General features: G+C 38.6%; 4 protein-coding genes across 9 annotated transcripts; 3 read left to right on the top strand and 1 right to left on the bottom strand.

Annotated features, from left to right (window-relative positions):
• Positions 1 to 3,403: 3,403 nt before the first annotated feature.
• On the top strand, positions 3,404 to 28,642 carry htr5ab (5-hydroxytryptamine (serotonin) receptor 5A, genome duplicate b). The gene is made up of 4 exons (XM_088322714.1): positions 3,404 to 3,643; positions 15,874 to 16,215; positions 18,200 to 18,580; positions 22,093 to 28,642. The coding sequence occupies exons 2-4, from the start codon at positions 15,874 to 15,876 to the stop codon at positions 22,423 to 22,425; spliced, it is 1,056 nt and encodes a 351-aa protein (XP_088178840.1). The 5' UTR covers positions 3,404 to 3,643; the 3' UTR covers positions 22,426 to 28,642.
• A 43,239-nt stretch (positions 28,643 to 71,881) lies between these two features.
• On the top strand, positions 71,882 to 81,046 carry insig1 (insulin induced gene 1). Its single transcript, XM_088321846.1, has 7 exons — positions 71,882 to 72,002; positions 74,526 to 74,611; positions 74,692 to 75,043; positions 77,051 to 77,175; positions 77,269 to 77,435; positions 78,606 to 78,705; positions 79,973 to 81,046. The coding sequence occupies exons 3-7, from the start codon at positions 74,698 to 74,700 to the stop codon at positions 80,000 to 80,002; spliced, it is 768 nt and encodes a 255-aa protein (XP_088177972.1). The 5' UTR covers positions 71,882 to 72,002; positions 74,526 to 74,611; positions 74,692 to 74,697; the 3' UTR covers positions 80,003 to 81,046.
• Positions 75,952 to 120,999, bottom strand: LOC148348385 (uncharacterized). Of its 6 annotated transcripts, none has more exons than XR_015847494.1 (7): positions 120,742 to 120,999; positions 120,352 to 120,406; positions 115,994 to 116,046; positions 100,400 to 100,532; positions 98,235 to 98,368; positions 89,273 to 89,501; positions 75,952 to 81,639 (listed from the first exon to the last, which is right to left on the bottom strand). XR_015847494.1 is itself a non-coding variant. In XM_088321847.1 (6 exons), exons 2-5 carry the CDS (start codon positions 120,377 to 120,379, stop codon positions 89,488 to 89,490), a joined length of 309 nt encoding a protein of 102 aa, XP_088177973.1. In that variant the 5' UTR covers positions 120,380 to 120,406; positions 120,742 to 120,999; the 3' UTR covers positions 75,952 to 81,639; positions 89,273 to 89,487. The 6 variants fall into 6 exon arrangements, 1 of the variants encoding a protein (XP_088177973.1); XR_015847496.1 differs by lacking the exon at positions 75,952 to 81,639 and adding an exon at positions 85,499 to 89,160; XR_015847495.1 differs by lacking the exon at positions 98,235 to 98,368.
• Positions 91,420 to 94,808, top strand: en2a (engrailed homeobox 2a). The gene is made up of 2 exons (XM_088322171.1): positions 91,420 to 92,241; positions 93,063 to 94,808. Exons 1-2 carry the CDS (start codon positions 91,728 to 91,730, stop codon positions 93,377 to 93,379), a joined length of 831 nt encoding a protein of 276 aa, XP_088178297.1. The 5' UTR covers positions 91,420 to 91,727; the 3' UTR covers positions 93,380 to 94,808.
• Positions 121,000 to 125,321: the final 4,322 nt, after the last annotated feature.

Genomic DNA, 125,321 nt, shown 5'->3' with positions numbered 1-125,321 from the left:
GGGGCTAACCGACGGAGGAGTCCTGCTCCGAAGTACCAGGTGGGCCAGAAGGTGTGGCTCGCATCAGCTGATCTTCCACTGAAGGTTGAGTCGAGGAAACTGGCTCCTCGGTATCTTGGCCCGTTTCCTATAGTAAAAATTATCAACTCCTCAGCAGTCCGTCTCCGTCTACCAAGATCTATGAGAGTGCACCCCACGTTTCATGTTTCCCGAATCAAGCCCGTCAGCCAGAGTCCGTTGGCACCCATTCCACCTCCTCCCCCAGCTCCACGCTCCTTGGACGGGGAGCCTATCTATACAGTGCGCCGCCTGCTCCGCTCCCGACGCAGGGGTCGGGGCTTCCAGTACTTGGTCGATTGGGAGGGATATGGTCCGGAGGAGAGATCATGGATTCCCAGCAGGCAGATCCTGGACCGATCTCTTGTGGCAGAATTCCATCAACTGCATCCTGACCAACCAGCACCACGCCGTGGTCGTCGTCGGAGGTCCGACGCTGCTGCTCTTCCACCGGCAGACCCACCCGCTACCACCCCTTCAGATGCGGACGAAGGGGCCTCTATCCACTCGGAAGAATTCTGAGGGTTCATCGGACGACCTCTGGGCCCTCGATTTTTGGATTATTGGTGATGTATTTTGGGTTTTGGGGAATTATTTGTAACTGGCCTGTGATTTTTTTTTTCCCTTGGATTACCGGTGTTGCCATGTGACGTGTTTGGATTTATTTTTATTTTTCCCTGGGGGACTTCTGGAGCCGTCCCTTGAGGGGGGGGTTCTGTCGTGATTACCTAACCGGAGTCACCTGAGGTAATCAGCTGGTGTGCTGGAACGCGATCTCTTGATTGGTGGAAGTCTACTACATAAGCTGTCAGCGTCCAGAGATGGACGTTCGAGTGTCTTCCTCATTTCCTGAGTTAACCTCCAACATTCAAGGTACCACAAGCCCATGTATATTCCAAGTCTGATTCTCGTTGCCTGACCCTTGTCTGTTAAAAGTTTTCGATCTACTCTTCCGTCCCGGCCACCGACTTACCTGCTACGTTTCGCCACGCGTTTTCACCACGGAGTTGCCATATCGTCCCAAGAGGCTTTCCACTGCCAAGGCTCGACGTCCCAAGCCTGCTCCACCGAATCTTGTCACAATAAATCCTTTAACTGACGCTATTGGATCCGAGTCCTTGTTCTGTTCCTTGACAATACTACAAAAATAATACGAGGGAAATATCATGAAAGCAAAAGAAAAGACACAAAAATATAGTAATACTACACAAATACGACAGATATACTCCCAAAAAAATCGACAATGCAAATAATACAGAAATATTACAAAATTACTACTCTAGAAATACTATAAAAATAAATGGCATGCACTTGCCTGTCAACGGTTGTGTGAGAATACTGATGATAACTATAAAATGAAATGGTCTGCATTTATATAGCGCTTTTCAAGTCACAGAAGTGCTTTACAGTGTGTTTCACACTAATCCCTTCACACACACTCATGTAGTAAATGTATTGCTCACAGGCCACGTTTTTTTATTGCTATGCCAATTAAGAATACTGGTAAATTTGTCAACAGCATACCACAAAAATAAAACTACACTAATACTACAAAATATTACAGAACTACTCAAAAAATACTCAAATAAATACAACTCCAGTGATATTATAAAACTCAATATGGACTAATACATCATTTTCGATAGATAGCTAGATTAAAGTTAGTAGTTTGTGGGGGAACCGGCTTCTTTGGCTCAGCTCACTAAAAGGAACCTAAACAGCTCTTTGCGTGGTTTTTGCTTCTTTAATCCCAACATGACCAAATATTATGTAAAATTATGCACAAAATGACTTAAAGGAGAACGAAAAAAAAAATACCAAAATGAAAAAGTAGTGAATAAAGAAAAAGAGAAAAAAAGAAGGAAAAATTTAGAAAAAAAGCCAGAAAAAAGAAAAGAAAGAATTGTCGGGAAAAAAAAGTAAATGGAGAACAAAAAGAAAAAAGTAACAGCTCGGAAAAAATAAACACAATGTCACGGAATGGAAGGGGTGACCGGACCAGAACGGAGGCAGGAGGCAGGAAGGGAGGACTCAATTGCGTGACGATCGAAACTTTTATTTACCAAAATAAAAGTTGTCCAAAACTCAGGGACAAGACAGAACAAACAGGCTATAACAAAAAACGTGCAAACACAGGTTTCTTCCGATTCAACTAAACAGGACAAGGCATAACAGAACGGACAATGTGTATCAGAAAATACAATGGCCCAGCAACCGCAAAACCCACAACCCACCCTTAAGTAGCACACACGCAATTAGCAGATCTGCTTCAGCTGGTGCCCAGGGGGCGGGGCAGACCGGTCGCCTCGGCGACCATGCTAGCCGTGACACACAATGAGATTTTTTTTTAAAGGAATTTAAAAAAGAAGTAGAAAAAAAACACGGAAAAAAGAATAAAAAGTTTGTGTTGCATTCAAATAATTTCCAATTATATCAAGTGAATCTTGTTGCCAACATTGTACTTCCACTAAAAAATGTGATTAAGTACAGTTCTGTATCTTACAACCGGCTAAATAAGCCCGCAAAAATGTTAATATTATGTGACAAAATATATCAGGAAATAAAAAGAAATGGATATCTTGTGAAAGAATTGAAAGAACAAACGACGGTTGTAGGCCGTACAACCTCTGCAATAGTACATGAGTCAATTCATTCAAATGAGAAAAATAATTTTGCTTTGCCGGAAACTCAGCAAAATGTAACTTGATGTCAAGTTTTGGACATGTTTGATCATTAATTATCTTGCCACACTTGGGATTATGGTTGCTCACTGTTGTTTCAAGTGCTGCTCACCGACTTTGTGTGAACGCTCACGTGGAAAATTACAGGGAACATTGCTCATTGATCTCTATTTTGCTACAACTGTGAGCGTTTCAAACCCAGTTTGATGAAACTCACCTATTTAGAAAACAAATATGAAGAAATACAACCTGTAGATGTCTGCATGTATATTTTTTCATTACTGAAAATATTGGACAGGTCTCAATGTGTCCCCCCCCTCCTCATATACATAAATCAAATGCAACCTACACCACGCAATTGAGAATACCAATTTCGTGCACCTCTCTTGTTTTGGATGACAACAAGTGGCCACGTGTGTTATTCAACAGGCTGCAGGATTGCATAGATGCTGGCCCCCCCTGCCCACCCCAGCCCCTCTTCTTTAAGATTATCCACCCCCTGCTTGCTTCCAAGCGGCGGAGGAAGCAACGTTGTCAAAGAAACAAGATGAAGACGTCATCTGCATCCACCGTTGCATCGTTTCCCCCCGTAAGTCGGTAAGTCGCAAGCCCCCCCCCGAGGACCCCCTCACCCTCCTCCTCCCACTCCATCCATCCCTCTTCACTCCACCGAGGAGAATGCGGCGTTCATCAGGCAAAATGGACTCGCCGACCCTCTCCCACCCCGTAGCCGTCCCTAGTCTTCGCCGTGCGCTTGCGATCCAACCACGCTAGGGGATTGCCTCCCTCACCCACCCCTTACCTGACTCCGAACTCCCCCTTTCCCTAATACCTGCTCCCCGGGCGAGGATGGGCACGGAGCACCTTCTGCGGCACTACTACTTGACGCCGGATCACTAACCGGGGTGAGTGCCGGATGGCTTGCTTTGCAATTTGTGAACCCCCCTCCCATCGCAATCCCCTTCAACACGTCGTATTCGCCTTGTGGTGTCGGAGTGTTCAGGAATCCTCGCGGGATGCTGAGGCGGGCTTATTTACAAAGTTGTTGCGTGGCAAGTTTTTTGCTTGGTTTTGTTTTGAGCTTTAGAAAAAAACAAGATCATATAATTCATCACATCAAGCAACCTGTCAACCTGTACAGTTTTGCTGTCCAAAGTACGGCTATTATGCATTTTAAAACGTGTACGACGTACGAAAAAATCTGTCAAATTTGTCAATAATGGGTACCACCCAGTATACATCGACTATCACGAAACGGCAAATCAATCAAGTCAAACGAGTTCGCCGCGGTAGCCTCTATCTCGGTATCGTTTTTTTCCGTTGCAAACGAAGCGAGCGGTTTGATGCTAATGTGCGCATGTGTCTGCCGCCGGGGGAATTCCCATCATGCATCATTCTGTTGTAGTTGTGTAGTGAAAGGAAGTCCGTCTCTTTTTAGAGAACCAGCTTTTTCGGCTCAACTCATTAAAGAGAGCCGACTCTCAGACGGCTCACTTGCTTTGATGCATTATATTACGATTTATTATGTTGTATAAAGAAGTTAAGAAAAAAGGAAGTATAAAATGAAAAAATGAAAAAAGACAGGTTTGTGGTTATCCCTTTTATCAGTATGTTACCAACAATAATTTAATGCAGAAACGGAATTCATAATTTGAATAAGAAAATGTATTATTCTACTTTATTATGTTTGCATGTATTTTTTCCTTCTACAGTGAACGTCCAAGCTACTTAATTTTTGAACTTTTTTTTATAATAAACCTTATTCATGTCGATCAACTCTGGATCTCACAACAAAATGTTAATTAACTATATATATATAACGAAACACATGTACAATATAACATGTTAAACTACATAAATAAACACATCTTAACACATTTTTATGTATTTTGTACGGGAAAATACGACAGTTCGTAAGGTCATGGAGCCCTGGAGGTTGACAGGTATGTAAATAGCACGGAAAGAAAATAAAAATCGGTCCCAGCTCATTGGTGCCCCGAGCGAGGGCCATTGTGGCACATTCTGGCCGATGACATTGTTTTTTTTAGCTCAAAGAGAAGTCGACATACAGGGCATACAATAATATAACAACAATCAGCGTACATTTTTTTGTCCTTTACAAAAACAGGCTAGTATACCAATGTCAAAGTCAAGGCCCGCGGGCTGGATGTGGCACAAGAGAAGGTTTTCTACATCCCCTGAGATGATCTTAATTATTGTATTGAAAAATGATAAATAATAAAAAAAAATGAAAGTAAAGTTGTATTCCTCTAAAAAATAAAGAAATAAAAGCTGAGGTTTCCCAGGTCAATAGGGCCCCAACCTGGGGCTTAGGCCACAAAACTGATTGTACGCACCCTTTGGGACAAATTCTGGCTGATGAAATTAGTTTTTAGCTCCAAAAGAGGACAAACACCTATATGCTGTAAAGACAATCAGCATATATTCTTTATCCTCTGCAAAAAACAACTACAAATTAATTTGACATAACATGAGCCTCACTTATAGGGCGCTGACACGATTGTCAGCCGTCTTGCTGCTAAGAGTATTGAAATTCAATAAAAAAAATATTTAGGTAGTATTAAATAGAGTGCAGAAATCTATTCACACAAACAACACTTGAAGAAATAACAGTAAAAACAGTAAAAAATAAAAAAATCACAACAAATCCTTCTGTATAGCCCCTTTCACAGCCTACATCATAGTTTCTATGATCGTTATTGCCTTTTGCCGATTATTTAAATTAATATATATTTTCTTTATTTTTTTTTACTGAGCAAAGTGTTTTACCACAAGGAGGCTCTAAATCTAAGTCTCCAACACGGTGCTCGCGGGCACCAGGAAGCCCATTAAGACTAACTAAGTAGCCTTCAAACTGGTGCTGAAAATGTATCATGGGTCATTGTGGTTTTCAAGGAATACTTTTATTTAGTAGTTGACTGAGCCCATTTTAATATCTAATACTTACAACCTGGTAATAACATAGTAACGATTCAGTAATAACAGGGTATTTGAGAAATGCATATAAAACTAATCAATAACAACAAAGAAGTCGATCCCAGCCTCAAAAAGGTTGAATCATCCATGCTCTAAATAATACACAATGTCCCTTGAAAGTTCAAATGATGCCCAAACATGCTCTTCACCAATCCCTTGTTTTTTCACGGGGATTGCGTTCAAAAAAGTCACGCAGGTCAAAACCTACAAAGTAGAAAGCTTTTTACCCACTAAATACGCTATTATACATTCAAACCACAGAACCAACCCAATTTACCGGCTCCAGTATTTGTTAAACAAATGAAAGTATGGTAGTCTTTTTTTTAATAAATAACTTCAGAACTGTCAAACTAATTTTAGAAATATTCTTGCTGCACGTATTGCTCTAAGAGGTAAAACTATTTCGGAACTTTAGATATTTTGTTGGCATCATGTGGACTTCATGGAAAACTGCTTTTAACTTTCTTTAGCGTGTCAAGAAGACCGACTTTGTTGGAGATAGAAAGCATCTTCCTCTGCCTAATGGTTCTTCTGCATACAACTAGGCCTCGCTGCCACTCATTTCTCTGCCATATCAATACATAAATCAAATTCACCAAAATTTTTCATGGCCATTCTCCTTGGTACCCGCTAAGCAACATATACTTTTAACTTTTCTTGAACTGATGGATATTTTGACTTTGCTTTAGGTCCTCATTGATATTGTTCCATAGTTTTACACCAGTTATAGATATACAGAAACATTTAAATGTTGTTTTTGCATTTAAGATTTTGAAGTTATTGTATATTCTCCCTAAACTGAGCTATTCGAACATTTGCGATGATCGACCCTGCCGTTTTTCTCGGAGGACCTGAGAAGTCACTATTAAAGTCGTAAATCTGAGCATAGCGCACGAAAATAACTCAACTTCAACTTTATTGTCAAATATGCTATACGCACAACAAACAGCATAGATTAAATTACTTCCTATTCTCCGCCTGCAAACATGCAATGGATAAGGAAGAATTCAAATAACCAATAGCTGCAAGAACAAATAGCAGTGGGTTTGAATTGAATCACGCTTCATCTTTCAGAAATTGAGTTTGTGTCGACTGTAAGGCCTTAAAAAAAACTAAAACCCTGTTTTATGTAACTGTTCTGACGTCAGCGGCCAGGGGTCCCCTCAGTTCTCCCTCTCGCCACTCCACTTTTCAATTTCACGGCTGTTAGGTGTGCTAATAGGAAGCGGAACAAAAGAAGGAGCTCGGCTTTTGATTGCAGTGCTACGCCATGAGACGGTTTCATACAGTGCTAAGCGAAGGTATCTAGCCACCCCAAACCTTACAGTCATATTGCCACAAATCAGGCTTCAAGATTAAAACTAAAAACTGGTCATATTTTCTGAGAATACAAAACATGTGATATACAATCATTAAGTTGAACCTAGTTATTTTAATATTTTCTATAATATTTACAATGAAAAGACTCAGTAATATTGCCCCCATGTTCTCTCAGCTCAGCCAATTGACTCCAGAAGTTGACCTAAATGACCAGCAATGCACCTATGTGTTCTAAGTCTCAGTTTGAATGTACCCGAACACAGAACATATTATGAAGCATTATGACAGCATTATGAAGACCAAAGAACGCACCAGGCAGGTCCGGGATAGAGTTGTGGAAAAGTTCAAAGCATAAATGGGATACAAAAAGATTTCACAACATTAGCACATCTCCTGGAGCACTGTGCTAGCAATGATTTGAGAATTGAGAGAGAAAATTACCACTGCAAACCTACCAAGGCTAGTGCATCCCTCTAAACCTTCCGGCCCAAGAGAAGACTAATCAGCGAAGCAACAAGAGGTCCATGATTACATTGGATGACCTGCAGGCATACCCAGCTGAAATCGGACAATTTGAGCATAAGACAACTATTAGTCGTACTCTGCATATATCTGCCCTTTTTGGAGGAGTAGCAAGAGTAAAGCCCTTTCTGAATAAATACCACAAGGTGCTCTGGTCAAATTAGAAGAAAATTGAACTTTTTGGGTTGAATGCAAAAGCGTTACGTTTGATGTAAGTGTAATAGTGACCATCACCCTAAAAATACTATCCCCACTGTCAAACATAGAGGTGGCAGCATCATGCTCTGCGGTTGCTTTTTTTTTTTTTTTTCAGAAGGGGCTAGGATAGGAAGATAGTTAATGTTGACGGAAAGATGGATGGAGCCAAATACAGGGAGATTCCGGCAGATAATCTTTTGGAGCTTGCAAGTGACCTGAAAACGGGGAGCAGTTTCACATTCCAACGGGAGAACATCTCTAAACACAAAGCAAAATCCATAATGCAATGATTTAAAACAAACAATATAAAGGTGTTAGAATGGCCAAGCCGAAGTCTGCCGTAATCCTATGGAGCATATGTGGAAAGATCTGAAAAATCCTGTGCATAATTAATCACCATTGGACCTAAAGGAACGTGAGCTGTTTTGTAAGAAAGAATGAGCAAATATTTCCGTTTCAAGATGTGCGAAACTTATAGCGGCATACCCAAAAAGACTGGCTGTGATCATAGCAAAAAGAGTGTATATAAAGTATAAACTCAAACAGAGCCAATGTTTTTGCAATCCCCACTTTTTTTAAATTAGTCATTTAATTAATGTATTGTTATATTTGTTAGCACAATATAAAATGTTAAATACATTTGGTTTCTTTTCACAATTAGTGCTCACATGTAGTCAATTCTTAGAAAATATGTTATATTGATATTTTATCTATAAGTATGAAGCCTGAAAGCAATATGTCAAAAAATTATTGTGGAGGGGCAATTCTTTTGCAAGGCCCTGTATTTCACAACAGGCCTTTATTGTTATCACCTGGTAGTTTTTATGGATGAGGCTCACCGAGCGATGGTTGACGGATCAATACAGTAACCGGCGTCTGCTGCAACTGAAAGATACATGAAGCTTCACCTGGGGAAAGTGATTGGATGGCAGATTTTTGATTTTGTTGTATATTTTTTCCACAAGCAGGCAAAAAATATCCCCACTGATTTGATATTCGGCAGCGGAGTCAACAATTAGGCCGTGACAAGCAAAGCAATGAGATCTTGGTGATTCACAAATCCCAATTCGATCAAATCGTGACGAGAATAAGACCCAAGAGAACCCGAGTGTCGACAGAAATGTTTGTCAGCGCGGGTTTCTTCAGTCCCCGTATTGAATTTTGCAGCAGGGATTAACAAGATGCTAAAATTTGAAGCCTCCGATCTGCCTATTGTCATGGTCGCCGTGGCGACCAGCTGGCCACGCCCGCTGGGCACCGGCTGAAGCAGATCAGCTAATTGCGTGTGTGCTACTTAAGGCTGGGTTGTGGGTTTTGCGGGTGTTGGCTCATTACTCATTTTCCGTTCTGTTATGCCCTGTCCTGTTTAGTTTGAGTCGGAGGAAACCTGTACTTGCCCATTCTGAGTGTAAGAATGTTTTTGTTCTGTTTTGTCCCGGAGTTTTGGACGACTTTTATTTTGTTAAATAAAAGTTATGATTGTCAACGCAATTGAGTTCTCCCTTCCTGCCTCCTGCCTCCGTTCTGGTTCGGTCTCCCCCGCGACACCTATACCAAAATGGCAAACTTATGGTAACCCACGACTGACTGTGAGACCTTGCCCACCTTTGGGTTCTTTTTTTTTTTGGTTAATCAAAAAAGTGGGTCATACACGAATAATATTCCATTTTATTTCCTCGAATGATCAAATTTCAATGCCAATCTTTGCCTTTACTAAGATGGCCAAGTTTCTTATTTGAGTTCGTTCACGTTAGGCATGCAAACATGATTTCATGTCTTCATTGTTTTAGCAATTTAGAAGTTTCTGATATCATCAAATGTTGTGCTTATGTTTTCCCCATACCAAGATGGCCAACTTCCTCACACATGTTGAACATGTACAAATTATTCTCTCTCGATTATTTTTGCAATTTATCAGTTTGCGATGTTATCGAATTTTGTCTCCATGGTTTGCAAGTACCAAGATGGTCAACTTACCCATACAAGTCCTTTCATGATAGGCATGTTCACAATTTTCTGGCCAATCAGTTCAGCAAATGAATGAGTTTTTTTACCCCCAAAACGATTCAATTGAGACGCCAAGATTTGCCTTTACCAAGATGGCCGATTCTCTAAAATGGGTCCATTCATGTTTGGAATGTACTAACGATTCCATGTCGACTAGTTCAGCAATTTATTTGTTTTTTTTATACCCCTTAATGATCGAATGTCTACTCTGTTTTGCCTTTTTCAAGACGGCTGACTTCCTCACATGGGTTTGTTCAAGTTGGGCATGTACACACTATTCCATGTCAATCTGAACAGCAAATTAATTCCTTTTTCCATATGATCAATTTCGATGTCAAGCTTGGCCCTCACCAAGATGGCGGACTTTCTCACTTGGGTCTATAATTGTTGGGCATGTAGAGTGCCCTTAAAAAAGTACAAGTCCTTTGGAGTATGTCTCTATAAGTTTCGCACATCTTGAAATAGAAATATTTGCCCGTTCTTCTGGACAAAACAGCTCAAATTCCTTATAGTTTGATGGTGATGGTTTGTCCAGAACATTTTTCACCTTATTCCACAAATGCTATGTAAAATTGAGGTCTGGACTTTTACCTGGCCTTTTTAACACCTTTATATTGCTAGTTAAAGCATTTCATTGAATATGTTTTTTTATTTAGGGTCATTGTACTGTTGAAATGTGAACCTTATTCTCAGGTCTCTTGCAGACTCCAGATGTTTCTGCCAGAATTGCCATGTATTTGGGTCCATCCATCTTCCCATTAACACTAACAATCTTCCCAGTGCCTGTTGAAGAAAAACAAATCCAGTGTATCATGCTGCCACCAATATGCTTGACCGTAGGGATAGTGTTTTCAGGATGATTGGCAATATTCTTCGTACACCAAACCTAACGCTTTGCAATCAGCCCAAAAAGTTGAATTTTGATCTCATCTGACCAGAACACCTTTGTTGTACATGTTATTTATGCCTCCTATGTGACGTCTTGCAAATGCCAACCGGGACTATAGTATTTTTGTTTGCTTCTCTGATTCATTTTGTACTTGTTTGGATTGAAAGGTTAGAGGGAGGAACAGGTCTTAGTAGGTTTGCAGTGATTTGATGCCCTCGCTTTTTTGATAGTATTGCTCGCACAGTGCTCAGGGAGATGTGCAAATATTCTATTCCGGCTTTGAACTTCTTCACAACTTTATCCCGGACCTTTTGGGTGTGTTCTTTGATCTTCATGATGCTGTATGTTCAAAAGCATTTAAACTGAGACTTAATGACACTTTGTCATCATTAGTCATTTAGGTCAACATTGGATGATCCAGAGGTCATCAGGGTACTTCTGGTGTGATGCAATTTTTTTGCAACACCCACTTTTATTGTTTTTTTTATTGCAATAGTATAAAACGTTGAAATAATTTGGTTCCACTTGGTCTCACATGAAGTTGATTCTTAGAAAACATTTTCAGTATTTTAGTTTTAAGTTTGATACCTGAAATGTGGGCAGCACGGCGGCGCAGTGGTTAGCGCTTGAGCGGCACAGTTCATGTCATGGGAACCTGTCGTGGGTTCAAATCCAGCTCCAGACTTCCTGTGCGGAGTTTGTATGTTCTCCCCATGCTTGCGTGGGTTTCCTCCGGGCACTCCGGTTTCCTCCCGCATTCCAAAAACATGCATTTTAGGTGAATTGGCCGGTCCAAATTGTCCCTAGGTGTGAATGAGCGAGTGAGTTGTCTGTCCCTGTGTGCCCTGCAATTGGCTGGCAACCACTTCAGGGTGTCCCCTGCCCACTGCCCGATGATTGCTGGGATGGGCTCCAGCACCCCCGCGACCCTACTAAGGATAAGCGGTGTAGCTAATGAGATGAGATGAGATGAAACCTGAAATGTGGCACAATGACAAGATGTTCTTGAGGGGCCAATTCTTTCGCCAGGCAGACAATATCATTTCTCTTTTATCTTAGTAATTTGTTCCTTGGTGATACCATCAAATGTCACACATTCCAAGAAAACTGGGTCCATTAATGTTGGGCATCTACAAATGATTCCGTGTCGATTTGTTTAGTAATTTCTATTAAGCTCAGACCATAGATAAAGGAAGCAGCATTAGACTAAAATACTAGCTTCAAGTCAAGAGTTTTTTCTTCTTGTTTAAATCATCAAAAACAATTGATTTTTTTTTTTAGAAAAGCAATAGTCTAACGTGTAAAAGGGTACTATTGGTAACTATGCTTACATCTCTCATCTTCTGCAAGTAATTGATAGGAGGAAAAGAAAGTTTAAAGGATGTTGATGGGTTGTGGCGGAATAGAAAATCCCATCTGCTAACACTCCCTTTGGCTATATGGCAAGCGCTGCCATGTAAAATGAATGACTGCATCAATATTACAAGCAACCGGCACCACTTAACGGGCCGGGTCAAGGTTGGGCAGAGATTTCTGAGATGGACGGTTTATCAACGGCCGTCTGTGGGTTCTTTTCTTTTTTGTTTTTTCCTCACCTGGCGAGAATTTATAAGCACGAAGATCTGAACTGCCAAAGGAAATGAGGCGTGTCTTAATGCTTAGCGGGATGTATGGAAATGGCTGCGCATTAGCTTCAGAACAGGGAGGCTTTATTTCCCTTCTTTAACGAGCTAATGCGTCAAAAAGGAAAAGAGAAATCATGCCACAAAAATGAAGACGAAAGAAATCCTTGACTGTACTGTCGGGTCATTAATTCCTTCTCCTGATGGTGAAAACTGCAAAAGTAGATTACAATGCATTGAGACCATGTGCCAATAAATTCAGGAAAATGAAAATGTAGTTGTTTATAAATCATATATACACTTTTAGAAAGTTACGGCATTGCCTTTTTAATCCCTCAATATGGATGGAGATAGATTGGACATGCACTTGCCTGTCAACGGTTGTGTGAGAATACTGATGACAACTATGAAATGAAATGAAATGATCTGCATTTATATAGCGCTTTTCAAGTAAATGACTTCCCAAAGCGCTTTACAATGTGCTTCACATTTCCCAATAGCGGCTGTGCAGCCATGTAAGGCGCTAACCTGCTTATTGGAGGTATTAGGGGTTCAGTGTCTTACCCACGGACACTTCAACATGTAACACGGAGGAGCCGGGATTCGAACTGCGATCTCTTGATCCCAAGACGAGCGCGCCTCCTGAGCTACTGCTGTCCCGATCGTAGGACCAGAAGAGATGGGTAAAACACGGAAGTGGTATTATTGCACTATATTTTTCAAACTACGGCTCAAAAAAATACTAAATATTTATGTAGAACACTTCTTATTGAACTTACATCCATTTTTTAGCCTTGTGATACATTTTAAACACAGTAAATTGTTTATTAAAAAAGAAACAGTTGCAGCAAGGACAACACATGTACTTAAACCAACATTACAGCAAATATTGGACGGCCGCCACCGTTTAATAGATTAAAATTGTGAAAATTACAGCATGTTTACCCACACATTATTTATTATTTTTCTCAGTATTGCAAGAAATAACAGTAAGCAAATTGTGGAGCATTAAAGGAGAAAAATTAGAATCTAATGAAGTACATTTTTGTTTTATTGTATCATATTGTTTTTATTATTTTGTATATGTTCTTTCTTTTTTCAATTCTTGCAGCAGCACGATGGAAAGAGTTAAAAATGTAGCCCAAAAAATACAAATTCTGTATTTTTCTTCATCTTCTACATAACTGCTATTCCTGCAGCTCTACAAACTAAAGTGTAATGTGTAATACATATTTAAAAAAAGAAATAACATAAAATAATTAAAATAATGTTACATTAACAAAAGAAAAACTAAAACAAGATTCATTTTCTGCCAATAGAACCTTTTATGCAAGGCAGTGTCTTTTAAAGAAAAGGTATATCATGTGGCCATGAAAGCTACCAATACTAGATGCTGATATTTTGGATTAAACACATCAAAAACAAGATTAAAAAACCATATATGTCAGAGACACAATTGCTCTCATGCAAAGCACATTTCCTGCTTTTACATCTCATTTTCACTTCATTTTTATTCCAAATGTTTTCCTTCCAAACCGTCTCACCCCAAACAATCGTCTCAAAGCGTGAAAGAAAACGATGCGTATGCAAATCGGATGCGGGCGGCAAAAACTGGCAGGGATAACCAACATGTTTCATTTAGTTCCTGTGGTAAAGGAAGTCTCAAAGTTGCGCCGCGAGGCCTTTTAGCAGCATGCCCAATTGCACTTGAAAGCTTGTCTGCAGCTCGCCTGACAAGCTCGCAAGAGGCGTTCGAGTGCTCTCCTGCCATCGCTGCAAAATCGCTAAACGGCCTCTCCAGAGTTTCACCGTTCAAAAAAAAAAAGTAGACATTCAATCGACAGGTTTGTGATACGGCAGAATATTAACTCGTTTGCATCCTGTATGAAGAAAAAAAGGACAAGTAAAGCCGTTAATGCAGTGTGTCTCAATTATTTTCTCTCACAAAGGAAGAAAGTCCTCTTGCGCCCAAACATGTGAATTGAATACTGTGTTTTAATTTATTTACGATACTGGGTGAATGTGGGGCATTGGGCCATTATTTTGCATGAACGCATCAAAGGTCTCTGTGAGAATTCCCACTTAGAGGGCTGGCCAGACCGAAGCCGGGAGCCAGGGCTCCTGATAACTCGAAATTCAGTTTGAAAGAAGCCAGCAAGCGGACAACAGGTCTGGCATACAAAAGGCCAGAAGAGTTCTCTGAAGCCAGCGAGGCAGGGTCCAGCCACACAAGAAGCAAAGGACTAAATCTAAGCATTACAAGCAATCAGAGAACAAGCACTATGGAGCTATGGGTCAAACCGGTGAGACACAGCCAGCGACCTCAAAGAAGCCTCAAGCCTCCAGCAGCTAACCCTGGCTTCAACATACTGCATCCCGTGGTCCTCTGCCCGACCGGGTCTCCAGCTTTTGGGATTCATCGCTGCTCTACCGCCGAGGACATCAAGATGGGGCCATCACCTTAATCGAACCAGAACCAAAGTCAATTTCAGTGTTATAGTGTGACGTCAAATTACAATAGTGTAATAAATAAGCCAACATGCTTTTTCTATCTTAATGGTGCCAGCTAAGATCTCAACTTCTTTCTTTTTTTGTTTTATTTTAATATTCTTGTTTTGTTTTGTGTTTTACTCAAGCTTCTTCTGTAGATAGTTAGTAAAAGAAAATTCCATAAATCCAAGTCTGTGCGTTTCTTGAGTAAAGTATATTGAGCTACCAAAAACGGTACAAAGAATTCACTGAAAGTTAGACACCCTTCAGAATAACTAAAAAGGTTTTTCATCCAATTTTCTTGATATAATGATCTAAAAATGAACCCGGGGCTCGAAAAAGACGAGACAAGTTTCAAAAGAATGAACTCTGCTCTTTAACTTAATTGGTCAATAAATTATTAGCTAAACTAATTTATTTAACACCTACATTTTGCTACAACTGTGAAGTTCAATTGCATGCTTTAGTAATTCGAAACAGAAAGAAAATTCTCTTTGCCAAGCTCTGCCCTCAGCAGTAGTCAAGCGGAGATAATGGTTCGCAGCACATCTGTGCATTCTATTCTAGGCTTGCTGGAACGACACACCTGATAAAAGTGCTTACTGCTCGCAGCAGTGTGTCTTTGGGGATAATCACAGCAGCACGAGTGCGTTTAATTTCGGGTGTAAAAAGAGAAAGGCATGGCACAAATTTGCTCAGTAGACAATCACTTTCAGCAATAGTTGAATAGGGATAATGGATCGCGGCCAAAGCATTAGATTTCATTTTAGGGGGGCTAGAACAGCACACCTCCCAACCAAAATGCCCTTTGATGGTGCCAGCTCGCAGCAATATGGGATTGGGGATAATGGATCGTGGCCCGTCAACTGCTATTCGTTTTAGGGGGAAGGAACAGAAAAAAATATGACACAAATTTGCTCTCTCCAACTGCAAAAAAGGGCCACAAGGCCAGACAAAAATACACTCTACTGGACTGGCCTCCCCTAGCAGGAATTAGCTATCAGGGATAATGGCTCGTGGAAAGTTTTTCAACTCGCATTTTACTAAACCTGGGAAATAAAGTATTACAGTAGTTTCCTATTCTTTCCAGATGCAGAATGACTCAAAGTCAATTTTGGAAGCGTCGGCCATGACGTACCTGAACAGCAGCGTGGGGAACGCTAGCGCGGAGGGCGGAGCCACCTACCGTCCTTTCTCTCTCTTTAGCGTGCTGACGCTCACACTGCTAGCCATGCTAGCGGTGGCCACCTTCGTGTGGAACCTGCTGGTGTTGCTCACCATCTTGCGCGTGCGCACCTTCCACCGCGTTCCTCACAACTTGGTAGCGTCCATGGCCATCTCCGACGTGATGGTAGCGGCACTCGTCATGCCGCTCAGTTTGGTGCACGAGCTCAACGGTCGCCTCTGGAAGCTGGGACGCGTGCTCTGTCAGGTAAGGCGGGATATTTTGGCATTGTTTATTCTAAATAAAAAAATATATATATGGCATTAATTCCGGACTAGAAGCTACTACCTTTTTACATTTTATACACCCTCTGTTTTGCCACGACCCGGGAATTCGACTGTTAGATTAAAATAAAGCATTGTAATTTCTGCCAAGTGCTCTAAATGTCAAAGTGAAGAAATTCAATAAAGCGCAGGCAAACAGAGCGAGTTACTATGACTGCTTTCGGAAGCCAAATGCTTCATGATTTATTTTAAATACTTGTATTCACAGTTTGTCTTTACCAGTGGCTCAGACAAGTGAGGGAGACAGAGGACTTATATTGATCAGGTTGTAAACATAGGTGTCTTCATTGGAAAAACAATGTGTACATATGCCATTTCCCACCATACAGATGCCATTTCCCACTTAAACAGCACATTTACCCACACATTCACACCATCCAGAAAACTAAAATAACTGATTAAGTAAATACAAAAGATAAGAAAAGGGGAGCTAGATGTATAGTAATAATTAAACAAATAAATCAAATAATTAATAATGGTAATAATTCATTGATTTAATAAGGATAATGGGAAGAAAAGAAACAAAAAAATAAAATAGGAAAAGAAAAAAAGTATTAATAAAATAAAATAGAAAGAGGTGGGGGGCTGCTCAGACCTAAACATCAAACTGCAGGGTGTCTATGTGTGATAAAAAGGGTTGCTAGGTTTTTCTGGTAGTCCTTTGATGGAGAATTAGAATAAAGGATAACAATTTCTGCCAAGTGCCCTGAATATCAAAGTGAGGATATTCAATAGGTAGACAAAGGGCACAAAAAACTATGACTCCCTTTGGTAGCCAAATGCCTTGCCATCTATTTAATGATGCGCATTAACAGGTGAATGAGATTCTCACTGTCCCTATGGAGTAAGATTGCAATGTAGTCAGAACTAGCAGGCACATGTTTTGGAATAGAAACACAATGTGCTGCGATTCAGACATTTCTTTGCAGACTCTGTTCATAGCTATTAATCTCAATTAGAGGTAAGATCGGACTAAAAAAAAAATCCAGCCCAACCCAAACCCATGTGTATTTATGCCCAACCCAGTCCGAGCCTGACCAATTAACTGGATTTGAGGGGCGGAGCCCAATAAAAAACGTATTTTTAAATTTTATTTGTGAGAACCGTGCCGGTCTTTTCTTTCGCCGACTTTTTGAAAAAAATTATCCATCCGTCATTGTTCATTGATTTTTGGGTGCTAAAGGATTTTACACATTTGACTGTAAAAGATTTTATACAATTGACTACAAGTTACACATATTCAGTTTAATGCAATAAAGATATTCACTGACTGGGCTTTAGTTCGAAACGGTACATTGTCATAGTTTAAATTCCGAACAATTTATGAATTCCCAAAAAAAGAAAAAAGGGCAGCGATAAAGAAGCCTGGCCTGGCCCGAACCCAAACATAATGATTGATACTTTAGGCACGACCGACACGAATTTCAGATCAGGCTTGGGTTGGGCTCAGAGTTAAGATCCTCCCTCTAATCTTAATCAACTAGCGCATGAATGCCTACGAATGGATAAAATAATAAAAATAAATACCATTACTTCTTAAGGGAAGAAAATATTACAGTTCTCAAGCAATTCAAACAGATCATGATTGAATACTGATGCATCATTTTACATGTGAGTTCGGCAGGTTTTGGAGTCAAAGAGCCATGTAGGAAAAATATTTTAAAATTCTTTTGGGTGAGGCACAACATATATTTTAACAAAATTCAACAAAACCATCGAACCCACTCCCTGGCCAGAACGTATAACGTTTTTTAGCTTTATGTTTGAAGGCTGAAATGTGGCAATATGACAGAGTTCTGGGGAAGGCAATACTTTCGCCCTGTACTCTTGAAAAGAGCCACACTGGCTCTCAAGCCATACCTTCCTGACAACTGCTGTATATCAAAATCTAAACCTGATTCCTCCAGGTGTGGATCTCCTTCGACGTCCTGTGCTGCACGGCCAGCATCTGGAACGTGACGGCCATCGCCCTAGACCGCTACTGGTCCATCACGCGTCACCTGGAATACACGCTAAAAACACGCAAGAAGATCTCCAACGTGATGATCGCACTGACATGGCTCCTGTCCTCCATCATCTCGCTCTCACCCCTTTTCGGATGGGGCGAGACGTACGCCGAGGGCATGAAGTGCCAGGTCAGCCAGGAGCCCTCTTATACCATCTTCTCCACCTTCGGTGCTTTTTACCTGCCGCTCTGCGTGGTGCTCTTCGTCTACTGGAAGATCTACAAAGCTGCCAAGTTCCGGATCGGATCGCGGAAGAGCAACACCATCACGCCCATGGCTGAGGTGATCTTACACATTGGAATGAATAGGACAAGCATTTCTATAGTTTAGTGCAGGGGTGTCCAGCCTTTTTCAAGCTGCATGCTAATTTTTGTAACAAATTAGCGCAAAGGGCACCTAATTTGATAGGAACTTCTGAAATAGCAACTTAGCTAGATGGCTTAATAAAAAGCTAAAACGATAGCTTGATAGTTTGTTTGAAAGATAAACAAGTAAAACACTAAGAAATAGCTAGCTAAGAGAGTAAAAACCCAACTAAATAGTAGACTGGCAGCTAGAAACAAGGCCAAAATTTAGCTTGATACCTCACAAAAAATGTCAAATTTAAGCTGAATAAAATGCAAAAAAATCTAAAAAGCTTGCTATATAGCTTGCTAGATAGCTAAAATCGTAGCTTGACAGTTAGCTAGAAAGGTAAACAAGTAGAAAACTGAAAAGAGCTAGCTAAAAGAGTAAAACCCCAACGAAATAGCTAGATAGAAAGATAAAATCTTAAAAAAGCTAGATCACTATCCAGAACCAAGGACAAGATTTAGCTTGAAAACTCACAAAAAGGGTAGTTTGATAGTCATCAGGTGAAAAACTAAAAGGTAGCTATATAGCTAGCTAAAGGAGCACAAAGACTACTCAATAGATGGAAAGCTAAAAAAAGGTAGCTGGTTAGCTAGAAAAGAGGAAAAATGTACCAGCCCAAAAAGTGTAAAGCTAACTAGAAAGCATGGGGAAAACATGCAAAAACCAAGTTAAATAGGTTGCTAACAATCGAGAAAGGTAGGACGATAGCTAGCCACGAACCCAAAGAGGTAGCCAGATAGCTAGCTTAAAAAACTGCACATTTTTCTCTCATTGGCTATTTAAAACTCATGAATTGAAATATAGTTTGATGTATTTCCTGTTAAATAAATCAATACAAAGATGGACAAATACAGTTGTTTAATACATGAAGGGTTTCATTATATTAGTTAAATTAATTGCTTATATATATATTATAAATACTTGAATAAACTTGTTTTGTCCTTGAAATCCATGTACTGGAATTTATTTAATATATTTTTAAGATAAGACTTATCATGTTATAACTATGTTGTTACTATGTAATTACCAATGGAAATTTTATGAATGGGGTTAAATAGACTCATGTCAACCAATGAAAAAATAATTTTATTAAAAAAATCCCAATGACCCAGCATTGGTTAGCTATTTAGGCTTTTCAGCTGTCGTTAGGGGACACCATGATGCCTGCGGGACCTACGTCGGAAAGCCGTGGTTTAGTGCTTTTCAATTATATTCTGTCATTCCCCCCACACACCAGGGCTTTAAGTTGTTCTTTTCTTTCACTGCAGAGCATGATTGTTTTATCCAAAACAGAAATGCTTATTAAATGTTACTTGAGTGAACTCAAATCTTTTTATCCAGACTATTGTATAAGTCCCGATTTGCATGCATGTGTGTTCGTATGTGGCTTATAGGCTCTGAAGCGGCTGAACCCATTTTTGTGAAAATTTACACAGTGGTACTTTAGGGCTCTGAGAGTGTCTTAACCAAGGTTTCGTATCAATAAATACCAACAGAATCAGTAAACATCTGCTTTTGTGTACAAGCAATAATATTGCTCTTTGGCACTCCCTAGTGGCTCCCTTGTGCTTTTTCAACAGACCATGGCCCCAATAACCCCGCTCAAGTTGAATGACCGGCTATCCCAAGCTGGGCAACACCTAGCCTGGGAACGCCGAGACATTAAGCTTGTACAAACTGAAGTGTCCTTAGATCATCTACGTTGGCTATATTTTTAATGACCCCAGACATCTTTTTTGTTTCTTTTTAATGGTGTTAAACTTCTTTTTTTAATTGCTTTTCGGTGTGCTATTCTTTATTTCGCGACTGATTCTGGCAGCAAGCAACTGAAGCGACCCCCCCACCCCCTCTTGATGTGCTATTCCTTACTCTGCACCTGATTCCGGTGCCACCACTCTGCGGCCGTCCCCGGTCAATCCAATCGATACAAAGTCTGGATGCCTTAAGCTGCTCTTTTTCTTGGTTTTTCATGCTGGACAACAATGTTTTTTTAAAATGTTAACATTTTAGAATTATAAACAAAAGCATTTTTATTTCAATTGCTAAATTTCCTACTATAAAGCGCACCTAAAACCCACAAATTGTCCAGAAATTCAAAAGTAGGCCTCATAACCCGATATGCCTTATATTTGTGAGAATACATTGGATAAGATTTGAAATACACACAGTATTTATTGGTGTGCATTATTACAGGTTTTACGGTATATTTCGGTGTTTTGGCAATGATTGATCAACCGCTAATACATACACCTGACTCCCACCCGTCCTGTTTTTTGCTCCCGTCTGTTCCCGGCTTCAACCCGTTTTTGATCCTGACCACGTCTGCTCTCCCATCCCGGTTTACGATCTCTTTTTGTCCCCGTTTACGTCTTCTTTCCTTTTCTGGCTTTCGACTCACTTCCGACCCCGACCACATTTTTGCTCTCCTGTCCCGGTTTTTCCGTCCCTGACACCGCCATCGCTCGCCACGGAAGATCCACTTCCGCGTTCGGAGCACAATTCGAGTACCAGAGCGGCTTGCTTCCCGGGTCCAGCGAACACCGGATCTCTTCCTTCCAATAAAAACTTGTGAGAAACGTAACGCAAGTGGGTCCTGTCTCAGTTCTGGTCCTGACAGGGAATCGAACCCGGGTGGTAGTGGTAAGGGCTTCGGCACTTTACCACTTAACCTGAAATAGTAAAAAAGTGTCATACGAAAAGGCATTAGATCTTATGTCATTATCACACTATTTTTACTCACAGAACCCAAACAATGATTTGCATAGTACATTCTAAAAGGTTAAGCGGTCTCTCCACTTCTTCGCCTGTGTGTCAATAGTGTTGCAAAAGACAGAAACAGAAAACAGAGAGTCGTTCAACAAAATACTATATAGGCTCTTTTACGTACCTATACTTATTAAAGCGAGAGGTTGTTGACGCAGAGATGAAGAATTGAAGAGACTGTTTAATGCACTGTGCAAATCAGTGTTTCTAGCGTCGTGAGTGAAAATAGTCTGATAATGAGATAAGTTGTAACGCCTTTTCGAACGTCATTTGTAACACGGGTGGTCTGGCGGTAAAGTGTTGGTGCCCTCACCGCCGCGATCCGAGTTTGATTCCCATTGCAAACAATGTTATGCTTTTTTAATCAGCGATACTTATCGACTGATTAATTATTGCACTATTACATGTTCTAGTGTATCTAAGTGTATCTACCTGAAAAGCTCCTACTGTAGTCTCAAATTCATGCACCTTATAGTCCTGTGCGCCTTGTGCAGGAAAACTAAATGACAAAAGACTATTTTTATAATTTTACATGTGTTGTTGCATTTAATGATGTTAAAGTTCATTTTTTTGATGGCTCTTTGATATGCTATTCCTCATTCTTTGACGGTTCCGGCGCCACCCCCTGCGGCATCCTGGGTCTATCCGATCGATACAATGTCTGAATGTCGCCGCAGGTGAAAGAGGAGTCACGCCAACCCCAGATGGTGTTCACGGCGCGTCACGCTACCGTCACCTTCCAGACGGACGGCGACACGTGGCGCGAGCAAAAGGAGAAGAAGGCGGCGCTCATGGTGGGCATCCTGATCGGCGTCTTCGTCCTCTGCTGGATCCCGTTCTTCATCACCGAGTTAATCGTGCCGCTGTGCTCCTGCGACATTCCGCCCATCTGGAAGAGCATCTTCCTCTGGCTCGGGTACTCCAACTCCTTCTTCAACCCGCTCATCTACACTGCCTTCAACAAGAACTACAACAACGCCCTGAGGAACCTTTTCTCCAGACAGCGTTGATTCGCAAACTTCCTGAACAAGTTTGACTGCCGCTTCCGATGCAATTATCGTGGCTGAGAAACGGAGGAAAACGGATGCACGGAACTTAATCAAATCACAGCTGGTGGTATTTGGTGTGGTAAACATATTATGTTTCGATTGATTGCAGAAATTATTTGTTTGGTTTCTCTGTCACACTCGTCAAACTAATGGCTCTCGGGCCAAATGTGGCTTGCCGCATCATTTTATGAGAAGCTCAGGGGTCGCATGGTAGAAAAAACGTTCTACTTAACTGATCCACCTCACCCTTAACTTCCCCACTTGTCACGGACCAGAAACAGACACAGGAACTAATAGCGCTCATTTTCTCAGTTTTTATTAATAAACGATCCGATGGTTGACAGACAAGGGTAGCAGGAGACGCGGAAGTGGCACTTCCGTGTCGAACGAGGATGGTCGAAGACAGGCAGGAAATACAAGTCGTTAGCCGGGACGGGAGATCAAGGACGGTGTCAAGTTCGTAAACGAGGTCGACAACGGGTGTCAGGCGGGTAGCGGGGCAAAACAGATTGGATAACGGGAAGGCAGAACGGCGCAGTCAGGTCCGGAAACGGGTTGCAACGAGGATCAGGCAGAGAAACAGGGCAGGAACTGAGTCTGAACGGGAGAGCTTGCCGAGCTGGGAGCAACGGTTCGCATAACGATCCGACAGGGATCTCTTGACAACCGGGGGTTTAAAAGGATTTCATCAGCCAATCAGCTCTCAGGGCTGATGGCGCCAATTGAGCAGTCACAGGTGCTCTGAATCGGCAATCATGATATCACTGATAGATTGCAGGCAGCAAGGGTGGGTTCAGATGGATCCCTGGTACTTCCTATAAACACCAGGGTTCTACGGGGTTGAGTGCTAATCCCATTCTTGAAAGCACTCCCCACCAGGGCTGCACGATTAACCGAAATTCAATCGAGATCGCCATGTGACGTAAGGAAATTGTGTAGTCGCAAGACACTGCTTTTTTTCAAAGATTCGTGTTTGTGCTTTTTCCCCCTTTGTTATTTGAGTGATGTAATTTTTGGCCAACCAGAATTGTTTTAATGGCGCCGGGCAAGGAAAGGCAAGTTTTAAAAGCCCAAACCAATAAAGGCGAGGTAAAATTTGCAAGCAGCACTCTGTGTCACACATCCACGTATGAGCCTCGTCTGAGCAGACACTTGTATTTGTAATTGATTCGGCATTATCCCAGGGTGGGTTGAACCAGCTCCAACACGTTCACCATGTCCTGAATGAGGGCGACCCAGCCTCTCCGATAGACAACTTTGCTCTTGGCAAGCTCCAGCCATTCGTGATTCCAGCGTCAGATGCTGTAGACTTGGGGTCTGGAAACTTGCTTCATATCCGCTTTCACCGTCGCTAGACAAGTTTTGAGTTGTCCGCATCTCCGTTTCTTCCAGCCAGGTTCCAGTTAAATGGGCAAGTGCTCCTACGGGCTGTCAAAATTTGTCCTATAGGCTGTGCAACTTGAGCACATCTGCCAAACTCCCATCTCCACGTTCGTGTAGGAGATGGGTGTGATAATTGAACGTTTGGTGCTTCCAAAGCCAACCAGCCATTGGGTTTATTACAGATGGCTTGCGAATGCCACTGAAAACTACTTTCGTCGACAGCTTCATAAATACACCACTTAGTGTGAGCAGACAGCAACCTTAACAAAGCTGTCAGAGATTGACATTATTAAGACTATTTAGTGGCTATATTTGCACAGATAAAATACATGTATATAGTTTAATTCTACATGATGATGGCAGAAAAGAACTTACGTCCCTCCTGGGTGAAGTCCAAACAGAGAGAGGGAGTGGTTTATTTTGCATCAGAGAAATCAGTACACACAAGAACATGACTTCAAAATAAAAGAATACAAGATTGATAAACGTACAAGAGATATAATTACACTCATTGTTGAAACGTTACTTTATGTGTGTGTGTGTATGAGAAACATTTTTTGTATATTTAGTAATATAAAAACAAGCTAATTACCTCGAGACAGAAATTCAAGAAATGTACATTGAAAACCTGACAAAAGCTTCCCCAAAAAGGACGCTGTTTTCCTAAGGTTAAAGCAGGTCTATATGAGTAAGTACTGACAAAAAACAGAACTAGTGCAGAAAATGCATTTTTTTAACAAAATCGACTATCGTATAGAAATTGCAATACTGGTCTGAAAAATCACAACTTGTTTTGCTTCCAGAATCAGGCAATCCTACTCTACACCAATGAATGCCGCAGCATTTCGCCCACCATAACATATCTAAAACGCAGCCATTTTCGCATTCCTCTTTGATGGTCAATCCATCCTGGCCTACTATAACACAATCAAACATTTCACAGGATCATGCACAGCCGCTCACCTCAAAAGCAATGTTCGTCTCATGATTGCCAAAGTGAATCCACCTGGGGGCAATCATTTGGCGCGCTCTCTGATTGGCTGACCTTCTCCTCTTAAGCGGTCAGCGTCCAGAGGAAGACGTCAGACCGTACTTCTGTATTCCTGTGTGTTTTGCCAGATTACTAAGTACCAAAGACTACTCTTGCTTGATTCCTGCCTGCCTTCTGATTTTGACCTGTTTCCGTTCACGTTTTCGACCTGCTCTCCCGCCCTGGCCATCGGCCTGCCCGCTAAGCTGTACCAATTCCACCTACCTGTCACGGAACTGCCATTCCGTCCGAAGCGGCTGATGACCGACAGACGCCGGCGTCCAAAGCCAGTTCTGACAACTCTTTCAAATACAGATTCCTTTGAAACAAACGCAATTGGGTCCGAGATTCCATCCTGGTTCATGACAGTTCGTAAAAAAGAAAGTTGGTTCAACCTCCCTCACCCCAATACCTTTCCATCATAAACATATAAACTGTATAAACAATAGGCACCTTTAAATACTTGGGAGTAACACTGGACAACAAAATTAACCTTTGATCGGCATACCACGGACATTTAATAAGAGGGGTCAGCAAAGACTGTCAGTCATCCGTAAACCTAAAGAACTGTGTGGCACCTCACCTTATGTTACTACTCTGCCAAAGCATTGTTCAACCCACCCTCCTGTACTGCTCTACGTGTTTATTCACTATTCTCTCCTTTACGAACCGGACCAAACTTATATATATATCATTTACACAGCAGCTGAAAATCATTGGCATAACCAAACCCAAAGTCTTAGAGTTAAATAGCAGTCTCAGCCCTCCAGCTAAGGCACACTTTTTATGCCATTAATTTACTACTCTGGCCTCCGTGAGAATGGTTTTGTACCTTGTGGCCCCCGAGCTTAAATGAGTTTGACACCCCTGGACACTCTCAAGACGTCTACTATTACTGTGAACCCTCGCTATAACGCGGGCAACTTTTTACGGTTTTGGTACTTCACTGATTTGCATTGTGTTCTGGATTTTGATTGGCCAAACTTTCTCTACCTATTCGTCAACAACGTTACCCTATAATATGTACACATACGCTAAAAAGCTGCCAAATTGTGATTTCAAGTTTCTCTAAAACTCATGATGTCAACAACACATTCTGCACCAACAAATGAACTTTCAAGGGGCAGGAGCTTTAGCAACCACCTAGATGGATGTCTATCTGGGTACACTTCAGGCAGTCAATGAGTTAAACCATTTTAAAGGGACAGTGTTTATTAGCTAGCACATTCTAATGGTAAATAACTCAATTCATTAAATAAATCCACTATTGATTTACTGCAAATGTTAAGCAAAAAACACATGAATCATCACATAAACATTAATTTCTTAAACAAATCATGGGTTGAGAAATTAGCATTTATATTACATAAAATGAACCTCACCTAAGGATAGCTGACATTTTTGTCCACCATCTTGCTGCTAAGGGTATGCAAAAGCCTAAAAGAGGCTGGGCAAACACAGGGTGTATTCTTGTTCACGTTAAGTGGGTCGCAGTAGTTTGTATTATTACTTATGCTTTTTTTCAGTCGTCTTTGGTTGAACTACAGTATACAACAACATCTAATGGTCAAATAATACACACTGTCCCTTTAAGTGAACATCTGCCACTTACTAAAATTATGATCAAACAAGACAGCTAATCACCAAGGTGTATATACTGCAGTCTTTGTTACTTTGTGGCTTCTGTACATCAGTAAATATTCCATGATCCATTATCCCTGATCGCATATTGTCAGGCTTTGTGACTGTTTTTTGCAGTACTTTTGCCTAAAATGAAATGCACTCATGCTGCCACTATCCAATATCCCCATTTCTCTATTCCTGCAAGCAGGGTGGGGATAAATGGACTTTTATCGGGAATTGTGCCATTCTTGCCTGCCTAAGATAAAATGCACATATGTGGGGTCCATTATCCCCATTTGTCTTCCTCCAAAAAGAGGGCGGTTCCTTTTTTCTGTTCTTTCGACCCAAAAATGAACACTTGTGCAGCTGAGATACGTTATCCCTAGTAGCGTATTGCTGATAGACAAGACTCATAGAGCAGAATTTTTTCTAACTGACTATTCCTTAAATTCGTCTTTCCCACCAAAAAGTGGATTGCAATCGTGCAGCCACAATTCGTTATCCCCGATAGCATATTGCTGTAAGCGGGGACACACAGAGCGAAATGTATCGGGCCCGGCAGCTGTTTTTTGCCATCATTCTACTACAACGAACTGCACTTATGCTGCCACAATTCATTATCATCAATCCCACATTCCTGCGAGCAGGGAGTGGATAGAGGCACTTTTGGGGGAAATGTGTGATTCTGGCCTGCCTGCCTAAAATGAAGTGCACTGTTGTTGCAATCCTTTATCCCCAGTTCGACTCCTGCCGAGAGCAGCGGCAAGAAGAGCATGTTATTCCCTGGTTCAGACTTCTCCCTTTTTCTTTTCTTTCTAACAAAAGGTGAACTACATGAATACAGCCGCGATTCATTATCCCCGATGGCATATTGATGCAGTGGTGACTGGCAAAATGCAATTTTGTCAGGCCTGGCGACTCTTTTTTGCAGTATTTTTGCCTAAAATGAACTACACTGATGCTGGCGCGATTTATTATCCCAAATCCCATAGTCCTGCGAGCAGGATGCGGAAAGGCACTTTTTTTTGGAAGTGAGGCCTTCTGAAATGCACGTTTGGGGCCGCGGTCCATTATCCCCAGTCGACTACTGCAGAGAGCAGCGGCCAGCAGAGCGCCCTTTTTCACCGAATTCCATCTGCTAAAGTGTGTCATTGTGGCCAACCTAAAAATAACCGACACTGTTTGGACACCGATCCATTATTAACAGTTGGCGAATTGCTTAAAAAATGAACTCAGAGAGCAAATTCATGTCATGCGTTTTGGCTGTTTTTTCCCATTCTTTCAACCTAAAATGAAAGGCACCCGTGTGGCCTCAACCAAATATCCCTGGTCAACTATGGCTACCAATGGGGGCCTACAGAGCTACTTTTTTACATTTCGCAGGCTTTTCTGGTATTAACCGTGATAAACGAAAGAATAAAGTAACGTCTTCTCAGTAGACTTTGTTTCCTCGTCGGTATTCCCGAGACTCGATTTTTTTTCGCATCACCCGTTTCCAACTTCAATCGTTGCAGGCGGCGTCAAGGGAATTATTTTTTTTTAAAAGAGTTCTTTGATGGAAGCGAATAAAAAAAAGTTTTGCATGGCGTTCCAAATGACTCTTCTTTGTTCTTATTATTCCACGCCACACTTGGATTGAACTTAAAGGATGCCGGGGAAATTTGTCACACTAAAAAGTCTAATTAGAAAAATGGAGGGAAATAAATGCCATTTTCTTGTTCCACAGGCAGACTATTTTGTTCATTTTAAGTTTATCATTTTGGTTAATAATTATTCTAAAAAAGAAGAATCATTTTTTTCTGATTTTAAATGTTTTCCCTCTTTATTATTCCTTTTAAATTCATCTTGTTGATAAAAAAAAATACACAAAATTGCCAAAATGAGCAGAAATGCCTAATTTTAAGTGATGAAAGTGCTGTATCTGAGTCAGATCAGGAGGTTTCTCCTGCTACTGGTAACATTGAAAACCAGTGCTATCTGTTTTATGTGGGGAAGAAAACCCCTACCCAAACATCAGTCTGGATGGGCGCCGCCAGGCTGTACTTGCCCAAGACACACCACATTTATTGATCCGTAAACGATGAACTATACTGGGAAAAAAGAAAAAAAAAGGGCGGCAAGTTTCCTCTCTCCAAAGAGTCTACAAGCCCATCAGTCAGCTGACCGGTGCGATGGTGTAGTCGCATTGATATTGTATATATATATATATATATATATATATATATATATATATATATATATATATATATATATATATATATATATATATATATATATATATATATATATATATATATATATATATATATATATATATATATATATATATATATATATATATATATATATATATACCTTGAAAAATACATATTGAAGTACAGTGAGTGGTTAAAAAATGTTGTATTTTTATTTTTTTTACGAGTATCCACAAGCCAAACATGGATGTGACTTCTAGCTATGGATTCCACGAAGTAAAATAAATACGAATTTCTTGACCTTTGATATTCCATGAAAGTTAACTTCAGTATTGTATTGTCACACATACGCCACTGCCCGTCAATGCAAATATCTGGCTAAGAGCGGGATGGCGCTTTACAACGAAAAAACAACAGCAACCAGATGATGAAGGTGCTGTGTCTGAATAAGAACTGAAGGCTTCTCCGGCTTTTGGTATCCATAGAAACCAGTACTATATTTTTCATGTTGGGGAGCAAACCTCTACCCGAAAAAACAACCTGAAGAGGGATGGGAGCCACCAGACTGTACTTGCCCAAGACATACCACAGGAAATGGTGCCCAGAAGGCCCAGATGGTTAAGGGACCCGTGAACCGTGATATTAATTCTTAATAAATACATAATTAAATAATTATAAATATGTCGGAACACAGTTAATATTTTGAATTTCTTTTATTAGATGGCTATTTAAGCAGTTTAAGGGGGTTGCTTGTATGCAATGTTGGCTTATACAGTGGCTTGCAAAACTATTTCAATATTATTGCTTGCACAGTGCTCCTTGGGATGTTTAAAGCTTGGGAAATCTTTTTGTATTAAAATCCAGCTTTAAACTTCTCCACAACGTTATCCCGGACGTGCCTGGTGTGTTCCTCGTTCTTCATGATGCTCTCTGCGCTTTAAACAGACCTCTGAGACTATCACAGTGCATGTCCATTTATACAGAGACTTGATTACACACAGGTGGATTCCATTTATCGTCGTTAGTCATTTTTATCAACATTGAACCATTCAGAGATCCTCACTGAACTTCTGGACAGAGTTTGCTGCACTTTTTCGTTTTTTATTTGTTAAAAAAGTTTAAAATATCCAATAAAGTGTGTTCCACTTCAAGATTGTGTCCCACTTATTGTTGATTCCTCACAAGAAATTACAGTTTTATATATATATATGTTTGAAGTCTGTGGCAAAAGGTCACAAAGTTCAAGGGGGCCAAATAGTTTCACAAGCCACAATATGTGATGTAGGCTTATATGCGAGTATATGTGGTACTTGAAGTTGTTTTTTAAAAAAACAAATAAATAAATAAATAAATCTCTGCTTCAAACTGCACAATGTTTTAATTGGATATATTTGACAAGTGGATTTTTTTTCTTGATTTTAAATCGCAGCATGTCATTATGGTAAAATGGTGGGTCCTCATGTCAGACCAGTAGGGAATCAGTGGTTTAGCTTAGCTTGAGCATTCAAGTTTTGTTTCTCTCACAGGAAATCCGTCCTATTGACGCCAATGTTTATTTGCATCCCTTTTGTATTTTTTCCGCTCTCCTGACCTCTTTGCCGCGCTGCGGCAGGTTATGAATACTTGATAAGATAGCGCGCAGGAAACTAGGGGATGTTCTTGTGCTGACTTTACCTTGTTGAATAAAGATGCATCTAATGAGCTTATTAATAACTCATACGATGAGGATCATGTAACAGCAGTGCACGTAGCAGGCGGTTATGTAAACTCTTGCTTTGTTTTAATTTGAAAAATGCAAAGTTGACATTTTGGGTACATGTGGAAGACTTTCCTTGTGGCATCCCTGACAAAACGGGAAGCGGTGGATGCCAACTCACTGGAGGAGTTGTCGGCACTGGAGTAAAGTTGGTTGGAAATGAGTTTCATCGCTTTATGTTGCCATGGCGGCGGGCGACAGGAGAACATTCTGTCATACAGGTGAGATAAAAATAAATAAGCTGTAGATACACCCAAACACACACCATGTATTTATTTACATACAGGGTTCACATGTAGACCAGCATTTTGAGAGCAAAGGCTCCGTACAGGAACATAGGGGGAAATTAAATCTGAAAGATATGAGGGAGCAAGTCCATGTATGATTTTGTTTAATACCAACAGAACCTTAAGATCACATCTTCAGCTGACAGGGAGCCAAAGCAGGACTGCTAAAATTAGGGTAATGTGGTCAAAATTTCTAGTCTTAAAAGCCTCGTTGTGGCATTTTGTACCAGCTGCAGGCTCTTGATCCTAGACTTCAGGAGACCAGAGAATAGTACATTACAGTAATCGAGATATGAGTTAACAAACACATGAATAATCTCCGCGTGGACCGGGACAGCATAAGGCGAATTTTTGAAATGTTGCAAAGATGGAAAAAGGTTGTTCTCAGAATATCTTTAGCGTGTGTTTGGAAGGACAACTTGGGGTCAAACATGGCACCTAGATTTATGACTCAGTCACTCTGGGTGATATCACATTTGTCAATGTTCAGAGCAGTGTTTGAGAAGAAGTCACAGCATTTAGATCAGTGGTTCCGAAAGTGGGCAGTACTGCCCGCCTGGCCATTATGTTTAGCTTCTTCTATTTTCTAATGATTGCTCCAACAGTGGACCTCTTTTCACCTAGCTGCTTGGCAGTTGCTCCGTAGCCCTTTCCAGCCTTGTGGAGGTGTATATTTTTGTCTCTGGTGTCTTTGGAAAGCTCTTTGGTCTTCGCCATGTTACAAGTTAAAGTCTTACTGATTGTATGGGGTGGACAGGTGTCTAGATGCAGCTGACGAACTCAAAACGGTTCATCTGAAAAAGGTCTGAATTCTAGATGATACTCTTTTGCAGCTGTATCACACAAATAAATTGTTAAAAAATCATGCATTATGATTTCTGGATTTTTTTTTTAGTTTATCTCTCTTACAGTGGATATGCACCTACGATGAAAATTTCAGACCCCTCCATGATTGAGTTGGAGAAATAGCAAAATAGCAGGGTGTGCGAATACTTATTTTCTACACTGTATATATATATATATATATATATATATATATATATATATATATATATATATATATATATATATATATATATATATATATATATATATATATATATATATATATATATATATATACACACCGTGTTTTACGCACTATAAGGCGCACCTAAAAGCCTTTATTTTTTCCAAAAACTGACCATGCGCCTTATAATACAGTGCGCCTTATTTATGGATCAATATTAATTCGCAAAGTCTTGCAACTAACTTACAGTCGCCGACTAGATTTTCCCCCGAACGCCAAATAGTCCGCGGTGTATGCTGGGATTTATTTACCGGCGTTTCATTGGCTAACCAATGTGTCAATCATCATTTGAATGGATCACTATTGGCTAAAGTTATTCGGAGGTCAAGGGGAGGATCCTTTTTATCATTTACAGGCTGACATTGGCTTGAACGGCAAAACAAAGCCTGCAATTGGCCCAAAAAGACGTGTCAATCATCAGTTGAATCGATCACTATTGGCTAAAGTTATTCGGAGGTCAAGGGGCGGATCCTTTTTATCATTTACAGGCTGGCATTGGCTTAAACGGCAAAACAAAGCCTGCAATTGGCCAAGAAAGATGAATGCGTATAGCACGTGGCTGACGGCATACAGAAAGCATTTTTCTACTATTTTGTATTTGTAAATATTTTATTCTCCTGGATTTACCAAACTCACGGATATAAGAGGACCACGGCTGCACATTATTATTGAACACAACGACTTCGGTGAGCTACTCTGGCTATATATATTATCCCTGTATCCTGTTTCAGACTGAACTCGATGTTTCTGTGATAAGCGGTGCAAATAATGGATGGAATGGAGTGTCTATTTTTAAATTAAACTCAATTCCAAGTGTTTATTGTCATATATACAGTAAAGTTGCGAGCGAAAAAGAAAATAGAAATTAAGGAATGGTTGGCATTTCTTGAATCCCAAGACTTTAACCTTCCGAATGATGGAACGATGCATTTGAGTGACATCGTACGGACACCGCATCCGCACGTGTTCTCGACACGTATTTGCGTCTTTGCAAGCTTTCGGAATGTTAAGGGGGTAATAAGTTTGACTGAACTATCTGACTGTTTTGTCCACGTTCCCATTGTAGCGCCTTATAATCCGGTGCGTCTTATGTATGTCAAAAATAGGACCAAAAACTATTTTTTTCGGGGTGCGCCCTATAACCCGGTGCGCCTTATAATGCGGAAAATACGGTATATATATATATATATATATATATATATATATATATATATATATATATATATATATATATATATATATATATATATATATATATATATACACATGTGTGTGCGTGCGTGTGTGTGTGTGTGTGTGTGTGTATACATTTTTTTCTGAGGCAAGGGGTTGAGTGGGTTATAAAAAACAATTTAAAACGGTAGCTGGAAGCGTTTATTTACACAAGTGCACAGTGTTTGGAACATTTCCAAAAGATTTGTAAGCCCATTAAAAGTTTCTCCTTTGGTTCTGTTGTTGTTAAGCCGAAATAAATGCAAAGAAAAACAAGCCAAATATTTTTGACCTTCATGTCTTTTTAAGAGAGGATTACTTCATCACTTATTACACAATTATTCAAAAGCGTGGAATAAATAAAAGAAAGCTTTCTCCGGAGATATAAAACAACAAACTCAAGGCTAACCACTAGCGCACGGTGCTGCTACGCATTAATTGAATACAAATCTGAACGTTTTTTCTGTGGTTTCGATTTATGAGAATTCTATGATGCTAGCACTCACTACAATTTCTGAAGCGGCTGTGTTGCCCTTAAGGCAACTGTTTTTGTTTAACCCTTTACCATTTCTGTAACATTCGCCAAATATCCTAATCCAATATGTACCCAAAGTAAATTGAATGCTGTATTTGAACCTTTTGGAGAATATGGATGCTTTTATTTTGTTTTAAGTTTTGTTCCAAACTGAAATGATCACCGCAAATGCTACAAACATTGAGTACTGTAATCAGATTTTTTTTGTAATCAAATGCCTGCAGATGAGCATTTAGCATGGCAACCTTAACTAGAAAGCAGGTGAGACAATAGCTTAAAGCTTTACCTGGTACATAGTCAAATATGATCAAAAATTTGAAAAACTAAATATTATATTTTCCCCTCTTTTCTAATGGTAGGTTTTTTTTAGACATTTCCACAGAGTTGTAAATGTTTGACTTCTCTTTGCAGAAGTTAATGAAAGATTCTAAAGGGGAGTTATTGAGCCAAACAGACAGATTACAACAAGGATCATCAAACGATGCAGATATACTTTTAGGTGGATTTTTTTAAATCTGTCAGCATTATTGTATTTTACACGGTTGGATTCACTGGACTGTCCTGGATCTTACCACTCCACGTTTTGAGGGAATCATGTCATGAATTGAATTTCACAGCACTTTTGGGTGAGTTATATTGGCTAGTTTTCGGGTATCTTGTTTTGGGCTGATCGTGATGTTTCTGCGATGAGCATATTTTGAAATAGTATTCCTATATTGAATTATACAATTTCCGAAGATATGTGGCACGACGTATTTCAGTGACTGGTGACATTGTGAAGACACAGCTTTGCTCATCAACGTGGGAATGTTAAGGATTTAATAAGAAAAGATACTGTGTTTTAAATGTATTACAAGACTAAAGACGGATGAACTGTAAGTTCATTAAGAAGTGTTATGCATAGATCTTTTGTGGGTTTTTTTTAGCCTTAAGTTGAAAAATATAGTGAAATAATACTACGTCCAGGTTTTCTGTGTCAATTCCTGTTCTGCGATCTAGTTGTCTGTAGTAGGTCCACACAGAATGGTTGCATGTCCAATCTATTTCCACCCATGTAAAGCGATTGACTAGGCAATGCCACAAGTTTTTAAGTGTTTATCTTGTAAGAGTTTAGGAGGATGTAAAGTTTATGTACTATTTTGGTGAATGTATTGGTACATGGTCTCAATGCATTGTAATGAACTTTTGCAGTTCACCACCCGGAGAAAGAATTTAAGCTTCAATTACACCTGTCACGCTCCGTCTTTGGTGGTTTAGCTCAGTGTCAAATCGATGACACTACAGTGACGTTAGCGTATAACTGACAACAAAGCTTCATCGCCGATCACAAATGAGCAAATTATGTTAAACTTGTTAATGTTACGTTCGCAACAAGCTTGTTTCTATGGCGTTCGCCAAAGGAGTAACTGATATGCATTTTTTTTAATCATAGTTATTTTGTCGGTTTGTCAACAAGTATCTTTTCCGTGGCTACCTGAAGAACTTGCATTAGAAAACTGATTGCTTTCAACGGGTTTTTACTGCTCACTGTGTTGCAATTATCTAATTAGCATAGTGATAGCGGCGACACTTTAATGGAACTCATTCTTAGAGATACTTAGAGAAAATAAGGTGGTAAAAGGACCAATAAAAATGGAAATCTTTTATATTTTCATGTCTCTTTTATATGACTTGACTTTGTTATTTTATTTGCTGTATTTAATGTTATCGCAAAGATGAAGTAAGTTCTGTTTTGCGATGTGCCAACAAACAATTAAAGGTGGGTTAGCTGTGGGAACACTACCAATAAAAAATTATTATATATATATATATATATATATATATATATATATATATATATATATATATATATATATATATATATATATATATATATATATATATATATATATATATATATATATATATATATATATATATATATATATATATATATATATATATATATAGTCAGGACGGACCAGAACAGAGCAGGAGACCCCAGAGCGTTCGTTACAAGTCTTTTATTTGGGGAAGCGTACAGGGTTAGCGGGAGACGCGATGACCGTCGGACGTCAGCAGCAACGACCGTGAAGACAACTTCGGGACACGTAGCCAATCGTAGCGTGGGATTGAAGCAGGTCGAGTTTACCGGGACTGGAGAGAAGATCGTAGCGTGGAACGGAAGCAGGTCGGATCGGAGGCAGGCAGAATCAGGTAAACAAGTCAAAAATACACAGGAAAATCAGGCGAGTCAAACGGGGTAAAAAGTATCCTCCGACGAAGAGGTCTCCGCGTAGCATGCTTAAAAAGGGAACATAAACCTATCAGGAAGCGCATTCCAGCGCGCCAGATGATTACCCCAGGTGGCTCCACTTGGGTAATCATGACATATATATATATATATATAAAGGTTTAAAGCTGGGGTGCTTCATTTTAGGGGTCCTTAAAAAGTTTAAAATTAAATGTATTATGTATTAATTATGTGTTAACAATGTCCAACTTAGTTCAAAGAGCCTTTTTTTATTTTTTTACCACAGTCCCTGTCTGTTTTTAACCTTTATTAGAGCTGTTCGGGGATCACAACACATTAGGAAGCAGGAAAGGGGGAGGGGAGGAGGGTTGGATAGTGATTTCATGCTTGTCCTCATGGTTTTCTGGTGTTATAGCATGAAATTAGTAAAGGTAAGAAATTGGATGTTTTAAATACAGTCCAAACGCTGACCCAAACCCCCCAAAAAGATGAAAAAGGGAGATTGTTTTGGAGTGAATCTATAAATTTCACACATACCTGCACAAGCAACAAAAGGACCTGCAATAATGATTTGAGCCAGAAGATGGCATCAGCTATTAGAATATTCTGAAGTTACATACACCACCTTTAAACAATATTCACAACGTTTTCATTAACGACTAAAAATGTCAATTATATTTTGCATGTTTTTTGTTATTTGGAATGTGCACTTGATATATAATGTTTTATAGGCCTATAATATATTGAATTGATTTAATGAAAGCTTAAATAACCACAAATAAAAAGCTGGATATCTAGCACAATGTCTACTCAATTGAAGCAAAAACATTTTCAAACATATCCAAGATACTAGAAGGCTTGATCACTGTCATGTATCGATTTCTGCTCTCCCGATGTCTAGCATCAAGAGCCAAGAAGAAGTCTGCAGGCTCAAGATGGTTCTCTATCCGGGCCTCTGTGCTGTGGAATGTCGTCCCTCCGAAGATAAGATCTGCAACGTCAGTGGACGTTTTTTAATCTAGACTTAAGACCCACTTCCATTCAATAGCTTATGATTGATGCCCACCTCATATTTTTCTTTTCAAGTCTATTTATGACTGCCTGGCTGGTGGTGATAAGAGTGAGAAGGACAATTTGAGATGAGTCAGCAGACTAGCGCCAACATCTGCATCAGCCATCCGGCAGAGATAGGAAGTTGCATCATTGCTGTCATGGACTTTTTGAACAAATTTCTACATATTACCTATGTATTTTTTATTGATGTTCACTATGTTTTGTGTACTGTTACTCAATGCTAAATCTATTGCACCCTGGTCCTGCTGGAAGGGGGATTACCACTTGTGGAGCCCCTTCTCAAGGTTGCTTATTTTCTTCATGCTAAGGTTTTTGAGATTTTCCTTGCCTGCATGCAAGTTTCAGATCAGAGGATGGTGAAATCGTGGCCTGTGCAGTCCTTTGAGACATTTTGTGATCAAAGGCTATATAAATAAATGTGACTTGACTTGACCGTAACGTAACAAGAGACTGTACATTTCGTTTTAAGGCCCAAAATAGCACACGGTTAGCTTCACTCCTTTCGTATTAATAACTAGCGCTCTCTTCTTTTATCGATGGGCCAAATAATCGTAAAAAAAGAGGAGAAATCCATCATTTCCTGTGAACATTATTGGTATTGTCATCCCAGACGCACTTAGCATCCTCTGCCAGGCTAATTCACTTATCGATCATTCCGTTAGCGGCAAAGTGCTGAGTGGGCGAGCGGGGGGGAGGAAACCATTATCTCAAGTGAAGGGGATAACTTGGCACGTGATGTCAACGCGGCGCATAAAAATAAAATCAAGTTGTCCGGCGACCAAGGTGAAACTGATCAAACGTTGCTTTTTCATTACGTTAAAACATGTCCCTCTACATTTTCACAGCCTCTCAGTTTTCTGGCAGGGGGCCCAGATCGCTTTCATCGACAGAAGAATTAGGTGCATCAGAGTAGGAAGTTACAAGTGCTTAGCGGAAGTATTGGCCCCCAATAACTTTTTGTCATATTACCAACATGTCAGGCTTCAAACTTATAGCTAAAATAGGAAAATATTTTCTAAGAATCAACAATATCAGAGACAACATTGAGAAGTGGAACCAAATTCTTTCAACATTTACATTATATTTACAAAAAAGACCAGGTGTTGCAAAAATATTGCCTCCCTGTTTTCTGAACTCAGCCAACCGACTCCAGAAAATCCCTAAAGACTTATGAATGATCCAATGTCGACCTAAATGACTGACAATGGCAAGTACAGCGCTCCTGTGCTCTATCAAATAAAACAACTTCAAACTTACCAAAACCTGGCCATCCCTCTAAAGCAGGGGTGGTAAAACTATGGCCCGCAAGCCAAATGCAGCACGTCAGGCTTTTTCATTTGGCAAAACATAGTGACTATATACATATATATATACACATATATATACACATATATATATATATATATATATATATATATATATATATATATATATATATATATATATATATATATATACTTTTTGCACTACTGGCAGTTCTTTATAGCTAGCCACTCCTTGCACATCTGTTTCTCTGCACTATTGTACTTACAGTGTTATTGTTACAGTGTTATTGTTACTGTTTACCTGACTTGTTTACCTGACTGCCCATTTTGCACATCTGGTTAGCTGCTCCTCTTGCACTATTTGCGCTACTGTAAAATACTATACATAGCCATAATTATTTAGTATATTATTAGTACTCAATACTCCAACTCAATACAACATTTTATTTATATCTGTACATTCAAGGAAACTGTGCGGGTCAGATGTATCGACATTTCGTTCTTTATACACGTGTACTAGAATGACAATAAAGTAGATCTGAATCTGAATCTGAATCTGAATATATATATATATATATATATATATATATATATATATATATATATATATATATCATAATGAATAAAGTACAACTAGAAATATGTTTTTGGTGCCAACTTTGTCCCCATTATCCCGTTGTATGTCTACAACAAAGATACTAATCCAGAATTACTACAAAAGTAAAGATCAAATTCAGTGTCTAAAACAGAGACCTAATATATCATTTTCCTGTCATTCTGAAACGGAAAAAATGCTATGGAAACACAAAAAATATACTACAACAGTATTACTATAATACAAAAATAGTACAACAGTAATACCACAAATGTACTACAAAAGTACTATTAGGTAAATGCTTCGTAAATAAATCTACAAAGATACTACAAAAATACCACTACATTGATACTAGAATACAAAAACACTACTACATTTATACAACACATATACTACAAAAATACTTCTACAAATACTGTAAAAAGATTTCAAAAATACGACTAAAGTAATACGAGAGACATTTTACAAAAATCCAAATGCAGGAATACTACAAAAATACTTCGAAATCAAGTAAAGTAATACTAGAAAACGGAAAATCAAATTTAGTGCTTAAAACAGGGATTTCGTTCATTGTTTTGCTTTAATTGTGAGCCTTTCAAAACCAATTTGATAAAACAAATCTATGTTAAAAAACAAATACAAGGAAATCATACATATTGAAGTCTACATGTATATTACTTCATAAATGTAAAAAAATAGATGAGTCTCCAGGATCTGCCTCTTGGCCACATTTTTTAACCCAACGCGGCCAGCGTTGCCAAATAGTTACCCACTCCTGCTCTAAACTTTCAGCCCAAACAAGGAGAAAATTTATCAGAGAAGTAACCAAGAGTTCCTTGATCACATTGGATAACTGCTAAAGTTGTACAATCAATACATAGGAAAACTGTTACTATACTTAGCATAAATATTATAGAAAAGAGTGGCAAGAAGAAAGTCCTTACTCAAAGAATACCTTAAAAAAAGCAGATTTTGGTGTTTTCAAGAAGCCACGTGGAAGAAACAAATAAGTTGTGGAACAAGGTGCTCTGGTCAGATGAGAGCAAAAGTGAACTTTTTTGGCTGAATGCAAAGTGTTATGTTTGGTGTAAGTGTAACACTGCACATCACCCTGAAAACATTATCCCCACTGTCAAACATGGTGGTGGCAGCATCATGCTCTGGGGTTGCTTTCCTTCAGCAGGGACTAGGGAAATTGTTAGAGTTGATGGGGATATGGATGGAGCCAAAACCAGGGCTATTCTAGGAGAGAAAATATTTTGGAGTCCTGAGAATGGGGCGCAGGGTCAAGTTTCAACAGGACAACGACCCTAAACATATAACAACATCTAGACTGGAATGGTGTGAAACTACCAAAATAAAGGTGTTAGAATGGCCAGTCCTCAACCCTGCCAAGCATTTGATCTGAAAAGATCTGAAAAATGCTCTGCACAAACGATCACCATCAAACCTGAAGGAACTTGAGCTGTTTTGTAAGGAAGAATGGGCGGATAATTCTGTTACAAGATGTGCAAAACTTATAAAGACATACCCCAAAAGACTTGGTTGTGAGATGTATCAACTCAAAGGGGTAGAACATTGCTGCCTACTTTTCAAGTTTTTTATTTAGTCATTTGGTTCAACATCCTCAGTCGGATCATTCAGAAGTTATCACAGAACTTTGGGATTCAGTTGGCTGAGATGAGAGAACTGGGACCAATTTTTGCAAGTTTTCAGTTTTGTCTTTGTAATTATAAAATAAAATGTTCAATACATTTGCTTTCTTTTCATGATTGTGTCTCACATGTTGTTGATTCTTAAAAAAATATGTTCAGTTTTTTAGCCTGAGAAGTCAAAAGGTTCTTGGGAGTGGAAATACTTTCTCTAGGCACTGTATTCTCAAAGTTGCTTTTTCTGCAAAATATTTGATTACATTTTTGGGGGGGGGTATTATTTATCTTGATTTATCAAGCTAACGAGTTAGCTAATTGAACAAGGTGAAAACGATTGGCCCCGGTCCGACACCATTTGCCTAATGAGCAGTTCTGTCCCACTTAGCCCGTTAGCGTAGCGACATAATCGTGTCAGAAATAAGGTCGGAAGCGCTCGGTGTTCTGGCTCCATAATACTCCTTAAATAAAACACGGCTGATCAAGAGGTTTGAAGACCTGGACAGACTTGTAAACAACTAAAAAGGCGTTTTTAATTATTTTTACAATATGCTTTTTTTTATCTTTGAAAATGAGACTTATTATGTTAATTCTCCTACGTTGAAACACAGACTTCAGATAATTCCGCTTTTCTCACTAATGATTAAACGGTACAACACCAGATTAAAAAGATGATTAGATCTAATTGATGTAAATGTATAATTAGTCCTTTAACGACTGTTGAGAAGCAAAGTTGTGTCTTCACGATGGCACCAGTCACTGAAATGCGTCCTGCCACACATCATTGGAAAGCTTGAACTCTTGGGATTCAAGATATGACCATTTCAAAATAAACTTACCACAAAAACATCACGATCAGTAGGAAACAAGATACCCAAAACCTAGATAGCTCACCAATAAGTCCCCCGGTAGTCAGCTCATGAGATCATCCATTGCAAACATGGACGCGTTACACCTAGGACCATCAACCGTGAATTTTTTTTCCTCGAAAACATATAATAATGCAAATTGATAAAAATTAAAAAAGTCTGCCTAAAAGCATTTCTGCATTGTTGGATGCTCCTTGTTGCAATTTGTCTGTTTCGCCAAATAAACTGACTCGTACAATTATTTACAATATGGCCATTGGCATCTGACCTTTTAATGATCTGCATTTTATATAGCGCTTTTCAAGTCAATGAAGACCTCCCAAAGCGCTTAAAAATGTGCTTTCCCTTTTTAAACACTAACTAACAAACAGCAGCGTCAGCCATGCAATGCAACTACCTGCTCATCGCGGCATTAGGGATTCAGTGTCTTGCCCAGGGACACTTCGACATATAACACGGAGAGCTGGGGATCGAACCTGTGACCTCTTGATCCAAAAACGATGGCTTTATCTCCTGAGCTAATGCCGCCACTGATCGACACCGCTGTCAGCCAATAGCAGGCTTTTTTCACGGTCCACAAACCACATTAGCTTATGAGGGCCTATATAGTTAAAACAGAAATCGCCTCCTTAGGCGCCCGCTTTGAGACTGGGAGGTCGGTGGTTCGCGCCCCGGCCGAGTCATTCCTAAGACTTAAAAAGTGGTCGGCGGCGCCCTCTGTTGGCTGCGGCTGCATCGGCTCGCTACAACGGGTCAGGTGCAATCGACATTTCGTTCTGTGTACATTGTTACACAGAATGACAATACAAGGAAATTATTATTATTATTATTATTATTATTAAACTCCAGAGATATTAAGCCATGATGACTGACAAATTGGTTAGCCATTCTGGAAAGAAATTGGACCCCAAGATGAACGTGCTGGACACCAAGTGTGCACAATCATTGATTGACTTCTGGAAAGAGATGTCAAACATTTACAACTCGTTAAAATGTCTAAAAATTGGCCGCGGTAAAATACATAGTTGTAGATGTTTTATAGCCATACATTGTTGTCTCCAAATAGCCACTTTTGGAAATGCCTAGACCTACCAAATGAGACTTCCACGCAATTGCCGGTGACTTTTAAGGGTCTCTTGTTTTAACGCCACAAGCTTCCTGCTTGTGCAGAAAAGGACACCTGGTGTCACATGCAATGCATTGAATCTAGCAATTTCAAAGTTATTGTGCTACCAGACGCTAACGAGAGTTGTCCCCCCAAAAATTAATCAAATCCAACACCTCACTTTCCCTACATAGAAAGCTTTCTTTGTCCGCTATGGTGTTGATTTCTACGCTACAAGGTAGAAAGTGGAAACCGAGCAGGCACGAGAGATGTGCCTAAATTAGACTCCCCTGGAAAATCGGACTCCCCTTAGCGTGAGCGCTGCTTTCGACAAAACGGGTGTCGCAATCGTAGTCTGTATGATGTATTTATTAAGGAATATGAATTGGCGTGATTAAATCAAAAAATGATCGTAGTCTATATAATGACCTCATTAAGACACAGGACCGGCCCAAGCCTTCATGGGCCCCTCAGCAAAATTAGATTTGCGGCCCCCTATTACTTGTTAATTTGCATACCTACTGGAACTGATTCCATTTTCTACACCGGGGGTGGGCAACGATTTGGAGTGACATGATATACTTCTTTTTAAATACATTTGTTTCATCAAATTGGTTTTGAAACGACCACAATTAGAACAAAATAGTATATTAGGTCCCTGTTTTAAGCACTTAATTTTTATATAGTATTAAAGTATTACTGTAGGGGTTTTTTTAGTTTTTTTTTAGTATTTTTGAAGTCGGATTTTTACTGTAGTTCTGTAGTTTTTTGTTGTTACTGTATTTGTATTTTTGCACTACAGTATTTTTGTAGTCTTTCTGAAGTAATTTTACGTAGTATTTCCATAGTAGTATTTTTTTTTAGTATTTATGTAGTTGTATTTCAAAAGTATACTTTTTTGTTGTATATCTGTAGTATTTTCGTAGTATTTTTGTATTATTACAGTAGTTTTATGATTATCGTATTATTGTATTATTACTGTATTATTTTTTTTGTTTTTTGTACTATCTATGTTGTATTTTGTAGTATTTTCATATAAGTATGTTTGTTGTATATCTGTATTTTTGTAGTACAGTGTTACTATATTTTTATTTTTGTAGTATTTTTGTGATATTTACAAAGAAGATTTTTTGTAGTATCGCTATAGGTGTATTTTGCAGTATTTCTGTTGTAAACCTCTTGTATTAGTATTATTTTAGTAATGTTTCTTTTTTAGTTGTTTTTATTATAGTAATATGTATTAGTATTTTTTTAGGATTTCAGTAGAAGTGTAATTGATGCATTTCCAAAGCAGTGTTTAAGCAGTATTTTTGTAGATTTTTTGTAGTATTTCCATTGTAGTATTTTTGGAGTAAATCATTCTAGAGTAGTATTTTAAAATATGTATTTACTGTAGTAGTATTCTATACTATTTTTTTATTTCCAGAATGAAAGCAAAATAATATATAAGGTCCCTGTTTTTAAGCACTAAGTTTAATATTTAGTTTTGTAGTTTTCGTGTAGTATTTTTGTTGTATTTCTGTAAAAGTATTTTTAAGTGGACACACAAAGTGACAATTGGGACAATGTTGGCACCAAAAACGTTAGCTAATCCCGTCCCAGTTTACGACCTCTTTTTGTCCCCGACTATGTCTACTCTCCGGTTCTGGCTTATGACTCGTTTCCAACCCCGACCACGTCTCGGCTACTGACCAGCTAGTGGTTGTGGGGCCCTAAGCAGCCGCTTAGCTTTCTTTTGCCTTGGGCCAGCTCTGTTAAGACATATGCAAATGTCAAACAAAAAACAAAAAAAATTGAGGACAAATTGTTGTATTAGTGTTGTTTCGTGTGATACCATGTGAGTGAGGGCCAAAGGTAAGACACGAGTTACATTTACTAAGTTACATTTACTTGAGTATGTCAAGACCAGAACAGAAGGAGGACCCAGGTGCGAAACGTTACTCACAAGTTTATTGAAATAAAGAGGAACGTCAGCGCCAGTGATCCGGTGCTCACTGGACGCTGGAAGCAAGCCGCTCACGGGGGTCAAAAAACGGGACGTAACAGGAGACAATGGGTGAAATCAGGAACGGACGAGTGGAAAACGGGTGACAAAAACGGGACCGACGAGAGTCAGAGTCAAAAATGCTTGCCTTGTGAAAACAGAGGTTCGCTGACGGACTGACAGCAGGCGAGTGAAAGGACTGGGCTTTAATAGGACAGGGAACCAGTCAGGTAACCAGCAGCAGCTGGCGCCAAACGAGCAGGCACAGGTGAATGTAATCAGTCATCATGATAGAGTAAGATTTGGGACATGTTGTACTACAAGGGAGATTTTTAAATCAATATACATTTTACTTTTACTTAAGTCGATTTGTGAAGAAGAAAGCGTACTCTTACTCCGCTACATTAGGCGACATTGAATCCGTTACTGAAATCCCCTTCACGCCAGTACATGTCTGTCTCTGCTAAGGCGCATTTATTTTGTCAGAGACCTTGTTTTTTTATGAGGATTCGACTAGTGACCCAAACAAACACTAGGTGGCCCTTGTGAGCAGGGTTAAGAAAGTTTTTATTTACTGTACTGTATGCGCAGTGTATATAGCTGTAGCCTCACAATAATATATATTTTTTAATCCACAGAAGTTTTTCCAGAACAAACTGTCTATTTTCACAGACTTATTAAGAGGTGCCAGGCCCTTGTGGCATGCTCTTGGTGCACCTCCAATCCCATTTTATATTTTTTACGAGAAAATGTCTATTTGTCTCAGGTTTTAGACATTATATTGTTGTTAGAGAGTAAGGAAGAATAGAATGGGGAAGGAAAACAATCTCAGAAATGGTAAAATACTGTATATATCATGATTCATAAATGGCGTCATTTTTAAATGGATTAACAAATAACTGTTATAATGACATAAAATATGATAATTGATTTATAATAGTGTTCATATGATTGATAGAAGAAGCGTTAAGTTATTTTGGGGACGGGTCTCTTATAACCCTTTGGTTTCAACCTGTCATGCCTTTTTTCTTTTAAGCTAATTCGCTCATTTTGTGACAAGATTGTCTCAACATGACTGGAAAAAAAATAAAACGAGAAATACAATACAATACAATGACCACTGGACTACAACCTATGTGTAATGCTTTTTTTCTACACTGCCTCATCTGGCAATCGTACCCGTGATAATAAGCAATTTGGACAATTGATAACCCAACTAAAAAGAGGCCTAATTAAAAACACAAAAGGTGAAAGGATATTATATTACAAAAAGAAAAAAAGAGAGAAAAGCTGAAATTAAATGGAGTTATAAAGCTTATATAATTCAAAAACTTGTTATTCAAGCTTTTTTGTGCTTTGAAAAACCAACCACTTGCTATCATAAATATTATATAAAAGATATAATGATATAAAGACTATTTTTTAATCAATAAAACAAGGATTCCAAATAATTCGCTCAAAAATAACATTTAGTTCGACATGGACATTTATTCCACTTTTAGCCAGGCTAACTAGCGCTTTATATTAATACCTGACGCTATATTGTGGATTGTAAAAAATAATGAATTTCATGTCTTTTAAAATGGTGATAAAAGATGAAAATAAGTGCATAGATTGAAAGGCATTGAGCTCAGAAAGGACATTTAGTATGACATGGCCATTCATTCCAATTTTAGCCAAGCTAACTAGCTCAATGGATGTTAATGATACAATAGATATTATTAGAATAATAGATTTCAAATGTGTAGAAGGGTGCAGGATAAAAATGAATAGAAGACATTTACCTCAAAAAGAACATTTTGTCCCACGTCTTTCCACCTTTAATATGCTAGCTAGCATTTTGGAGAGTGAGGTTATTACCATATTTTATGCATTTTTAAACTTAATAGAACATCAAAACAAACGTCATTATTTTCATACTTTCCCCACTTTCAATGAAATTGGATAATGATGCTAATGCTACATCAAAAGGTGTAAACTGCGACCCAATAAAAAGAAAACTAATTGATAATCTTTTTTCAAAAGGGTAAACCAAGCTAATGCTACAATGAGTATCTTAAGAATGAATGATGTGCGATTTGTAAAACAGCACTAAAGGACAAAATAACAGAAGAAATGTAACTGAAAAAAACTTTTAGTCTCACTTATGGCAATTCTTTTCACTTTTAGCAATGCTAGCTAGCGCTTTGGAGAAATGTGGTTTGTCAATATTTTATGCATTTTTAAGTTATTTTTCATCCATTAAAAAATTATTTAAAGAAAAAAAAAAGGTCAACATTAAGTTCGGCTTGGAGGGACTGTATATTTTGGATTATGATGCTAACGCTACAGCAAAGTAAGTAAGTGACAATCCAATATACAGTAATAGCACAACAGTGTCATGATTATTCGTTACACTCAACTGAGCCCACTCGTTTGGCGCCAGCTGCTACTGGTTACCTGATTAGCTTCCCGTCCTATTTAAGCTGAGTCCTTTCACTCGCCTGTTGTCAGACCGTCAGCTAACCTCGGTTTTCACAAGGCAAGCATTTTTGACTCTGACTCCCGTCAGTCCCATTTTGTCACCCGTTTGTTCCTGATTTCCCCGTTTGTCTCCTGCTAAGACCCGTTTTTTGACCCCGACCACGTTTTGATCTCCCGTCCCAGCTTACGACCCATTTTTTTGACCCCGACCACGTTCGGAACTCCCGTCCCGGCTAACGACCTGATTTTCCGTCTAACTACACTACGATCTCCCGCTCCGAAAGATCCACTTCCGCATTCGGAAAACGTTCCGATCCCGTGAGCGGCTTGCTTCCCACGTCCAGCGAGCACCGGATCGCTGGCGCTGCCTTTCCTCTATATTTCAATAAACTTGTGAGTAACGTTACGCATCTGGGTCCTCCTCCTATTCTGGTCATGACACAACAGTAGATATTTCACACTAATGTTCAGAGAATGTTAACAATAAAGAATACATTCAAGAATAAACTGATTTGAATCTAAAACTGTGACACAAATATAAAACATAAAAAGGGAGCAGCAGAGTGTGCAAATGGGTAAGTGTGAAGCACATTGTAAAGCGCTTTGGGTGGTCTTCAGTAACTTGAAAAGTCCTATTTACATGCAGACCATTTACATTTAGATTTAAAAGTCGAAAGACATGTAGCTCTAATGTAATAATTAGCCAAAAATGTGGCGAGATATTCCACTTTTAACCTAACTACTTAGCACTTAGAAAACTAACATAACACTGTGACTTTGAATCATTTCCATCCAAGAAAACAAGCTGCAAAGCAAGATAATGAGTCAAGATTGGGGCTATTTTTACCGCTGTGTTGTAAATGAGTTGGCTAGTGATGCTAACCCTACAACAGGCGGCGCAAACGCCAATCCAATTAAAAATGCAACTGATGGTAATTCTCGCTATTGTTTAAGAGGGTGTAAATAGCAGGTTGTCTGCTTCCAATTATGATCAAAATGTAAAATTTTGAGTATCCTTGTTTTACAGGTAAAAGTTTTGATGTATTAAAAAAAGAAGATAACCTTGCCAATTTTTGCTCGGCAAACGACCTCGGGAACAGGACCTCGGCGCTTTTCATTTCTGCCAACCGCCAGAAAGCCTTTTTTTGTTCTAAACCGGGAAAGAAAATGGAAACAATGAATATTTGTGACAGCAGATTGGATGCTGAAAAATTCACTGTCAATTTCACAAGTCGCCGACCAGAAACAAGATGAAAACCTCGTCTGGCCGTCCAATTTTTTGGGCACGCTGGGGAAAATTACTCTCTCACACATACACGGGCGTAAAATATTCACATTAGTTAAACATCTGTGACGGAAAATGCAATTTGTGCGAATGAAGTCTCTAACGAGGCTCTTTCAAGCGCATTGGATTTTTGTGTTTTTGTCGCAGTTAGCTAATAGCCAAGCAGTTGGTTCAATAAAGCTTTATTGTCAATTCTCATCTATCGGCTGGTTAAATTAGCGCCCCCTTATGTTAAATCACCTAGAATGACTTCACACCTTTTGGCTCGACGTGTTTATCGAGAGAAAACGCCGAAAGCTCTGAGCCGACGTTGCCAGATATGCAAATCGACCTGATCTTGGGCCAGTCCATTTGCGTCTATAGCCCAAGGTTGCAACGTGCAGGTACATTGAAGTCTGACAATCTTTTCCAGGACTTCAGAAGCATTTTTGTGGAAAAGTATTTTTAGTATTAAATGTGCAGTGTGTATTATTTGACCACAAGAGGACTTAAAATGATTGCTGAAAGTCAAGTCATGTTTATTTGTATAGCCATTTATAGGAAAAAGGAAAGGGTTGCCCCCACTATCCAGTGATCGCTGGGCGCGGCAAGCAAGTCTCTCTGAAGGGGGAAGGGGGACCTGCGATGGCGGTGTCGGGTACGGAAAAAACAGATCTGTAGCCAGGACACGAGAGCAAAAACGTGGTCGGGGTCGTAAGCCAGTCGTAAGCCAGGAAAGAGGAGTAGACGTGGTCGATGACAAAAAAGGTCGAAAGCCGGGACGGGAGAGTATACGTGATCAGGATCAAAAACGGGTCGAAGCCGGGGGACAGACAGGAGCAAAAAACAGGTTGGAGTCAGGGTAAAAGAAAACGGCTTGCTAGTGTAAACTGAGGTTTGCAGATGGACTGACAAAAGGGGACAAATAGGAGTAAGTTTGAATAGGGACAGGGAGCCAATCAGAGTCCGAGGCAGTTGGCGCCAAATGAGCGGGCACAGGTGCTTTGCATCAGTAATCATGACAAAGAAGTCTCAAAGGGCTACACAGACCACAGACTATTACAGACTATTATTACGCCATCCCCTGATCTAAAACCTACATGAGGGCAAGGAAAAACTCAAAACCTTAGCTCAAGTAAAATAAAGAAATTAGACAGGGTTCCTAAAGTTTAAGGAGAGTTATATTCAAGAATTTCTAAGGATTTTTGAAATCAAATTTAAGACCCAGATGACAAAAAAACACACACAATTGAAAAGAAACACAAAAGTTTACCTGGCACAGCTTTAAACGATCGTGGAAAAAAAATGTGCGTTGGACAGCCACTTCTCTTTAAATTTACATTTTAACATGGTCCAGAGTAAACGTTTTTGTCCGAAGTTGCTATGTGTATTGTAGATAGACATGCGTCTGCTCTGAGAGGCTCGACTGAAACCAAATCACCGTTTTGATCGTGAAGTAAATCACTGGATTATTTAAACAAGACAATTGATAAATGCTACTCAATGTTTTTAATTCAAACAAATAAAAATTGTCTTAATATGTTCACATTTTAAGAATTGAATTTGATACATTTTAATGTCAATTAAGGCCTTATCTTTAGAATAATGAATTCAATGCTTTTGAAGACTTTTCAGGGATCTGCGGGAACCCTGTTACAGCAAGTATTCATTGGTTTCGAGACCCCTGATCTACAGTATACTTAAAAAAAAGTTCAAGTCAAGTTTTGATCGAACTGCAAATTTAACTTTGATCACTCTAGGGCAGGTTAAATCCCTGAGGCGGCTGAAAAAAGACGACCTACACGGACGAGAGCACCCCTTAATCAAAAGAGTTTGTTGAGGACGTGGCCTCAGGACTGGCGGAAACAATCTTCGCCTTCCCTGACGGATGAATTCTTCTTATTGTCATTGATAACAACGCAGTAACAATGCAATGAGATTAGACATGGCACTCCTGGGTAAACTGTCAGGATAAATAGGCAAGAAATAGTTATAATTATAGTGCAATAACATTCAGCAGCAACAAAAATCCCCCAAAAGTCGCATGGTATTTATTTTTACCGTTTTCTGCAATAACATTTATCAGCAAAAAAAAAAAGAAAAAACCCAGAACTCGTCGCAACATATGTTTTGTATGATCGTTTAAGGTGGTTATTGCCCTAGGGAAGAAGTTGTCTCTAAGCCTGTTTGCCCTAGTTTTAGGGGACCTGTAGCGCCTAACATAGGAGAACAGTGGGTGGTGGCTAGGGTGGGTATAATGGTAATGATTTTTCTGCGGTATTGCAAGCCGGCAATGTCCTGTAGACTGGCCAAGGAGCAGCCATGATCTTCTGGGCTGTGTTGATTACTCTCTGTATGTTTTTCCTATTCTCTGCCGGGCTCTCAGCATACCATATGGTGAAGCCGTATTCCAGAATGCTTTCAACTGTGGCTTTGTAGAAGGACACGAGAAGTGTCTGTTCCAGGTTCTTCCTCCTGAGGACTCAGAGAGTGGAGAGGCTACTAGGCCTTCTCCACCACAGCCCTGGTGTTGGCAAACCAGGAGAAGTATTTGGAGATGTGAATGCCCAGGCGGTTGAAGGAGTGGACTATCTCCCCACAGTCTCCATTGATGATAAGTGGAAATGGGTCTTAGAATGCCCTTCTGAAGTCGAGAATGACTTCCTTAGATTTGGTGGTGTTTAGTAATAGTTATCGTCAGCGTCTCCAGCTCTTTCCTTTATGCCGTTTCATCCCCATCAGAGACTCACTAAGTTGGTGTCGTCAGAAACCTTCACCATCATGTTCGTGGGGTGGGTTGGTGAACAGTGTAAGGCAGGGGTCAGCAACCTTTTCGGTGTGGAGTGCCACTTTCAAATTTCCTTGTAAATCAGTGTGCCACACCAAGATTAATGACTCGCACAACATTTTTTAATATCCAACAGAATTGTCATTTTACACCAGTCCAAATATACAACAAGGATATACATCTTAATCGTATAACTCAGGGTTTTTCAACCCTTTTTGAACCAGGGTACACTTTTATTTATGAAAAAAGTTCCGAGGCACACAGTCCGTCAAAAATGTTTGAAAAGGATGTAATGTCAAATAGTTCACTGTACTAACTCAAAAACAGATAATTAGTACATAAAAAGAAGAAAATAATACTTAAAATAAAAAAGAAAGATGTTTTAAACAAATTAAGTTATTAAATGTACTGTGCTACCTCAAGAGTAGATCATTAGTACATAAAAAGTATATAAAAATCGACTGCCACCTACTGATATAGATGACTATTACAGTTCCTCGTCTGAAGATTGAAAATTCCAGCAGCACACTAGACACTGGTTGAAAAACACTGGTATAACTGACCAATTTATCTTCCACTATTCTTGTTCATCAATCAACTAAAAAAATTAATGTGAATAACAAGTGGAAAGGCCTGTTGTCATGTCCTGCACGGTTGTCATGGCGCCCAGCTGGCCCCGCCCCTTGACACCGGCTGAGACGCATTAGACTGATTGCTTTTGGAGTACTTAAACGCCCCTTTTGGGACTACCCGTTGTCAGACCATTGCTTAAACTTGTTGAAAACCTGTTCATGCCCATTTGATCTGAGTAATGCCTAGTTTGTAATTTTGATTGCCTTTGAATTTGTTTTGTTTTGGTTTTTGGTCCGTTTGTGTGTTGGACAAGTTTTCTTTCCTAATTAAAGTGACAGATCATCTACGAATATGAGTTCCAACTTCCTACTTCCCAGTCCGTTTCCTGACACCTGTAGCCATCCATGACTTCAACTTTTTGCCACAAGAATTAACCAGAATCAACCATTCTTCATTAACAATGAACTACAATCAAAAAACAAGTGCTATGAACAGCTACCATACCATTCATCAATGATATCTTGTTAAAGAAAATATCAAATCTTGAAATAACAGCAGCAAAGCATAAGGCACACACGCACACACACGCTTCTTAAAAATATTCACCATCAGTAAATGGTTTTCTGTGCTTTGCTATGCAGTGAGCAAGGGCGTTTTTAGCAGTGACAAAGGACTTCATGGTCTGTGTTTGTTTGATGTACCTGGACACTGCACGTTTTAAGGTCTCCGCCTTGTCCGACTCATCCTTGAATTCATGTTCATGTTTCGTCTCGTAATGACGTTTAACACTTGCTGTGCGAGGTACAACGCTCTCGAGGCATAATGCACAAAACGGCACGGTCATTTTTTACACAAAGCCTCCTTCGTCTGTTCACGCTGGCTGGAAAGAACGAGATTTTTTCGCTGGAGGAGCCGTCATGATTCGTGCATTTATCACACGCACGTGTGTTTCGTTGGCTGGGTAAAAAACAGATCTCTCCTCTTCTGCGAGGGGCGGCGCAGACACCCACTCACACACGAAGAAGAGGGGCGCGACCGTAACATGGCGCGCAACTGAAAATGTCTACATTTCAGATAAAAATGCGCATTTTTATAATATAATCATTATTATTTTGCCGTGCGCTCGCGTGCCACTGGTTAACCCCTCATAGATTGCAGACCCCTGGTCTAAGGTATACAGGGTGAACAGTAAAGGCTCAGGGCACTTCCTTGGGGATCCTTTGCTCAGTGTCAGGGTGGGAGAGAAGTTTCACAGCCAGCGGGTGGTCTGAGAAAAAGACGAGTTCGCATTGTTGGCGTACAAAAGGATGGGATTACCCCTGAAATAGACGGCGGGTCGGCAGAGAATGAATCAAAGAGGGGTGAGATTGATATCATCACAGCCGAGCACTCTGCGTCAACATCAAAAGTATCGGATCATCCGCACACCTGCTGCCTCGCACAAGGCACCATTCGAAACGCCAAAACCAAGTGTGGAAGAGCACAGGAGACTGTTCTTACAAGGAAATCTTCATAATTTCCTGGCTGAAATTGTGGTTTACTTGTTCACTTAGAAAAAAATTCTGTTATATTCATCATTGGCACAGAACGAGTTTCTGTCTAAAGATTGAGGATAAGGAAATATACCGTACTTTTATAAGGTGCACTAGATTTTAATGCGCAAGGAGGTGGTCTTCTCCTCAAAAATATTTTTTTGTCATATATTTTTCACACATATGGCGCACTGGACTATAAGGCTATAAGGAACTACTATAAAATCTATCGTATTTCATCGTTTATGTTTAAACACTTTTGGTATACAGACGGTCTGGACAATCGTTCGTAAGTTGAATTTGTTCGTAAGTTGCTTTTGTCATGTCCTGCACGGTTGTCATGGCACCCAGCTGGCCCCGCCCCTTGACACTGGCTGAGACGCATTGAACTGATTGCTTGTGGAGTACTTAAACGCTCCTTTTGGGACTGCCTGGTGCCAGACTATTGCTTTACCTTGTTGAAGACCTGTTCAGGCCTGTTTGATCTGAGTAATACCTAGTTTGTAATTTTGATTGCCTTTAAACCTGTTTTGTTTTGTCTTTGGTCCGTTTGTGTGTTGGACAACTTTTATTTCCTAATTAAAGTGACAGATCATCTACGCAAATGAGTTCCGACTTCCTGCTTCCCGGTCCGTTTCCTGACAGCTTTAGTGCTATATTTTGTATGTTTAAGGTTTATATACGTATGTTTAAGGCTTGTGTAAGTAACCTGTATTGTTTTGTACTAAAAAATAAACATTTAATAAAATAATAACCTCTATAAAGATAAATAAAGTTCAGTTTAACTTACCTTTGGAAGATGAGCTTCAAGAATTAGGCGACTTCCTCTTCCGCGGTAGAAAGTGGCGTAAAAAAACGATCCAACCATTTTCTCAACCGCATCAAGCTTTCTTATTCCACTTTTATTTAAAAAAAAAAACAGTTCACCTCTTCTTTACACTTCACAGCAACCATATTAAATAGATGCACGAGATATTAAACAATAAAAATGTTAAAGTTCTTACCGCGCTGGAGATACAGTACAGTATGTTGACACATGAACTACGAAGACGATTTATTCTTTGGGGTGGATGCTGGGTGAGCTCTCACAGCGCCACACGCTGGTAGCGGCAGAAAGAAGCACTACAGTACTGTCCTCTACTCGGAAAAGGTGCACACAATACAAAATGTAACGTTCAACAATGTCCGGATATTTTTCAACATCCCCCAAAAAATGTTGGTATCTACCGTTTTTCGTAACTCGAATGTTCGTAAGTAGGGGAGCATCTGTATAGTAGTCCAATGATTGATCAGTTGAAAAATGTCACTAAATACATTTGTATAACACAACGGAAATTGATCCCAGGTTGTGGTAGTGCTGAAACATAACAACTAGACCGATAGCGGTTCAGATGACGTACGCAAATAAATTATTTTTTTCTAATTATCCCACTAAAAACTAAACCTGAAACTCAGCCTGGTTCTTTTATCTCAAATGTGCGCTCTACAAGAAATAAGAACCAGTAGACCGCACATACCCTTTTTGCTAGTTACTGGATGCCAAAAAGATTGAAAACACATCTGTGGAGCCTTCTTCAGCATGACGCGGAAGAAATCTGTCTTGTCTAAGATATTGTCTATTCTTATGTCTTACAATGGCCGCCCACTCACACAGAGGGGGGAGGGCGACATGGCCTCTTGTGGCTATGTGATACTCAATGGTCTTAAATGGATTGAACTGGATAATAGGTGAAAGAGTGTGTTTGGATTGGAAAATGCCGAAACAGGCAAGGTCACAGCAAACTAGCGAATCAACTCAAGTCTTCTGTTTAATATCTGAGAGGCCCAAACTTACACAATTTTCACTCATGGTGCCAGAAACTAATGTGTGGAGAAAACAGAAAGTCATCCATAAAGATATACAGAGACGCAACAATGGAAACGACTCTTGAGTGTCATGATTACTGATGCGAATCACCTGTGCCCGCTCCTTTGGCACCAACTGCCTCGGACTCTGATTGGCTCCCTGTTCCTATTTAAACCCACTCCTGTCTGTCACCTTTTGTCAGTCCGTCTGCGAACCTCAGATTATTCTAGGCAAGCCTTTTTCGACCTTGACTCCCACCTGTTTTTGCTCCCGTCTGTTCCCCGGCTTCGATCCTGACCACGTCTACTCTCCTCTCCTGGCTTTCGACTCGTTTCCAACCCCTACCACGTTTTTGCTCTCCCGTCCTGGCTACTGACCCGTTTTTTCCGTTCCCGACACCGCCATCACTCGCCACGGAAGTCACACTTCTGCGTTCAGAGCGACCTGCTTCCCGCGCCCAGCGATCAACGGCTCGTGGGTGCAACCAATAAAATTAAGAGAAACAAAACACAAGTGGGTCCTGTCTCCGTTCTGGTCCTGACATTTAAAGTATCTAATGATGAATCAGAATTTGTGTACTGTATTTCTACAACGATTGATCGATCGATCAAAAAAAATCACTGGTAATAATTTCAAAACATTGTATGTAACGGAGATCAGATCCGAGTCGTTAGCGCCATCACTTAACCACTAGTGATTCGTATGACATATGAAAAGGCATTCAATTTTATCTCATTATCACACTATTTTTATTCACAGTACCAGAAACGAATGTTTGAGAATGGAGACAACAGAAAGTTGGCTTACGACGTCGGCTCTCCTGTTCTGGCTTACGACTCACTTCCGACCCCGACCACGTTTTTGCTCTCCTGTCCCGGCTGCCGACCCGTTTTTTTGTTCGTCCTCGACATCGCCATCGCTCGCCACGGAAGGTTCACTTCCGTGTTTGGATCACAAGCCGAGTACGAGAGCGAACACCGTATCGTGGGCGCAGCCCTTCCTCGGTTCTTCCATAAAACGTGCGTAAACGTTACGCAAGTGGGTCCTGTTTCCGTTCTGGTCCTGACAGTGTAGTAATGCACACATATAAATACTTTATGTCACGGTCGCCTTGGTGACCAGTCTGCCCCGCCCTCTGGGCAACAGCTGAAGCAGATCCACTAATTGTGTATCTGCTATTTAAGGCTGCATTGTGGGCTCTGCGGCTGCTGGTTCATTACTCATTATTCACAATCCCGGTCTGTTATGCCTTGTCCTGTTTTAGTCTGTTATGCCTTGTCCTGTTGAGTTCGTGCCGGAGGAACTCTGTATTGTTCTGTTTTGCCCCGGAGTATTGGGCGACTTTTATTTTATTAAATAAAACTTATGGATCGTCAACGCATTTGAGTTCTCCCTTCATGCCTCCTGCCTCCGTTCTGGTCCGCTCCCCTTCCACGCCACCACGCCTCGTGACACTTTAAGGGTTTTAAGGCACACTTTCAAATTACTGGCCAATTTGAGGTTTTTAGGTGCACAGGGGAAAAATCTCCAATACTTGTCAAAAGTCAGACAATATTTCACTTGGCAGCTGATCAAACAGGAACAGATAGCATCAGCAGTGCAATGAGAAGGACACGAAATGTCAGCCCCCACACTTGAACTTTCCACTCGCTTTTCATCGAAAACAAATGTCAAATCCTTGACGATGATTAGTTTTAGATGAGAAAATATCGACGGCCGTTCCCATTTCGGAAGGCTTTTTCACTTTTGAAACGTTTCTATTTATGTATACGGTACCAAAAGTCCTGTTGAAAAAAATTCAGTAGAAATGTTGAATGAATGAATGAAACTTTTATTTTGAACATGACAAGTGCAAAAACAAAACAACAAATCACAATTTTGTTTGGTTCCAGAATATTTTGTTTAATCTATTATATTTTTCTTATTTTAATACGAAATATTTTTTAAATGTATTAAATATGTTAAAATTCAAATTAGTATGCAGATCCAATGTAGCTTATAAAAGCAATGTTTATTTTAAGTGCAATAGTCCCTCCCTACTGCGGTTTACTTTTCATGGGTTTCACTACTTCCTGAATTTTCATTGTACATCGTGTTCTGCATTGTGATAAGCAATCAGCCATTTAGCCACCCTCTTCTATAAATGTTCCCATCTCCCACTCTATGTTGCTAAGTCGTCTGCTCAAAATATTCCCTTGCCAAGACAACAAGCTCCTCTTCTCGAGACACTCTTCACCAGTCCCCTCCTTGTCCAATTACCTTCTTCACCAGGTATTTTATTCAAGAAATTTTCATATCATCTGCAAATATTTTTGCCACCCCAAGACCACCTTTTCAAGTTTCTCTCGCAACTTTCCCCTCTCGGTTCCACTCTCCTTTCCCGTTAGTAAGTTTCGTTTTGGTTATTGAATAAACGCCTCCTGTTGGGGTTTGATCACATCTTTGTTTTTTAGTCTCCTTTTATCCTGCATTTGGGTCTGTCCGACATTACGTGACATGGGCGTCGCTAGACTGTACTTGCCCAAGACACACCGGAGGAAGTGATGCCTTGACAATCCTGGTTTGGAAATCTGTGAACCTGAATTAACTGAATTACAATGTAGTAACTATAACTCAGGGCAGCACGGCGGCGCAGTGGTAAGCGGGTGTGCGGCACAGTTCTGAGGTCATGAGATCGAACCTTCCTGTGAGGAGTTTGCATGTTCTCCCTGTGCTTGTGTGGGTTTCCTCCAGGCACTCCGGTTTCCTCCCACATTCCAAAAACATGCATGTCAGGTTGATTGGAGGGTCCAAATTGTCCCTAGGTATGAATGAGTGAGCGAATTGTCTGTCCCTATGTGCCCTGCGACTGGCTGGCAACCAGTTCAGGGTGTCCCCTGCCCACTGCCCGAGGATAGCTGGGATGGGCTCCAGCACCCCCGCGACCCTACTGAGGATAAGCGGTGCAGATAATGGATGGATGGATGGAACTATTACTCAAAACCGAATTGAAGTATATTTTTCTCCAAATAAATCTGAGAGGAATCGCTTTCCAATCAAGACTGCTGACGTAGGCAACCCCTTTTCACAATGACATTGAGCTTTTTGATATGTATATTACAGTCAATTATCTCCTCGCAATCCGACCACAAGAGAACTTTGGTCATAATTGGCCTCCTCGCCAGCTTGATGAATTTACATTTTCGCTTTTAGTCTCTCTCTACGAAGAGAATAAAGGGCTTGAAAAGGACGCCGCTGATCGCAACAACATAAGAGTGGCGAACATTTGACTAGAGAGAGCAGTACTTGAAACAAATCGTCATAAATGACGATAGTTTTCAGCATAAAAGAAGTCGGCGGTAGGCTTTTAGACAAGAAAACGAGTAATATTCAAAGATAAGTCGTGTTTTTATTGTAGATAAAGAAAGAAATTAGAAGTAGAAGACATTGGATGGAAGTTAATGATGCTAAATGTTGTCAACATCGAAGACAACCATAGTATTCGAAGACGACTCTGTCATGATTACTGATGAGACTCAGATGTGACCGCTCATTTGGCGCCAACCACCGCGGGTTCTTATTAGCTCCCTGTCACTATTTGAACCCGGTCCTGTCTGTCCCCTGTTGTCAGTCTGTCTACGAACCTCGGTATATACTAGGCAAGCCTTTTTCAACCCTGACTCCCACCTGTCCCTTTTTTGCACCCGTCTGTCTCCGGCTATGACCCGTTTTTGATCCCGACCACGTCTGCTCTCCCGTCCCGGCTTACGATACTTTTCTGACCCCAACCACGTTTTTGCTCTCCTGTCCCGGCTGTCAACCTGTTTTTCCGTCTTTGACACCTCCATCGCTCGCTACGGAAGATCCACTTTCGTGTTCGGATCAAAATCCGAATACAAGAGGGACTTTCTTTCCGCACCTAGCGAACACCGGATCGTGGGCGCAGCCCTTCCCCTTTCCATTAATAAAACTTGTGAGAAACGTAACGCAATTGGGTCCTGTGTCCGTTCTAGTCCTGACAGACTCAAAAAATGTGCTAAACAACTGAGTGGAAGAAGACGATCTGAGTTTTTGGAAGACGATGACGCTAGTTTTTGACATCGAAGAAGAAACTGTTAGTTTTCAGTATAGAAGACGATGCTAATGTTCAAAGATGACTCGTGTTTAGCGTCGGAAAAAAAGACACCCATTTTCTGTATGGGGGAAACTGACGTGGACTTTTTAACATACAAGAGAATAATGTTAGGTAATGGCATTGAGGAAGCACGTGCTAGTTTTTGGCAGAGAATAAGACAACGCAAGTTAAGTAAAGCATGATGGCGCTAGTTTTCAGCATGGAGGAATCAAACGTTAGTTTTCAGCATAGAAGAAGACGACAATCGAAAGAGATTTTCCGACACCAATTTTGAAATTCACTGTAAATAATGTATCTGCATTTTAAGCAGCTTAACTCTATGAACTGTCCTTTGCATATACAGTATGTCACAAAAGTGAGTCCACAATTCACATTCCTGCAGAGATTTCACAACAGTGTTTAGTAAAACAACACTGAAGGAAACATCTCTTTGACAAATTAAAAGATAGTTTGTGTAAAACTTTTATAGCAGTGTAAATTGATTTTAACCCACAAAAAAAAAACTCAAAAATAAACCATCAATAACTAAACCCCGTTGCAACAAAAGTGAGTACACCCTAAAATGGAAGTTCCTGAAGTGTATGGTCTGTAATTCAAGGCTGCCCCCCTACCTCTTCAATCCCTGCAGCAAAGCTGACAGCACTCCTGCTCTTATATTCCTCAGTCAGCATTTGGATGTGACGCAGTGCACGTTCACTCTAGACTAGACTTTAGACATCCAAACAAGACCTGTTGTGAGTGCATCCTGAATCTTAAAAACACTGGATGATCTTGGCCATTGTACTATAGCTTAACTTCAGGGTCTTGGCAATCATCTTGTAGCCTTGGGCAGCCATATATAGTGCCACAGGTCGATTTTATAAGATCCCCATAAAGTTCCTTGCCATGGTGTGCCATCTTGGGAGTTTCACTGACCAGTATGATAGAGTGGAGTACAAATTGAACACACCTGCTCCCCATTTGTACCTGAGACCTAGTAAGAGTAACAAGTCACATGGGGTTTTGGACGAAAAATGACAAACAGTGCTTTGTTCAGAATTATAGGGGTGTAGTGTTTTTGGGGTGTACGTCATTTCGTTTCCAGCGGTAAAGCTATAGATGGCTATATTTTGAGGGTTTTTTTGGAGGGGCGAAATACATTTACTCTGATATATGAGCTTTACACAGACTTGTTTTCATTGCGTCAAAGTGGTGTTTCTTGTTGTATTGAATATTATGGGGAAATATCTGCAGAGATGTGAGGGGTGCACTCATGTTTGTGACATACTGTACATGGTGTACTGAACACTGAGCACCGGCGGGTAATATACACTTCAGTTGTCAGTGAATGCAATCATTTCTGCACACATGCTGACCTTTCACACATTTTATTGTCAACAACCTCATGGTGTAATCTTTCCTGATAACAAGCCACCTACACTCATAAATCAAATCATTTAAGTATAAATGTGAAGGAAAAATAATGCCTTGATATTTTCTTAAAGTTTTTAATTGAGGATTATATGCAAAGCTTATTAAATGTTAGATTTTAACTGTATCACCGTGTAAGTCTATCCCGGTTCACGGTTCATGGATCCCTTAACTGTCAGGATTGTCTTAGGTAAGTACAGCCTGGCAGCGCCCAACCGTTCTTCAGGACGGATTTTTTGGTAAGGGTTTGCTCTCCCATACAAAACCTCCTAATATGATTCAGATACAGCACTTTCATCACCTGGTTGCTGTTGTTTTTCGGTGTAAGGCGACATCATCATCCTGCTCTTCAGAGATGAGCCAGACCTTGTCATTGACAGAAAGCGATATGTGACAATACTGATAGTAGAACCTAAATAGCTGGGTGAAAAAAGTAAGTGTTTGCAAAATGAATATTAACTATTTTCGTTTATAGTAATATTTAAAACTTTGAAGCTAAACCAAGATAACGAAGCGTTAATTCAATATTTTTTTTTATCAATATGTTTGCTCATGGGCAGCACGGCGGCGCAGTGGTTAGGGCGTGTGTGGCACTGTTCTAAGGTCTTGGGATCCTCCTGTATGGGTTCAAATCCAGCTACCGGACCTGTGCGGAGTTTGTATGTTCTCCCCGTGCTTGCGTGGGTTTCCTCCAGGCAATCCGGTTTCCTCCCACATTCCAAAGACATGCATTTCAGGTGGATTGGCCGGTCCAAATTGTCCCTAGGTGTGAATGAGCGAGCGAGTTGTCTGTCCCTGTGTGCCCTGCGATTGGCTGGCAACCAGTTCAGGGTGTCCCCTCCCCACTGCCCGGAGATGGCTGGGATGGGCTTCAGCACCCCCGCGACCCTAGTGAGGATAAGCGGTGCAGCTGATGAGATGAGATGTTTGCTCATTATTCTTAACTCATTCAGTGCCATTACATATTAATATGTTTTCAAAATCATTTCCCAGAGTGCCAAAATGTGAAAAGATGTTGTTTAAAAAAAAATTGGTGTGTTTAGGGGGCTCCATATGGCCAGTAGGCCCAGTGAAGCAGTGTGGTGAGAAAAGCAAATATATGATTGATACAGACATTAATGCTTCAATATAGCTTTTTTCTTTTTAAAAAGATGACAAAGTCCCTTTTCCACTTTTGGGCAAAGAGGGATGATGTTTCGTGAACTTCCGCAAGGAACGCGATCGGCATGGTGACCGTAATCATGCGATCACTTTACACGAAACATGAAAAGTTACTGCAAAGTTTATGCATCATTCATGCATAAATTCATTGTTCTTGCAATAAAATGTTATTTCACAGGCAAAGGGCCCTTGTGTTTATGGAAAGGATTATTTAGCTACTGGAGGTATCACAAATGCAAAAACAAAAGAACCGTAGTCAAAGTTCTGCTTGAAATGCAGCCTTTCACAAAAAGCCTTTTTTCTCAGAAGTTTTCTTGGAAACGAGTATTTTCAAGAAACATAGCAATGTTCAACTGTTGTTTACTAAGCAATGGTAAACGCTGGAAACATACTTCTTTTTTTCTAATGAATCTTTCTTTTGATGCGTTCAAAGTCTATACAGCCACAAAACTCAATTTTGGCCGGCACTGGTACTTCCCATTCGCGAGAAACTTCCGGCATTGAATGAGTTAATTTTAATTGGGTAAATCCATGATTTAGCAAACAATGTATTCATAGTTTGTTTCAAAACCTTTGAGCTAAAGAAAATTGATTGAGTGTCAATTCAATAGTTGTTCTCAATTCGTTTACTTGTTTTTCGTAAAATGTTTTCCTTTTATTTGTTTTGACTGGCGCTTCCTTTTTTTTTACTGTAATGTATTTGCGCCCTCTGTTGGTGACTTGTATGAATGGGGTCATTCAGTGAACTGGAGCAACCTAAACTTGCCAGCTGGAGATTTATCTATAACTGGGACTGAATAAACAAAATTTCCCCCGTCTTTTTTTTCTCTCGGTCTCTCTGGAACAGCCGCCATTGAGAATACTGTGTTAAATATTAAACTAGAAGAGGCCCACATTGAGGTGACATCAGTTCAACACTGACGTAACGCCAATGTGGTTATGACATCGATTTTCTTTTTTTATTATCATTATTTTATTTTTAATACATTTCTTTTTTTTAATCATTATGCGATGATTATATTTTTGTTATTTCAACTAAATTAAATTGTTATGAAATTTTATTCTACTTTTCATGTTATTTTTAAATTTATTTGGTTTTACTTGTTGCTTTTTTGTGTTATTATGGTTTACTATATTTTTTTTCATTGTGTTGTGTGTATTTTAATTTGTTTATGTTATTTTATATTTTTCTTTATATATTTCCTGAGATATTATGTTTTATTTCTTAAGTTATGTTTTTGTTTTATATTGTTTTGTATAATTTTGTTGTATTTCTTTGTTTTATTTGTATTTTTAATGGTGTTTTATGTTGTTTCACTTTGGATTTTTTTTTTCATTTTGTTCTATTCCTTTGTTTGTTTATTCTATTTTTCATTGTATTGTATTTCATTTTGTTATTTGATTATCTTATTTATTATATTATTATTGTTATTAGTTATTTTAGGTTTTATATTATTTTGCTGTACTGTTTATTTGGTTTGTATTGGTTTGTAGAATTATGTCTTTTAATATATTTTTATTTTGTTGTTCTTTTCCTTGTATAATGTATCTTTATTCTTTGGTTTTATTTTTGTTATTATTTTTCTTCTGTATTTTTTTCCTATGTCTTTTTTATATTCTATATCGTTATATTTTATTCTATTCATTTTTGTATTATTTTATTGATGCATGTTTATTTAATTTTGTTTTATTTCATTTGTTGTTTAATTTTATTCTAAATAACCCATGACAGTAAAAATCATAGACCTTGCTAGCAGCCGTTTAAAAATGCGATTTAAGATTAGAAGATAAACAATGTCTCTCCTCCGTTGTGATTGGCGGAGAAAATGAGCTGAGAAATGGACTTGAGACGATCGAGGATTCCGATTGGCTGCTGCGGAGGCGTTTCCGATTTTCCTATTCTGTCTTTTGTGTAAACAAACTGCATAAACACGCTGAGGTTGGCGTCATGTCACCTGTTCATTCACACAAACTCCTTTCAACTATCTTCTCTTTTTCCAAACCATAAATGGCGTTGAAAGTTCCAGTTTTCAAAGATGAAAGCTGATTAAACATTCTCAAAATAAAACTCAATGTACTAAGGTAAGATAAGATAATCCTTTATTTGTCCTGCAATGGGCAAATGTATTTTGTTACAGCAGCAAGACAGTGAATAATAAATAACAGCTAAGAATATGAACAGTATAAACAAGTATTTAGAGATATAAAAAAATAAAAATCCAGAAGCCTTTACAATCACAACACCCGGTAAAAATGCTGAGCCTTGCCACTGATCTTAATATCTCCCATCCCTTGCGCACATGACAAAAAAAAGGAGGACACCAAGTATTGCTGCTACTGTCATGTCCTGCACCGTTGTCATGGCGCCCAGCTGGCCCCGCCCCTTGACACCGGCAGAGACGCATTGGACTGATTGCTTTTGGAGTACTTAAACGCTCCTTTTGGGACTGCCCGTTGCCAGATCATTGTTTAACCCTCTTTGAAACCCTGTTCATGCCCATTTGATCTGAGTAATGCCTAGTTTGTAATTTTGATTGCCTTTGAACCTGTTTTGTTTTGTTTTTGGTCCGTTTGTGCGTTGGACAACTTTTATTTCTCAATTAAAGTGACAGATCGGCTACGCAAATGAATTCCGACTTCCTGCTTTCCGGTCCGTTTTGTGACAGCTACTACTACATAAAAAAATAGAATTAAAAAAAAACATTATACATAAATGCTTGGAATCTTTCTGACAAGTAGTGTTGGCTGATTGAATATTTTAGAGAGGCAGCAGATGACTAATTATCAGGGATATTTTTTTCTATCGAACTGAAAACTTTGATGTCATATTAGGTTGTGACCAGTCCAATAACTGGTAGCCTGATAATTATCGTGTACCTCTTCTTAATTAGAATAATATTTTCTATGTAGTATTAGCTATACTTGGTCTCCTCTCTTATGTCATATGCGCAAGGGATGGGAGAGCTTAACATCAGTTACAATGGCTCACATTGAGTTTAGTTTTTTATGTTAATGTAAATTTAATTTACATCGACTGCTGCGCACACAGTCCTCAAATGAGTGACTTAATTGATACAATGCGTTTCTTTTCTGCACAAGAAATTTCCCCACTGTTTTGTTTTTTGTTTAGTTTTTTTAAGAAATTGAAATGAAAAAGGCCCTCTTCTTTTCAGCCCGGGAGTTTTCTACCCGAAGCAACGAGCTCATATGATGCGTTATTATTGGGACAAAATTTAGGTACATGTTAAGTTAACAGAAAACACTTTTCCATTTTAATTCAAAGGAAGATTATATAAATGTTCTGATATAGATTAAAACATATTTACCTATGTACAGTATCAGTAGTTTGATATCGAAATCTGTTGTCTTATATTTTCATTGTTGTCCTTTTTTTAGCTTCATTTGTCCCCCAAAAGTAATCATGTGCCTAATGTTACATAATACTTTCTATTATGTGAATAGAGGCAACAAAAACAATCTGAAGTGGCGTTTGGGAGCTGAAAGAGTCGGATCTTTTTAGTGAGCCGAGCTGAAAGCTTCGCTTCTCGAAATAGAGACGAAATTCCCATCACTGGGAGCTTATTTGAGTGTAAGGAGCAACCAGGTAAAGGGATTTAACCAGGGTTGGGTAGGGTTACTTTAACTGGATTACTTTCAATTACTTTTGGATTACTCCAATACCAAATATGTTAATAAAAGACAAATTAAACTAAATATGAATAAAATTATGACTCACAACACGTGGCGAGCTTTCTCTCCTGGCTTTGATCTCTTTGATCTCCGGCAAAACTAACATAAAATGCGACAAAAACAAAATGAAAAGAAATCCAAACAGCTTGCCAACATCATTTTTGCCGTTCCATGTATTCCGTTACTCCCCAAGCCTGCATAAAATTTAGTAATTTTATTCATATTTTTTTTTTTTTGTCTTTTATTAGCATATTTATACCAGCTCAGTAGCCTAGATGGTAAGGCGCCCGCTTTGAGACTGGGAGGTCGGTGGTTCGCGCCCCGGCCGAGTCATTCCTAAGACTCAAAAAGTGGTCGGCGGCGCCCTCTGTTGGCTGCGGCTGCATCGGCTCGCTACAACGGGTCAGGTGCAATCGACATTTCGTTCTGTGTACATTGTTACACAGAATGACAATACAAGGAAATTATTATTATTATTATTATTTGGTATAGGAGTAATCCAAAAATAATTGAAGGTACTCCAGTTAAAGTAACCCTACCCAACCCTGGATTTAAGTGCTAAGTTCTGCAAACACGGCGCAGAACACACAACTGGGGACAACCGGGTGACAGGCAAAAAGTGCAAGATGAGTGAAACAAATTATAACAGTCCTTGTATTAAAGCGTTTCTTTTTATTTTCCTGGCTTTTTAAGCCCCACCTAGCTTATTTTTGGCCTCCATCTCACCTGAATGATATCATTCATGCTATTCTCTGTTCATTTTATCACTAGAGAAAAGAAGAGTTGTGGTGGGCCAAACCAACTTCAAATTTGGGAGGGAGGGTTAGGGTTAGGGTTATATGGTAAAACTCGCCTCATCTATAACGCTGAATGAGGCCATATAGCTGATTAAAGAATGAATGTGCAAATAGGTTTAGATAGTGCAAGTGACAGATACATGTTTATATTCGGGAAATCTGTTCTTCCTGATTAGTCACTCCAGCTTTGGATGTGAATTAGTTCATTTTTATTGTTGTTGAGCCATGCCATGTTGTTTATTATTCTTGTTTAAACCTTTATTATCATTGTGTTGCTACAACAAAACTAGAGTTGCACTCCAGTTGGCATAATATCATGGTTCAAGGATCCCTTAACATCATTGGATTGTCTTGACACCCCTTCCTGTGTCAAGTCAAGTCAAGTCACATTTATTTATATAGCCCTTAATCACAAAAATGTCTCGAAGGACTGCACAGGATTACAATTACAAAATTGCGCAATTACCTGATCTTAAACCAGCATGCAGGCAAGGAACAACTCAACAACTGTGGTGTCGATTCTTGGGCAAGTACAGCCTCTGCCTGGTGGTGCCCACCACTTCCCCAGGCCGAATATACAAATAGGAATTTCAATGAATAAAAAATACAAAGTATTCACATCTAATGTAAAAACTATAAAACATTTCACTTAAATCTGTGCTTCTCGTGTCCTACGTCTGCTTATAGTTTAGTGTATTGATAGATCTGGGGAAGAAGCTATACCTCAGTCTGTTCGTTCAGGCTTTGTGGGATCTGAAATGTCGGCCCGATAGGTAACAGTCCAAAAAGAAGGTTGCTGGGGTGTAAGGAGTCCTTCGGGATGTGTTTATTTCTGGTAGCGAGTCTAAAGGTAGCGAGAGCTGGCAATGCCCACCAGGCTGGGAAGGGAGCAGCCGGGGATCTTCTGTTTGGCATTCCTGTCCGTTGCCGACCATCCTGCGTACCACACTGTGATGCAGAACGTTAGGATGCTCTCTATGGTGTCGCTGTAGAATTTCACCAGCAGCTTCTCTTCAAGGTTGTTTATCCTGAGCATTTTCAGGAAGTGGAGTCACTGCTGAGCCTTCTTGATCACCGACACCGTGTTGGCCGACCAGGGAGGTCTTTGGAAATCAGGAATCGAATAGACTGGACCCTTGCCTTGATGTGAAGTGGGGCTGGGTCTGCTCTGCCCTTCCAGGATTATGTTCTTTGTATCTGTATTGCTCAGTAGGAGGTAGTTCACTGAACACCACGCCATCAGTATTTTGACCTCATCCCTGTAGTCTAACTCATCTTCCCCTTGAGATGAGTCCAACAACGGTGGTGTCATATGTATAGAGAGTGAAGAGAAGAGGACTTAATACACACCCTTGTGGAGAACCGGTGCTGAATATGATGGTGGAGGAGCAGTGATTTCCAAGCTTAATGGATTGTGGACGATCTCTTAGGAAGTGCTTTTTTCACTGACAGATGGATGTGAAGAGGCCTAGATGTAGTAGTTTTGCACCAGGATCCCTGGGGTGATGTTGTTAAGGGCTGAACTGATGTCCAAGAAGAGCAGCCACACGTAGGTCCCTCAGTGCTCCAGATGGATCACCACAGAGTGGAGTGTTATGGTGATGGTGTCCTCCGTTGATCTATTTGCCTTGTATGCCAACTGGTGGGGGTCCTGAGTAGGTGGCAGACAGTGTTGGGATAATGGTTTCTTGAACCACTTCATAATAAAGGCCTGAAATCGATGAGGGTGTCCATTACTGTCTTTTGGGGAACAGGGATGATGGTGGAAGTGTTGGAATCCGGTGCAGCTTGTACAAAAACAAAGATGAGTTTCTTCCTTAAATTTGTGCATGCAACTTTCAGCCAAGTGTGTTCTGTTGTCCAGAATTTACGCTAATGGTAAAAATGAAAAGAAAAATAAGAAAATGTCCTCGTTTTCCTCATCAAAGAAAACACAGATCTTGTTGTAAGACTCAAGCTAGCTAGCTACATAGCGCTACAAGCCATTTCTCATCTTGACACCTAAGCTAACTAAGATGTTTATACGAGTAATCCACCGTGCTTCGACTTGGATTAGGATGTTTTCCGTCTCAGTTTGATCGCAGCAGAGAAAAAAAAATGACTTTGATGGATCAATTTAGCAAGGCTTTACCGCTGGGCGCGTTAGCGTCTCAATCCCTTGCTAATCTCTTCGAGTTTGACGGCGTTGCTCATCTCGAGTGTGGCAGCTTGCCGCTTTATCTTGTTCTTCATCGGTCTTTGCTTTGGGCCACGTGAAAAAATGTGCAGTATTATGATGCTAATTTAAATTAGCATTAGCCATCTTGTCACTTTTGCTGTTTTTTAGATTTAAATTGAAGTAATGTCGCAAAAAGACGCCAGTTAGACTATGACAATCGATTGTTTTGCTGATGAATCGGATCAAATAAAATGGTTATTGGAATTAGCACTAGCCATCCTGTCACTTACAGTAAATTGATGTTGTTTTTTTTAAAGAATTATATTGCAGTAATGTCACAAAGAGGCAGCAATTAGCTAACAAAAATTGATTTCCAAAACATTTTATTTATCCGTCAACTATTTTGTTCCAAAAATTGGATCAAGTAAAATCTTTTATAAATGGGAATAAATCTAAATTGTTTTTAACAAATTCTTTATATAATAACTTGGTCTTTGGGTACTCTAGTAATTTTTTTTCCCTATATAACAAAAAAGTTAAAAGTTAAGAAATATCGTAATTTTCTAATGATATTTTATTTACAATTTTTAATATGATTTAAAATGAACAAAAGTTTATTTTTGCCATTTAAAAAAAATATTCTGATTATTACTTTTCTTTTTTTATGAAAAAGTATACGAATACAGTAGTTCTCATTTTGTTTTTTTTGTCCTAACTTTAGAAAAATATTACTTAAAATAAGCAAAATTGTCTGTATTGTACATTATTCTTTAGGTATATTCTTTTTACTGTATGAAAAAAGTCCCAAAAATTTGAAATTTTGCTCACTTCAAGATTTATTTTGTAGTGAGATCAGAAAATACTATTATAATATGAGCAAAATGGTCTTTTCTTGTACATTTTCTTTCTTTAAGTGTTATATTTTATATACATGTGTATGTATTCATGTGGGCAGCACGGCGGCGCAACACTTAGCACGTGTGCGGCACAGTTCTGAGGTCATGAGATCAAACCTCCTGTGTGGAGTTTGCATGTTCTCCCCGTGCTTGCTTGGGTTTCCTCCCACATTCCAAAAACATGCATGTCAGGTTAATTGGCCAGTCCAAATTGTCCCTAGGTGTGAATGAGCGACCGAAATGTCTGTCTCTGTGTGCCCTGCAACTGGCTGGACACCAGGTGAGGGTGTCCCCTGCCCACTGCCCGAAGATAACTGGGATGGGCTCCAGTACCCCCGCGACCCTACTGAGGGTGCAAATAATGGATGGATGTATATGTTCATGTATATATACAGACATATAAAATATGTCCATTTTAAATAGTATTTCTGGGGGAATATTAGATAAACCTATCATGGGAGAAACTCGTCTTTTTACAATTATTTCAAGTATATCATTCTTTATTTTACCAATTAAGTTAAATGTAAAACATGGTAAATTAATAAAACTTTAAAAATAAATACTCAGAAGAGGTATGGCATAATATTGCGAGTCGAAGTAGTAGTAAAAGTCGTCTTATGAAGCTATTCTTTTGATTTGTGAAGCGTAAAAAGGCCCTGTTGAATAATTTTAACATGGAGAGCTGAAAAGAGGGTTGTATTTGACATGAAAACTGCAAATAAGCTGAAAATAAAACGGTTTATTTGGTCAAAAGATGGACCATGTGTATTTGCGCCACACAGCTCTAAGAAAAATGATAAATGAAGAAAAATAGATGTGACCTTTACTCTTCTTTTCACGCAGTGCAAAACTGTGACATTCATACTGAACCGCTTTCTAGCGTTTCAAAGAAAAGTCATTTTTGTTTGGCCCTGGAACAAATCTAAAGCGCCACGGACAAAATGACATTCGAAACTCGTGGAGGAAAGGGGGAAAATAATCGGATTCGTCTCTATAATAGCAATGGAGTGATGACACGGTTTACAACAAGAAAAGAATGAGAAAAGCTCTCTCCCTCGGTTCTTATTGTGGGCTAACATGGCGCTAGTGGCCCCTTGGTTTAAGATAAACGTATATAATAAAAATGAATATATTCGAATGTGGAGGACTGAAACAAGATCGTCATCTTCAAAAATATCTCTTTTTCAATCCCTGGCCTGGATATTTTCTCTAACTGCATTAAGAATATCATTGCTTTGGTGGCTAGCTTCCCTTTAGCCATTAGCATCACTTCAGTAGTTGATACTAGTGTCTTGCAAAAGTATTGGCGCCCCAAGAACTTTCAACATATTGCCATATTTCAGAATTAAAACGTATAGATAACTCAAAAGAATCAACAACATGTGAGACAAAATCGTGAAAATATACCAAATTTATTCAAGGTCTTATAAAGTGCTAACAAATAAAACAATGAAAAAATATTCTCTCCCTTCAGGTCAAGACTTTGTCCAAGGTCCTTTTGCTGCAAACACAGCCTCGAGTCTTTTTGGGTATGTCTATATACATTTTTCACATCTCGAAACAGAAATATTTGCCCATTCTTCCATACAAAACAGCTTAAACTCCTTAAAGTTTGATGGTGATCGTTTGTCCACAGCATTTTCAGATCTTTCATCGAATGCTTGATATGATTGAGGTCTGGATTTTGCTCTATGTTTAGGGTCATTGTTCTGTTGGAAGGTGAATCTGTTCCCCATTCTCAGGTCTCTTGCAGACTCCAACAGGTTTTCAGCCAGAATAACATTGTATTTATCTCCACCCAACTTACCATCAACATGGACAATCTTTCCATTTCCTGCTGAAAAAAAAGCAACCCCACAGCATGATACTGTTCTCACCATGTTTGACAGTGGGGGCTTGTGTTTTCAGGGTGTTATTCTTCCCCAAAAGTAAGGCTTTGCATTTACCCCAAAAAGTTAAATTTTGGTCTCATCAGACCAGAAACTTTGTTCCACTTGTTTTTTGTTCCACACATGTGGCTTTTTGCGATCAAACAGGCCTTTTAATGGTATTCTTTCAGTAAGGGCTTTCTTCTTGCCACTTTTCCATATAGGGCAGATTTAGGAAGAGTACGACTAATAGTTGTCTTATTCACAGATTGACTCACCTTAGCTATGGATGCCTTCAGGTCATTTAATGTGATCATGGGTTCTTGGTTGATTCTCTAATTAGTTTTGTCCTTGTTTGGGCTGAAGCTTTATCGGGACGGCCAGGTGGTTTTATGCTCTTTCCATTTTGATATTTTTGCTCAAACAGTGCTTTGGGTGATGTGTAAATACTGTATTGCAAAATCTGCTTGTATCCCATTCCTGCTTTTAACTTTTCCACAACTTTATCCTAAACCTTCCTCGGGTATTCTTTTGTCTTTATAATGCTGTCATAATGCTACATAATGCTTTGGGTTTAAGTCCATTTAAACTGAGTTTTTTGACACACAAGTGCAATCTGTTTGTCATTCTTAGTAATTTAGGTCAATATTGGAGAAGAGGGGGGGGCAATATTTTTGCAACACCTACTTTTTGTTTTTTCGTTGTAAATAGAATCTAAATGTTGAAATAACTTGGTTCCACTTCATAATTGTGTGTTTAATTTATTTTAGCTTGAAATTTGAAGCCTGAATTGTGGCAATATGACAAAAAGTTCTTCGGGAGGGGGGGACAATCATTTTGCTAGCAGCAAGTAGGGCATTTTTGTTTTTCTCAAAAATTACAAAAGGTTTTCCTGTTTTTACAGGAAAGGGACGTTGAACTCGCATGTCACGGATGTTTGTGTGCTCTTATGTGCAGTCTGACACGCTGGTCGCGCTTCACCCGGTAAACTTAGTTCAACAACACAAACAAACGCACCACTGACCTCCTTCACAAAAGCTGCCAGACTATAAAAAGGCGAGTGTGGAGTTTGTTGCAAACAGAGAGAAGAAAGGGAAGCATTTGTTTCACACTGGTATGTACTTTTTTTTACCATTTGTGTTGCATTTTTTAATTTGGCCGGATTAAAAACATATATATATATATTTTATATTCAATCATTGATATTGTAGATTTCTGTTCTATTATATTCAGTTTTTGTCTTTTTTGAGCGAATCAATTTTTTATAACGAAACAAGTGCAAAAATGCAAAGATATTTAAAAATGCCCACATAATGTATGGAGGTATTGATTTTTTTTTTTTTTATTACAGTGACAATATATGGCTTGTATTGTGTTTCTAGCAGATCAAATAGTTATGTCATACATGCGGACTGCAGGCCGGATCAGGCCCGCTAAAGGTTTCAATCCGGCCCGCAAGTAAACACTGAGAGAAGCACAAGAAAAAATAAAGGAGTTGCAGTTTTAAATATGACAGAAAGCTAGGCGCCACCAACAATTCAACTGGAACTGTATCTCTTTCTCTTACTCTCTTTTTTTCTCTTCTCTCTCCTTTTCTTTTTTTTGAACTTTCTCCTTTTTTCTCTTTCTCACCCTATATTTTATTTCGTCCTCTCTCTTTCCATTTATTTCTTTCTCCCTCTTATTCTTTCTTTCCCTTTCTTTTTCTCATACTCACTCTCTCAGTCTTTCTTGCTCTTTATTCCTTTCCTATCTCTTTCTTTTTCTTTCTCATCCTTTTCCCCCTTGTTGTTTCTTCTTCTCTCTCTTCATCAGTTTCTGTCTCCCTTTCTTTCTCTTCCTTTCTTTCTCTTGTTCTTTCTCTCTCCATGCAATTATTTCCTATGCTTCTGTATTTTTTCTTTTATTGTTTTTCTCTCTCTCATTTGTTTTTCTTATTTGCTTTTATTTTCTCTCATTTCCCCTCTCTTTCTTTCTCTTGTTTTCTTTCTCACTCTTTTTTTCCTCTTTCTCTCATTTTATTCATTTCTCTCTTTCTGTTCTCTCTCCATTTCTTGCTTTCTTTCTCTTCTTACTAGCGCGCTTTCCCTCACGCTCTATTTCTCTTCTCTATGATCTAGTAGTCCCTGGTGAGAATGTTTTTTTTCTACCAAGCTAAAACTAGTTAGACATTTTGGTTTGGAACAAATTGGATATCAATATGTGCTATTTTAATGAATTACCATTCATTCGGTGTTGAATATTATACCTTTTGAAAGGCCTGTTTTAAATATATTAATGATTGTTTCAAAAGGACAGGTCATTCTGAACATTTAGTGGCACCGACAGGTTACTGACACGTGTGTTTACTTTTGACAAATATATTACGAATCACATCACAATTATTTTTTCAGAAAAGAAAGTATGTTGTATAAGAAAAAAATAATGTTTTATTTCTTTATTCTTGTCTTTTGCACAATGCTGCTGCTAATGTAATTGCGCTATTATCTGTAATACATACAATTTAGGCCCATCTATTACCTACTAATCCTAATATTCTTTTTTTTTTTTTTTTTTTTTTTTTAACTTTTTAAAAATATTTTAAGTCTTTTATTACGTTTATCCTGAAGTGCCATGTCTAGTTTCATAGAAACAATGTACACTTTTACCAGCTCAGTAGCCTAGATGGTAAGGCGCCCGCTTTGAGACTGGGAGGTCGGTGGTTCGCGCCCCGGCCGAGTCATTCCTAAGACTTAAAAAGTGGTCGGCGGCGCCCTCTGTTGGCTGCGGCTGCATCGGCTCGCTACAACGGGTCAGGTGCAATCGACATTTCGTTCTGTGTACATTGTTACACAGAATGACAATACAAGGAAATTATTATTATTATTATTATTATTTGTGGTAATCAATGACAATAAAAACAATTCTATGCCATCATTTTTGTAGACGTGCACTTTTTCTGGTATAAATTCAAATTCTGGACCGTAATATTTAAAGGTACAGTGTGCCATAGTTGACCACTGATTTTCCCTGTATGGTTTTGTGCTAAGGAAAATGAGTGCCAGAAAGCAAAAGGAGAATACAAACTCCAGAGACTCATTATTATTTTACCTCACCTTTTTGCGAAGAAAGAAAAAAAGGAAAAGGAAAAAGAAAAGGAAGAAAATGGGGGGTGATGAAACACATATAAAAAATAAATAAATGATGTAATATGTGTTTAATGACAGAGATCATGTCAAACAAATTTCCTAGAAAATGATAATGACTAAGCTATATTCCAAAACAGGTCCGCAGTTAACTCAGTTTTTTTAAATCGCAAAACCATCTTTAATACTAAAGTATTTCAGAGCACATAGGGTTTTTTTCACTGTAATTTCTAAGTTTCATTTCCTCCAAATATATTTATTTTTAGAAAGGTTTACTTTTGATTTGGTGGCGTGTCGGATTTCCGCTTTCACCCCGCCTCTTTCCGTTGTTGTGGCGCATGGAAGGTGGGGTGAAGTGACGTCACATCACACCCTGTCCTCTGATTGGCCAGCGCCTCTCACCCGACTCTACAGTCTGTGAATTTGTTGTCTGACGGAGGGAGAAGCCCTTTTTTTATTGTGGCGCTGCAACGTATATTTACCTCCTCTTTTTTGGGGGGGGTTCTTTTTAGCTAATACTGAGATAGTAATGGGGACATACCTCGCGTCTGTGGCCGAGTAAGAAAAAGGAAAAGAAAACTGCGAGGGAAAGATCGAGGTAAGCCCTCAACTATGGCGAAGGTGACGTCACGATGTGGCGCTCGACTTCATTTGCTTCATGTTCATTTTCATCTTTAGTGCCAAATGTCCAGCCTGGAGGAGCATTGCTGGAGTTGCTCCCGCTCGCCGCAGTCGGAAGGCGAACACCCGTCGGCCGCGTCGTCCACGACCGAGTTGTTGACCGCCAAAGGCGAGGCAATGACGTCCGCCATCGTGTCGTTGCTGGGCAGCGCTTACAGGTCGCTGCACCGCCACCGGACCTTCAACTTGCTCCGGCGGGGGTTGGTTCTCTTCGCCGTGGGAGTCATCCTGGCTCTGGTGCTCAACTTGCTGCAGATTCAGCGCAACGTCACGCTCTTCCCCGAGGAGGTCATGACCACTTTGTTCTCGTCCGCTTGGTGGATCCCGCCGTGTTGCGGTACTGGGGCAGGTAAGTTGTTATGATTTATTAACGTTTTTATTCGTTATTACATTATTCTTCGACGCAAAGGGTTAAAAGGATCCAAGTGCGTGGTTCTATAGATATCCCTGCGCTCTCATTGGCTGCCGTGGTCTGGACACGAGGCGAACAGGGCGCTGGTTGGTTGGAGTCATAACGGGTGACTGAATGGGCGGGGTTTTCGGAGGGAAAGGCTTTGTTCGAAAGAGGAAGCGAAAGGAAGTGGGGTGGGACCAAAATCATAACAATAGTTGTTTTTCTGTAAACGCTTTATTTATATTCAGTGCCTTCTCGGATTTGACATCATGTTTGACTTCTGTCAAATGCTTTATTATCAGTTTACCTTTGTTGATTGCACAGTAGTGTCACCATGCACTTTGTTCCCTATTCACTAAAATTGCACGATTATTATAACTTGGGCCACAGCGTTGTAAATATATTTTCTTGCCTTTATCCTGATTGTCTTTTCTTTTTTTTTTACTCTGTAAGTTCCATTACATGGTACCATGGAGTGCCATGTGTAATTTCGCTGCATAATGTTTACTACTATGTTGACAAAGACTATTCAATCGTCACACTTTAATAAGTTCATGAAAACGTTAACAGGCTATACAAATAGATTATTTTTAAATATAAGATGTTATGCTCCAACTGCTATACAGTACTGCGTATTATAACCAGTCAAGTATGTTCATTTACTGCGAAAAATACAGCTTTTATATAATATATATATATATATATATACTTTTGTAATCGCCTTTACTGTCATTACTTACTACACATACCTTTCAACCTCAGCATATTGCTCCCCCTATTAATGATTACAATTTGATTATAAACCTCAAACACAACGCGGCACCAATTCAGTCACAGCAAGATCCTAAAATAAAAATGGTTGATTTGTCAAAACAAGCATAGTTTATTTACCAAATGAACAACACAAACATTTATTTCAGATCTTTCTTAGTTCTTTCTCCACTTGAAGTAAATATAGTGTTGTCTATTATATTTTTTTCCGAACAAAAATGTTATACTGCATATAGAATTTGAAAAACCACCAGGCTGTACTTGCCCTAGAGTCTAGGGCCTAGACACACCACAGAAAGTGGTGCCCTTAGGACCCGTGTGGTTAAGGGAACCAGCCACCCACTCCAAGATGAATGACATAAAAGTCAAGTCCTGTTTATTTGTAAAGCCCTTGATCACAAGAAGTCTAATAAAATACTTGATCAAAATTAGATTTTTAAAAAGAGGTCAACAGGAAACTGCGACTTCTGCTTTATGCTCACCATCTGTTCACATGTTTTTGTGTTATCAGCCAATGGTTAAAGTTTCAGTTTGTTTTTGGAACGGTTGTATAGGTCAGCAGGAAACCACAACTGCTTGGACCTTGGTCTCGTGTTTTTTTGACATCAGGCTGAACTTTGTTCTATTGCTTAAAGTTCCTGACATTAGTTAAATTTTGTAGTTTGCATCGAAAATATCCACTTACAATAAAAGCTGGTATACGTCATGTACAATAGGTCTACATGGACCGCAAAAAAATTGGTCGCAAAAAAAGGTAAAAGCCTTAAATAAGCCTCATAAGGAAAGCAACACACGCTATATGCATCTATATTAGCTATATCGGGTTTTACAAGTGTGCTTTCAAAATGGTTGACAAATAAGGCGCAGAACACAAGTTGGACGATGCCTTTGCAACATCCATTTCAGCCTGGTCATCCTGGAAAGGGGGATTATTTCAGGTTTAGATTTTTTCCTTGACCCAATGTAGGTTTTAGATCAGAGGATGCTATAATAATAATCTTTTATGGTCTGTGTAGCCCTTTGAGACTTCTTGTGATAAAGGGCTGTTTAAAATAAACATGACTTGACTTAATTTCAGCAAATAACACATCCAGGTGTACACCCACCCACAATAAGAAACATGCCTTACAGGGTTTTGATTCTTGCTTCTCTTTAAATAAGTAGTACTTCTTTCTTTTCCCTCAATCACAGCGGTGGTAGGCCTACTGTACCCGTGCCTGGACAGTCACCTGGGCGAACCACACAAGTTCAAGCGGGAATGGGCTAGCGTCATGAGATGCATCGCAGTCTTTGTTGGAATCAATCACGCCAGCGTCGTATCCTTTCAGTTACCGTCAATGTCTTCTAGTAACATTACGGCTTGCTCAAATATTTGATGCTCAGTTGATCCCTAACCTGAAAAAATACAGAAACTGGATATCGACAACAGTGTACAGCTGTCTCTCACCCTGGCCGCCCTGTCGCTAGGCCTCTGGTGGACTTTCGACCGCTCACGTAGCGGATTCGGTCTGGGCGTCACCACGGCATTCCTCGCCACCGTTATCACACAGCTGCTGGTTTACAACGGCGTCTATCAGTATGTAAAATAGCACATTACATTGAAAATTGACAAAGACAAAACTCATTCACTGTCAAGCCAATACAAACGTCATGGGTGTAGAGTCATTCATTGCCAATGTCGGCTGCAAGCGTATTAGGCAGTGTTAATACGGGTGCTCAAAATCCTTGAAAATGCTTGAATTTTAATGTTGTGTGTTTACATTTTGGGTTGAGTGCTTATAAATGCTTAAAATTGTTGCCATGTTTCTCGATAGTCTGACTCAATATACCATGAATTAAATGAAGAAAAATAAAATAAGTCTGCTTAAAATGTCACAGACACTGCTTTCTGGTGACTCGGCTTTGCCATTCCATTTCTTCAGCATTCAGCATTTAAGTAAGTCTAAACCAGATCGCCACCATAGCTTACCAGATATGAAATAGGCGCCGCAAAGGCTTACTTTCCTAATGATTTTCTTGGTGCAGTCGGTTATTTTAATGGCTTGCAGCCACAGGCTCCTATGGTGCTTATGACGACTATTTTCTCCAGGAATTTATATTAAAAAAAAAAGTGTTCCTGAAAATTGCAAATTTTGCACCCGGACACACAACTGCTGAGCATGATGTTTTTGTCAATTTTGACTCAAACGCAACTCATCACACAAATCTTCCTTGGCTCTATTCAAACTTGTACTCCTACTTCTGTTGTTTGGGGTCAACAATGCGCACGCAACCTAAGGTGAGCCAGTAACGACATAGGCTGGAAAGGGGTCTGTGTGTTGTCACAAACGTATTGTTCGGATCCACAAAAATATCAATTTATCAGAGATCTAAAAATAATGTCTTGATAAATGTATAAGTAAATCGCAGATATTGTATATTCGTGGACCTGAAAAATATGCGAGAAGATTGCGGACATATTTGAACACTAACCTCAACCAACAGGGCTTTGGATTGATTCAAACCTTTTCTTTCAATGCTACTAGAGAAATTGTAAAATTTGCTTTGAAAGCCCTTAAAAAGTGCTTGAAAAAAGCCATTAAAAGGGTGTACCATGTGCTATTGACAGCTGTACCCATAGATGGCACCATATGAATAAAATCGTTTTAAATGAGACCATTCTGAGTAATAGCAACATGTTGCAGTTCACAAAATTGTCTTTTGTGTTCGTAAACGAGCATCTATTAATCACGTTCTAATTTTGCAGGTACACGTCTCCTGACTTCTTGTACGTGCGCTCTTGGCTGCCATGTATTTTCTTCTCCGGCGGTGTCACCGTAGGAAACATCGGACGCCAACTGGCCATGGTATGATAGTTATGCCCTGTTTAAAGTTGTTACTGTGTGTTTTTTATTTGAAGGGTGTGCTACAAGCGTTTGCCACAGTAAAAGCCTCCGCACTAAAACAGGTTGTTTTCAGCTTTCGTGGAAAATTTTAAAGCCTCGTAATTATGTACTTAATTGAATTGGTTTTAATTAGGGCTGGGCGATTACGTAAGTTTGAATTTGAATAATTAGTCAGTATTTTGAAAATAACCTAAATTGTGAAATTGAGGGTAGGAATTTTAGGGTTTTAAACTACTTAAAGTTAGAGCTGATTATTGAACAATAGTTAACAATCATTTCATTGTGGCATTTAACATATTCGTCACAAGCTAAAATTGTTGGGCATCCATTAAGACTTAGTCACATTCATTTGTATCGCCCTCATTTAGACCATCCCCTGATCAGAAAACCGGAAATAGTAATTTATGTGTGAATATTTAGCTTGGAATTTATTATTTCAATTCTCTTTTATAAACGTTCATCTTGTGGATGTTATTATTTAAAATTGTAATATTTTAGACTAATGAAATTGAGATCTACAAAAAGTTTGACATGAATGTGCAAGGGGTAGGTTTCACTCTTTGTTGTATAATGCGAGTTGAATAGTCAAGTCATGTTTATTTGTATAGCCCTTAATCACAAGGAGTCTCAAAGGCTGCACAGACGACTTCAAACCGCAGACAATTAAAACACCATCCCCTGATCTAAAACCTACATGAGAGCAAGGGAAAAACTCAAAAACCTCAGCATGAGGACAATGAATAATCCATTAGAAGGTACAGCACTTGAGGTAATCCCCCTTCCAGGATGACCAAGCTGCAATGGATGTTGCATTAACAAACAATAAAAAATGAAACAAAATAATTCAAGTTTCATATAAAATTCAAAATATAAAAACAAATGACTAGGTTGCAGTGTAGCATTAAAAAACAAACATAGCTATTGACAACACAAAATATAGGTCATCCATGAGATACAGAAGAGTGTTTTAGGCCTAGATCTAAACAGTTCCGCTGAGGTTGCAGATCGAATTTCAGATGGCAGAGCATTCCACGGCACCAAGGCCCGAATGGAGAACGCTCTCAAGCCTGCGGCTCTCTTCTTGGCTCTTGGGATCACGAGTAGACCAAATTTTTCAGAGCGAAGGCTCCAGACAGCAACATAGGGGAAAATTAAATGAATAAAGTTGTATTATTTGTTATTGGATTGTTCTCCCTGAACATTTTTACATTGATGGTTGCTTCCACAGGCTGGTGTTGAGAAACCACACAGCGACTGACGGAAACATCACAAAGGAGCCCTTAAAAAAACTGGTTTGAGTGAAATGAAGCCTTTGGTCCAATGTGCCATCTGAACTCTAGGAGGTCCTGCCCACATCTCCAAAAAGGACATTGTTTGCCTTTTTGTCATTTTTTTCTCAACTTTGAAGCTGGTTTGACTTTGAAAACTTTTAAAGGGAAACGTTACGGATTCTGATTTTTCTCCTGGCATGCAACAAATTCAACCCCCTTTTGGGAATGAGTTTCCTATTTTTTTGCCTTCCTGCCTTTTTCTTTTTTGAGGTGACTCTACCGCATCATGTGACACCGAGGAATGAGGAGCGACAGGATATGTACGCAGGAGTGCCAATTTGGCTAGTCGCATCACTAAATGTTTATTTCCATGTGTGCTGAAAGCTAATTAAGCGAGAGACGATTGCTGTATTTTCTGCAAACTTACAAGATGGCGGCCTAAAGTGTTTACAAAAAAGGCCTCGAAATTGAGATGGTTTGTAAATAATCCAGTATTAGCGGAAGTCAAATCTGCTAAAGTGAGATTGAAGCATCACAAATTTCCTAGCATGAAGATGAGTCAAAAATAGAGAGCAAGACTCTAGGAAGCAGCCAGTATCCAACGTAATTCTATTCTTCCGTGACAAATGCTAACCGTCAAGTGTTCAGAAGGGGTCCAAAATGAGTTTTTTGCAATCTGTGATTGCCCGTGTAATTATAATGACGTATTTTAGCTGTAGAAAGTGGCTCCATTGTCATTCACACACACACAAAACACAAGTTCAGGTGTTATTACTGTGTTACTTCTCTCAGTATGTTAAACTGGGGTGAGGGTTGATGTATACGCACAGGCCAAGTTGTAATTTATTATGATTTCTGACTCAGAAGTCGGTGTCAAAGTGGACTCATACACATTTTGGAAGGATTGCTATGTATATATAATATTGTCTTATGAAAAGAGTGAGGTGGAAGAACAAGCTTTAGTTTGGAGGCGATGAAGTACTTTGTTTTTTGTAACATTGCCTGAAATAAAATCCATATGGAAATAATAATTGGTGTGTTTATTATGGAAGAGTAAGAACTTGGGTGTCGGAGTTGAGATAAGAAAATTATATTTACTGTTCGCAAGGGCGTAGGTTTGATCTTTATGTTGGTGGGGAGTGACAATATTTCTAAGCTCGACATTGGTCCGGACATGTTCCCCTGTCCACGCCAAAACTACGCCCGACTGTGAGCAGGTTATATGTTATGAAATTATTCAATTCATTCCCCCTAACCATATTTTTTAATTGTAACAAACTATTATAATCAATTTTTTTTTTTTTAATAATTTTCTTGAAAAGTTTAGGGTGTGATATTTTTTTCCTATGATTTTTACCAAGTTTATGTGCGTGTGTAATTGACATTTCGTTATGTTGGGTGGAGAGTGGTGCTTCTCTTATTGTAGATTTAATGTTTTATACACAACACTATGAAGTGTATTTCGGTGTCTGAGAAGTGCGATACAAATACATATTGATTTTATTTAAAATGCAAAGGAATGATCAATGGGCAGTAGTCAAACTGTGGTTATATCAGGTGACCACTAGATGACAGCATTAATCTTTCCAGCCTGGCCTTGCGCTGTTATCAGATAGAAGGACCCCTAGTGGAAAAAAAACAAATAACGTTTAAAATGGTCACGTCATTCATCAGTATTATTGACATTTGGGTTGAAAACACAAACTCATGAGTCATGCTTCAAAAACAATCCAACAACGGCAAACCTGCCACTAAGGGAATTGAAATAAAGTTGCTGACTCACGTTAACATCATTGGCGCATGAATAATAAAAACAAATAATTGGTTGGGGGGAAAAAATCATACCATTTTATTGTTCACAAAGTATGTATCATTTTAATAACAACAAGAAAATGTTGAGTATCAAAAACTCCCTGGCAAAAAAAGTACAAATCTGTTACACGCACACGCGCTGACACAAACCCGTGAAAAAGCAAATGGGCTCGTTAGCAGAGATTAAAATGAATAAAAATCAAATTCAGGTGCACCTAAGGTGAAATAGGATTTTGATTCTATTTTAGCGATGCCACACAAGGAGAAAACGGCTTGGGTGACCGCGACCTCCGTGGGAGTCTCGCAAAATAACACCTGCCACGGCAGGTTTGAATTATTTTTAAAAGATGCACTTCTATTTGGAATTTTCTCCGACTCTCTATTGTAAATATACCAGAACTTTTTGGTCAAAAGTTTATATTGTACTACTCGTTAAATATAGCCATGTTTTTGTTATTTTGAGTTGGAAACTTCATTCTTGTTCTTTAAAACGAATTACTCAACAAACACAAACTTTTGGTGAAAACTTCGTCGTTAAAGTATTTTTTTTTTAAAAAACAAATCACGTCAATGTTGCATGTACGTCCCAATTTTTGAGTGAGTGCGTGCAATTTCACATTTTCTTTAATAACACCCGCGTGGGGGAAACATCTGCCTGGCAACAGCAGCTAAAAATAAAGCCGTGCAGATGATTTCTAATAATCGATTTTTTTAGATTTTCGTGGTTATTTGAAATAACAGCATTCTTTTGTAGGCGCTTTTGTGGTATTATTTGCGAACATGCTCAAAATTGGATTTAAATATACGAAAAAAAACCTTGATTATTAATCAAAACCAATAACTTGAGCCTGTCTCTTAGGAACATGTTGTAAATATTTTGCCAATTTATTCAGATAGTTTTTAAATCTTTTTTTCTATTCATAGTCTTTATTGCATGTTTACCCTGGAGTGAAATGTCCAATCTCGTTGCAGAAAGTGAATTTTACGGGATTAATATCATTGACAAGAAAGACTTTTCTATTCTACTCTATTCTAATCTAAGCGCTATTTAAAGTTTACGCGTGGAACAAGTGCTTTTTCCACCTGCCCAAAAAGGGGTCGCAAGTGGGAGGGAGACAGGCATTTGGAACACCCCAAGACTGAAACACATGCACTTATGATGTGGGACCCCCATCAGGACCCTAAAGCGTAGACCCATAAAGAGTTATACTGCAGGTGGACCTAAAAGTATTTTTGTGACTGTAAAAAAAAAAATAATTACAACTCAAATTTTGTTGCACAGAATTTTTTTCTTAATAATGCATGCATTTAATTATCTTTATTGATGTTTGACTTTACATATATAAATACTCAAAAGTTTTTCGTCATATTTAAAAGCTTAAGGGTTTAACATTTTCAAGTTTCTTTAAATTCTGCATCAATAATAAATACGTCAAATAGTTTAGTTTTGTTAAGTTATCGTTTTATTTTTAAGTAAAACCCCAGAAAGTTAAAAAAGCGATGTCTGGGGGTAGGGGGGGGGTTGGGGAACTGATGACCCCAAAAATGTTTTATTACAAAAAAATATTCGTTGGGACGTTACAAAGAAATGATTTATCAACAATGCGCGTGTTTAATTAATTTTTATTGAAGTTTCTTTTTAAAGAATATGAATGCTCAATAGTTTTTTATTTTCATATTATTAAGAGTTTAACATGTTCTTGTTTCCTTAAAGTCCACTACGTTGTTTTTTCTAGATCGTTACGTTTATTTTTGGGGTAAACCCCAGAAAGTTTACACATTTCGATTGTTTGGGGTAAGAGATTACCCCAAAATGTTTTATGTTAGCAAAAAATGTTTTATTAACAGATAACTTGAAAATTAAAATTAAACTAAGTTAAATAATGTATATTAACTACAAAGGTGTCATTTACAACTCATAATAATTGTTCTCCAGATTTATCAGACATTATTATAACACAAACAGATGTTATTGCACTACTTTCATTGCACTAATTTTAAGATGTTTTTTTTTATTGCACTATTATTATAAATTAGGCCAGTCTTTAAGCACTACTATGTAAATATTTGTACCTATTTATCCTTACGGTAGTTTTCTCCTCTTTAAAGTATTTTTCATGTTTACCCTGTATGTCTAATGCCGTTGCATACAATGTTTCACAACGTTGAAATCAATGACAAAAAAGACAATACAATTAAATTAAAAATTGTTTTGTTTCCCCAACACTCAGTTGCTATTTTAATGGAGAACATTTTATGATAAATAGGAAATATAAATAAAATACGACAAGATGTGTTTTGCACGGTTTGATAACATTTAATACTATAAATATCGTTTAACACAATAACATCAATAAATAATGCACTTCAATAGTATTGAAAAATACAAAAATTAAAGCACAAATCAGCACTTAAATCAAATTCAAATCAAAGTCTCTTTCAACACTAATTGAGTCTTCCGTTTTATGTTGTTTTCCAGCTCTCCGTCGCCTTTGTTGATTGGCTGTAATCCGTCACGTGACCTCACTGCCTTATCTTGACTTGTTGGGACGATGTAAAGACTCAAAACGTGTGACGTCACAAGTCAGTGTGATGTCTAAATAAGTGCAAGTGTTTACCATACCCAATAAGGAAAATATAATCCCTTTCTCACTGCAGTTCCGAATAAATCTTTTCTTCAATTACTGAAACAACAAACGCATGCTCACTTAAGAAGGCCCCAAGCTTAATTGGACAAATCCGTTATTATCGTCAGTAATAACGGCACTAAACTACTATTAACATTTTTTTTACTTTACATTGTATACCCTCGCCCAAAATTTACGTTGAAAGAAAAAAGTGACTTTGTGTTATTTAGTTTAGTGAAAATGGGCAGATGCCCGGTCGGCCAGCGTCATTTTTATTATTGAATTACAGTATCACCTTCCTCCATTAAACCCCAATTGAGACACATTCCCTGCTTTGTTTTAATTGATTATTTAAAATAAATAGTTATAGTAAAAGCAAAGAAAAATACATATTTGTTGTGGTGTTATTCTACAGTTTGGGTTAAATGACAGAACTGTAGTTATTGACTTTGTGGGGTTTCAAATAAGGAAGAATGAGAAACGATTTGCAGCTAATTATTTATAAGACATTCATACTTGTAACCACCAGTGCTTATAACCGTTTCAGCTACCCACCAATGGCAGTTTTATCATGATAAACTTCTAAAAACCTTATTCAATTTTAAGGCAAATTATGAATGTATACTTAATAGGTATATATGTTTTCTCTAGGTATGAGAAATTAGTTTTATGGTTGAGGGGTATCAATTTATTCCATCGATATTGGTTTGAAAAAAATGGGATGAAATATTTCAGGTTTTAACTAATTTTCTTGAATGTCATTAAAAAACGTTCTAACGGTATTGTCACTTTGAATCGGTGAAAACTGAAAACTTGAGTACTTGTGATACTGCCTAGTTTGGAAAAACACCAGTGCTTCTTTTGTATGTAGAAATACTCAAAGACAAACATGCATTGGCTATATATATATATATATATAATATAAAATCACAGTTCACATTAAGCAGATTGTACTGGTTTCCACAGATACCAGTAGCAGGAGAAGGCTCCAAACTAACTCAGATACAGCACTTTCATCATTTGGTCGCCGTTGCTAGTTTTTGACATTAATACTAGGCTGGTTTTCAAGTAAATACGGTATGTGGAAGCTATTTTTCAACATGAAAGAAAGGTTTTTGTTTTTAGCGTACTAAAAAGGAGTTTCCTATATAGAAGATGACGCTTATTTTCAGCAAAGAAAATGTACTATTCAAAAGATAAAATCGTCTGGTTTTGAACATTAATATCAGGGTTGTTTTTGGGGATTTTTTTTGCAACAAAGATGTGGACACCATTTTATTTGTCCTTTGCTATAGTGATATTAAAGGCTCTTTGTCTAGTAAAGGACATTGTGTGTCGTGTATTTTTATGTCTAAGATCAAATTATGTGTTCATTTTAATTATTTGAAACTTTTTTACGTTATTATTTTAATTTTATTTAAGTGTACTTTCTTTTGGTCCTACACATTATTTAATAAATTATTGTACTGTTCATTACTTATTTTAAGCTGCAATTTATGGCCTGAAAAATGCTGTACAAATACATTTTGATGTGATTTGTACTAGGTTGGTAAAATGCAAGTGGACAATAAACCTTTAAAACTTAACACAAAGAGGTATTTTGAACAATACAAATTTGTCAAAAATAACATCACTTCATTTTAAATGCAGAGTGTTGGCACTTTATTCTCGGTGGTACTAAAGTATTGAGTACTCTATATGAAAAATAAAGTGGAATATAAACTTGTTGGAACAACACAAACTCAAAAATAAACAAATCAAATAAAAAATAAACAATTGTCTTCCATTCATATGGATTACTTCCTTTTAATATGTATTGTCTTTTATTCCCCCCTTCCCTAATAATTAGGACAATGACAGAGGCCCGGCGGGTTTGACCCCGGATGTCAGAAAACTTCCGGGTTCAGACAGGCGCACAAAAACAAATCATACACAAGGGTCATCCAAAAAGACTCGGGCAGGGTGAGAAGGGGGGGTTCTTGGATGCTATTTGACATTGTGTGAAAAGCACAGGAAGCAGCGGGATTTGGGGTGATCCGTGCAATGGGGATATCTTGCAGACACCCCTCCAAAGAAAAAAAAGGGGGAGTCTTAAGGGTGTGTGTGTGTGTGCGTGTTTGTGTGTGTGTGCGTGTGTGTGTGTGTGTGTAGGGGAAGAGGTGTGGGGCACTCTGTGATCTGTCACACACAACACCGTCCATTCACAAATCTATGTGCACGGCACCTTTTGTAGTGTACTACGACTACAACATACACATTTTCTGTCGATACACAATTTCTCTCACACTCTCACACACATTTCTGAAAGTGGGTTATGGGAGCTCAAGGACAACGCACATGCGCACAAGCCATGTGTAGTATATCAGTGAATGGGGCTGCATGCCAATCAGCTCCCAAAAAATATTGAACTGTGCTAAACAGAGATTGTGTCACTATATATTATTTTTGAACAATCCATTTCAAATTCTGATGCATATTTAACTCACGCTAATATTAATAATTCAGCCATGCGTGGTTTTTTACACTCTTAATGGTTCATTAATGTCAAAAGGGGGGAAAAGGGTGGGAATAGAAAAAAAGCTTGGGCCTTCAAGTGATGCACAATGATTATTAAAGTTGCACAGAAAATAGAGAGGTTGGATTAAAATTAATTAATAATATTGCAAGAAGCTTTCATAAAAACAAATGTTTTGGGAAATAAGAATATTAAGACAATGAAAAATATGTTGATCGTACGCCAAATTAAAAAAAAATAATAAGAGAAAAAAGGTTGCAATATGTAGTTTTTTTGATCATTGAAAATAACAATTTTATTTGACTATCAATTAAATACATGTATCAAAAAAAGTTCTTCAATGGAAAATGTTTAAACAAAGATTAACATAAATACACACATGATTAACTCGGATTTATTATTCAGAAAACATTAAATACAACAGATAAGTCGAGCTATCTTTGTCCAATCTTTACTGATGCAGTAATTGGAAGTCTAGATTAGCTTTTGGTAAACTACGGCACGCGAGCCACATACGGACCAGTCGTGCTTTTTAAACCGGCCCACTCAACCCGAAATTTAAAAAAAACGTAGAACCAATATATTCGAAAAAATATGATTTTCAACATATATTATGTCCCAGCGAACCTACTGAGTATAAGCGGTGCAGCTAAAGAGATGAGATGAGATAATATATTATGTACTGTATTGTTTACATTAAAATAACACTTCTGTAATTGTGCTTTTTTCCCCCAGATTTTTAACAAAATTTTATTGCATTTTATATCTCATGGTGTCAGATCGACACTACCAGCCCATAACAAAAAATGTAATCAAATTTATTTTTCCACCTGGCCCGTAATATAGGTTATCACAGAATTTAAAACAAACCTGGCAATTATACTAGCAGGCTAATGCTATCACCATTAATTGCATTTCAAGTTTTAAAATGTTGTTGACATTATTCCCAATTTATTGCAATTTTTCGACGTAAAATTAGAGATGTATCAAGAGTTAGAATCATCACAGCGTTTGAAAATTGCAGGCACTTCAAAAAATGTGCGCTTTCATTTAAAATACTTGTTTTTTGGCCTCGATTTGGAAAAGCAGGCACTGTAACAAAAAATGGCCGCTTAAATTGCTGGGATGACAAACACACCTTTGAAAAATATTGCATGACACATATTACTTCTAATAAGAAATATAAACATTAAAGTTAACCTCTTGAGTGTTTATTTTGATTATTAGCGAAAACCTTACAACACCTGCCGCACTATAAAAAGTCGATATTAGCATTTAATAGTAAAGAAGGTGTAACAAATGCTCCTTTAATGACACAATATACTTTTCAGTCCAGTTCTTCAGTAATGCAGTGACAATGTTTTAAGAAAGTAACAATTAACAAAAAACTTGTTTCACAGTGAGTGAAAACGACATATTTTAATGGTGTGCATTTTGCTAGAATGAACATCAACAAATTTCAATATGCTTTTCGGGTCATTAAATCTATATTCTTACCATTATTTTGAAAAAAAGATCCTATTTAATTCTGCAGATTTAAACACACACTACATATTTGTATCTAATGTAGTAACTTGTTCAGGGTAGTTAAAATGACCCTAGTCTAAGCTATTATTGGTCAAGATGGAATGACTGCCATTTGAACCAAATCAAATGTTATTTGTATAATTGAAAGTGCTGTATTGAAATATTCAAAGTACAGAATCAAAATAACCCCCCACCCTACAACTTGGGACGCCAAAGACACAGAAGCACATTGGTAAACCTAATAAATCAAATAATAAACCAGAACAATTATCCGCATTGGAAAGATATTAAAGTTTGAGCGTCCCTCAAGGTACATATAGATGAAAAAAAAGACTGAAAAATATAGCTGGTGTCTATCAGAAAAATTACAAAGTGATAGGGTGAAAATTAATCAATAAATTTAAATTATATATATCATGCTATATGTATATATTTTTTGTGTGTTGTCAGAATTTGCAGCTTGAGCGTATGTGTAAATCTTGCAGGGCTCTTTTCTATGGAACATGATCATTTTGCGCCTCCATTGTGTGCTGCTCATTTAGCGCCTTCCTTCCACTCCCAGCATGACAACAGCATGTGTGTGCATGTGTATGTGTGTGCAATCAAAATTCAAAAGAACATTCAAGGAGATTCAGCATGGCATTCCACATCAGTTTGGCAATGTCTAGCACACATAAAACATTTGTACTGTATAGAAAAATATCAACAGGTCCTTAAAATAAAGAAAACAAAACACATGGAAATGACATGACAACATACATAAGTGCCACACTCACCTTATTTCAGCTCAGACAGTCCAGTCAAGTCCTGTCGCCCTTCTTCCTAATCTCAATTCGGCGCTAACGTGTTGTCCCGCAAGGAGGAGGACTCCTCGGGAAGTTGCTCAGGAAAAGTTAACACCAAAAGTTTTGTCTTTGGAGGAGGTGGCCCCCTCCTTGCACGTCGGTGTGCATCAGTGGTTTTCTTTTCGAAAGCCGATATGGACCACAGCTCAGCGTGGGAAAACTTGGAATAGAAAAGAAAAAACATTCAATTATTATAAGTGATAGTTTAAAAACATACAACACTTTACCGCAATGCAAAAATTCTTTATACGCACAACACTTAATATTTCCCCTTGCAAAATTAAAAACCTGAGCACTGGTGTATAGGAAAATAAATAAAGTTAATCCCCGACCTAACAAAATGCTCACAGATAAAGGAAAAAAATACTATCGCAGATGCCCAATGATTTAACAATTAAAAACAGTTAAAATTGATATAAAACATGGCTTCAATTTTGCTTAACTGTTTATTTTATCGTAATCTGAAGTAGACAACCAGTGACAGGGGTCGCCATCCGTTTTGAAGCTGGGAGCTAGCTTTTTGTTACTAATCATCGTGAAAGGCTACTACTCTCATATGCAATTGTCAAATAAAACATTATTACTATCTTGCTGCTATGGTATTACTAGGTTATCACCAGGCTGAAATTATTAGAGGTCGAAATACGGTCAGTTATCCACTTAACTTTAGGCCGGTTAGAATACAAATTTCCTAAAAAGTCACAATGAACCATGAAACATTTTCAGAACCAGTTGGCTATGTGGTCTTAAGCTGGGGTCTTGTGCCCGCGGGCACCATGTTGAAGACCTCTGACCTACGGCTTCTGGACCACATACGGCCATAGAAAGCATTGCATCTAGCCCAGTGTCATTGTCCCTATATATGATTTTTATTGAATAACATTTTTTGTTCCTCACATTCTTTAGTTCACTTACATTGAAATATTTCATAACTATGGATTTATAGGCCATAACGCAATCTGAACTAAGCACTTGATGCTGACTCAATCAGCATTTAAAATATATATATGTAATAAAAACAATGATAATAAGTACATTAAAATATGGAAAATAATGTCCGAGATCAGACAAACAACACTTGCTTGATTTTGAGTGCGTTTAGGCAATGTTTTTGCAGCATATCCAACACATCGCATTTCTAATCTGAATCCTTAAATAGGTACACAGTTTATTTTATCTTCCCATAAAGCAGTTCAGTACTGATTAATAGTAACATTAAACATAAATACATTGGATGGACGTGGTAAGATTCTTTATTACCCTCTAAAGTTATGAAAGGTTGTTTGGGGCTTCCGCAACTGTGCTGGAGCACATGTGGAGGGGTGGACGTCAACCACAAGGATATATTTATAAATATATGGTATGCTTTAAAGAAAATTGTGAGATATGGAATACCAAAAACCTTCAAGGTGCTCTGTTAGTTTGGGAACTTATCAAGAGAAATATAGAAGAACAAGAATGAGTACATGGTTAAAGTTTTTCTGACAGCAATGGAAAAGGTAATAAGACTATGGTATTAACAAGAGCTCCCACCGTGGAGCAGTGAGTGTGCCCTATGGAGGAAATATTTGTAATGGAGAGAACGACATTTTGAATAAGAATAAAGAACACCCAATTAAAGGATAAATTGGGAATAATGGATGAAATACAGAAAAACAAAGGACACCACTTCCAAACAATGAAGACTGGACTTTTGAAAATGACTTGATCATAGTAGATATGGTAGATACATGCTGTAACCTTTGTTGCATTTTTTGTTCTGTGTTAAAAAAAAATGAAAGGCACAATACAAAGCAAGTTAAAAAAATTAAAAATGTGTGTTTTAATAATATTCAATAATTGTGATCGCTAGAATATGTTTTTCGTAATCAATTACGCAGTAATTTTGGTGGGTCGGGAAAAGCGAGAAAGGGGGCGTGCGCGCAGAGCATGGAAGCCCGTGTCACGTGGCTTGGCTCCTGGCCTCCCATTGGTCAGAGGCACGTGTCTGGGAGGATGGTGGGGAAACGTCACTCAAGGGGTGCTTCTCGTACGGAAAATAAGAAGCAAACTCCAGAGTGAGAGTAATAAGAGCATCACTTTTTTCTGCGAGCCCCCTTTTTATTTAGTTTAGTTGTAGGCGTTCGCCGCGCGCGGACGCCCCCGTAAATGTGCGCAAATGGCTTGGGCGCACTTATAAAGGGCAGCAAGAACAGGGGCTCTAATGTCCATAAAAAGTATGCTTTTTTTCCCCGAGAACGCTACGGCGAGCATCCACCTGCCACTCTTTAACCTTTGTTAATTTATTATAATTTGATTTTAATAGATTACATTCATTGCAAACTTGTGCACTTCGGAAGAAAGCGACAAAAGGGTTAAACGTAAAGAGCGAAAAGAAAAAAACCCGATGGAAGAAAACGAGCGCGGCAGCAGAGATGAGGCGGACCGGCGCCAGTCGGCAGAATCCAGCAGAGCCATCCTGCCTCTGTTGCAGGTGCAGGGCAACGCGCAAAACCCGCACCGGGTTACCAACTTCTTCATCGACAACATCCTACGGCCGGATTTCGGGCGCAAAAAAGACATCGGACACCGACACGGGGACGGCACTTTATCGCCGGCCCCTCCTCTACCCCCTCCTCCGCCGCCACCACCGCGGCCGGAGAGTCTCGGCAGCCCTGCAGCTCCACAGACAGAACCGGGCAGCACAGTGCCTGCGGAAGGCACATCCACGCCGCACGCCGACGCCAAGAAGCCAGCCATAGCCGCAACAGAGGAGCCCCCGAAAGGCCGCGGGGAGAACGGAGACCAGTGCCTAAGTTCGGATTCGGACAGTTCTCAAGCCAGCACCAATGCGGCGCAGCAGCCTATGCTGTGGCCCGCCTGGGTGTACTGTACTCGATATTCAGACAGACCCTCTTCAGGTGGGTGCACCCATAAAAACACACCCGGAAGCTTTTCGGCCTCATCCTGCATGCGTTTATTTTATCTCAAATACCCAGACTTAAAATATGCATTTCAAAATACAAATCAAATACACTATAAGCATGCAAAATATTTTAGGTCCACAAATATTAAATTGAAAACTTAAAAATTAACACTCGGGTCGCTTGTATATGCACGTGATGCCATAGACAGCACGTCTTTTTTTCTTGGTCTTCGAGTTTTTCAAAACAAAGTTTAGATGCGTCAACAGAAAAAATACACGCCGTGTGTGGATCAAAATAATCGGAGTACAACTTGTTCTCATGTATTATGTAGCTGGAGGAGGCGACTACTATGCAAGTAGTGCGTAACTGCAAACATACATACAAAAATGAGTGTTTAATATACAGCTGAATAAAAATGGGTTTTGCTTGAAAGCATAAATGTTTTCCCTACTAAACGTGCATGTGTTTTTAAATGAAAATATATGAATGTATTCAGTATTTATTTAAGGCTTCAAAATCTTTGAGCTAAATCTTGAACGTGATTAACCCTTGTGTTGTCCTCAGATCAAAATGACCTTCCACTGTTGTTAAAAACACAGAAATAAACAAAATTATATTTCATTTAGCTTGAAATGTTATTACTTTTCCCAGATTGGTCCCAAAAAGTAGAAACAAAATGAAATGCCTTTTATTTACATTTCCGTGTAAACTGTAGTAAAAAAGTACAAAATGATCCTTAAATGTGGACAACGTGAGGGTTAAATCCGCCAAAAGTGCCAAAATACACAAAGGGTTGTTCATTTTTTGGGCCCCAGGTCCGAGATCCCGAAAACCAAAGAAGAAGAGCACCAGCAAAGAGGACAAGCGACCACGCACGGCCTTCACGGCCGAGCAGCTGCAGAGACTTAAAACAGAGTTCCAGACCAACCGCTACCTGACCGAGCAGCGGCGCCAGAACCTGGCCCAGGAGCTGGGCCTGAATGAGTCCCAGATCAAGATCTGGTTCCAGAACAAGCGGGCCAAGATCAAGAAGGCCAACGGGGGCAAGAACACCTTGGCTCTGCACCTGATGGCGCAGGGTCTGTACAACCATGCCACCATCACAAAGGACGACAAATCCGACAGCGATTGAACATATAACAGAAATTTAAAGGAAACTTACAGAGTATAGTGAAGCGGACTACAAAAAAATATTAAGATGCAATAATATCCTCAGATAGAGGCCAGTTATGAGAGAAAATACCAGCATAAAAACAGAGTCTGCAATATCACGTCTATACAAGATGCTGTATAAAGTTGTCACTGTCTGCCCCACCTGCACCCGAGCTTGGGATCAATGAATTTCTTATCAATGCCACCCACTATACATATATAAGATATAATGATTGTCATTTTTACATCTGCCACTTCTATATGAAGAAGCAAGTCCAAAGAATGTTTTTTTCTGTTTGTTGTTCTTGCTGCATCCATCAAGGCTACTGTGAATTTTAATGCTAAATAATATCATTTGTTTTAAAGTCATGTACAGATATGGAGACACAGCGAAAGAGAGGTCTATGGCATTATTTTCTAACATGTTGCTTAAATATGTGTATTTTTTAATTTGAAATAGCAATATCGATCACTGCAGTGTCCAACGATTGACTGCTGCTTATCGTGTAGCATTCTACCTTAAGTCCCAACGCAGCTTGTGTTCTTGTTAAATCTTTGACAGTATATAAGGTCTTGAGGCATTCATTTGTGACTGTATTAAAAAAAGGATTTTACATGTGTATTTATATAGATTCTATCAAAAAATATTCAATGACCAGTGTTGCTTTAGAGTAGATATCTGAGGTGTTTCACACTGCTTGTTTTATCCTGCAATAATCGTTTTGTTTTTTTCATTATTTTGTGAATGGCAAATGTGTCCACGAGGCCTTTTGCATGAAAAGCTGCAATTTGTTTCTACTTAGTGGTCAAATCTGACTGAGCTAAGGCTAAGCTAAGGCTATATTGTTGTATCGACTGCTGGAGAACCTTTTGCCAATTTGAGGCCCAAAAAAAAAAAAAAAAACATGCGGAGGCAGTGGGGATTTATATCACCATCGTTTGTCCCCGGGCCACAGGTTCTTCACTCCTGCAACCCTCCATTTCTTTTGTTTACCTTTCAATGTGTTTTTTGTTGTGTATTTGCAAAAAAGTGTGTGTGAATTAAAAAAAAAAAAAATCCACCAAACCAGAACACACTTTGCCTTAAGTCCCTGCTTGGACTTTTTCATAAAACATAACTGTGCCGAATCAGAAAAGCAGTACTTAAAAATGCAGAATATTCAAGATGAATGCCTTTTAACAAACACTGCTGGTATACGACATCATGAATTTACTCATAAGCATAGAGCTATCTATATATGAACAATGTTTAAATAAAACGACAGCACAGAGTTGTAGAACACAATGCTATTTTTTATTTTACGTTGGATGCTATCCTTTGGTAAAAAAAAAACTGGAAAAAAGAACTGTACATAATTTGTATCATATATCGTTTTATTAACTGCCTCTTGAAAATTGAAAAAGAGTGAATAAACCTGGAAGATTATAAACAAAGAATACAATTTGTCATGTTTGTGTCATCTTCATGTTCAACCCTCGAAACAATAAAAAAGGCTTCCATTTTGAATGGCGCAATAATCCTCCTTGCCACGCAAAACACCCACTCGGCAGGATCAAATTTAGATGAATACATTGGCCCGAGCCACTAAACATTATGCAAGAGAAAGCCTTGAACAATTGTCGTCCGTGTCACATAACCCCCCCAACGACAATGCCCCATGTGCTTTTGCGTACTCAGGCCGCTAGTCTTTATTTACGCATCACTGCCGTTCTGCCTTTGCCACGGTCAGTCTTCCTCACGCCCTGCTTAAAAATGGACACAAAAAACAAAAATTCCATCTAGAAGAGAAGTGAAAGGAAGGAAGAAGGCATAGAACGAAAAAAAGAGAAATGAAGGTCAAACCGTCATGGCTGCAGGTGGCTGGTTCATACCCTCAATCGTAATCCCCCCCATCCTGCACCCCTTGTCTTCCTCCACCCACCCCTTACTAACTCATTCTCCACCCAGAGCCTTCCCACCCAAATTCTCTTTCCCGTCTCTCATGCTCACACACATCATACTATAACCAACCTTTATTATTTTCCTTCTTGCAAGACACACACACATACACACACGCCTCTTGAAAATATTCAGCGAGATTGAGGATGCTCCCAAATAAAGTGAAGGCCGGGACATTGAATCGTGAAATCTAAGTTCAAGGAAAACCCAGACCGTTCTGAGAAGTTATTAAGTTAATAAATCGTACTCAAAGATATTAACATTATTTCAACTGCAAAAATGTTTCAAGATAACTTTGGCAATAAACGATTGCCTCGCTCCATTAGTAAAACTGAAATTTTGATGACTGAGACTCTTCACTTTAAATCCAAGCTATTTGAAATGGTCACCATTGTTAAAATATTCATTGGTTATGATGTACTGATCAGGAAAAACAGGAAGTATAGCTATTGCTACTGTGGAGACCTGTTGAACTTTTTTTGCAAGACAAACCAGCATCCTCAACTGGAGCAGGAAGTCAGCGTCACAAAAAGTCAATGCAAAACTACAGTTTCTCCTAGTTAGAAACCAGAATAGAAACCCAACTTATCAATAAACTCTTAATGTTACTACTCTTTTGTAACAATGTTATGTTATGACTAGGTTGTAGTGATTAGAAGTAGGGTTGCATTGGGCTCTCTCAACCACTTAAACGTCTGCCTTGTATAAAAGCACTGCGTAATTTGCATGTATCAATTATAGGTTAATTTAAAAGATAAAACTGATCATGCATTTAAAGGCACCCAATATGTCAAGCCAGTTATAAGTTTCATATGCTGGGAAATCACAAAACAGCTCTAGTTTGGAAACAATTGCAACTCAAATGCCAACCTAAAAAGGAATCGAAACAATTTTGTACACTCTAACGTCTGAAAACGACATGTGCGTATTACCCATACTGTACAAAAATAAATCTAAAATAAACAAAACAAAGCTTAGATTGAACTGAACGACCTATTTTTGGTTCATCTGGTCAAACAAGTGTCTGCAATTTACAACAGCCTTTTTCCCCAATCGCAACCTCAAACATTTACGTAGGTGGCAAGAAACTAAACAGCTGTCCAGGAATAGCTGGCAGGCAACAATTGAGTGAAATAAGCCTTATTATCCAGGAATAGTGCCAACAATTGTAGAAAAGCCTTCAAATTGGACGTAAACAGAGTGGAAGCTAAAAGTCAAACACAAGTTATTACTAAGAAATATAATTCCCAACTCGAATTAAAGTAAATTCCTTCAGGAAATAAACATGGATGGGGAATATTAGCGTGGAAAGTTTAACTACTGATCTGCAGTTGATTAGTACAACAAAAAGAAAGTCATCCACTGTATACTGTATAAATCTTTGTAGAAACACCTGTAGCATAGCACGTGTGCTCAAAAGTCAAGTGACGTTCCAATGCCAACAAGTAACGGAGTGTTATTCCTTGAAAATAACCAATGTTCACAAAAAGTGCTTAAGAAAATCTATTCCAGCAGGTAATGGTCATGTCACACATGTTCCCTCATCTTACTTTTAAATGTAATCAAATCGCAACTTTTCTTTGTTCACGTGTATGCGATGCAAGCACAACACGCTGCATCTAGTAGTCTAAACATCCAAGAATATTCAGTAGTATTTTCCTTCAAGTCCTGTTACTTTGAGTAATTTAATTTGTCACCTTAAAAATTATATATATCCATTATATGCACCGCTTATCCTCAGTAGGGTCGCGGGGGTGCTGGAGCCCATCCCAGCCATCTCCGGGCAGTGGGCAGGGGACACTCTGAACTGGTTGCCAGCCAGTCGCAGGGCACACAGGAGCAGACAATACGCTCGCTCATTCACACCTAGGGGCAATTTGGACCAGCCAATTAACCTGACACGCATGTTTTTTGGAATGTGGGGGGAAACTGGAGGGCCCAAAGGAAACCCACGCAAGCACGAGGAGAACACGCAAACTCCGTACAGAAAGGTTGGTAGCTGCATTTGAAACCATGACCTCAGAACTGTGCCGCACACGCGCTAACCACCGCGCCGCCGTGCTGCTTTAAAAATCAGATATAAGCTCTCAGCTTCAAAAAGGTTGATAGCCTCATACAGAGTATTTTCAATATACTTTTTTTTCAGACTATAAATTGCTGTTTTTTTCATAGTTTGGCCATTGATGCGACATAGTCCGGTGTGACTTGTATGTGAAATTATTGACATATTATTGCCGGAAATATCATTTCATATGTCTGTGTTGATAATTTCAAACTTACCCTGATGCGCTGGAAAATGAAAAACATATTCAACCCATTGCTCTTTGATTTTAAATTTCCTTTCAAGATGTCATGTGTGTTTTTGGTGTTGGGTTTTATCAAATACATTTTCCCCAAGAATGCGACTTATACTCTGTTGCGACATATATATGTTTATTCCTTCTATGTTATGCATGTTTTGGCTGGTGGCACTTATACTCCAGAAAATAGGATAGTATCAAGATCAATCCTAATTCATTTTGTTATTCTTCCACGGCCTAAAACAAAAACAAGATTAGATAATTCTTTCTTGTCCCACAATTGGGGAAATTTCTTTTGTTAGAGCAGTAAAAGACAATGAATAACAGCTAAAGAATATCAACAATATAAACAAGGAGTATTTAACAAACATATATTAAAGAATAAAAACCAGAATATTTCGAATGGCGAGTGTGCAAAATTGGGTAGAGTGGCCAGTAATGTGCAAAGTAACATGCAGTCAATCAAAACACATCAAATAATCCCTCCCCAAAATGACTTGTTTAGAATTCCTAATTTATGGGTGGATTTATTTCCAGAATAATATTTGGTATGTTTCACTGCATCTACCTATTCAAAAAACAACAACCAAACCTACCAAAAAAGGGGGCCCATTCAAAAAGGACCTCCTCCTTCTCCCCTACTGTGTCATTTACACACATGCTTCCTCCAGGCCAGAATGGAATCTTCTTCGAGTAGCCCGAGTGTTGTGGCGGAAACATCATTAAAGCGCTGAAAGAGGAAGAATGGGGATGACATCAGGCCAATTTCACACTTGGCACTTGGACGACCGAAGTCCGAAGCCGGGGTGGACTTCGGCCTCGCAACACAGATCAAAGCCTAATGTGGTGAGGTGAAAGGACACCTAACTATGCTAATCCCCAGGACGAATATATTTTAATCTTGTTAGAATACAAGTTAATGCCGCGACTCGGTGGTAAAGACGAAAAGTGTCCGGGACGACTTGCTGTCTACTCTTAGATAAACAAAAAAAGTTGCATGGGCAGATGATAACAAATATCACGCTGTTTTTATTGAAAATGAAAAAGAAAAAAACACCAATCTGAATCCTTGCTCAGGCTAACATGGGAGAGAATCGAGTGTTTCATGGCTCACATTGAGGACCAGGCTCGGCAAAGCACCTTAGTAACCCTTGATCTCTCATGTATGGAAGTCAGGGGCGCTGGTGCCTGCATAGGTTTGACTGGTCGCACAATAGCCAGCGGATGCTTTGGGTAAAAGTCACACTCGGGCAACTCTCATTTAGCAAAGTCTTTGAGGGGGGAAAGAAAAAAAAACAACTTAAGTTTAGCGGTTTTGGATCCACTGCTTCACGGGAGGTTAAGCAGAGTGATGTTACAGATTTATCTAATAAAAATGTATTTGGATAGCACTTTTCAGACATCGGAATGTAACCAAGCGCTGTAAAAAAATATAGAATGTACGATAAGCATCCTCTCCCCTTTCTCTCCAACAAACATCGCAGGAATTTCATATACACGAACACCCGCACAAATTAAGCGATTAAATAAATAAATGCACAATGACAAGGCAAAGACTTTCCATGTGAGGAAAGAGGGGCATATTATCTCTAACCATCCGCTAGCCGCATTAGCCAACAGCTCATATTTGATCTGTTCACATCACTTTAGAAGTTAAACCTGAATAAATTTGCAGTAATGTTCGAAATAAAGTTTTCATTCATTCATTCATTCATTCATTCAGTAAATGCCAGGTTCACAAACCTTACCTACTAATGCTAATGCTAGCAATGTGGACAAGGTCGCTAGCCTCTAACGGTAGTGTCTTTGCATTAAAGCCTAATGATCAACACTGCAAATTTTGATTAGAATGTAGTTAAACCAAGTCAAACCATCTCCAGAAAGTAAATAAAATAAATCACTTTGGGTCAGGAATGGACGTATCAGTTACTTGGGCTCATTTAACTCAACTTCATGCTTTGACAGAGTACTTATTGACTTAAGTCATTTTTAATCAAATAATTTAAACTGTAAAGGGATAACTTTAAAAAACTCAAAGACGTTATTGAACTCATCTTACACAGCTGGCCATGCAAGCGATTGTCGCTCGGTTCCACAATTCAGCGTCCAGACACATGACAAATTCTGCTTTTCTCTTGTAGTCTTTTAATGGCCTTTCTTAGTAGCTTCTCCCGCTCGCTGGAAAGGTTAGCCACTATTTGCTCTTTTCGGCCAATCTGGGTGTATCCAGCTTGCTTGTCTTGTTTTCACTTGCGGGTATTAACACCACTTTATATGTCCTGCTGTTGGCTGAAAGTCATCCTACCCCACGAAAGAAAATATGGTGGGCTTTAGAATGTTGCCAAGTAGTAGCGTTCTTCGGATGCACACGCGTGAGCTGTTCTGAACTCCAATGACCTTTAGTCAAGTCCTGATTTGAGACCAGGGGATGGTGTAATTGTGGCCCGTGCAGTCCTTTGAGAGATTGTGTTTAAGAGCTACACAAAAAAATGTGACTTGACTGGTAGTGAATTAGTACACACCATCGCTTTAAATAAAAATAAATAAATTTTTTAATTTTTTTTTTAAAAAAATTCAATTTTTTTTTTCTAATGATTAATTTAGAGATACTTTAACCATATTGTTAAGCATTTCTTTTTCATGTATGAATGAAAATGTACCAAAAGTTAGCCATGTCCATTGTAGCGACTCAATATTTGTTGACACGTTAAGAGGCACGGTCAAGGACCTAGGACAGTTTCCAAATAGCTTGGTCTCTCACCTTGCTGATACAACATCATGACTGTGAGAGGCACAAAGTGGGAGCTCGGTGTTGGCAACATCATCACCCAAGAAGAAAAAAGGGCCATCCTGTGCCTGACATCTCTCTCCAAGACTGCCACCAGCTCTCGGCACTGAGGAAAGGATGAGGGGGATAAAAACAAAAAAACATGTTCATGGCAAGAGCCAATGGCAAAGTGTCACTCAAAATGGCTAGTTAAACCTTAAAATAGATTGCTAGGGCATTTCCCCCAACCTTGCCAAACATCCACCACACTGCATGTTACGATTGAGTTGGATTTAAGTGTCATTTTAAGGGGTGTGTGCTTGATTCAATTGAAACAGATTCGACTCATATAACCATCATCCAACTGACCGTATTTTTCGCACTATAAGGCGCACCCCAAAAATTAGTCTTTTGTCATACATTTTTCATATACTGGACTACAGTGGGACATCGCTACTTCGCGGTTCGACGTTCGCGGCTTCAGAGCTTCGCGGTCTGTAATGGTTAAAAAAAAAAAATTCACTCCCGGACCGCGCGACGGAGCGAGTTCAGCGGACGCGGCGTCACACGGCGCGACGCGAGAAAAGGCGGCGGGCGTGATCGGGCTACCCCCGTAACTGGGGGGAGTCTGCTCGTCCGACGTCCCCAGTAGCGCGGCTGTCCGCGCGCGGCGGGCGAAAGGCGGCGGACGAAAGGCGGCGGACGTGCGCGGGACCCCCGTAACTGTGTCGGTGTCGTGCGTGTCGCACCCGAAAGTACCCGCGCTGCGGGTTAAGGGCTCGCTCGTAGGAGCGACCCAACGGCACCCGCAGTAAAAACCCTGTCGTGAATTTGTCTCCGATCATCCCGGGCAGACGTAAAATCTCCCAGCTGTGTGACTCTTAGCGGTGGATCACTCGGCTCGTGCGTCGATGAAGAAGGCAGCTAGCTGCGAGAACTAATGTGATTTGCAGCTGTGATTGGCTGGCAACCAGTTCAGGGTGTCCCCTGCCCACTGCCCGGAGATGGCTGACCCTAATAAGGATAAGAGGTGCTGATATTGAGATGAGATTTTTTTTTTTTTTTTTTTTTTTTTTTTTTTTTTTTTTTTTTTTTGAAGGGGTGTCGCTACTTCGCAGATTTTCAATTTTAGCAGGTGGTTTTGCTCCCCATTAACCGGGTCTAAAAAAAATATTTTTTTTTTTTTTTTTTTTGGAAGGTGCGCCGCTACTTGGCGTATTTTCACTTACGGCGGGTGGTTTTGGTCCCCATAAACCGCGATAACCGAGGTCTTACTGTATAAGAAGCATGGAATGAATACTACAAAAAGAGCTACCTTATGCATGTAGAAACATATACATACATACAATATATATATATATATATATATATATATATATATATATATATATATATGAATAAATTGATTGATCAGTCGAAAAATGCCGCTGACCGTAATCGCAATACATTGTATGCAACAGGATGAGAACGCCGAAACCTAACCACTAGACCACTAATGATGCAAATAACATATGAAAAGACATTTGATTGTATGTCATTATCACACTATTTTTTACTCACGATGCTAGAAACGAATGTGAGGGAATGGAGAAAACAGTCGTCCTGAAAGATGAGTAAATACAAAAAAGCACAAGGAAAGGGATAACTCTAATGTATCTGATTATGAATTGGACCTTGTGTTTATATCTATCAGGATAAAATTTCTGTTTTCTCCATTCTTTAACAGTCGTTTCTGGCAGTGTGAGTATAAGTAGTGCCATAACGAGATAAAATGTAAAGCCATTTTGTGTGTCATCTGTATCACTGGTGGTCTAATAGTTAAGCATCAGTGCTCTTAGCACTACAATCTGGATTGGAAACCTGTTGCAAACAATGCATTGCGAATTTGACTGATCAATCATTGCGCAAATACGGGACTATACCGTAACGCACACCTATAAATACTATATGCATTTCCAATGTTATAGTATGTACTTTCAAATTTCTGGCCAGTTTGGGGTTTAGGTGCATCTTATAGCCTTGATATTACGTGAATAGTCTTGGTTTCACTGAGAAAAAGGCTTACATTGCAAATGCATTAAAAATTAACAACCCGCAATCAAAGACAATACTTTCAGCACTTACGCACACAAATGGCAGCATAAACTAGGAGAATGGAGAAAAACAGCATGTGGCTACGGTTCAGGAAAAGTCATTGATAAACCGCAAAATCCCAACATGCAACGCGCTAAACCTGTGTTTTAAATGGCAGCTGGCCAAAGACGTAGGCGCGGGGCTCAAAGCTGACCAGAAAAATTGTAGTAGAGGCGGTAGTTACAAAAATTTAGTTTTAATGCTGGTGTTATACTGAGAGAATTTTCACATTTTTGTTAGTAATGAACTATTGTTTGATAGTACGAGCTTTTACAAATTCAAATGAAAATTCTACTATCAATTTCACAATATGGCCCATTTTTAAATCGGCAATTTTTAAAATGACGAATCTATTCATTTAATTGGGCAAAAACCACTGTCTACGTCTTGGGCAGGCATCGAAGGCAAGCCTGCTCAGTGGAGCGTGCCAAAGCATACCATGGTAGGTGGCTCCCCCAATCTCCTGCCTTTTAACTCACTAACTCAAGCTGCCGCTGAGTGGCGAGCAAGAAAAGGCGGGGTCAGCAACGGCAGCCACAATCGAATCAATTTTCAACAGCAATACATGTAGTGATTAAGACATTGCTTTAATAGAATTTGTATGTTTTCTATGAACAAGAAATGAACAAGAATAGGACGAGAGCCAAAGATAAAAAATATATGGTCCTAATACGATTGGGTTGTGTCATCATAACCTCTATCTTTAGGACATATTTTTAGGTGTTGTTTCAGATAGGTTATAAAACAAACAAGCGTCTAAATTAAAAATAACTAATGTCTGAAAAAAATCTTACTTATAGAATGAAGTTCACAGTTCACAGATACATTAACCACCAGGGTTGTCGGGGCAAGTACAGCCTGGTGGCACCCATCCCTTTCTAGGAAGTATTTTTTGAGGGGTAGGCGTTGGCTCCACCACATGAAACAGATAGTACTGGTTTCCATGGTTACCAGTAGCAGAAGAAGCCTCCTGATCTGACTCAGTGAATAAAGTTATTGGAATTAAAAAGTCATTTTTCTGATACATCAATGAAATTGACAAAATGATTAACAAATGAATCCATGTAAAATAAATGTTAGTCCTAGAATTGAACTTATTTTTACTATTCGGGGAAAAATATGGGATTTTTTCTCTGCGGATTAAATCTTTTTCCAATGTACACAAAACATTGAACTTGTCAATGATCAATAAGACTAAAAATGAATATTTTGAACTAAAAAAAACGTAAAGAAAATATTTTGCTTCCATGTGCATAATCTAATATTTCAATTTAATTTAATCAATCCATCCAGTTGTGTTTCTAGGCGGATCGATGGTTTTTAATTTTCAGAGGTGCTGACCCAAACAGTACAGCGTCTCCTTTCTAACTATCTCCGAGGTCAAAGTTCATGACGTCCTCTTGGCAACACCAGGGCAAACAGGCCAGGGTGTCTAGACAGCGCGCGGTATCAAACCGGCATCCCTGTGGTTGGTTCCGGAAGGAGGGGTCAGGGCTAGCCAAGTGCAGGGTAAACAAGGACGGGGTGGGCTTGGCCTCTGGCCCCCGCCGAGGTAGGGATCAGTGCCTCCACCCTCCAGTGATCAAAGATAGTGGGGTGGTGGATCTTCCTGAGCGAAGAAGAGGGGGAAGATGAACTGGACGTTTGTGTAATCTAGACGTGTCCGAGGCCCCGATTGTCTCCTTTCACACACACTGAAATGGACCCTTCCGGTGCCGCTGATTACATTAGGGAGGACGGACAAAAGAAGCCCTCACCATCTGGTGCCCAAATAAGGAAGACTGACGGAAAGGGAAAAAATCCCTGCCAGCAAGAGAAGAATGAATAGAAGAAACGCAGTTTGAATAGAATGGACAGCCGGATAGATAAGTAAACATACAGTAAAGCCTCAAAAGGCTGTGAGGCAATCCACATGTAAATAAAGCCATGGACCAGCGCTATGTGATGTTGACAGATGTGGGCGAAAAAGGAAGAAAAAAATACAAATCTAGTATGCGTCATTATTCGATCTTTGATGATGAAATGCATCATCGTAAACACCCCGCAAATATGAACAAAAAAAAAACAGATGGTCAATGCCAAAGGTGAAGCTGATGGACGAGTCAGAGACACGTGTCAAACCAAGCAAACGTCTTTTCCTATTAGATCAACAGAGTTTAATGGGCAGTGAAAAAAAATAAAAGTAGGCACAGTGAGGATTCAGTCAGGTTTTTTTAATCCAGACTGCTGATCAAAGTCATTTTGGTGCAAGTGTCCCTGTTGTAGCCCTCTACTACATAAAACACTGTTCTTCATTAAGTCCAAATAAATATTGTCAATTTTACAAGTCCTTTTCTATGTATTTTTTTAATGTGCATTTATATATGTGTATATAAATCCTTCTTTCATGTATTAGTTCCATGAATCAAGACATTTCTGATATGTTGTGTAACAGAAAATATATTTACATCTCGAGTTTAATGCTTATTAGCAAAATTGAGTATATGAAACAGCAACATCATGTATTAATTTGCTTTAATTATGAGTGATTCAAAACCAATTTGATAAAATGGTCAATAAATAAACAAATATAACATGAAATATAACATGTACAAATAAATGTCTGCATCTATATTTATTCAAAGGTACATAGTGGAAAAGTAACACATCTTGTTTCCCCTTGAGCATTGCCATGGTATCGGCCTGAGACTCCGTATTGGCAGATACAAATAATCAAATCAATAATTTTTTCCTGCCTAGTGAGGCTGTTCTGCAAATGTATTATAACTAAATGCAGCCATGACTCAAAAAGGTCTCCCACCACTGGTCAAGAGTCAAAAAATAACCTAAAAAAGTGTATTTCATTTAAAGTGCAAGATTTCCAAGAATGGAATACCAAAGAAAAGACTGCAGGTTACGTTACTGTGGTTTGAAGAACCCAAATAACCGTTCTACAATTCACAACACAATGCCTACAAGGATATCTTGGAAATAAACAGATTCATTAGTGGCAAAGGTGATGCCGCCCTTGACGGTGAGTGGTATTGTCAGGGGTAGCGTACGAGTGTGCGTCAATGTGTTTGTGAGAAAGTGCCACATTGACAAGTCAAGTTGGAACGGTCCATGTGGACCAAAATGGAATTACAGCTTTTATTTCAGACCCGGAAGGGCAAGATTGAATAAAATGTGATGTGTGGACAACCTTCACCACAATAAAAAAAAGAAAAGAAAAATAGTTGTTTCCATGTGAAGTAGCGATACAGGGAGGTTTTTTTTCTACCTACAACGTCAACAAATAATGTCCTGCTTCTCCAGTACCAAAACCCAGTTTTTAATACACATTATATTAAAAATAAAACCAAATATAATGATCAATTTGTGCTATTGTGCATTTTTATTCTTAATATAAATTAAAATTAACACATTACAGCACCTGTGAACTAGTCCCCGAAAAGAAATGTGTTAGCATAGCCCCAGGTGACATATTATTTTCATCAACAGAGTCCAAAAAATCAGTAGCTGGTCTTTGCCTCATCTAGGAGGACATTGCCTTATTCTATGGTGAACAATGTACACAATGTTTTAACCAATGACAATACTATTCTATTCTATTCTATATTATTCTCAACAAAATTAGCCATGTTGCTAGTGTCGAGTGTAATTGTCTACATAAAAAAATATTACAACAGCTTTGAGAATATATACTACAGTGACAAAATTGTGGTTATGCGGGAGGCTTAGAAAAACGGACTTGAGCATGTACATTATCAGGCTTACAATGTACAAAACAACTTAATTATGTAGTGTTACATAAACAATTTCGTGCTTTCATCATCATAGGCAATTATTTCTCCGTCTGTGGGTTACTTTCACTGCCATATTTCATATTCAGTAAAAAATATGTAATGCTGGTTAGTGTTTCTAGCAATGTGCAGACATTCTCACTAATGACTTCTTTTTAACAATAATAACAAACACCATTTCAGGAAACCATTATGGCACAAAATGAGCATCATAATGCTGATATTTTGGCTTTTTAGAATTTACAACATCTACATTGCACACAGAAATATGACGCAGAATAATAAATGGGAAGTAGGACAGAGCACAGTAGAAAAATGAATTAAAATGACGGTCCACTGGCAGGGTTTTGACATCTTCATCCCAAGAGAGGCGGGAATAACTGTGGGTTTATTTTTATTTTTTTTATCTTTATAAAAAGAAAAATCACTCCACATGCCAGAACCACCACGACAACAAACATGAGTTTCTCGGCAGCGATGCAGACATCAGAGCAGTGTTTTCCACCAACGTTTTCATCTGTCATGCCTGCCTTTAGCTGGAATAAAGATGTTGTGACGTGTGATGTTCCGGCAATAAGGCTCGCGTTGCAAAACAAGATAATATAGAGATGCACCACTGACTTGTGCCGACATGATGGTTTAACATGCGTGCCTTATTGTACACATCTCAGCCTGCTTAGTATTTTGTAGCCTCGGATTAAAAAACACAGGATTGTTTGTTAGGCATTTTGAGTTGTGCTGTTATTGATTGAAGCTATAAGGGAGGAAAGAAATTATATTACGGACTATAAAATTGGACAACTTCTATCAATATCTCTAGTTTAGCAGTGTCAAACGAACTGTTCATGATTGTAGTTGACTGGAGGTGCTTAGCCAAACTCCTAACAATTTCAAGTTATCAATAACAAAGAAACATGGTAATAACTCTTCTAAACCAGGGTTCACAAATGTGGTGTCCACAGGCACCAAGTAGTTCCCCAAGAACCCCTGGGTAGCCTGAGGACTGGTTCTGAAAATAGCTCACCAGTGATGGGTCACTGCGATTTTCTAAGAATTGGATTTCTATCCGGCATGAGAAATCATCATTGACATGATCAATGTCTTCAAATGGATGAATAAATCTTTCAATTAGCTTCACATTGTTATTGCACTACGGTTCATTGAAATATTGTTAGGATGCACTATTTTTCATTGCACTATTATTACGTTTCACTTACAACTTCGGCCAGTCTTCAAACACTACCTGGTAAATACTTGTGCCCATTTATCCCAAAATTATTTTTAGCTTCTTTTTTTCGGGTTTATCCTGGAGTGCCATGAGTCATCTCATAAGATACTCACTATGTTATTATCAATGACTTCTAATAATTTTATATGTCAATAATTCAGAGTCTTTACATGAAGCAGATATTTTACTAGTAGAGTGACCCTACTTCTAATAATTGCAACCTGGTAATGACCTAATAGAACAAGAAAGGTATCGTAGTAATTTTAGAAATACATTAAGGACTGGTAGCCCTTAGCGTTAATCAGTAACAAAAAGTAGTTCACCTTCAAAAAGTTAGGTGTCCCCTCTTTTAAATAATTCAAACTAAAACACAGTAAAGGCACCAGAATGATGTACATGTATATTGGGGTGAATTAATGTATTAACCTGACTGGACAGTTAAGGGGTTAGGCAAATATAAGACAGGGGGAGCCAGTCCAGTGGAGTACAACGCTAACGTAGTTAGATATACAGTATTTCCCAGCAGCAGATTATATCATCAGGCCATTAAATAAATGTAATTATTCAATGGCACAAACAAAACAAAAAAAACAATCCAATTCTACAGAGACAGAACGGTCGGATTCCAATGAGGAATGGAGTATTCGTGCGAAACCAACAAGAACCAAGCACCACCTGGCATGATGAAATGGGCTGTTGGACAGTCTCCTATGCACTGCTGCAGTTTTCAGTCCCAAATGACTGAGGGAGAATTTTGAGTCCCGTTACGCTGACGTATATCTACCAATAAGACATTACATAGGCTAGCTGGATGCTAACAAAATGCAAAAAGCCAATGCATCAAGTAGCTTTAATGATGGAAAAAAAAATAGCAAAGAAATTATTGACTGAACTTCACTGAAGTTTAGTTTGCTGTATAACTTTTTTGTGCATTTTATAAATGTATTGTTCTCTGGTAGCCAAAAAGAAAATAACACCAGGCAGATATGCATTTATTAAAGATGCTCAAACTTTTCAAGTCTTTATATTGTATGTATTTATTCATTTGAAATAATTGTGGCTACAAATAACCATTAATTAAACTTAATCAATGGCGTGGACTGTCTGATACGTTTTTGCAAGTTGCATATTTATTGCAGTAGACGACTAAAACGTCAATGGCAGTAAATGAGTTAATAATCATGGATTAATTAATTGATTGCTTTGGCAACTAAGTGCAGACTTTTTAAAGAATGTTTTTAGCAAAAAAAAAAAAAAAAAAACCGCTTAAGATTTGCAAAAAAACAAAACAAAATCAAAAATCCAATAAGCGCATTTTATGGATTATAAAACCCTCCGGTACTAAGTCGCACCAGCCCAAAAAATGCTCAATTAAGAAGGGAAAAAAACGTACATAAGTCGCAACAGAGTGTAAGTCGCACCCTGGGCCAAACTTAAAAAACTGACTTATAGTCCAGAAAAAAACGGTAACTTTGCATTATTGTAATAATATGCTAAATTTGTTTTTATGGAGTATAGCGTCGATAGTGTTATGAAACTAAACACACAAGGTCTCAAACTATAATTAAATTTGTGTTTATAATATTTACAGGTGCAACTTTACTTTATACTTAAAGCAAGAAACACAGGCTTCATCCCCAAAATAGCTCAACTGCATAGACATCTTGGAATATTTTTCAATTTTACAGAAACTAAGCATACAGCTTGGCCTTCAACATATATTTAGACAAAGTCTTAGAAAACACAAGTGGCTTGTCAGTGGCCATTTTTGGTCAATTTCTATAGTCCTTCAAGACAACCTTGAGATTTTGCCTGATTGCAACCAAATTTCACTGGCGAATTATGTCTGATGTCTTCTTTTAAGAACCAGCAGAGTGTGGGCAGAAGATGACAGCAGCGTTTGATGGTTTGCCATAAAACGCAAAATTCAAATAAGTCAACTTGTCTTGCATGTGAGGAAATTGCTCTAAAGGCTTCTGGGGAGATGTTTTGCTTGAAAAAAAATCTTGAATTTAACAGTATTCAAGTTGAGGCATTCGCTCTGGCACCGGCCTTTGTTCACATATCTAACGTCAACATGAACAATTCAAAGACATTAATTAGTTACCAGTTAAAGAGGCAGTAATCTCCCTGCAATGAAGATAAAAAGGACCCAAAGGAAAACAATGAGGTGATGGGTCAGTGTTAGATTTCTCCTTAAGGACCTCAAAACGCTCTTTAGGCGGAAAAATATCAATTTCACATTTGGCTTCACGCGTTCACACTTGGTTTCAGCGACACCAAGGACTACTGCGTGAGACAAAACAACTCCTGGATAAGGATCGTGTTAATGCCTATCAATTAGGATCAAATGGGGATTAAGCAGGATGGATGCGGCGGTTAAGGGGGTGAGTCATTGAATACGAGGGGTCACACCCCCCTGACTTCATTAGGGTTGACCTTTGCCGCAGCTAAAGAAACCCTGCAACTCATCCAGACTAGATGGCTTAGGGGGGGTGTCAAATATGACTCGCACAGGAAAGCAAATGTGAAATATTCGCTTTCACATTCTACGGAGAGACGATAAGGAACCTCCACTGAAGCCAGGTGGTTATTAGCTGCCGACCCCTGGTTTTTAGGGTAAAAGGAAATCACTTGTTTTCTCCCAGCCTCTAGGAGATGTATAATTTACTAATTAGTCGTGGTGCGGCACGGGGTCAAGCGGGTCCAATTCAGCCTGGCCATCTTTATTCGCGAAAAGGTCAAATGGCAAAGAGAAAACAGGTACTTCAGGTGCCTTTGAATAAGCTCCAATTAGAAGAAACCGATGAAAGTTGTGATAAAGCGCCCCTATAGGACAAAATGCTGCTAAGATTAGTATCATTAGAGTGGATACCATAAATCAGGGGTCATCAGCCAGCAGCTTTAGAACTGCATATGGCTATTTAGCACTGCCTAAGGGGCTTTCTAGAAATTTTTCAGAAATGTTTGAAATTGAAATAAGATGGGTAAGTGTGAGGGTTTTCTTTAGAGTAAGTGTTAAACATTAAATGACTAACTTTTGTCCAAGAATCACCTTTTCTTTTAATTTAAAAATGTTTTTTATTCATTTTTTGCGGCTCCAGACATATTTGGTTTTTGGTCCATTATGGCTCTTTTGAAATTTTGGGTTTCCGACCCCTACCCTACGTCAACAGTCACCAATGTGTCGCCTGAGAACACCTAAGTAGCCCGCAGACCGGTTTTGAACAAGTGGGCCATTGTGATCTTCTAGATTCGATTTACAACTGGCATGAGAAATCATTCAAATGATCAGTGTCTTTAAATACATGATGAATTCTTCCAAAATTATTTTTAAATTAGACTATAATTCATACACTGTAGGTTTATATCACACCTTGCTAATTTAACCCTGCTTCTAATAGTTACAACATGTTAATAATATGATAATTACTTTTTATTTTAAAAATGGATAAAAGGAAAGCATTTGGCCCCTATCAGTCGATCTCAGCATCAAAAAAGTTGGTGACCCCAGGCCTAAATTAGGCATTTAAAGACAGCATACAGGTAAATACATCCCATCTTGACTTCAGTTGATCCTTTTGTGGCAGGGCCAACAAGACATTTATTCACAAACTACAGGTGGTCTAGAAATTAAAATGCATAAATATAAAAATAAAACCACTAGGGAAAATACCATTCTAGTAATAGTGTTCCTCTCAGGAAAATAATTTTTGAGAAGTGTTATAAATAATTTTGGTGAACCACAAAAATATTATGTGAGGATATAGTAATATATTTATTCTTTTACAATTTCAGCATTAAAATAGTAGTGGTGAATTGTGGCAATGATTGCTCATCAGCTTGCATTTGAATGTCACTCAGTGCAAACCTCTGACAGGACTATTATTATAATTATTATTATAATTATAATAATTATTTTTCCTCACTGTTTTGTAGCATCATTTTTTTCATGTTAATAAATTACCCTGCTTAAATTTGTTCAATGAAGTAATGTAATGCGACCCAAACAAAAACACACTCCATTTTGTCATGCAAATCTTGATTATTCATGCATCTGTTAGGAAGCCAAAAACAAGGAAAGTTGAAAGTTTCTGGACGTTGTTATCACACCACAAATATTAACTTTTGCTGACAGAAAATGTACAGGTTAAAAATGTATTGTATTGTATTCAGGAGTTACATGTAGGTCTGGGAGATATGGCCATTTAAAAAAGTGCTATCTAACGTAATTGAACAGTTAGTTAAAAAAAAAAAAACACAGGTTTGATCACCAAAAAAACATTTATTGTTTAGAACCATTTTAACAAAATCCAAATTCATAACTTAAAAACATTTAGGTGTTTAGTATCTAATGTAAATACATGCTGATATTGTTGCACCCAATAAAGTAATGTAACTGCACCAGCTTTGAGTTAATCACAATAAAATACAATTCCTTGCCCTTTTTTTATTATTAAGCACCTTTTGTATGAGTCAATATTTTGAACGTCGAATCTTAATTACTTGTTAATACAATTTTTTTTTTAAATGTGTTTTAACATTCATACAAATAAAAAATGAACACTATCACTTAAAATTGTGGGGCACAACAAGTGGCTCGTAGACCACACTTTGAGAAACACTGTCTTTGCGAACTTCAAGTCCAAAATTTTCAGAAAGTATTGCAAATTTAAAATACAAATAAATGCTTTAAATTTTGTTCAAAAATATATTAAAAAGGCTGAGGAGGAGGGGGCTGCTGCTCTACTTTTGCTCCAAACCAGATGCATTGGATTGTTAACACCTTAAGTTGCTCAAGTTCATCTGAGGCCAAAAGTTTGGGCACAGTGTTGAAAATGTGCGAGCGAAGAATCAAATGCGCTCGCTTGGGTCTACAGCAGTCTTTGTAACGGCAATGTCGATGAGCATGCACCCGTTGCAGTGAATTTGGGGGAAATAAGGGGGATTGGGAAGTTATTTGAAGATGAAAACCTAAAGTAATGCTGTGGCTGTCTGCCGTATGGTGTTCGGTGTGCCTCATGGTTGCACACAACAAGTACAAACAAATATTAGAGCGACTGGAACTGAAGCCAGAATACGTTATGCTTGCTCGCTTCGTCTATGCTTGAGTTTTAGCATCCTTTCAAGAGTACAGTGATTTTTGACACAGTTTTGACATCCTTGCAGCTTATTGGAGAATCCACGACGGCTTTATGTAATTTCGTATATTCATTTTTTCAGCCATAGAATAGGATAAAAAATTATTGTCATTGAATAAACAAGATAGAGGGCATTGCTTACAACAAGACTAAGTACACACAACAATAAAAAATTTGAAAAGAATATTAGGAACAGCAATTTTTACAAGATAGTGCTTGCATACTGGCCTTCGTTGTACGTGCTTTAGAGAACAGTGCAGTGAAAATAGTGCGGAGACATGTTTTATCTATTTACCTAATAGAATTTATGGAATAGCAATGGATATCAGAATAACCAAGTTTAAAAAAAAAAAGCTACCATCATTTAGTAGACTAGTTCACAACCGCATTTAGACAGTGTCTAAAAAATATATAAAGAAAGATTGTAACAGAAAAAAAGTTTCATATCTGTGTGTAATTTAGAAAACAAAAGGATTTTTCAAATAAATAAAAAACGGCTGAGCACTACATTTTTTATTTTAAAAAAATGTTGCTTTATTGTGTAGTAACCATTTGAATAAAGCTCTATTTACAGGTGGGAATTAGTCAAGGTTTAAACATGCATATCCTCTTTTTGAATAATGTTAAAAATGTTTGTTTTTTTCAAATGTATTCAAAATAACCCCAGAGTAACATCTTGCTAAATAAACCTTTGAATTTAAATGACTGACAAAATCTTGAACGTCAGACAATACAAAATTAATATTATAGAACCCAAATTCAGAATTAAAGACTAACACACAGGTGAAGTTAAAACACTATTCTATTAGATTACATTAAAATATGAACTTAAAGCAAAGTTTTTGTTTGTTTTTTTTTCCATATCAGGTGCTTATTTCACCAACTTATAGAATAAATAGATTCTGCCTTTTGTTCGGCACCATCAACTTTGTCATACAAAAACAAATAATAAGAAAAAATAAAGTGTTGCCTGGCAGCCAGTCAGGTTTCACCAAAGCCTTTATTTTAGCCCTCATGTTGTGTATGGAATTTGCACCAATAATTATTGATAGCAGGTCTATTTTGACGTAGGGTCCAACTCAAACCCTTCTACAAAAAAGAAAACAGTATCGCTCAATATAGTTAATTCAACATCTTGACAAACAATATATCCTTCCGTAACCATATATAACCATTATAATTAGATGTTATGGCCCTTGACATGCAACAGTTACTACATTTTATAACCTTGAAACAGGTCACATAAAACCCTAACCCAACATAAGGGTTAAACATACAGCAGCAATTTAAATTTTACATATATGTATATATATATATATATATATATATATATATATACACACACACACACACACACACACACATCTACATATATATAAAAACACACACACGCACACAAGGTCTTAGTAGCAGCTGCAGCATAGAACAGAAAAAATGCTTTGAAATGTGCTCAGCTACTTTCATCCAAACACAATGATGGCATCACACACTTCGTGACCGCGCCTATGGGCGGAAACAAAGATGGCAGCAAGAGGACTCAGTATTTTTGTTCTAGGCCTAGACTACAGTAGCAAAAATTTTAAAAATATTTTTTTTAAACTAAAAAGCTGTAGAATTTCGCATGGTTAGATCAACAAGGCCCAAAACAATGTTAGCAATACATCTATTAAAAGGAAATAACAAAACAAGAAGATATTTTACTAGAAAAATAAATTCAGATTGTCAAATGCTGAGATCTATGGTAATGGATAAGCAATTGCACTTTAGTATCACCAGAAAAGTTATCGAAGGTTATACTCACCCATTATCCCCCTGATATACCAATAATAATTCCAAATGGATTATCTTTTGTATGCAATAAATATAAACCATTAGAAGTGGGCTGCATCGTTTGAGGTGTCCTTAAAAAGTTGATAGTACAATACTTACTCTATTAAGTATGTGTTAACAATGAACCGACTGAGTTCAAAGAACGCTTATGTTTATTTTAAAACACACCTATGGGCTTGTATCCTACTTTTATCAAAGATGTTCAGGGCGGAACACATTATGTAGGTTTAATGGGGGGGACCAAGGTCATCCCCACAGTTTTTATTGCGTTTCTATTTGTTAGTGTAGCATGAAAATGGTGAAAGTAAGAAAAGGCCCGTTACAAGTAGCATCCAAATGCCAACCCAAACCTGAAGAAAGATGAAAAAAAGAACGGTTTATTTAAATGGGTCTAAGAAATGCAGGTACTTGCACACATAACCTAAGGAACATGGCAAAAGCAGCAATGATGACACAAGCCAGGAGATGGCGGCTGTGAGTAAAAAAGTTAGATTCCGTACAGCTCAGTTAAGTGCATAAAAAGGTTTTATTTTTGTACTTAAAGAACAGTGTCCATCTATAAGTAATAGCTACCAATTAAATGCCAAGAAAACGTATTGAGCTAATATTTGTGCTTTTCAGATTTATTTGGATTTTTACTGCAATAAACATTAAAAAAAATAAAGTAAACCATATGAAATACTCAGTTATTTAATCGCTGGAATTTTATTCTCCACGATATTGAAAATGGCATATCACACAAAACCTTTTCAGCTTAAATATTAACGGTGCAAAATGCTTAACCGACTTACAAAAATAAAACATGGTCAGTGGTAATAAACACTAATGGATACTGTACTATTGTATTTTAATGTTCGGTGGTCATAATAGAGGTAAATCTATTTGTTGTATTAACATGACTCAAACACTTGGAGAATCACTGCTTCATGCATAAATAAAACAAACAAAGACACCCATTCACAAATCCATTCATCAGGAGATCGGATAGTGGTCATTGGCCATTAATCCACAAAGTAGTCTTTCCTGACCAAGATATAAAGCATTTGCTCACTAGTGGAGCTTAGGTTTCCTAGACCTTTCCCGTCTAAAAACCGAAACCTCCAAATCTGAATATTGAATCTAACTGGTGTAATCTCTTGAGTCAGAATAAAACCTAATACAATGATCAGAGCAAAAGAAAAAAACTTTTAAATGGTCACACAAAATATCACAACTAGCCACACCATCAATGAGCTGTTAAAAATGTACATTTTGTGTAGAATGTTACTCAGACAATTATAATTTCGAAGGATTTTTTATACAAAACCTCCTCATCTATTTTTCCTGCTTTTTAAGACCAACATTTGGAAAACCCTACAACAGACCAATATTTCCCTTAGGCCAAAACGCTGCACACAGCATTCCTGGAATTTCTCATTTCTACTTTCAACGTGTCCGAAATGCTCTCGGTTGAACGGCTCAGCAGAGCTCTTACCAGATGGACAAGCAAGTAGACGAGGTCTGACGTCCACGTGCACCAAAATTTACCTGAGGAATGGTTGAGGGAAAAAAAACATCATAAGCATGCTGATTGTAGCACAATATGTGTATGACAGTGGCACAAATTCATTTTTTTCTGAAGTTAGTTTAGGAATATCAATATTGTCATAAATAAGAATAGAAAAGGGAAATCATCAATGGGGCAAATGAAGGTCAGAGCATCACAAATCAATAAACTTGAAAATGCCACGCCCTCCTCTCCTTCCCATAATTACAATTCCACTCATAGTTGACCAACAACCTTTCAGGAAAACAGTTAAGTAGTCAAGAGCAGCTAAAAAAAAGGATGACAAGTATGTGCTCTAAGTAGGTGAATAATGAAGAGATCCTGTCTAGTTCGGTCACTGATTCGGCAAAGAGATAAACATCCCTACGTCAAAGTAACTTGTCACGATCCCTGCGCATTTATGACAAGTGATGAGAACATGAAAAGATTGTGTGAAACTCAAATTTCCTTTTTATACACGCAACATGTAGGGAAAATGTCGATTAGGGGTAAAACAATATAGACGTGTATCAAACAATAGAAACTGTAAATATTTTGAAAAATAAATGTCGATCTTAAAATGTGGTTAAATAGAATAAAATAACTCCTTAACGTCACTTTCCTCACATCATTAATCTGTGCTTTGCCACGATTTTATGTATTTATTATTTATTCTATTATTTTTTAGTAGTCTATTTAACCGTTGTGCTTGTGTGTGTCTGACCATTTGGTTGCTTGGATGGGAAAAAGGGAAGGACTTTTTTTCTATTGAATGTTTTTATACAGAACCGAGAGTTCAAATTAAACTGGAAAATCCTAGACAAACACAATTTGATTTTGAACACAATTCACTGATTTCACTAATTCTTATAACTTCTAGAAAAACAAAGACAACAATTTTACGTTGAATTCTAGTTTTTAGCCAAGAAATGGTGTCTGTCTGACCATCAATTAAGAAGCAGTAATATACCTTTAGTAATCTTATTCCAAAAGGTCTTCAGTTTTTTATGACATCTATATTTCCCTATTTTATCTCTGACTCTAAGTCGATCATCTTAAGTATTCTTCAAAATATATACATATGGCTTGGAAAACAATCGTTTTTCCCTAGTATTGCTGCATGTCCTAGCGGTTAACAGATCAGGGAACCGTGATACTCTTACAAATAAAAAGTTACCCTTGTGACCCTCAAAAGTTAGTTTAAAACTCATTTGAAATTAAATTAAATATTACTAGAATTAAAAAAGTTCAATAAACTAATCTAAACTACTTTATTCGGGTAAAAAAACAAACACTGTTGGATACGTGAGGCCAGGATAAAAATATTTTATTGACAATGTAAACTAAAGACGCATAACCAAAATAAAATGTACAATGCATTTATTTAAGTCCAAATCATCATCAGGCACCCAAAAGAGTTGTTTCCCTCGTTGAGCCTATTTGTATTTATTTACTTCATATCTTTCAGGACAACTTTCTGTTTTTACCATTCTCTAACATTAGTCTCTGATACAGGACCAAAAATAAGTGTGATAATGCGATAAATTCAAATGCCTTTTCAGATGACATCCATATAACTGGTAGTGTAGTGGTTAGGAATAAACTCTCTCACCGCTGCGACCCAGGTTCAATTAGGTTTGCATTCACCGTTTTGCGATTGTGGCTAGGAATATTTTTCGTTGGCTCAATCATGGCACAAATATGGTAGTATACAATCAAAAACCCTGTCTATATTGCAAACCCAAACTTTGAATTATTTTTAGGGGAGAAAAAAAAAATCGCCTTATATACACGAATAAAAACGGTATATTTTAAAATGATAATCTATACATTATGGTGTGGCACACTTTAGGTGCAAAAACTGTAGCTCATTTTGATTTCAAAATGTTTCAAGACGACCTTAACTTAGCTTGACATTTTACCCAGCAACAGAATCACAGCTGGTACAAGTCGATACAGTTTGTCTTGAATTTGGGAGAAAAAAAAACATTCTCGATAAAACGACGAGAACAGGAATCCAAATTCGATTGGTGAGAACGAGAATAAACGGTAACTTCTGTGAAGGTGGCGCCATGTTTTCACCAATCACGTGGACGCTTACTGGGGTCACCGGGGTTGCCAGCGAAAACAACGACAACACAGATGCCGCCATCTTGGACCCCTGAATGGTAACGTGGAGGAGGGAGTGGAGAAGCCTGCTCAGACTGCAGTGACGGAGCACGAATGTCTAGACAAGCCTGAGGCAGCAGACAATCAGTGGGGGCGTTAAACTCTTCCAGCCAAATACTGAGATCTCTTTGCTTGTCGTTATCGCTCAAGAAAATGTTGACTGAATTATTTTATTTTATCATTGCTTTTTCAATATGCATGGAATTGTAAAAAAAATGGCGAAGACTTAACTTTAACCCATTATAGAAAGTGTGGTCTGGCACAGGGGTCGGTAACGTATTACTCACAGGCCAGGTGTCGCTCTTTTTCATAAGTACATCAGGCTCCGAGATAAAAGTTACTATTCTAACGCATTTAGGCCGGGAGTGCAAAAGTATGTTTCTACCACTAGCAGCAGGAGCAGCACTGTAGCCCATTTTACCTTTAAGGCTGGTGAGAAGAAATGTCAATAGGATTTTCAACATGTTCTAAGCCAATGAGATGCCTCAGAATACGCAAGCAAGGGACATGTGCCCATTACCATTTCCTAGATTTTTCAAGCATAGTTTGCCAAGTAATTTATATATATATATATATATATATATATATATATTATACACAAATAATCACAGATACCCATGAGGAATGTTTGTAGATTTGAAATACATCTTAAAACAGAATGGAGGACTAATATCGACCACTTGATTTCCAGGGTTCTACTCTGATCACGTCCAATAGCCTTAAGTAAATACTTCTGGATCCTTCTACATTTTGTTTCGAAACCATTATTCAGAACAAAGTTGATGCTAAATTAAACTTCAACGTTTTAACTAACTGTGGGAGGGACAGATGTTGATATGGGGCTCAAGCATTTTTCCGTATATTTTATAAAATTGTCAAACGTCACACAGTAAAAAAGATGCACTGAATAATTATCTTTGGTGGCTTTGTTACTTTTTGTTCTAAAATATATTGTGTGGCTTTTACTGAAAATAAATCGATATTTTGCTTTCATGGCTCTTTGAGTCAAAAATGTTTGAGATCCCCAATCTAGCAGTTTTTTGCTTTATTTCTAGCTGATTTGCTGATGTACTAACAATCCAGCTTGATCATAACAAAATTAATGATTGAATAAAATGGTGTTTATTACAGATGCAAATATGTGAAACACAAAAAGTCTACGTCCTTGTTACAGTTTAAGATTTTGGGGGGGAAATGTGAAGACTATATGAGAAAAAATGTTTTAATACACATTTGTTTTCATCATAACTAGGATGGGCTACTCACAAGATTAATAACAATAAAACCTCATGTATGGGTCAGCACATGCTTGTCACTATTTAACAGGCCTCTGATTAGTCTCAGCTAGTAGTTTAATTTCGTTCAATTGCAAAAACAACACACTTTTTTAATTTAATCCTTTGTATTCTAAAGTTTTTTTAAGTAACATTTATGAAAAAATGTTCACTTAAATTGTTGGTTGTATTAAGTTGCTAAAGGAATTACCTCCAGATTAATCACTTTTGGTATTTTATTAACGAATGCATGTTTTTTTCCGTACTAAAACTTGGCTCTTTCACAAATTTAGATTAGTCAACATGTGGGGTGACCAATGTTAAATATTTCCTAAACACATACGTTTAATTGACCAAATTGAGATCAAGATTTTTTTTTTGTTCATTCATGACAAATAGTTATATTGGAATATAATAAAATAAGCAATATTTAGTTTTTGGAGGATGAAATTTTGAATTCAAAAGACGTGTAATTATTCAAATCGTTTAAATAACTATTGTTTTAATCAAAGATTAGTTGTTGCTACCCTAGATTTGCATACAGTGGCTTCTATTGTCCTTGCTCCGTTTTCTCGTGCACTTACAACTTAGGCCAGTCTACAAAGCACAACACGGTAAATATTGCCTATCTATTATAATATTCTTTTATACCTTTAAGTATTTCAATACATGTATATCCTGGAGTTCCACGTTTAATCTGGTTGGGAACAGTGTAACACTACACGGTAAATCAATGACAACAAAAACGATTTTATTCAATCTTATTCAGCTCGATTTTAATAGTTATTTACATGGCAAAGAAGACAGTGAGTATGGAGAAAGATAAACCCGTCTTTGGGTCAAACAGCGTCCTTAGCAACCAACCTTTCGTCATCAACGATGCTCTTTCCATGAACTTGAATGCAACACGCAGGTGACACTTTAAAAACAAAAACAGAAACATACATCAATATAAAAGATTCCAAAATGGATTTTAAATCCCAGTCAATGACACCACAGACAAAAATAAAATAGATTTTAAATTTGGCTCTTGGTGAGAACAACGGAAGTTAGTGATTGTGTTGACATAACGTAGCGCAGCTGGCTAACGTTATTTAATTAGCGGTAAATTTACGTTTTTTTCTTTCAAAACCACAGCGTCCTGGTCTCGTATTTGGTACCGTCTGTCTTTTTTTAAAATTAAGTCATGAAAGCCGTTTGTGAAAATATTTGAGGAAATGTACCACAAAGGCAGCATTTTCTTAGCTAACTCACCTGTCTGCGCTTTCGACCAAACCTGCTGACGCATCGAAACTTTCACCTCGCTTCCCCCCACCAACAAACAATTTTTCTCAAAAACGACAATCTGGTGGGGCTTTAATAAAACCCCACATTCATCTTAAAACCACCGAAGGCAAAAAAACGAGAAAGCACAAAAATAAGAATGAAAAAAAACTCCTGCGCCCCATTTGTCAATTTCAGACACACTCCAGACAGTCTCGCGGCGGCCACGCGCGCTTTCCCTTCCGCGCGTGCACGTCAAATGGCGCGGGAAGAGGGATGGTGTTTGACTGACAGTAAGGTTGACCAATGGTGGAGGGAGGCAGAATGTTTTATCCAGTTGCAGAAGTCAGTATGAAAAGGTTCCCGCCTACTCAGTCTCCTCCGGTTTGTCGTCACACGGGATGCGCTTGAATAGAATAAGCGAGGGATGTGGGTCACAGACTGGTGCAAATTCTCTCCTGGGAGAAAAGATACCGAATGTCACACTTTTACTTTACCTCCAGAAACCTTGTTAGAATATGATATGGTGAAATTGTGAATGTGTTTAATTGCTGTTAACGTGTCGATAAAAATTGTTCAAACCCCATAGTGATAGAAAATGATATAATTAAATTGTGAATGTGTTTAATTGCTGTTAAAAGTGTCAATAAAATTGTTCAAACCAAAAACCGTTTGAAAACGACTTAACATATTCCCTCAGCTTAAATTCTGATAATAAAATGTACAACAGTACATAATAGTTAACAAATTCAAATGAACTATAAATGCAATGCAAGGTTATCCACAACAAATGAGTGTTTACACATTATTTTGTTTTAATTTAAATATAACATTGCATATATCGGCAGCACGGCAGCGCAGTGGTTAGCGCGTGTGCGGCACAGTTCTAAGGTCTTAGGAACCTCCTGCGTGGGTTCAAATCCAGCTCTAGACTTCCTGTGCGGAGTTTGTATGTTCTCCCCGTGCTTGCGTGGGTTTCCTCCGGGCTCTCCGGTTTCCTCCCACATTCCAAAGACATGCATTTCAGGTGGATTGGCAGGTCCAAATTGTCCCTAGGTGTAAATGAGTGAGCGAGTTGTCTGTCCCTCTGTGCCCTACGATTGGCTGGCAACCAGTTCATGGTGTCCCCTGCCCACTGCCCGATGATTGCTGGGATGGGCTCCAGCACCCCCGCGACCCTACTGAGGATAAGCGGTGCAGCTAGTGAGATGAGATTGCATATATCTTATTTGAATGGAATAGAATGGAATAGAATAGAATAGAATAGAATAGAATAGAATAGAATAGAATACAATAGAATACAACAGAAAATGTCAAATTTAAACTTTGATAGACATTCAAAACAAGGTGAGAAGATAAAGATGGATTGGTAACTTGCAAGCAGGACGGGGAGAGAATCTTTTAGATAAGAGAATTCCATCCCATCCTAAAACCCTCCTCCGAGCCCCCTCTTTTCATTAAAATAGTTAAGGTTACCAAAAACATCCATCCATCAATCCATTATCTGCACCGTTTATCCTCAGTAGGGTCGCTGGGGTGCTGGAGCCCATCCCAGCTATCTTTGGGCAGTGGGCAGGGGACACACTGAACTGGTTGCCAACTAGTCGCAGGACACACAGAGACAGACAACTTACTCGCTCATTCACACCTAGAGACAATTTGGACCGGGTAATTAATCTTTCATGCATGTTTTTGGAATGTGGGAGGAAACCGGAGTGCCCAGAGGAAACCCACGCAAGCACGGGGAGATCATGCAAACTCCACACAGGAAAGTTCGATCTCATGAGCTCAGAATTGTGCCGTACACGCGCTTACCACTGTGCTACCGTCTTGCCCCTACCAAAAACATATCAGCACTAAAAGGTGTGGATATCAAAGAATAACAACACGATTGGCCGATGGCAACAATGATGTAATAGTCAAAACAATGAACAACAGTGAGTCCAAATAAGGAACTGGCATCTTATGAAATCTCATACGTATTTGTCCAATATTAAAAACAAAACAGAATAAACTTTAAATTTTCATTCAAATTCAATTTCATTCAATTCATTAAATTTCTCTTTTCATTTAACCGAAACAAAAGATAAATTAAATTACGGCATTGTAAGCATTACTTGATGCCAATATGATCAAATGGCTCCAGCAGCATGATACCAAAAGAGCCTTCCTATTTAACTCGCAATACAATAGTCTTGATTATCATTGATAACAACATTGTACATTGTTTACAACAAGGTTAGACATGGCACTTAAGAATGAACATGCTATAAAAGGCTTTAAAGGGACAGTGTGTATTATTTAGCACCTCCTAGCGGTTAAAAAAACTTAATTCATTAAAAATAAACATGGATTTAAATGATAAGGAAAAATACATGAACTCATATCAATCCTATTTAATTGATTTGAGTCAAATGGGGAGCATTATGTTCGGCAACAGATTGGTAAAAGTGTAAACCCAATGTCTGTAAAAAAAAAAAAGTCAGTGAAAGGTGGAGGAGGAAGTGTGATGGTTTGGGGAATGTTTTCTGCAGCAGGAATTGGGCATCTTTTGTACAGCCACATGGCGGAGTCAGAGCAAATGTGTATCAGAACTTTCTTCAACAGCACATGGTTCCTTACATGCTCATCGCCTAATCAGCCTACAGTCTTCATGCTCCATGCCACGAAGCAAAAGGGGTAAACATTTCCATGAAGGTGAAAACATTGATGTCACGGAGGACCGGACCAGAACTGAGGCAGGAGGCAGGAAGGGAGAACTCAATTGCGTTGATGATCAAAACTTTTATTTAGCAAAATAAAAGTCGTCCAAAACTCAGGGACAAGACAGAACAAACAGGCTTTAACTAAAAACGTGCAAACACAGGTTTCTTCCGACTCAAACAAAACAGGACAGAGCAAAACAGAACGGGAAATGCAGACAGAAAATGCAATGAGCCAGCACCCGCAAAACCCACAACCCAAACTTAAGTAGCACACACGCAAATTAGCTGATCTACTGCAGCCGTGCCCAGGGGGCGGGGCCATCCGGTCACCACGGCGACCATGCTGGACACGACAATTGAATTAATGGCAGGGCCTGCCCAGAATCCTAATCTCAACCCAATAGAGAACCTGTGGAAAATCCTTGGTGACAAAGTTATGGTCAAGAAACCCACTAATATCTCCAAACTACAGAGGAGGCTGGAAGAAGAATGGACCAAAATTGCAGAGCAGTGAAAGAGACTAGTGCCAACCTTTGGCCACCATTCACAGCAGAGGGCTGTACACTTCTTATTAATTGCTGATTGTTGTAACCTTCATATATGTTGATAAATGTGTTTACTGATTTTGATCGGTGCGTTTTATGAAAAATATTTTTTGGTGAAACGCCTTTAGTCAATTTGTGAAAAAAAAAGTGTTGTAGTACCATGATATAGACACAATAAAATATCAGTGAGGATGTTATTATTTCAAAATTAATCAATTTTTTGCAAGTATCTGATGAATTCTAAACTCCAGTGTCTTGGGATTTTCTGCCAACTTGCTGCTATGGGTACCTCAAAAAAAAATTAATCCCATAAAAAGTTCAGCAAAAAAAGTGAAATGAAATGGTGGGGTTTTGTCGCCTGAAGTTTCAGTAGAAGTTTTTAAATTCAATTTCTTGTAATGGAGAGTTTTTTAATGTTTTGTTATAAAAACAAATTTAAAACACTCCAAATTACATACTTGTCAGGTGTCATAGATAGACCAGTTTAACTTTATTTTCCTTTATTTTACAAAGCGAACTCAAAAATGTGTGTGAAAGGAATACATCAATCTTTACTGGGGGAAAAACATCTCCGTCATAAGACCACTTTGTCAAAGCCATGCTTTTCTGTTCTTTGGAGGGGAAATACCAAGTTTTGTTCAGCTTTTTTTTAATTTGCATTGTTATGGAAAACTGCTGGATGTGGACAGGACATAATAGAGTGTGACAGCTTCCCCTTTTCACCATTTATTTGAAAGTGAAATCAAAAATCCTGGGAAAGTGAATCCAGAGGGTAGGGCAATGAAAATCCGTCATATCGCTTTCTGAAACAGCTGTATGGGCTGAATATTTGAGAAGACTTGATATATGGACACACACACACACACACAAACTGATACAGTGACAATACATCTGATTGCTTTTCGTGCATTTTTTCCCCATCCTCTCAATGCATTGATACAACAAATCGCCTCCCTCAGCTATGTTTGCAGATATTGACCCAGTTGGAGCCACAAAATGGCTCCTTCCTCACAGCGGGACCCCATAATGAGGCAATACAATGAGGTTTCACTTCACTGCCCACCTCTCTTTGGTTGTCTGTCGCTGCCTTTGTTGACCTTTTTCAGCCCGGGAAGAATTTCAAGGGGGGCTTAAATTCCACTAAAATGGACAGCTAACGATCGTCTGATATAAATTATGAATGACAGGGAAGAGGATGCTATTTTGAATTTCTATAATGGGGAATCTTCCATGATACTATTCCAGATCAAGTTTTAGCATACTGTATTCGTGTGCAGTCAGTTAAGAAAAAAATGCTGAATTAATTATTATACAAATTGCC

Source organism: Urocampus carinirostris, chromosome 18 (genome assembly GCF_059441175.1).
Source record: "Urocampus carinirostris isolate Australia breed hairy pipefish chromosome 18, RoL_Ucar_1.0, whole genome shotgun sequence".
In the NCBI taxonomy this organism is placed as follows: Eukaryota; Metazoa; Chordata; class Actinopteri; order Syngnathiformes; family Syngnathidae; genus Urocampus; species Urocampus carinirostris.
The sequence above is the reverse complement of the archived record's forward strand: the minus strand, read 5'-3'. Positions and strand labels throughout refer to the sequence as shown.

Excerpts from the sequence above, each read along its gene's own strand:
- htr5ab (XM_088322714.1), top strand. The coding sequence starts at position 15,874 with ATGCAGAATGACTCAAAGTCAATTTTGGAAGCGTCGGCCATGACGTAC. Across the intron at positions 16,216-18,199 it reads TGGGACGCGTGCTCTGTCAG|GTGTGGATCTCCTTCGACGT; the intron begins GTAAGGCGGGAT and ends TGATTCCTCCAG. Across the intron at positions 18,581-22,092 it reads CCATCACGCCCATGGCTGAG|GTGAAAGAGGAGTCACGCCA; the intron begins GTGATCTTACAC and ends ATGTCGCCGCAG.
- insig1 (XM_088321846.1), top strand. The coding sequence starts at position 74,698 with ATGTCCAGCCTGGAGGAGCATTGCTGGAGTTGCTCCCGCTCGCCGCAG. Across the intron at positions 77,176-77,268 it reads GAATCAATCACGCCAGCGTC|AAACTGGATATCGACAACAG; the intron begins GTATCCTTTCAG and ends GAAAAAATACAG. Across the intron at positions 77,436-78,605 it reads GTTTACAACGGCGTCTATCA|GTACACGTCTCCTGACTTCT; the intron begins GTATGTAAAATA and ends CTAATTTTGCAG.
- en2a (XM_088322171.1), top strand. The coding sequence starts at position 91,728 with ATGGAAGAAAACGAGCGCGGCAGCAGAGATGAGGCGGACCGGCGCCAG. Across the intron at positions 92,242-93,062 it reads TTCAGACAGACCCTCTTCAG|GTCCGAGATCCCGAAAACCA; the intron begins GTGGGTGCACCC and ends TTTGGGCCCCAG.
- LOC148348385 (XM_088321847.1), bottom strand. The coding sequence starts at position 120,379 with ATGGAAAGAGCATCGTTGATGACGAAAG. Across the intron at positions 100,533-120,351 it reads AGCATCGTTGATGACGAAAG|TGCCGAGAGCTGGTGGCAGT; the intron begins GTTGGTTGCTAA and ends TCCTTTCCTCAG. Across the intron at positions 98,369-100,399 it reads CATGATGTTGTATCAGCAAG|CGCTTTAATGATGTTTCCGC; the intron begins GTGAGAGACCAA and ends TTCCTCTTTCAG.